We start from the raw sequence: 127,300 nt of genomic DNA, 5'->3' as shown, positions 1-127,300 counted from the left end.
CCAGCTTGGGGTGACAGAGTGAGATGCTGTTTCTAAAAAATAAATATATAAAGTAATTAAAGTGCCTAGAACAGGGCCTGGAATATGGTAAGCTCCATTTAAATATTTGTTGCTGGTACTAGTACTGCTTCTAATTCTGGCTGTCCGGGTGTTTAATGGGATGGTGTAAGGGCAAAATCACAGGAGGTTTTTTTTTTTTTTTATTGTCTTAGAAGTGAGGTAGATGCCCAAGACTGGGGCAGGAAGTAGGACGAGTCATCTAATAAAGGAGAAATCAGGAGTAAGGGATGATAGGGAGACACGCTTCTGAGACACGTTTCAGACGGATTCCATAGTAAGGATTTAAATTCTTATTCTCTTTGTAATCCTGCTCAACCCCCTTTTTAGCTTTTATACTATACACCTTTCCACATAAGTAAGAAACCCCAAACCAACTGTCTTCTTGTCCTGTATTTTTTGAGCACTGATCATTTGCTAGGGACTAGCTAAGTGCTTTATAAAGATTGTCTCATTCAATCTTCACACAAACCCCTGGGATTCTTACTTCTGGGATTTCTTAATTCTTACCCTCTGGGGTGGGTAGTAGGGTTATCCGTATTTTGCAGATGAGGAAACAGAGGCACAGAGAGGTTAAAAAAGCTTTACTAATTTGTACCTAAAGTGACAACATGCTAGTGTCAAAGATAATAATTAATGAATTGATTGTGGCCTACCCCTGTACGTTCATTTTCTAAAAAGGAAACCACCATTTTCATATTAATATTCCAGCCAGACTGATCTAATTATATGCTGCACTATTTCATACTACAGTGCCTTTACACTCTCTGGTCTTTCTGCCTCGAATACTTTGTTTCCCAAGTTCCTGTTCATCCACTACGGAACCTTTCCTCATCAGCTCAGGCAGAAGCCACCTCTTCTTTCTCCTTCGTGCCACCACCGCACAGTGTATAACTAGGTCTTGTGCTTCTCCCATTGTACTGAAATTATTTATTTACATGCTTCTCTATTAGACATCAAGTTTTTAAATTAGGAATCATGTCCCTTCCTTCCCCCTATCCCCTAACTCCTAATATGGTGTTTGTCACATGATACAGACATCATGATAAAGACATGATAAAGTATATAGAACAGTGTGGTTCAAGCGATTCTCCTGCCTCAGCCTCCCAAATAGCTGGGATTACAGGTGTGCACCACCACCTCCGGCTAATTTTTGTATTTTAGTGGAGACGGGATTTCACCATGTTGGCCAAGCTGGCCTTGAACTCCTGACTTCAGATGGTCCACCCGCCTCGGCCTCCCAAAGTGCTGGGATTATAGGTGTGAGCCACAGCACCTGGCCTTCTAGACATTTTTTAAAGCATTCTCTGTGTGTATCTGCCTATGCAAAGATCCTTTAATAAATAAAATAAAAATGACATGTAAATTATTTATATTATTATTGTAAAAATTAATAATGTTGTGAAGTTCTTTCTTTGCCCATGCATTTGTATTTACTTATGTTTAGTTTATGTTTAGAACTATTCAGGTTCTCTAATGTATAATATATTTAACCACTGTCCTCATTGATAGTAACATTTCCCACATTTTTGACACTAAATTTTACACTGAACATCTTTTACATATAAATATACTTAAATGAAAATTTAAAGGATAGATTCCCCAAAAATGGACTTGGTGGGTGAAATGTGATTAATTAAAAAAAAAATTTCAACTGTTTTTTTAGGCTCAGGGAGTCCATGTGCAGGTTTGTTATGTGACTGTGTGTATATATATACACACACACACACATATATGTACATATATGTGTATATATACACACACACACACACATATATATTTTTTTTTTTTTGAGACAGAGCTTTGCCCTTGTTGCCCAGGCTGGAGTGCAATGGGGCAATCTCTGCTCACTGCAGCCTCCACCTCCTGGATTCAAGCAATTCTCCTGCCTCATCCTCCCGAGTAGCTGGGACTACAGGCGTGTGCCACCACGCCCGGCTAATTTTGTATTTTTAGTAGAGATGGGGTTTCTCCATATTGGTCAGGCTGGTCTCAAACTCTTGACCTCAGGTGATCCACCCACCTCGGCCTCCCAAAGTTCTAGGATTACAGGCGTGAGCCACCACGTCTGGCCTACGTGGGTAATATTGCGAGATGCTGAAGTTTGGGATGTGACTGATCCCATCACTCAGGTAGTGACCATAATATCCAATAGTGTTTCAACCCTTGCCTCCCTTCCTTCCTCCCACAACATTTAAAATTTTGATAAATTTATTTCTATATTATCTTCTGCCTAATTCATATACTTAATATAAATTCTGAGGCTGTTTCTTTCTCTATTTTGTCAACACATTATTTAAAAAATATTTAATATATTGGGTGAAAAATATATTCATTTCTCTTACTATAGTGAGATTGTGCTCTTTTCATATATTTCTTTATTATCTTTTTTTCATGTGTTGTCATGTGTTTAAGTTTTAGTTGTGAGTTTGTCTTTAGTGTGTTTTTCTTATGGGCAATCCTGTTCTACTGCAGTTGTGGGAGTATTTCTTTGGAGTGGTTTTGTATTTGCCTTTTCTAAGTCCTTAGGGTTATTATCAGATTGAGACCTAATTTTAAGTTAAATTCCTGGCTCAGAGTCTCCTTTGTATCATAAGTTATGTAAGTTTGTACTCCAAAATTACCTACATTATAGATAATATAAGTTGGTACTCCAAACTTACATACACAGAGGCCTGGAATTTTCCCTTCCACTTTTTATCACGAATATTTTCAAACAGAAGTTGAATGAATAATACAAATAATACCCATATATTCATCATCCATATTTAACAATTGTTGACATTTTGACAAATCTCGCTTTCTGCTTAGGTGATTTGTTTTTGTTTTAGTGTTGAGTTGTACAGTCTTTAAATTCAGAAAATGTTCTAGGGAGAAATTAGCAATGTATTTGAAGTCTCCTGAAAGCTCTACCAAAAGCTCTGATGGCTTTTTGGTCCCCTAGCAGCAGCCATCTGTGGGTACAAAATCCAGATTCTCAGCCTCCTGCCTGTGCTCAGAATTAGCAAACCTCAGAATAAAGCAGTTGTAGCAATCTGCTCACTTTCCAGATTTCTCTCTTCTTGAATCTTATTGCCCTCTCACCCCCTACCCAGGTTCTTATTGCCTAACAGGAATGAGAGACTGGAAGAGTTAAATGGGGAAGCGGGAAAGCTAATACAAGGGTGTATTATTATTATTATTATTATTTTTTATTTTTATTTTTTGAGACGGAGCCTCGCTCTGTCGCCCGGGCTGGAGTGCTGTGGCCGGATCTCAGCTCACTGCAAGCTCCGCCTCCCGGGTTTACGCCATTCTCCTGCCTCAGCCTCCCGAGTAGTTAGGACTACAGGTGCCCGCCACCTCGCCCGGCTAGTTTTTGTATTTTTCAGTAGAGACGGGGTTTCACCGTGTTAGCCAGGATGGTCTTGATCTCCTGACCTCGTGATCCGCCCGTCTCGACCTCCCAAAGTGCTGGGATTACAGGCTTGAGCCACCACGCCCGGCCAAGGGTGCATTATTAAGTTGGTTACTGTTTTGGACAATTGGGACTCAATTCTTCTGGAGCTCTGAGGAGCTGTGTAAAATGCACCTTAAAATTGTGTCCCCAAGTGATAAAAGAGGGGACAATTTATCCACTAGCTTCCTTCCGTCATTGGATCAGGGTTTCCTCATGGGGTGTTGGCACCCGCACAGTTTCAGGTTTGTTCTGTACGGGGCACATCGGTACTTGTAATGTCAGAGGAGCCCTGGGACAGAAAGCAAGAGATTCATGGTTGGCTGAGGCAAGGTGTTATCAGGTTGCACTTGCCCGAGGTTGGTTTCTGTAGCAAGAGCTGAAGTAAAAGGTGAAGATGTGATACCTACAAAAGAGGCGTCCATACAGTGCCCACATTGCCCTAACATTGCCTAGTACCCTTCAAGCTAATTTGTTGCTTTTTGACATACTGCATTCATGTTTGAGCAATTCCTTTATTTCTGATGGAACAAAGTATTGTAGACTCACCTTGTACTTTCCTACGAATTTTTCCTTTTTCACCTAAAGCCCAGGGAGAGGTATTACTTTCTAGTTTCCCTTTCACTTAATTTACAGTTTTGCAAAAATTCTGAATTATAGAGAAGTCTCAATTCCAACTCCTTGCTTAGTGCTTGTCCAAGGCCTTGTTTCCTCATCTTTGTGTGTATTTAAATCCAAACCCTTAGCCATTGCTGCAGCGAATGATTTTCTACTCCAATTAGATGACTCTCAGCTCGTGAAGGTTACCTCAAGTTGCATCTTTACCTGTTGTCCCATGTTGATATATTCTGATTCAGCGAGGACCCAATAGCATTTTTCAAGAATAGACCGATTGCTTGCTGAGAGGGAATGACTTTCTCTAAAATATCCTACTGGACTCCTTTGAATTCTCCTACCAATCTCCAGGTTGGTTTGCTTTAGGCTCCAATCTACATGGATTTGCCAAAGAGGGTTCAAGCGCCACTAATTTGTTAGGGCTAAGTGCAGACTCTCTACCTGTGGCCTGGACCACCTGAACAGCCTTTTCAGTATGTCACCAAATCCTGGAGGGTTTTCAGTTTTCTAGCAAATATGTTTGAACACTCAAATGTGAAATATATTGCCTTAAAAATTCAGAGAGGCCTATGAATCCTGCCTTTTAAAATGGCAAATTATTTGATATTTTGGAGGGGATATTTAAGTGCTCCAGACATCAATCAGAGTCAACTGAAGGACTGGTTAAAACACCAATTTTTGGGCCCCATCTTCAAAATTATGGATTCAGTACATCTAAGGTGGAACCTAAGAATATGCATTTCTAACAAGTTCCCAGGTGATACTGTTGGTTTAGGACCACACTGAGAACCACTGCCTGATAGACCAAGACTTCAATGGCATGAGGCTTACCAAGGCATTTAGGGTACCATATTGTCCTACTTTCCTTGTAGCATCTGTAGGATATCATCAATGGAGTGAACCAGCAGGATATCCTGTAAAATGGTGAGATGTTTAAGTTTTCTGCAGGATAAATGGTAGGCCAGATTGAAAAAGTTATATAGATCTGAAGAGTTATATAGGCCTGAAGATGATGAAGGTATGTTGTTTCTGCCAGGAGAAAAGCAATTTGATTACGATTTTTAGCTTATTTATTAACTGGAAGAAATAATATCCACCAGATAGTATACATATATGTCATATAGATATATATTTAATTTTTTCTAGACAGTCTTGCTCTGTTGTCCAGGCTGGAGTGCAGTGACACGATCACAACTCACTGCAGCCTCCACCTCCTGGGCTCAAGTGATCCTCCCACCTCAGCCTCCTAAGGAGCTGGGACTATAGGTGTGTACCACCACGCCTGGCTAATTTTTAATATATATATATATACTTTTTGAGACAGGATCTCACTCTGTCACCCAGACTGGAGTGCAGTGGTGTGATCTTGGCTCACTGCAACCTCTGCCTCCCAGGCTCAAGCGATTCTCCTGCCTCAGCCTCCTGAGTAGCTGGGATTACAGGCACGTGCCACTACTGCCTGGCTAATTTTTGTATTTTTAGTAGAGATAGGATTTCACTGTGTTGGCCAGGCTGGTCTTGAACTCCTGAACTCAAATGATCCATCTGCCTCGGCCTCCCAGAGTGCTAGGATTACAGGTGTGAGCCACCGCACCCGGCCTAATTTTTGTTTTTCATTTTTGTAGAGGTGGGGTCTTACTATGTTGCCCAGGCTGGTCTCAAAGATCTGGACTCAAGTGATCCTTCTGTCTCGGCTTCCCAAATTGTGAGGATTTCAGGCGTGAGTCACTGTACCTGGCCATTACTAGGTTTATATTAAGCGCAAAATGCTGTATTGACTTGCTCTAGACCTTGCATTTGGAAAGCAGCTACAATTGGAGTCACCCCCTGATTAAATGAATGGTCATCTACTACCATTCTTTATGACCCATCTGTATGGGCAAGATGAGTGACTTAAATCAAGAATATAACAGGAATTGCTTATGCTTCAGTTTTGAATCCTTTGCTAGTTGTACTAATCTTTGTGATTTCATTATAGATGCTTTACTGCTTTTGATTTTACTTTACTAGGAAGGGGAAGTTCAGAACTTCAATTTGGTTTTCCATCATAATGGACCTTGCTTCACAGGTCAGGGAGATAGTGTGGGGATTCTGGACAACAGGAATTTGGGAGATAACCAGAGGGTGACTTCAGGCTCTCACTATACCTGCTGCTTTTGTGGGGACAGGAAACTTCGTGGACTTGGAATGTTTGTGATGCTTTGGGCAATATATGAGTATCCTCCATATATTTCTTTATCAGTTCTTGAGATCACATTTTATCACAATCAAGCCTCTCGTTTTCACTTAAGAGACATAGCAAAGCTTGAATTCAACTGGATTTGCAATATTTAACCATAGAGTCCAACGAAAACTTTGGTTTTTGGCCTCTTCAACCTGCAGCTACAAGCAATAAAGAATTCTTTTAATATAGTTATAGAAATTCTAGTTTTCAGTTTTTACCTTGGGCCAAGAATTTAGGATCTATTGAATTTGTTACTCTCTTCCTTTGGGTTATCCAGTGCCATAAGAAGCAACTATTCTACTCTACAGTTCTTAAATTCTTTCCCTTGGGGTTGCTTGGGCTCTTTTTTTTTTGAAGTGGAGTCTCGCTGTGTCATGCAGGCTGGAGTGCAGTGGCACTATCTTGGCTCACTGCAACTTCTGTCTCCTGGGTTCAAGTGATTCTCCTGCTTCAGCCTCCCAAGTAGCTGGGATTACAGGTGCTCACCAGCACACCTGGCTAATTTTTGTATTTTTAGTAGAGATGGGGTTTCACCATGTTGGCCATGCTGGTCTCGAACTCCTGACCTCAGGCGATCCACCTGCCTTGGCCTCCCAAGGTGCTGGGATTACAGGTGTGAGCCAATGCTCCTGGCCTGCTTGGGCTCTTAAAGGCTTGTCTCCAATGGGAACTTTGTTTGAGGTGATAATGTGTTTCAATTTGCCTATTTTGTCATTGCATGACAAGGACTACCAAGTCCCATCTGTTAATACTAGTAGTACTTCCTCTTTTCTCAGCTTCAGCCAGATTGGATAATAAATCTCAAATTTCCTCTATTTCCCTGAAGGTCTGTAGCTTTCAAGTATTTATGGTACAGTTTCTGAAAGCAAATACCTGGATTTGCAGCTGTTGTAGAATATGAAGGGCTCTGTTTCATAAAGTGGGAATATTCTTCAAACATAAGGAGAGTTAGATGCCAAAAAGAATGACAACCATTCCTTGTGTAAACAAGTGACTGAGGCAGGTCTCAACTGATTTACATGTTTATTTTGCCAAGGTTGAGGACGTGCCCAGGAATTAAACACAAATGACAGAAGCATCTGCGATCGGTGCTTTTTCCGAAGAGGATTTTGAGGACTTCAGTATGTTAAGGGAAAAGAGCAAGCAGGAGGGGAAGGAGGTAAGGGACAAGGCAGAGTAGACAAGGAGGCAGGTGGTTACTTTCTTGTGAGGCTCTGATTAGCACTCAGTGAATCTACATTTCACATGTGAAAAGTAGGAGTAAAGGAAAAGTCATTTATGCATTCATCTGGGAGTAGACAGAGGGATGATGTCTAGTCTTATTCTTGTCTTCTACCTGTGAAGATAAGCTAATAATTTACATTGTCAGGGTGAGATTCAACATACAGTGGAATATTATTTGTCCATAAAAAAGATTGAATTACTGATTGCTGTGGTTGAAATGTGTCCCCCTCTGTGTTAGTCTATTCTTGCACTGCTATAAAGAAAACCTGAGACTAGGTAATTCATAAAGAAAAGAGGTTTCATTGGCTTATAGTTCTGCAGGCTATACAGGAAGCATAGCAGCTTCTGCTTACTGAGGAGGCCTCAGGAAGCTTCCAATCACGGTGGAAGGCAAAGTGGGAGCAAGACCCTTCACACGACCAGAGCAGGAGGAAGAGAGAGAGGGGTGAGGTGCCGCACAGTTTTAAGCAACCAGATCTCATGAGAACTCACTATGGCGAGGATACTACCAAGGGGGAAATCTACTCCCATGATTCAGTCACCTCCTACCAGGCCCACCTCCAACACCGAGGATTACAATTTGATGTGAGATTTGGTGGGGACACAGATCCAAACCACATCATCCTCCAAAACTCAGGTATTGCCAGTGTGATGATATTAAGAGATGGGCCCTTTTAGAGGTGGTTAGGCCATGAGGGCTTTGCGGATGGAATTAAGGCGCCTATAAAACAGGTATCATGCATTGCTGGTCTATCTCTTGCCCATCTGCCTTCTGTCATGTGAAGACATGGAGTTCCTCCCCTTAGAAGATACAATCATCACCAGGTAACTGAACATGCTGGTACCTTGATCTTGGGCTTCCCAGCCTCCAGAACTGAGAAAATAAATTTCTCTTCCTTATAAATTACCCAGTCTCAGGTATTTTGTTGTTACAACACTAATGGACTGAGAAACTGATTTGAGCTATAACACGGATGAACCTCAAAAACACTACGCTAAATGAAAGAATCCAGACACAAAAGATCTGTTTTCTTAGGCAGTTCCTCTGAACAAAATACTATACCAGCTGAATTAACTAGTCTTGCTGCAGAAATGGTCTTAGTCTCATCTTTAGTGAAAATAAGATAGATTTTTTTGTTTGTTTACTTTTGTTTTCTGAGACAGAGCTTCACTCCTGTTGCCCAGGCTGGAGTGCAACGGTGCGATCTCGGCTCACTGCAACCTCTGCCTCCTAGGTTCAAGTGATTCTCCTGCCTCAGCCTCCCTAGTAGCTGGGATTACAGGCATGCACCACCACACCTGGTTAATTTTGTATTTTTAGTAGTGATGGGGTTTCACCATGTTGGTCAGACTGGTCTCGAACTCCTGACCTTAGGTGATCCACCCACCTCGGCCTCCCAAAGTGCTGGGATTACAGGCGTGAACTACCATGCCTAGCCTGTGTCTTTTTATTATGAAAGAAATACATGCTTATAAAATATCAAACAGTAAAAAAACTTTAAAGTAAAAATAAAAGTGCCCTATTTACTCCATCCTTACTTCCAAATACTGAGATTACTTTCACAGTGAACAAAATGGTCACTTGCCATCATATCAATATAAATAGTCTAACAAATATTTTGTTTTCATAAAACTAACAATACTGAGCTATTAAATTGACTTCTGATATCAACTGCCTGGACTTAGGCCAAATTTCACAGGTTGAGGGCATGGCCTTCATAAGACTGCCATTACTTCAGATACCAGCCACAAGTTCAGGGGTTTCCAGGGGTGTCCTCACTCCTGATCAACTGACTACAAATTTGGGGATACCCGTGATCACTTCAGGTTTTATGATTTATTAGAATGACTCACTGAACTCAGGATAGTGTCATGCTTATGACTGCAGTTTTATTATAGCAAAAGGATACAAATCAGAACCAGCCAGAGGGAGAGATGCATGGGGTAAGGCCTGAGAGAGTCCTAAATGGAAATTTCCATTGACCCCATAGATATATCACTTTCTTAGAACTTTAATGTGTGATAATATACAGAGTATTCCAATCAGGGGAGCTTCAATGTCCAGAGTTTTTATTGGGGTCCATTATGTAGGCATGATTGATTGAACCATTGGTCACAAGTTGAACTCAGTCTCTAGCTTCCCTTCCCCACCTGGGCTGATAGAACACGGCTCAAGGCCCCAGTGCTCCAATCACATGGCTGGTCTTTCCAGCATGGCCAGCCCCATCCTGAATCACCTTCTTAGCATAAACTATCTTGGAGCCCATCATGAGAGACCTCATCGGGCCCACCATGAATAACAAAGACAATCCTATTACTTAGAGAATTCCAAGGATTTAAAGGCTACCTCCCAGGAAGTGGGGATAAAATCGAGGCAAATTCTTTACTACCCAGGTTAACTGCAGCAGGATACAATATTCAGAGAGTAAACGAACAAGTGAAGGCACACGGTCAACCTCTCAGAGTTGTGGAACTTCCAGTCTTCCCTCATAATAGGTGCCATACCACACATGACATGCAATCAATACTAGTAAAGCTTATCTTCCTTAAAACTTTAAGTCAGTATAAATAGATGTTTAGTGTTTTATCTCTGTGCCTTAGCAGATCCTCTTTTATACTGCCTAAAGTACTTGCACCCTATTTTGGAGATCACTGCCCAAGAGATCTCTTGGATAAATAATTTAAAGGGATGGGGGGTAGATTCTATTATTGTTTCCAAATGTTTATGTTCTCCTTTGTGAAAGGATTAAACTTTGATACCCTTGACATGTCTTTCTGTAGACAAAGTATATTTCCCTGTCTCGCTTACAGATAACTCGCATTGGCCAACAGAATCAGAGCAAATATAATGTACACCTTATCTGAATAAAGGATGCTACTACATGGTTCAGCTTACGAGGAGTTATTCTGTGATCTCAGCTTCCAGAATGAGAAAACACTTGGAAAGGAGCCAAGCAGAGTTGCAGTCAGCTCCACGGTGACCCTAAGCACATATGCAATGTGAGTGAGAAATACATGTTTGTGTTGTAAGCCACTTGGATTTTGGGGTTGTTGGTGATACAGTGTAATCCAGTTATAACGTGACTTATTCCAGGGAGAGAGCTATAATTTTAGGAATATGGTTTGCTTTCTAATTATGAGCTTAGACTGTAAAGCCTCTGAGAATCAATGATCATTATTTCAGGGAGTATGTGTGCATGTATACCTGTCTACGTGCACATGCTGGTTAGGTCCAATAATTAATTGTGGAGAACTTAAATTTCCCTTATCCTTCCCTTATGCTTTGCCATTCCCCTTTCCCTTTTCTTACTAAATAATTCGATTCTAAACAAAGCAGTAGCAAGAGAGGTGTCTGTGTTAAGGTGGCTGGGAGAGCAGGAGTGGCCTGGCTGGCACAGGGTGAGAGCTTTAGCAGGGTGAAAAGGGTGACTCTGCAGGGTATTGGCCTGACAGTGGTGCTGGAGCCCAAGCAGAGTGAGAAGAACACCCCGTGGGGGTGGGAAAGCGTTCTGACATGGAGAGCCAAGCGAGGAGATGTCCACTCCTGACAATGGCCCAGTGCAGGGTGTCAGAGGATAAGATCGACGAGGGTGTCCATAGGAGGGGTAGCCTGATGTGAGAGGTCAGAGCCTGAGAGGTGGTGGGAGAGTCAGGTGTAGTGACTTGGAGTGCAAACAGGGTGAGGAGGGCATCCATGTATGAGGTCACCTTCTGTAGGGAGTCAGAGTCGCAAGCAGAGTACTCTGGGGCCAGCCTGGTATGTATGTCAGCATGTGGGAGAAGTGAGGAGGACACCCATGCCTAGTGTTGGCCCCTTTGGGGTTGGGACTCAGCACTTAAGCAGGATGAGGAGAGAGAGCATCCTTGCAGAGGGTAGACCTGGTGTGAGTTTCAGAGACCAAGCATGATAAGGAGGGTGTCTATGTGGTGGGGTAGCCCAGTGAGGGAACTCAGATCCTAAGTAGGGTAAGGTGGACATTGTTGCTGGGGGATGGAGGACCTGCATGGAGTGTCAGAGCCCAAGCAGGATGAAGAAAGCTTCTATGCAGAGGGTAGACTTGGTGTGGGTTTCAGAAACCTAGCAGGATAAGGAAGTGGTCCATGTGGTAGGATAACCCAATAAGGAGGTCAAACCCCTCCAGGGTGAGGAGGGTTCCCACCCATGGGGTGACCTTGTGTGGAGCATTAGAACCTAAGGGAGTCTAAGTGGTGACTAGGGGACCAGCATCAGGAATCAGAGCGCAAGCAGAGTGAGGAGGGCTTTCCTGCAGAGGAGTGGCCTAGCACAGGGAGTCAGAACCTCGGCAGGGTGAGGAGGATGTTTGTGGGGGGATGTTCGTGGGGGTGGGGATTGGGCTGGCCCTTTGCCGGCACCCTCAGAGTGAGGAGGGAGGGCATCAGCGCAGGGGATGGTGGCTTGGACTGAGGAGTTACAGCCCAACTAGGAAGAGAGGGACATCTTAGCAGGTGGGAGATTGAAGACATCCAGGAGATTGATCAAATAAGGAGTAAGTGAAAGACAATGAAAGCAGGTTTCTTACTGTCACAGAAAGGAGTTAGGAATGTGGGAAGGGAGAAAACTAGAATGAATCCTGTGGTGTTAGATTGGAATTAGAGGAATTCGTGTGAACTCATGGTGTTCAATATATTTAGATTATAGAATATTGGTGTTCAATATATTTAGATATAGAAATAATATAGAAATATAGGGGTGTGTGTGTGCATACATGCTATGCAGGAGAAGGAATCAGCTCGGGGAGATTAAAAGGAGGGTCATTTGAGGAGAGTTGAGGGCAGAGAATCCAGGTGTGAGCTGGGAGCATGTCTATGGAGAGATTCCACAGGAAGGATTTAATATTTGGAGTGTTTTCTTCTAGGCCTTTGGAAAAAGTTATATTTTGTACTTCAAGTTTATCCCCTTCTATACTGTGTTTCTATTTAATTATCCTAACTGTTAAAAAATAGTCGCCGGGCGCGGTGGTTCAAGCCTGTAATCCCAGCACTTTGGGAGGCTGAGACGGGCGGATCACGAGGTCAGGAGATCGAGACCATCCTGGCTAACCCGGTGAAACCCCTTCTCTACTAAAAAATACAAAAAACTAGCCAGGCAAGGTGGCGGGCGCATGTAGTCCCAGCTACTCGGGAGGCTGAGGCAGGAGAATGGCGGGAACCCGGGAGGCGGAGCTTGCAGTGAGCTGAGATCCGGCCACTGCACTCCAGCCTGGGCGACAGAGCGAGACTCCGTCTCAAAAAAAAAAAATAAATAAATAAAAAAATAAATAAATAAAATAAAATAAAATAAAATAAAAAATAGTCATATATATTGGAGGTGGTGTGAGGATTAAAAGGCTAGGAAAGTGTGGAATAAAGGCTGGCCTTCCCTCTCCTCCAGCATGCAATAAAGGGAGCTGCTTTCTGGAGATTCTAGCAAGATGAATGCAGACTCTTGATAGAGTAGTTACCAACAAGGAAACACCGAGAGCATGGAGAAGCAGCTTCAGAAGGCATACGGTTTAAACTTTGCCTTCCCCACCATGCTAGAGGAAGCTGATTCTTGAAGGTAGGGAGGCTGATACGTGAGTTTTGTGTCTATATTCTTAGAATGTGGTACTAACAAGTTGCCTATCAGTCAAAAATGATAAGATGAATGCAACCTAAGTCTTTGTTCAGGTTATTTGGTCAAAAGTAATTACATTTGCATGTGGAAGCACACAAATTGTATTTTTTACTGGTGAAGAACACAGTTTTCAAGAAAGACTTCTCTAATTGCTTGGTTCCTCTTTTGTTTTCCTTCCTGTTTCCACAACCCTTTGGTTTCCCACTTTTATTACATTTGCTTGCATTTGTTTCAAGGCTGTGATTCTCACTATACTGGTCCTGAGGAAAGGGCCTCTGTGAACTGAGGTTTTTGGTTTTTATTGTGATCCTTAGTTCTCAAAAGACCCTTCTTGAAGATATGTGCCTATCTGGTGCCTCTGCTCTCCTCTAGGTGAGTGAAAGGAAGGAGGTAATCTACCACCATGTTTGGTTCTCATTTATAAGATGTTTTAAGAAAGATTTGAAACCAATTTTTTGAAGAAAGCAGAAGGTCTCTTCCCATTATGACTTCAGAAATCACTTATGCTGAAGTGAGGTTCCAAAATGAATCCAAGTTCTCAGGCATCGACTCAGCCTCTTCTGCAGGTAAAGATCGTTTTCTGGGGGTCAGAGTGAATGATGACAGGAAGGATGAGGAGAGGGTTTATGAATAAGGCCTAGGTGTTGGGAGTTGCTGGTTCTCTGATTGAGTATGTCTGGGAAACACAAGAGTCCCAGAAGACTGAGTAGCCTGCAGATACACATTACGGGGTGTACATTTGTAGTGTGGAGAACAAAAGATTTTGTGTCACGCTCTTCAGCCTCCACTCTGCTTACTGAAATAGAGGTGAGAGAAATCAATGCCAGTTCTGAGCTAAGGCGAGTGCTCTGATGCCCCTGTGTTTTCTAAGGCTGAGTGGGGCTGGGGTTAAGAGGTTGAATACAGCTTCTGAAACCATCAACCCAGATGCAGGGGGTCCTGATGAATTTGTGAGATTTGTTTTTTGATCAGTTAGAGGGAAGGAGTTTGGGTGGACAGTGGTGAGGGAATATTTGTTGGTAATGGATGGAAATGTAACAAAAGGCCATTGCAAATGAAAGACTAGAAAGTCTACAAAGAAAGTCTCTTAAATCTCCAGGAAACTTTCTGAAATCAGGGAACTTATTGCATGTTGCATCTCTGAGACAGACTCTGTTACGTTTGGGAGTAGATGCAAGGTAATTTGGGTGTCATGTGTGATATCCCAAGTATAGAGCAAAAGAGAGAAAAGAATGTATATAGAGTACAAGAAACTATGGGGGAAGGGGTCAGGACTATAGTTATGCTTTCTAAAATATCTCTGTGAAGGTGTGGAGAGCACTTAGGGAAATTTTTTCCCCTTAAAAACTTTGTATAATTTCTTTATTACACAAGTTTTAATGTTCATTGTAGAATAAATTAGCCAGAGGTACACAGATATTTGAATTATAATTACTCTTATCATCTAGAGACAATCATAATTTGCAATTTAGTGAATATCCTTCCACATACAAATACATATCATGTGCATATGTATTTTACTGAAAATGTAATCATATTATATAATACTGAAGATTTTCCCCCCATCATTTTACAAAATATCATAACTTTAAGAAAGCAATTTCTAACCATGAGATGGTAACCATGGATGATTATAAAAATTTATTTGCTATAGCATTATTTAAAGTTGGAAACAATCTATTATTTAAATATATGATGAAATACTATGCAACCATAATAAGGAGTGTTAAAGAAGAAAATATAAGGGTATGAAAAATGTTCATGATACAGTGTAAGGAAAAGAATAGGTCAGATATCAGTATTTATGGTATATCAATCATGTGGGAAAATTTGCATATATGTATATATACATTCATAAAATTGCTAGAAAGATTATATCAAAATATTATGGTGCATTATAACTTATATGGCATAACAGTTATCCTCAATGGTAGGAATTTGTATTTTTATATATTTTCTAAAGTTTCTAAAGTGAATATTATAGCCTTTCTATTCCTGTTCTCATGTGATTTCAAATGTCATACCGTTAGTTACTGTGTGTCATCCAAGAAAAGGGAAGGAGGAGGAGGAAGAAGAGGAAGTAAAGACAGAACTTATTACTGATAAAACTAATTTGGCTTCTTCTTCAGCTTCCAAGAAAAGGACTGCCCCTCACAAAAGTAATACCGGGTTTTCCAAGCTGCTTTGTGCCTCATTGATGATACTTTTCCTGCTATTGGCAATCTCATTCTTTTTTGCTTTTTTCAGTAAGTATGCCAACCGAACCAATAAGCAATATCTGCTGTGCATGAAGAGAGGGCATCTTTTAAAAACTGACTTTTGAAAATGAGTTTATCCAGAAATCCGAAGTGAAATTTTCTCTGGGGAGACATAATTCATGGGAATCCACTGTGAATTTTACTCTTTATTTGGATTTAGTTACTGTCTTGTAAAAATAATGGAATCCATTCTCATTTAGAGAAACTGAAGCATAAATGTGGGTGTATGTATTTGTATTACAGAGTGAAATCTATGGGGCATCATCTCTATACTAGACACTACGTAAGTGAGGACAAATCTATATTTCCTTGGTAGCATTTATCATGCCAGTATTATTTGAATGCACAGACACTTATCTTTTGGGATGAGCAGGTAGACAACAAGGAGATGGGAAGACATATTTCAGGAGGAGTTCTCTACTGACTTTTACTCTGATTATTCCTGTCCTACTCAAGACTGTGTGGGATCTAAAAGCCAATTTAGCAAATTAGGTGGATTGCTGCATATCTTTGGCTTTCAGCACTTGTTGGGTTCTTCCCCCCTGCTCTGTTAGCCAGACTGGGGTGCAGTGGTGCAGTGTTGGCTCACTGCAACCTCCACCTCCCAGGTTCAAGCGATTCTCCTACCCCAGCTTCCCAAGTAGCTGGGATTATAGGTGTGCGTCACCATGTTCAGCTAATTTTTTTTTGTATTTTTAGTAGAGGCAGGGTTTTCTCATGTTTCCTGGCCTAGTCCTGAACTCCTGGGCTCAAGCAATTTGCCCGTCTCAGCCTCCTAACGTGCTGGGATTACAGGCATGAGTCACCACGCCTGGCCCCAAATTTTTAAAAGGCATCAAAACTAGTGTACATTTAGGTAGATTCTCTATTAATTTCTTTGGTCATTTTGTAAGTATTGTCCATCTACTGTATGTCAGGCACTGTGCCAGACAGAGAGTCAAGACAGAGCCACAGCACCTGGTCTCAAGAAATTTAGAGAATGGTAAAATGAACCAGCGGTTATAACATTGTATGGTAAGTGTTGTGCAGTTAAGAAGTATAATAAGTGCAAGAGGCTGAGGTAGGCTTCCTGGAGGAGGTGACATCTAGAGCTGTGTATACCAAGAATGAACTAGAGATGAGAGAGTGTGGAATTTGGGGAAACATAAGTATGCATGACTGGAACATATGGCGCTAAGTAAAGAACTAAGAAATGAAGTTGTAGGTGACAGAAATAAACAGGACTCAGACCATGAAGAGCGCTGTATATCATGATAAAGAGTTTGGATTTTTTTCCCTCCTAAAGGTTATTTTATCAATTATCCTTTGCTGGTTAATAAGCCAATCTAAAACGTAGTGGATTAAAACAGCAACTATTTATTTAGCTCATACATCTGTGGCTTGGCAATTGAGACTGGCATCAGCTGGGAGATTCCCTGAGTCCTGGCTGAACTCACTTATGTATATGTGGTAGGGTACTGGCCACAGGCAACTTAGCTTCTGAGGAAGAGGATGTTAGCTGGAATGGCGGGAGAGATTTGGCCACATTTCTCTTATCATTCATCAGGCTAGCCTGGGTTTGTTCACATGGCAACTGGCAGGCTTTTAAGACTGAAAGCTGAAGTAAGCAATGCCTTTTGAAGTCTCACCTTGGAACTAGCACAGAACTCACCTTGGCCAAAAGAAGTCTGACAAGCAGCCCAGATCCAGGCAGTGGAGAAATAGACCACGTCTCTTAAATGAAGAAACTGCAAAATCACATTGCAAAACAGTGTAGATCCAGGGAATGTTGAAAGTTGTGGCCATTTTTGCAATTTTTAAAATCGACGAATTTTAAGCAGGGAATTGATATAATCGGATTGGACTTATGAAGAAGTGCCCAAAGTGGAATAAATTACACCAAAAGTAGTAATGATGTATAAAGATTCAAAGAAAATCGATTGAAAGAAATGAAAACACATAAATATGCAATAGCTAAAACATCAACAAATAATAACATAATAAATAAAATAAAATGTTTTTAAAAGCAAAAAAAAAAAAGAAATAGCATGTTGACAGAGGTGTGGAAAATGGATATATGAGGACAAATTTGGAGGGAAAGAGAGGTTAGAAGGATAATTCGCTAATTCAATTGAGAAATATTGTCAGACTGGTCTATGGCTAGTGTTAGCGCAAAAAGAGAAGATGAAGTAGTTTTGAATGATAAAGGAGGTAGAGGTTTGATGAATATTCAGTTCTGGGAAATAAGGGACCTAGAGAAGTAAAGTGTGGCTCCAATATTCTGACTTTGTAAACTCAGAAATCATTAAGTTTTTCAAAGAGGTAGACAATATAGGATCAGTAGCAGGTTTGGGTTGGAAGATGGTGACTTAAGTTTTGGGCATGTTGAGTTTTACATGACTGTGAGAACCTCAAATGGACATGTCTGCTGGTCCATTTGTCTGGATTTAGGGGGAGAGGTCTGAGCTTTGGAAGTCCTTCACATAGAGGTAGCAGGTGATGCCATGAGAATATATAATATCACTCAGGGAGATAACTTAGTATAAGAAAGAGGGATAAGGATGGAACTCTGGGATATGTTACATTTTAAATGAGATGGATGGAGGAAAAGGGGCCTACAGAAGAGTGAAAGAAGCAGCAGCAAGAAAGGTAAGACAAAAACAACAGAGAGTAGTGTCCCAAGAGCTAAGGGGAAAGATAACTGGGGTCAAGCCTTTAAGGAAGTCAAATAGGAAAAGGACTAAGTAACCCTAGGATATTACTGAGGATCCATTTTAGGGGTGGTTTTAGTGAAATAGTGAAGTAAAACCCAGAATATGATGGGTCAAGGAGCAAATGAAAGGTAGGGAGGAAAGAGAAAAAGTTTAGTTTCTTTTTTTTTTTTTTTTTTTGAGATGGAGTCTTGTTCCGTCGTCCAGGCTGGAGTGCGGCGGCGCGATCTCGGCTCACCGCAACATCCGCCTCCCAGGTTCAAGCAATTCTCCTGCCTCAGCCTCCCAAGTTGCTGGGATTATAGGCACCTGCCACTGCGCCCAGCTAATTTTTGTATTTTTAGTAGAGACGAGGTTTCACCATCTTGGCCAGGCTAGTCTCGAACTCCTGACCCTCTTTGACCTTCCAAAGTGCTGGGATAACAGGCGTGAGCCACCGTGCTCGCCCAAAAGTTCAGTTTCTAGAGGGAGAGGTGGGTTAGTTTTAAATTGGGAGAAACATGGGAGCGTTGGTGTGCTGAGGAGTAAGAGCCAGTTGGGATGGAGAGAGTAATGGAGAGAAGAGGAAGAAAATCATGCGCTCTTGATTCATGTGGGGTTCTTTTTAAAATTCTCCATTGTCCAAGGTAACCCAGAACTCCTCAGAATTAATTTGCCCCTCTCCCCTCCGCTCCAGAGTCCCAGGGTGTGCACATCCCTAAATATAAGTGTTTATTGCCCTCCGTCCCTCCACCCCCAAGAGTTTGCCTTTGCGTGTATCTTATATTAAGTATTGAAGGAGAATGTGGGGGGACTTTAGATCCATTATGATGGAACTGTTGTGTCCCCTTCCAACTACTGATCTTTTAGCTATTCCTAGAGATATCTATAGTTTCAAAATGGGAAATCTTTTCCCTCTACTCAAGTAATACGGCACTTGTAAGTTTTGTTTCAATAAAGAATGCAAGAAAGTAACGATAAAGAGCAAAGTCATAATGCTACCAGGAAAATAAATGGTCTTTATTCTCTTTTCCAGTTTTCTTTCAAAAATATTCTCAGCTTCTTGAAAAAATGACTACGAAAGACCTGGTTCATACAACATTGGAGTGTGTGAAAAAAAATATGACCACGGAAGGTAAAAGTTAATGTGCCTAGAATTCAGTTGCTGACTATACTATGTAGGGATCCCAAATCAGTATTTCCAGTAAGATTCCCAGGTAGATCATACTGAGAAGTTGAGTCTCACAATAATTTAAGCTACAAATATACAAACATATAGGACATGCCAGGCATGGTGGCTCACGCCTGTAATCCCAGCACTTTGGGAGGCTGAGGTGGGTGGATCACGAGGTCAACAGATGGAGACCATCCTAGCCAACATGGTGAAACCCCGTCTCTACTAAAAGCACAAAAATTAGCTGGGTGTGGTGGCGTGCACCTGTTATCCCAGCTACTCGGGAGGCTGAGGCAGGATAATCGCTTGAACCCGGGAGGCAGAGGTTGCGGTAAGCCGAGGTCGCACCACTGCACTCCGCCTGGCAAGGGAGCAAGATTCCATCTCAAAAACAAAAACAAACAAACAAACAAACAAAAACACCCAAAACCAAAAAACAGAAAGCAAATATATAGGACATAACATTCTTTTGTTGTTGTTTTTTTGAGACAGGGTCTCACTTTGTTGCCAAGGCTGGAGTGCAGTAGTGCAAACACAGCTCACTACAGCCTCAACCTCCTGGGCTCAAGTGATCCTCCCATTTCAGCTTCCTGAGTAGCTGAGACTACAAGCACATGCCACTACACTCAGCTAGTTTTTGTATTTTTTGTAGAGATGGGGTTTCACCCTGTTGCCCAGGCTGATCTTGAACTCCTAAGCTAATCTGTCTGTCTCAGTCTCCTGAAGGGCTGGGATTATAGGCGTGAGCCACGGTGCCTGGTCCTAAAATTCTTTTTATGTACTCATATATCTTTAGTTTGTCTATGGTAAAAAATAGAAGCTTAATTGTGAAAAAGGTTACATTGCTTTTAGACGTCTTCAACCTTTGCTTCTTTCTGAACTTTCTATACACATTTGCTTTTTTTCTCACATATCAGTTAGAACCATGTGATGAAAATGTGATGATGATTTTTTTATGGATGTGAATTATTTAAATTCTTTTTTTTTTTTTTGAGACGGAGTCTGGCTCTGTCACCCAGGCTGGAGTGCAGTGGCCGGATCTCAGCTCACTGCAAGCTCCGCCTCCCGGGTTTACGCCATTCTCCTGCCTCAGCCTCCCGAGTAGCTGGGACTACAGGCGCCGCCACCTCGCCCGGCTAGTTTTTTTGTACTTATTAGTAGAGACGGGGTTTCACTGTGTTAGCCACGATGGTCTCGATCTCCTGACCTCGTGATCCGCCCGTCTCGGCCTCCCAAAGTGCTGGGATTACAGGCTTGAGCCACCGCGCCTGGCTATTTAAATTCTTTAAATTAATGGATTATTATTATTATTATTATTATTGCGACAGGATCTCACTCTGTTTTCCAGGCTGGAATGCAGTAGTGTGACCACAGCTCACAGTAGCCTTGATCTCCTGGGTTCCAAGTAATCCTCCACCTCAGCCTCCCAGTAGCTGCGATCAAAGGTGCCAACTACCATGCTTGGCTATTTTATTTTTATTTTTTGAATCTTTGTAGAGAGAGGATCTTGCCATGTTGCCCAGGCTGGCCTTGAATTCCTGGCTTCAAGCAATCCTCCCACCTCAGCCTCCCAGTGCTGGGATTACAGGAGTGAGCTACCGTGCCTGGCTAATAGGTTATTTTTAAGAACAGTTTTATATTCACAGAAAACTTGAGCAGATAATGCAAAGAGATCTCATTTTACCCCTGCTCTGCACACATGCTGTCCCCTGTTGTTAACATCTTACACGAACATGGTATATTTCTTACAACTAATTAACTAATATTGGTATATTATTATTAATTAAAATTCACAATTTTCAGGTTTCTTTAGTGTTCACCTCATGTTTCTTTTCTGCAATAGGATCCCCATCCAGAACACCACATTACATTGAGTTCTCATGTCTCATGTCTCCTGTTCTCAGCACCTCTTTGCTGTGGTAGTTTCTCAGATTTTCCTCATATTTGATGACCCTGACAGTTTTGAGCAATACTGGTCAGCTATATTGTGGAATGTCCATCTATCGGAATTTGTCTGATGTTTTTCTAATAATTAGACTGCGATTATTGGTTTTTGGGAGGAAGATCACAGATGTAAAATGCTATTTTCATTACATCATATCAAGGGCATATATTATCAAAAGGATTCTTGGCTATTGATGGTCACTTGGCTAAGGTAGTGTTTGTCAAGTTTCTCCACTATCAAGTTACTCTTTCCCTCCCTGCCCCTTTCCATACTACACTCTTTGGAAGGTTCAGTCCACACTTAAGGATTGGGGAGTTATGCTCTCCTTTCATGAGGTGGAGTATGGTATCAGTCATGGTCAGCAGGCTGGAGACTCAGGAGTAAGAGTTGCAGTTTAAGTCCAAAGACCATCTGCTGCAGAACCTTGAAGAGCCAGTGCCGCAGATGAAGTGAAAAGGTGGTCCACCGAGTTTCCTCTTGCTCAGAGGAGGTCCTCTTTTTGTTCCATTCAGATCTTCAACTGATTAGATGAAGTCTACTTACATTACTGAAGGCAATCTGCTTTACTCTAGGTCCAGCAAATTTAAATGTAAATCTCATCCAAAAACATTTTCACAGAAACATCCAGAATGTTTGACCAAATATCTGGGTACTGTGGCCCAGATAAGTTGACACATAAAATTAGCCATCACACGTACATATATAATTTATTTGAAATTTTGTCCAGGTGATATTTGTCTCTTTTATTCCATTTATTTATCCAATCATTTATTTATATCTGCATGTACTCATGGATATATATATATATATTTCTTCAACTTTTAAGTTCAGGGGTACATGTGCAGTACATACAGGTTTGTTTCATGGGTAAATGTGTGCCATGGTGGTTTGCTACACGGATCAACCCATCACCCAGGTATTAAGCCCAGTATCCATTAGCTATTCTTCCTAAAGCTCTCCCTCTCCCAGCGTGCTCCCTCCACCACAGGCCCCAGTGTGTGTTGTTCCCCACCGTGTGTCCAACTCATGGATATTTATTTTAAATTTTGGTTTATAATCCAATACTACTTTATTTTGTGGCTCCAGCTTTGGACATTGGGAACTCTTTCATTTGACTCCTGTGACCCTTTAACGTATCACCAGAATGTGTTTTTTCTTTTGTTTTGGTTTAGCACTTCCTCACTTTCTGGGACTGAAAATGCTGGAGACTCACATTGTACATTTCATGTCCCTATCCTAGAATCAGATATTTCTTTGAGGAGCCCTAGTTCCTTTGATTGAAGAAGAGTATCTTATGAATTTTGATAATCTGTAATGTCATTTTCATTCAGTTCAATGTATTTTTAAAAATTTCCCTTTAGACATCTCCTTTGATTCATGGATTATTTAGAAGTGTGTTGTTTAGTTTCAAGTGTATGGAGATTTTCCTGTGTTATTTCTTTTATTAATTTCTGGTTTGTTTTCACTGTGGTTGGATATATGATTTCAGCAATTTTAAATTTGTTGAGGTTATTTAATGTCCCAAGATATGGTTTGTTTTAGCATATGTTCCAGGGGCACTGGAAAAGAATGGGTATTCGGTTGTTGGGTGGAGTGTTCTATAAATGTGGATTAGATTCTTGTAGTTGATGATGTTTTTAAGTTCTATGTTCTTGCTGATTTTCTGTGTGATTCCGTCAATTGTTAAGAGAGAGGTGTTGATGTATCCACCTGTAATTGTATATTTTTCAATTCCTCCCTTCAATTGTATCAGTTTTGCTTTATAGATTTTGCAGCTTTGTTTGATATGTACACATTTGGGGTCACTTTACAAGGTTCTGTTTATTCTTATTTATTTATTTTGAGATGGAGTCTCACTCTGTCGCCCAGGCTGGAGCGCAGTGGTACAATCTCGGCTCACTGCAACCTCTGCCTCCTGGGTTCAAGTGATTCTTTTGCCTCAGCCTCCTGAGGAGCTGGGATTACAGGTATGCGCCACTATGCCTGGCTAATTTTTGTATTTTTAGTGGATATGGGGTTTCACCATGTTGGCCAGGCTGGTCTCAAACTCCTTATCTCAGGTGATCCGTCCACCTTGGCCTCCCAAAGTTCTAGGATTACAGGTGTAAGCCACCACACCCAGCCTTTTTTTGGGTATTTTTAGTACAGGGTTTTTTTTTTAGAGACAGGGTTTTGCCATGTTGGCCAGGCTGGTCTCGAACTCCTGACCACAGGTGATCCGCCCACCTCGGCCTCTGAAAGTGCTGGGATTACAGGCATGAGCCACTGTGTCCAGCCTTTTCTGTCTAGTTTGTTTCTGTTGTTCAGTTGACAGATTGTTTTGTCTTCCAATTCACTAATCTCTCTATCCCCTTCATTCTGCTATTGAGTCCATCCACTGAGCTTTTTACTTTGGTTATTATATTTTTCAATTATAAAATTTCCATTTGGTTTTTCTTTATATCTTTTATTTCTTTGCTGAAACTTTCTAGTTTTTCATTTGTTTCAAGCATGTTTGTATCTTCTTGTTGAAGCATTTTTGTTTTATCACGGCTGCTTTAAAATCATTGTCAGATAATTCTAACATTTTTGTTGTCTTTTTTTTTTTTTGAGACAGGGTCTCACTGTGTTGCCCAGGCTGGTCTTGAACTTCTGGGCTCAAGCGATTCTCCTGTCTCAGCCTCCAAAGAGCTGGGATTACAGGTGTGAGCCACCATGCCCGGCCCCATTTTTGTTGTCTTGATTGTAGGCATCTATTGATTATTATTTTTTATTAAATTTGAAAACTTACTGGTTCTTAGCATAATGAGTTATTTTCTATTGAACTTCGGACATTTTTGCATTATATTCTGAGAGTCTGGATCTTATTTAAACATGTTTCTTTAAGAGCTGTCCTTTTCAGATAGCACTTCAGCAAGAGAAAAGAGGCTCTGCCTCATCACTGCCTGACTGAGGTAGACTTGGCTTCCTTGACGCCTGAGGGGCAGGGGCTCCTGGTTACATCTGAGTGGGGATGGGAGTTCCAGCTTCCATGTGTTCTCCTTTGGCTCTTAATTTTAATAATATACACACTTTTAAAAGTGATTATTTATACTGCAAGTATGTGCACCTCTTCCCAATACAGAGACAGCCTGGAGCTGTTGCCCAAAGAATTGGAAGCCGTTTAGTTCCAACTGCTACTTTATTTCTACTGAATCAGCATCTTGGCAAAAGAGTGAGAAGGACTGCGCTAGAATGGAGGCTCACCTGCTGGTGATAAACACACGAGAAGAGCAGGTACTTTCTAATAGATAATGGGGCTGTGAGCCCTGCCTGATCTTTGTGTATCTGTCTTGGCTGCGAAGGAGGTTTTTGCTACTTTGGGATATTTGTGCTGTGGCAGAAGGCTTTAAATAAGATAAATAGAAAGGGCTCCTAAGCCTTTATATTCCATACCTTCTTCCTGCTTCAGTAAAACTAACCTCCCCGAAAGAAACTGTGGCATTAAAAATATATGAGGGTTGAATGGAAGGATGAAAATGTTTCAGTCTGAAATATCAATTTGTTATTTCAATATGTAAATGTTTTATACATGATTAACTATTTAACAGATAAGTGGTATTAGGTTGAAAAGAGAAAAGAAAGTTAACTCATGATGAATCACAATCAATACTCAGGAGTGAAAATAAATAATCCCTGAAGTTATGAAAGGAAAATGACTGAATCTGCCAAAAGTTTCTCGTGTGCAACTTTGAAGAATGTAATCTCTTAGTGAAGGAAAGAGGGGAAGTAAACCTAAGATGAGAATTCATTCTGATCATAGAAATTGCTTCCATACTGGCCAGGCATGGTGGCTCATGCCTGTAATCCCAGCACTTTGGGAGGTCAAGGCAGGCAGATCACTTGAGGCTGGGAATTCAAGACCAGCTTGGCCAAAATGGTGAAACCCTGCCTCTACTAAAAATACAAAAATTAGCCAGGCATGGTGGCACACGCCTGTAGTCCCAGCTACCGGGGAGGCTGGGGCATGAGAATTGCTTAAGCCTGGGAGGCAGAGGTGCAGTGGGCCAAGATTGCACCACTGCACTCCAGCCTGGGATAGAAGGTGAGACTCCATCTCAAAAAAAAAAAAAAAAAAAAAATGTGGCTGTTGCTGGATCCTCTCCTTTTCTTCTCGTTTCTCTAAGGTATTAAGAATTCAGTTCGAGCTGTAAAAAATACTGTAAAGGCTGTGACTCCTTCTTTCCCCCCCTCAGGATTTCATCTTCCAGAATCTGCAAGAAGAATCTGCTTATTTTGTGGGGCTCTCAGATCCAGAAGGTCAGCGACATTGGCAATGGGTAGATCGGACACCATACAATGAAAGTTCCACGTGAGTATAGAATGAAATAAAAGCATCTTGGGTCCTGGATCATGCAGAGAACTTAGGGTATTCTAGCTATCAGGTATAAAAGTAGAATATCTCACTATTCTTTTAGCTCTTGGGCACTAGGTTAAATAATTTCGTTATTTCATTTAATCTGCATAAGAACCCTATGAGGCACACATTGTTATTTTTCCCCTGTAGATATGAGGAAATTAAACTTGGAGAGTATAGATAATTCAGCTAAGGTCACCCAGTGGTGTCAACAATAGTTCTCTCTTCTTTTTTTTTTGAAATGGAATCTCGCTCTGTTGCCCAGGCTGGAGTGCAGTGGAGCAATCTTGGCTCACTGCAGGCTCCGCCTCCCAGGTTGACGCAATTCTCCTGCCTCAACCGCCCAAGTAGCTGGGACTACAGGCACCCGCCAACACACCTGGCTAATTTTTGTATTTTTAGTGGAGATGGGGTTTCACCTTGTTAGCCAGGATGGTCTTGAGCTCCTGACCTCGTGATCCACCCTCCTCGGCCTCCCAAAGTTCTGGGATTACAGGCTGAGCCACCGTGCCTGGCTAACAATAGTTCTCAAATGGGGTGGATCTTACTGTGCTTTTAACCAGTATATTTACCTATCTCTACATAGTGAAAATCCATGTTGATTAAGATCATAACCAATTATTAAGATTTGATAATTCTTTTTCTCTTTTTTGAGACAGGGTCTTACTCTGTCAACCAGGCTGGAGTGCAGTGGTGCAATCATGGCTCACTGCAACTTTGAATTCCTAGGCTCAAGGGATCCTCCCACCTAAGTCTTCTGAGTTGCTAGGATGACAAGTGTGTGCCACCACACCCAGTCAGGTTGAAGATTTAATACTTCTTATGAAGCAAAAATGCTAAATTCTGATAATCTTGTATCTCATATTTATGTAATTCTTTAATTACATAAATTACATACTTTACATACATTACATAAATTACATAAAATATATAGTTTACTGGATTACCACCTTTGATCTTCATATCCACTGTATGAAATAAATTGTGATATTACGCTAGTCCTCATTTTTTAGATAGAAAAATTGAGAATCAGGGAAGTTAAATTACTTATCCAATAACAGGGATAAGTAGAAGATCCAAAAGATTTTACTAGTTCTCTAGACTTTAAAAACAGTGCATTAAAAAAAGGAAAAACTCTATTGATAAGTGGGACCAGGGTGAAATCTTTTCATTGTACAAGGACACCCTATAGGTTGACGGACCCATAGGAACAGGACATAAGGATGGACAAAGAGAAAAGAACCTCTGGAAAATCTGTGGTGAGGATATTCAAAGCAGTAAGAGAGAGAACATTGAGTGATGTAAGCACAGTTTTCAAAGGAAATGCCAGAAATGCAGATGGAGGAGAAGCTGCATGATGAGTGGCTGAAACATAGATTTGGGCATATCTGACCCTATGTTCCATGAAATTCATCCCTAGCTCCTCACCCCTGTCTCTAACTCTTTTCAAAGCTCTGAAGAAATGCCCTCATCTTTTTTGTCCCTTTCAGATTCTGGCATCCACATGAGCCCAGTGATCCCGATGAGCGCTGTGTTGTGCTAAATTTCCGTAAAACACCCAAAAGATGGGGCTGGAATGATGTTCATTGTATTGTTCATCAAAGGTCAGTTTGTGAGATGATGAAGATCCACTTATGAACTGAACATTCTCCATTAACAAGTGGTTGGATTGGCATCTGTCATTGTAGGGATAGATAATAAGCTCTTCTTATTTATGTGTAAGGGAGGTCCATATAATTTAGGTGGTCTGTCAACTATTCTGCTTATGAGAGAATTGGTCTGTACATTGATTGATTCACTTTTTCATAAAGTGAGCATTTATTCATGTGCCAAAGCCTGTACTGAAGACCCCTATTGTGCACACATGGAGAGAACATGAGTCTCTCTTAATTTTTGTCTGGTTGCTAAAGAATTATTTACCAATAAAATTATATGATGTGGTTTCTCCTCCTGTCTGGTTTTCTCTTCATCCCTACTATACTGATGTATAATTGACAAATAAAATGGTATATATTTAAGGTGTACACTGTGGTGATTTGTCATACATATATTGTAAAATGATTACCATAATCAAGTTAGTTAATCCACACCCATTATCTTAAATAGTTAACAATCTTGTGTGTAGTGAGAACGTTTAAGATCTACTCCCTTCTGGCCATTGGTATCAACAAACACAGAGAAAGATCTACTCCCCAATAAATTTCAAGTGTACAATGCATCATTATTAACTATAGTCACCATGCAGTACATTAGATCTCTAGAACTTCGTCATCTTAGAACTGAAAATTTGTACCCTTTGACCAACATTGCCTGATTTTCTCCACTGCCCTCCATCCCCTGGCAACCATCATTTTACCCTCTGTTTCTATGGATTGACTTTTTAAGGTTCTACATATAAGTAGAATTGTACAGTACTTGTAATTCTCTATAGGACTTATTATATTTCACTTAGTATAATGCCCTCCGGATTCATCCATGTTGTGCAAATGACAGGATTTCATTTTGTTATGGCTGAATAATACTCCATTGTATATACATAGTACATTTTCTTTATCTTTCGTCTATTGGCCAATACTTGTTTCCATGTTTTCACTATTGTGAATAATGGTCCAATAAGTATGGAAGTGCAGATATCTGTTCTAGATAGTGATTTCATTTTCTTTTGGTATATACCCAGAAGTAGGATTGCTGGATCATATGATAGTTTTATTTTTATTTATTTGTTAATTAATTAATTTATTTAGAGATGGAGTCTCATTCTGTCAGCAGGCTGGAGTGCAATGGCGTGATCTCAGCTCACTGCAACCTCTGCCTCCCAGGTTCAAGCAATTCTCCTGCCTCAACCTCTCAAGTAGCTGGAACTACAGGTGCATGCCACCATGCCCAGCTAATTTTTCTATTTTTAGTAGAGATGGGGTTTTGGCATGTTGGCCAGGATGGTCTCGATCTCTTGACCTTGTGATCCACCTGCCTCTGCCTCCCAAAGTGCTGGGATTACAGGTGTGAGCCACCACGCCCTGCCAGATAGTTTTATTTTTAGTCTTTTGAGGAACCTCCATACTGTTTTCCATAATAGCTGCACTAATTTATATCCCCACCAACAGAGCACAAAGGTTCCCTTTTATCTACATCCTTACCAATACTTGTTAGCTTTTGTCTTTTTTAATAATAGCTATTCTAACAGGTGTGTGGGTAGTATCTCATTGCAGTTTTGATTTGAATTTCCCTAATGATTAGTCATGTTGAACACATTTTCATGTATCTGTTGGCCATTTGTATGTTTTCCTTGGAAAAATGTCTATTCAGGTTCTTTGACCATTTGTAAATCGAATTATTTGTTTTTTTTTTTTATTGCTGTTGAGTTGTACAAATTTCTTACATCAAGCTTGTCCAACCTGTAGCCTGCAGACCACAGGTGGCCCAGGATGGCTTTGAATGCAGTCCAACACAAATTCGTAAACTTTCTTAAAACATTATGAGATTTTTTAGCTCATTAGCTGTTGTTAATGTTAGTGTACTTTATGTGTGGCCCAAGACAATTCTTCTTCCAATGTGGCCCAGAGAAGCTAAAAGATTGGACACCCCTGTCTTACAGATTTTGAATATTAACCCCTCATAGATATATAGTTTGCAAATATTTTCTTCCATTCTGTAGACTGCTCTTCCATTTTTTGATTGTTTCCACTGCTGTGCAGAAGCTTTTTATTTTGATGCAATCCTATTTGTGTGTTTCTGCTTTTGTTTCCTGGTTTTCTTTTTTAAAATGAAATTGAATATTTTATTTCTTATTTTGCTGCAAAGCTGTTGCTTCACTGTATAAAAATAGCAACAGGAAATGTACTATCTTGAACAATTAAGATAGTGTTGTTCTTCATCTGACACTGTACATCCACTGACAAAAAGTTCTCTACTCCCAATTACTTCCAATGGAAAGATGATTTAGTATTTTGACCCACATCCAGATATTGATATAAACAAGCTACAGTATTATATTAGGTTTAAGACAACAATGGTATCCTTGAATTACATAATATTAATAACTAGGTTTTGCCATAATTTCATGAATTCTGAATATTAGAGCCTAGTCTAAAAATCATAGGGTATTGTGAAAAAGAAGCATATTGTATTTATCCACAATCATTAGAAATTTTTTTTGTTTGTTTGTTGTTTTTTGAGATGGAGTCTTGCTCTGTCGCCCAGGCAGGAGTGCAGTGGCATGATCTCAGCTCACTGCAACCTCTGCCTGCTGGTTTCAAGTGATTCTCCTGCCTCAGACTCCTGAGTAGCTGGGATTACAGGCATGTGCCACCATACCTGGCTAATTTTTGTATTTGTAGTAGAGATAGGGTTTCAGCATATTGGCCAGGCTGGTCTCAAACTCCTGCCCTCAGGTGATCTGCCTGCCTTGGCCTCCCAAAGTGCTGGGATTACAAGCATGAGCTGTAGTTCATCTAGTTCTGAAGGGTTACCGAGTGTCATTGTGATCATCCAATCATCTTCATAACAAGATTTGTGTTGCGGGAAGTCAGGGACCCTGAACGGAGGGACCGGCTGGAACTGAGGCAGAAGAACATAAACTATGAAGATTTCATGGACATTTATCAGTTTCCAGAATTAATACTTTTATAATTTCTTATGCCTGCCTTTACTGCAATCTCTGAACATAAATTGTGAAGATTTCATGGACATTTATCAGTTCCCAAAACTAATACTTTTATAATTTTTTATGTCTGTCTTTACTTTAATCTCTTAATCACGTTATCTTTGTAAGCTGAGAATGTACATCACCTCAGGACCACTATTGTACAAATTGATTGTAAAACGTGTGTTTGAACAATATGAAATCAGTGTACCTTGAAAAAGAACAGAATAACAGCGATTTTCAGGGAACAAGGGAACATAACCATAAGGTCTGACTCCCTGCAGGGTCAGGCACAATAGAGCCATATTTTTCTTCTTGCAGGGAGCCTATAAACAGATGTGTGAGTAGGAGAGATATCGCTGAATTCTTTTCCCAGCAAGGAATATTAAGAATTAATACCCTGGGGAAGGAATGCATTCCTTGGGGGAGGTCTATAAACAGCCACTCTGGGAATGTCTGTCTTATGCACTTGAGATAAGGACTGAAATAAGCCCTGGTCTCCTGCAGTACCCTCAGGCTTACTAGGATTGGGAAATTCCAGCCTGGTAAATTCTAGTCAGACTGGTTCTCTGCTCTCTAATGCTGTTTCCTGTTAAGATGTTTATCCAGACAATATGTGCACAGTGGGACATAGACCCTCATCAGCACAGCAGGGCATAGACCCCCAGCAGTAATTCTGATTTTGCCCTTGCCTTGTGATCTTTATTGCCCTTTGAAGCATGTGATCTCTGTGACCTACTCCCTGCACATATACCCCCACCCCTTTTAAAATCCCTAATAAAAACTTGCTGGTTTTGCGACCTGGGGTCGTCACGGTCCTACCAATATGTGATGTTACCCCTGGAGGCCCAGCTGTAAAATTTCTCTCTTTGTACTCTTTCTCTTTATTTCTTAGACCAGCCAACACTTAGGGAAAATAGAAAAGAACCTACATTGAAATACTAGGAGCTGGTTCCCCCAATAGATTTGTTGACAACTCTGGATTTTCTTCAAGGGATTCTGATAAAGGAGAAAAGAGTTCATTAGTAGCTTTCATACTTTCCAAAGCACCAAACTCATCTTGTTTGTTCAATTTTGTCCCAACTTCAGGCCGACTACAGTAAACAACAGCTCCCAAAGATCTCTGTGCAAATTGCTGATTCGCACTGTTACAATACCATTTTCTGTTATTATGCATTCATGTTTCTCTGTGAATTTATGCAGTGAGAGCAGAACATGTCTAGAAGTCACCCACCCTCAGCCACCAGAGCCTCTGCAGGCAAGGCCCAGCAGGTGCTGAGGGTGCATGCAGGCTACATACCACTGCCTGCAAACTCCACGCCACTCTCAGTGCCATGTTCACAGGAGCTTTTCTTCTTATATCTATTAAAAAAATAATTCTCCAGAAAAATGGCAAGTGGCTTTTTTCCTATTTTTCTTTCTATGAATTTTATGGTTTTAGGCCTTACATTTAAGTCTTTGATACATTTTAAATTAATTTTCATGAGTGGTGGAAGATAAGGTTTCAATTTCATTCTTTTACATGTGGATATCCAGTTTTTCCAACACCATTTACTGAGGAAACTGTCCTTTCTTATTTTGTTTTCATCTTGGCACCCCTGTCAAATATTAGTTGACTGTATACCTGGGAGTTTATTTTTAAAATTATTACTAAATAATCACTTAAAGTAGTTAACTATTTTTAATTATTAAGAAATAACATTATTACATAATTATTTAAAATAATAATTATTTTAAAAATTTCTAAAACTGTCAAAAAGAATAAACTACTTAGGAATAAATTTAACCAAAGAGGTGAAAAATCAGTACACTGAAAATTATAAAACACTGATGAAGGAAATTTAAGACACAAAGCAATGAAAAGATATCCTATGTTTATGTGTTGAAATAATTAATGTTAAAATGTTCATACTGGAGTAATATTGGCAAGCTAACCTACACTAGAAGCCTTTAGTGCTCATCTGCACACAAGGAAAAAAGCCTGACTAAAAAACTACATCTTGATAGAATAGCTAAAAGAGGGCACCAGAGTACAGCAAAGGAGAAGCAGAAACCCTGTAGAGCACAGAAACCCAGGATGGTCTCAGAGAATGGAAGGAAACACCTTGGCTCTGCCACCTCATCCCCTAGTTATGATCAGGTCAGAACCAGGAAGGATTTCTTACTGCAGCGAAAAGGTAAGCAAGAGGCCCTCAGCAGCCTCTATCACCACATTGGACACCTATAGTCCTCACCACTGGAAACTCCTGCAGTTGTCACAGGTGCAAAGCCCACCTGAGGGAGCTTCTTGGAGTTCACATGACTGTGCTCCTCCCAAAGGAGTTGACACTGTGCCCCATTCATCCTGGCTGATGGGGCTGCTGTACTGCAGCATCTTGGACTTGGAACCACTGCTGGAGGGTGTCCTGCTCTACATGTAAGAGGCTATGGCACACTTCTGTCTCTGAGACTTTGTTGCCATTGAACCACCCCTGTTTGGTGGAATACTATCCCTGAGCTGAGTTACTGCTATGCCCTAAACTGTGGGACTAACCTGTGGCAGAGCTGCATTATCTACCCCTCCCAGTTGCTGCTGTGCCCTGCTCCTAGGGGCATGAGCTGAAGCAGCATACTACCTCCCAGGGAAATAGTGTGTTGGCCACCGAAAGCACTTGCAACAACCTGTGCCTGAGCTGACATGAGAGCGTGTCTCCTGGGGAAGTGGTATCTTGGCTGCCCAGAGGAATCATTCTCCTGAGTCTGTTCTGAAACAGCACTCTGTCTCCTAGGGAATTAGTGCCCTGGCCACCCAGAGCAGCCATGACCCCTGGGCCAGTATTGAAGCAATATATTGCCTCTTGGGGAATTGGTATTTTGGCTGAGGCACGCATAGTCATCATTGATGTTGACTGCAGCCAAAGAAGCTGCACAGAGGCTATGCCGCTGCATCTATTGGGAAGTAGAGTCACCACACCCTTCCCAATGGGTACACTAAGACCCATCTGCAAATGAAAGCCTTTCCTATTAAAGCCACTCTGTAATATTCAGAGGTGGTGAATGATCCACCAGAAAAAGAGACGTCAAAGCAGGGACACAAGAAACATGAAAAAGCAAGAAAACATGATACCACTAAAGAAACACAATAATTCTGTAGTAACTAACCCCAGAGAAAAGACTAAGCAGACAGCCTACAGAATGGGAGAAAACATTTGCCAAATATGCATCTTACAAAGGTCTAATATGCATAATCTATAAGGAACTTACACAATTCAACAAGCAAAAAACAATCCTACTAAAATGGGCAAAGAACATGAACAGACACTTCTGAAAAGAAGATATGCGTGTGGCCAAAAAATATATGAAAAAATGCACATCATCACTAATCATTAGAGAAATGCAAATCAAAACCACAGTGAGATACCATCTCATGCCAATCAGAATGGTTGTTACTAAAAAGACAAAAAAATAACTGACGTTGATGAGGCTGTGGAGAAAAGGAAACATTCTACTGGTGAAAATGTAAATAGCGTGGCCTCTGTGGAAAGCAGTTTGTAGATTTCTCAAAGAGCTTAAAACTACTATTTAACTCAGTAAGCCCATTACTGAGTATATACCCAAGAGAAAACAAATCATTCTATCATAAAGTCACATGCACTCATATGCTCATTGCAGCCTTATTTACAATAGCATAAACATGGAATCAACCTAGATGCCCATCATCCGTGGACTAGATTTTTAAAAATGTGGTCCATATACACCATGGGGTACTACACGGCCAGATAAATGAAATCATGTCTCCAGACACCTCATATAGGAGCATTCTGGCTGGCATCGGGTCAGTGCCCCTCTGGGACAGAGCTCTCAGAGGAAGGAGCAGACTGCCATCTTTGCTATTCTGCAGCCTCCACTCGTGACATCTCCAGGGGTGGGAGGGAAACAGATGAATAGGGTCTGGAGTGGACCCCCAGCAAATTGTAGCAGCCCTAGGAAACAGGGGCATGACTGCTAAAAGAAAAACAAACAGAAGGCAACAACAACAACATTAACAAAAAAGACCCCACAAAACCCCCATCCAAAGGTCAGCAGCCTCAAAGATCAAAGGTAGATAAACCCAGGAAAATGAGAAAGAATCAACGCAAAAACACTGAAAACTCAAGAGATCAGAGTGCCTAAATGATCGCAACATGTCTCCAGCAAGGGCACAGAACTGAGCTGAGGGCTAGGATGAATGAATTGACTGAAGTGGGCTTCAGAAGATGGGTAATAATGAGCTTGACTGAGCTAAAGGGGTATGTTCTAATTCATTGCAAAGAAGCTAATAATGATAAAAAATTACATGAGCTGTTAACCAAAGTAACCAGTTTAGAGAGGAACACAAATGACTCAATGGAGCTGAAAAACACAACATGAGAATTTCACAATGCAAACACAAGTATCAATAGCTGTATAGACCAAGTTGATGGAAGTATATCAGAGCTTGAAGATGATCCTGTGGAAATAAGGCAGGCAGATAAGATTAGAGTAAAAAGTGAGAAGAAACAAACAAAACCTCTGACAACTATGGGATCGAGTTAAAAGACTGAACCTACAACTGATAGGGATACCTGAAAGACACAGGGAGAATAAAACCAAGTTGGAAAACACACTTCAGGATATCATCCAGGAGAACTTCCTCTACCTAACAAGACAGGCCAACATGCAAATTCAGGAAATACAGAGAACCCCAGTAAGATACTCCACAAGAAGATCAACCCAAAGACACATAATCATCAGATTCTCCAACATAGAAATGAAGGAAAATATGTTAAGGGTAGCCAGAGAGAAAGGCCAAGTCACCTATAACGGGAAGCCCATCAGACTAACAGCAGACCTCTCAGTAGAAATCCTAGAAGCCAGGAGAGATTGGGGGCCAATATTCAGCATTATTAAAGAGAAGAATTTCCAACTGAGAATTTCATATTCAGCAATACCAAACTTTATAAACGAAGGAAAAATAAAATCCTTTTCAGACAAGCAAATGCTGAGGAAATTCATCACCACCAGGCCTGCCTTGTGAGAGATCCTGAAGGAAGCACTAAACATGGAAAGGAAAAAGCATTACCAGCCACTACAAAAACACACTGAAGTACACAGACCAATGACACTATGAGGCAACTACATAAACAAGTCTGCAAAATAACCAGCTAACATCATGATGACAGGATGAAATTCACACATAACAGTATTAACTTTAAATGTAAATGGGCTAAATGACCCAATCAAAAGACACAGAATGGTAAGCTATTCTGTGCTGTATTCCGTTGGTGTGCTGTATTCAAGAGACCCATCTAACATGCAAAGACACGTATAGACTCAAAATAAAAGAATGGAGAAAAATTTACCAAGCAAATGGGAAACGGAAAAAAACAGGGGTTGTAATCCTAGTTTCTGACAAAACAGACTTCAAACCAACAAAGATCAAAAGAGACAAAGAAGGGCATTACATAATAGTAAAGGGGTCAATTCAACAAGAAGAGCTAACTATCCCAAACATATATGCACCCAATATAGAGCATCCAGATTCATAAAACAAGTTCTTAGAGACCTACAAAGAGACTTAGACTCCCACACAATAATAGTGGGAGACTTTAACACCCCACTGTCAATATTAGATCAACAAGGCAGAAAATTAACAAAGGTATTCAGGATCTGAACTCAGTTCTGGATCAAGAGGAACTGATAGATATCTACAGGACTCTCCATCCCAAAACAATAGAATATAAATTATTCTCAGCGCCACATGGCACTTACTGTAAAATTGATCACATAATTGGAAGTAAATTACTCCTCAGCAAATGCAAAAGAACTGAAATAGTGACAGTCTCTCAGACCACAGCACAATCAAATTAGAACTAAAGATTAAGAAACTCACTCAAAACCACACAACTACATGGAAATTGAGCAACCTGCTCCTGAATGACTCTTGGGTAAATAATGACGTTAAGATGGAAATCAAAAAGTTCTTTGAAACCAATGAGAACAAAGAGACAACCTACCAGGATCTGCGATGCAGCTAAAGCAGTATTCAGAGGGAAATTCGTAGCACTAAATGCCCACATCAAAAAGATAGAAAGATCTAAAATTGACACTCTAACATCACAACTAAAAGAACTATAAAACCAAGAGCAAACAAACCTCAAAGCTTGAAGACAAGAAATAACCAAGATTAGAGTGGAACCGAAGCAGATAGAGACACAAAAAACTGTTCAAAAAATCAAGGAATCCAGGAGGTTTTTTTTTTTTTTTTGAAAAAATTAATAAAATAGACTGCTAGCTAGACTAATAAAGAAGGTAAGAGAGAAGAATCAAATAGACACAATAAAAATAATAAAGGGGATGTCACCACTGAAACCAAAGAAATACAAACAACCATCAGAGAATATTATAAACACCTCTATGCAAATAAACTAGAAAATCTACAAGAAATGGATAAATTCTTGGATACATACACCCTCCCAAGACTGAACCAGGAAGAAGTTGAATCCCTGAATGGACCAATAACAAGCTCTGAAATTGAGCAGTAATACATAGCCTACAAACCAAAAAAAGCCCAGGACCAGATGGATTTACAGCTGAATTCTACCAGAGGTATAAACAGGAGTTGGTACCATTTCTTCTGAAACTATTCCAATTGAAAAGGAGGGACTCCTACCTAACTCATTCTATGAGGCCAGCATCATCCTGATACCAAAGCCTGGCAGAGATACAACAGAAAAAGAAAACTTCAGGGCAATATCCCTGATGAACATTGATGCAAAAATTCTCAATAAAATACTGGCAAACTGAATCCACCAGCACGTCAAAAAGTTTATCCACCACGATCAAATTGGCTTCATTCCCAGGATGCAAGGTTGGTTCAACATACACAAATCAATAAACATAATTCATCACATCAACAGATCTAAAGACAAAAAACATATGATTGTCTTGATATATGCAGAAACGGCCGTCTATAAATTTCAACATTCCTTCACGTTAAAAACTCTCAGTAAACTAGGTATTGAAGGAGCATACCTCAAACTTATAAGAGTTATTTCTGACAAACCCACAACCAATATCCTACAGAATGAGCAAAAGCTGGAAGCCTCCCCCTTGAAAACTGGCACAAGACAAGGATGTCCATTCTCACCATTCCTGTTCAACATATATTGAAAGTTCTGGCCAGGACAATCAGGCAAAATAAAGAAATAAAGAGTATTCAAATAGGAAGAGAGGAAGTCAAACTGCCTTTGTTTGCAGGTGACATGATCCCATATTCAGAAAACCCCATTGTCTCAGTCCAAAAGCTTCTTAAGCTGATAAGTAACTTCAGCATAGTCTCAGGATCCAAAATCAATGTGCCAAAATCACAAGCATTTCTTTTTTTTCTAAATCATACTTTATGTTCTAGGGTACATGTGCACAACGTGCAGGTTTGTTACATAGGTACACATGTGCCATGTTGGTTTGCTGCACCCATTTACTCGTCATTTACATTAGATATTTCTCATAATGCTACGCCTTCCCCTGCCCCCCACCCCACAACAGGCCCCAGGGTGTGATTTCCCCACCCTGTGTCCAAGTGTTCTCATTGTTCAGTTCCCACCTATGAGTGAGAACATGCAATGTTTGGATTTCTGTCCTTGTGATAGTTTGCTCAGAAGGATGGTTTCCAGCTGCATCCATGTCCCTGCAAAGGACATGAACTCATCCTTTTTTATGGTTGCGTAGTATTCCATGGTGTATAGGTGCCACATTTTCTTAATCCAGTCTATGATTGATGGACATTCAGGTTGGTTCCAAGTTTTTGCTATTGTGAATAGTGCTGCAATAAACATACATGTGTGTGTGTCTTTATGGTAACATGATTTATAATCCTTTGGGTATATACCCAGTAATAGGATGGCTGGTTCAATGGTATTTCTAGTTCTAGATCCTTGAGGAATCACCACACTGTCTTCCACAATGGTTGAACTAGTTTACATTCCCACCATCAGTGTAAAAGCATTCCTATTTCTCCATATCCTTTCCAGTATCTGTTGCTTCCTGACTTTTTAATAATTTCCATTCTAACTGGTGTGAGATGGTATCTCATTGTGGTTTTTATTTGCATTTCTCTGATGACTAATGATGATGAGCATTTTTTCATGTGCCTGTTGGATGCATAAATGTCTTATTTTGAGAAGTGCCTGTTCATATCCTTTGCCCACTTTTTGATGGGGTTGTTTGTTTTTTTCTTGTAAATTTGTTTGAGTTCTTTGTATATTCTGCATATTAGCCCTTTGTCAGATGGGTAGATTGCAAACATATTCTCCCATTCTGTAGGTTGCCTATTCACTCTGATGGTAGTTTCTTGTGCTGTGCAGAAGCTCTTTAGTTTAATTAGATCCCATTTGTCAGTTTTGGCTTTTGTTGCCATTGCTTTTTGTGTTTTAGTCATGAAGTGTTTGCCCATACCTATGTCCTGAATGGTATTGCCTAGGTTTTCTTCTAGGGCTTTTATGGTTTTAGGTCTAACATTTAGGTTTTTAATACATCTTGAATTAATTTTTGTATAAGGTGTAAGGAAGGGATCCAGTTTCAGCTTTCTACATATGACTAGTCAGTTTTCCCAGTACCATTTATTAAATAGGGAATCCTTTCCCCATTTCTTGTTTTTGTCAGGTTTGTCAAAGATCAGGTAGTTGTAGATGGGTAGTGTTATTTCTGAGGTCTCTATTCTTTTCCATTGGTCTATATCTCTGTGTTGGTACCAGTATCATGCTGTTTTGGTTACTGTAGCCTTGTAGTATAATTTGAAGTCAGGTAGCGTGATGCCTCCAGCTTTGTTCTTTTTGCTTAGGATCGTCTTGGCAATGTGGGCTCTCTTTTTTTGGTTCCATAAGAATTTTAAAGTAGTTTTTTCCAATTCTGTGAAGAAAGTCATTGGTAGTTTGATGGGGATGGCATTGAATCTGTAAGTTACCTTGGGCAGTGTGGCGATTTTCATATTGATTCTTCCTATCCATGAGCATGGAATGTTCTTCTATTTGTTTGTGTTCTCTTTTATTTTGCTGAGCAGTGGTTTGTAGTTCTCCTTGAAGAGGTCTGTCACATTTCTTGTAAGTTGTATTCTTGGGTATTTTGTTCTCTTTGAAGCAATTGTGATTGGGAGTTCACTCATGATTTGGCTCTCTGTTTGTCTGTTATTGGTGTATAGGAATGCTAAAATCACAAGCATTTCTATACACCAACAACGGGCAAGCAGAGAGCCAAATCATGAGTGAACTCCCATTCACAGTTGTTACAATAAGTATAAGCTACCTAGGAGTACAGCTAACAAGGGAAGTGAGGGACCTCTTCAAGGAGAACTACAAACCACTTCTCAAGGGAATCAGAGAGGACACAAACAAATGAAAAATCATTCCATGCTCATGGATGAAAAGAATAAATATTGTGAAAATGGCCATACTGCCCAAAGTAATTTATAGATTCAATGCTATTCTCATTATTCACAGAATTGGACAAAATTACTTTAAAGTTATCATGGAACCAAAGAAAGAACCCACATTGCCAAGACAATCCTAAGCAAAAAGAACAAAGCTGGAGGCATCATGCTACCTCACTTCAAAGTATACTACAAGGCTACAGCAAGCAAAACACCATGGTACTGTTACAAAAACAGATATATAGACCAATGGAAAAGAATAGAGACCTCAGAAATAACACCACACATCTACAACTATCTGATCTTCAACAATCCTGACAAACTAATCAATGGGGAAAGGATTTCCTATTTAATAGGTGCTGCTGGGAGAACTGGCTAGCCATAAGCAGAAAATTGAAACTAGACCCCTTCCTTATAGCTTACACAAAAATTAACTCAAGATGGATTAAAGACTTAAATGTAAAGCCCAAAACTATAAAAACCCTAGAAGAAATTCTAAGCAATACCATTCAGGAACATAGGCATGGGCAAAGATTTCATGACAAACTTGCCTAAAGCAATTGCAACAAAATAAAAGTTGACAAATGGGATCTAATTAAACTAAAGAGCTTTTGCACAGCAAAAGAAACTATCTTCAGAGTGAACAGGCAACCTACACAGTGGGAGAAAATTTTTGCAATCTATCCATCTGACAAAGGCCTCATATCTAGAATATACAAGGGACTTAAACAAATTTACAAGAAAAAAACACATGGCTGCATTAAACCCCATGGGCAAAGGACATGAACAGACATTTCTCAAAAGAAGACATTCATGCAGCCAACAAATATTTCAAAACAAGCTCAACATCACGGATCGTTAGAGAAATGCAAATCAAAACCACAGTGTGATACCATCTTATGCCAGTCAGAATGCAATTATTAGAAAGTCAAGAAACAACAGATTCTGGCAAGCCTGTGGAAAAATAAAAATGCTTTTACACTGTTGGTGGGAGTGTAAATTAGTTCAACCATTGTGGAAGATGGTGTGGCAATTCCTCAAAGAACTAGAACCAGAAATACCATTTGACCCAGCAATCACATTGCTGGATATATACCCAAAGGAATAGAAATCATTCTGTTACAAAGATACATGCATGTGTATGTTCATTGCAGCACTATTTACAATAGTAAAGACATGGAATCAACCCAAATGCCCATCAGAGATAGACTGGATAAAGAACATGTGGTACATATACACTGTGGAATACTATGCAGCCATAAAAATGAATGAGTTTATGTCATTTGCAGGGCCATGGATGGAGCTGGAAGACATTATCCGCGGCAAATGAATGCAAAAACAGAATACCAAATGCCACATGTTCTCACTTAAAAGTGGGAAAAGAACAATGAGAACATATGGACACAGGGAGTGGAACAACACACACTGTGGCCTGTTGGGAAGTGGGGTGGGGGAGGTAGAGCATTAGGAAAAGTAGCTAATGCATGCTGGGCTTAATACCTAGGTGATGGGTTGATAGGTACAGCAAACCACCATGGCACACATTTACCTATGTAACAAACCTGCACATCCTGTACATGTACCCTGGAACTTAAAATAAAAATAAAAATGAAAAAAAGCACGTCACAAAGAAGAAAAACTCCACCAAATGGATAGTGGAACTGATTAACAATTTTAAGTAAGTTTTAGGACACAAAGCAACAGGAAAAATCAGTAGCATTTCTCTTCACCAATAATGCCCAGGCTGAGTCAAATCAAGAACACAACCCTATTTACAATAGCCACAAAGAGAATAAAATACTAGGGAATACAGCCAAACAAGGATGTGAAAGATTTTTACAAGAAAATCTACAATACACCACTGAAAGAAATCAGAGATGATGCAAATAAATGGAAAAACATCATGCTCATGAAGTGAAAGAATCAATATCATTTAGATGGTCATACTGGCCAAAGCAATTTACAGATTCAATGCTATTCCTATCAAACTATCAACGTTATTCTTCACAGAATTAGAAAAAACTATTATAAAATTCATATGGAAACAAAGAAGAGTCTCAATAGCCAAAACAATTCTAAGTAAAAAGAACATAGGAAGAGGCATAACCCCACCTGACTTCAAATTATATTGTAAGACTACAGTAACCAAAACAGCATGATACTGGTACGAAAACAGACCCATAGACAAATGGAACAGAAAAGAAAACTCAGAAATAAAGCTACATATCTACAACAAACTGAACTTCACCAAGGCTGACAAAAACAAGCGATGGGGAGAGGACTCCCTATTCAATAAATCGTGCTAAGATTGTTGGCTGGGCATACACAGAAGAATGAAACTTGACTCTTACCTTTCACCATATGGAAAAATTAATTTAAGATGGATTAAAGATTTAAATATAAGTCTTCAAACTATATCCTAGAAGAAAATCTAGAAAATACTCAGCATCTTGGCAAAGGATTTATGGCTAACTCCCCTAAAGTGGTTGCAACAAAAACAAAAATTGTCAAGTGGAACCTAATTAAACTAAAGAACTTTGGTACAGCAAAAGAAGTGATAAATAGACTAAACAGAAAACATACAGAGTGGGACAAAATATTCACAAACTATGCATCTGAGAAGGGTCTAATATCTAAAATCTACACGGAACTTAAATCTCTAAGCAAAGCATAAATGACCCCATTAAAAAGTGGGCAAAAGATATGATCAGAGACTTCTCCAAAGAAGACATACAAGTGGCCAAAAATATGAAAAAATGCTCATCATCACCAATCATCAGAGAAATACAAATCAAAACCACAATGACATACCATCTCACATGAGTCAGAATGGGTATTACTAAAAAGTCAAAAAACAACAGATGCTGGTGAGGCTGTGGAGAAAAGGGAACACGTAAACTCTGCTGGTGGGAATGTAGCTTAGTTCAGCCGCTGTGGAAAGCAGTTTGAAGATTTCTCAAAGAACTTAAAACAGAGCTACCATTCAATGCAGAAATTCCATTAAAGTATATATCCAAAGGAATACAGATTATTACATCAAAAAGGCACATGTACTCATATTTTCATTGCTGTGCTAGTCACCATTGCAAGGACATGGAATCAACCTAGGTGCCCATCAGTGGTGGATTGTATTAAAAAAATGTGGTACATATGCAACATGGAACACTACATAGCCATGAAAAAAAAAAAAAAAGGAATCATGTCCTTTGTAGCCACATGGGTGGAGTTGGAGACCAAAATCCTAAGGGAATTAACACCAGATCAGGAAACCAAATACTGCACGTCCTCACTTATGAGTGGGAGTTACACACTGAGCACACATGGATATAAATATGAAAACAATAGACACAGTGGACTACTAGTTGGGAGAGGGAGGACAGGGGCAAGGTTTGAAAAACTATCTTTTAGGTACTGTGCTCACTAGCTGGGTCCAATATACTCAATGAACAATCCTACACATGTACCCGCTGTATCTAAAATAAAAGCTGAAATATAAAGAAAAAACAAAGGACCTTAATATTTACATAAAAATTAAAAAGAGACACTTTTCTTGGGTAAAAATAGCTTATACTGCTGATGTTAATGAAGTTCTTTTTTGATAAAAATATTATATATAATTTATGTGTTATGTATTTATGAAAATAATAACCTGTTATTGACTCAAAGCTTTAATCAGAATCTCACATGGGCCACTGGCCTGTAAGAGTTTAATAATTATTTATCTAGATTGATTTCAACTTCCCAACTACTCAACTCCACTACTCCAAAACCCTGATAAGGGTTAAGGGAAAACAAAATCATTTAGGGTTACCCAAATGAACTGTCCCACTTCTAGTAATAGTGAAGTAGCTTGTTGTAGACCAACTCTTGCACAAAGAATAAGTAACAGGACAAAGTCAACTTCCCAAGCACTGGGGAGGTATCATGGCACTGAGGGCTTGGGGCACATGAGACTACAGATGTGACCAGTATGGATCCATGAACAATAAACTGCCACTTTTTGCTCCTTCAATTTATGGATCTACATAATCTCTAGAATCTTGATATAATCCCAGGGACAGAGGATAGTTCCAAGAATGACTTCCAAGGAATTTCTTGTTAGCCAGGGGTAATACGAACTACCACCACCAACAAAAAACCTAATACTTTGAAAATAACGAAATGCTATATGTCTTGTGTATTTGAGGATATATATACACATATATGTGTATATATATTATTTTAATTTAAAAATAAACTTTACTGTTGAAAATGCAAACTTGGCGAGGGCAGAAAGATCACAGACAAGGCTGCCACTTCACACCTGGAGGGTTGCATGGTGGCGGGTTAAAGGCACTCCTCACTTCCTAGACAGTGCGGCCACTGAGCAGAGGGTCTCCTCACTTCCCAGGTGGTGGGGCAGCCAGGCAGGTATTTGAGGGTATTTTATGCTAATTTGTGTGGACCTCATATCTGAGTCTAAACATCTCCTAGGGGCAATGTTTGTCACCAACGATCGATGTAATTGTTTTTATCTCAATTCAGATACAAGAGAATCAAGTTGTGACTACTTAGTTCAATCATGGACACCCGTTTTCAAAAGAACAACCCAATACTACTTTTAGGAAAAGGATTTGGTTCATAATTTTAATTCACCTCTCACATCTCCTTTAAAAGAGATCAGGCCAAAATAACAATTTTCACTTTATTTCTGTCTACTAGTATAATAGCATATGCTTTTATTTTCAATCTCTACTAGTTCCCATCTTCTCCATTGCTTGTTTTTGCATTACTCCCTGGACAGGCTCAAATAGCTTACGTTTGTCTGGAGATGTGACCTGAGCCTGCACACAATTCTGCTTTTGCTCTGATTTAGCAGTCTTTCTCTTGATTTTGTGTTATATTATATTTTATGTTGATATATCTCTTCCTTTTGCCTTTGCTCCTACCATTTCAGCACTCTTGATTCAAAGGCATGACACTGTAATCTAGAAATTTATACAGGACAAAGAAGTGGAAAGAAACAAAGAGAATGGAGCTCAGGTTGCTAATGGTCAAGACCAGAACGTGATTAGGGGAGCATAAATAGGAGACAGATGAGAAACAAAGGGGTCTTTAAACTACTTTACTTCCAGATAGCTAAGGAAGATGTATTCTTTTACTGGACCACCAAGTGACTCAATCCTTGCGTTTGTGTTTGTCTCTAAGGGGAACTGGAAACGAACGTTGATGTCTTATAACCAGTTCTTCCCCCTTGCCCTTTAATGATCAAATGCATCTCAAATTAACCATTGGGGAAGTTTTCTGAGCTTTTATCCTGTTTCTCCATGTGTATTTCATTATTCGCTATAGCTATAACTATCTTGTCACTTAAAAAAATCCCTGTTCAGTTTAAAACCATTGTTGAGAGTTTTTATGGAGGCTAAATTATGAAGGCATGTTCGGTTACAACTTTAGCCATTAGTGATTGAACTCAATCTCCAGCCCTTTTTCTTCCCTGGACGAGTGGGGCTGAAAGTTTCCATCCTCTAGTCACACGGTTGGTTCCTCTGGCAACCAGCCCCCATCCTGGAGCTGTCTTGGGAAACATCAAGAGTTACCTCATGAGCATAGACACTAGGCTTGGTTAAAAGGTCTTGTTATGAATAATAAAAGACACTCTTTTCATCTTAATTTTTTTTTTTAATGTTCAGCTAGGTAATTATTGTTGATTTTTTTCTTTCGTCTTTATTGCCCTCGAGCTGTTTCAGAAACTGGGAACAAAAAACAAATAGGTAACATAGGCTGTTTTGTGCACCTTTATTACTCTAGAACATGGTTGAGAAGCTGAGGACAAAACCCAAATATTATAATCAAAGATGCTCTTATCATTTCTATCAACCAGGAAGTTTTAGGGTTTCAGAAGCTCTGTGATAAACAACAATGAAATATGCATGTTTCTTATAATATCACAAGTTCAATATTCATAGTAGATTTTCTTGTATTCAACACTGCTCACTTGAGAATGTGGAGATGCTTGTGATGTTAATAGAATGGTCTACATTTTAGAGACTGTATGTGAATGATGAGGTATCTCAAAGCCCTTGGGTAATGATTGGAGGAAACCAAAATAAACTTCTCTAAGATAACTGCATATTGTTGAGCTGAAAAAGGTGGCAATGTGGGAGAACATTCTTCCCCTCCTTCTGCTTGCCTGTTGGCAGAACAATTTACAAAGACGAAGGTCTTCCTGCCCTCCTTTCTACTTTTCCCAGCTAAGGATTAGCTCCTTTATGATACTTGTAAAAGGATTTAGAAGCACACTTTACTCTTCCTGTAAAAATACCTTCCAGTATTTCATTTCTTTTTGGAATCCTGAAGATATTCTCTTCTTTGTCTTTTCACTATCATCCTAAAGGAAGTAGCTGAAGCCACGTTAATATAGAGAGTTTATTTGGGCCAAGGTTGAGAACAGCTACTTCGGAAAACACTTCCAAGTTGCCTTGGGACGTGGCCTAGAGAACAAAGGAGGTCGGGTGTGGTGGCTCACGTCTGTAATCCCAGCACTTTGGGAGGCCGAGGTGGGCGGATCACCTGAGGTTGAGAGTTCGAGACCAGCCTGACCAACATGGAGAAACCCCATCTCTGTTAAAAATACAAAATTAGCCGGGCATGGTGGCACATGCCTGTAATCCTAGCTACTCGGGAGGCTAAGGCAGGAGAATCGCTTGAACCTGGGAGGTGGAGGTTGCAGTGAGCTGAGATCACGTCATTGCACTCCAGCCTGGGCAACAAGGGTGAAACTCTGTCTCAAAAAAAAAAAAAAAAAAAAAAAAAAAAAAAAAGAGAGAGAGAGAGAACAAAGGAAAGACTGAAGATTTTAAAGAAAAAAGAATGAATCTGCAAAATCACAGAACCATCCCAAATGCTCATCAATCAATGAGTGGATAAAGAAACTGTGGTAAAGATATACAATAGAATGCTACTCAGTCATAAGAAGGAATGTTTTAACAGCATTTGCACTGACCTGGATGAGATTGGAGACTATTATTCTAAGTGAAGTAACTCAGGAATGGAGAACCAAACATCATATGTTCTCAATGATTTGCAGAGCTAAGCTACGATGACGCAAAAGGCATACGAATGGTACAATGGACTTTGGGGACTTGTGGGGAAGAGTGGGAGGGGCACGAAGGATAAAAGACTACAGATATGGTGCAGGGTATACTGCTTGGGTGATGGGTGCACAAAAATCTCACAAATCACCACTAAAGACCTTACTCATGTAACCAAATACCACCTGTACCCCAATAACTTATGGAAAAATAAAAATTAAAAAAAGAATGAATCAGGAGAGGGAGTGATTTGAAAAGTTACTCATCAGTAAATTATCATTGGTTTACAGAAACCACATTGATTAGTAATTGGCTATACACCGTTAAACTGTAGGGTTCAGTTAGTCTAGAATCTACACAGCAAATGGCTTCAAGAGGTAAATTTAGCTTAAGGTGGGAGTGAGGCACGACTCCTGTCATGTCTCTCTCATGAGTCCACTCTGGACTTGATAGTTTCAAGGCACTCACATCCTTAAACAAAGTTTTTTGTTTGTTTGTTTTCTTTCTCACCACTCCATAAGATTTATGGCTCTTTGTTAACATACTATTTAAGCAAGGCCTGTAAGCCACTGCCTTGAAAGAGATAAATACATTTGAACTGAGTTCTCTCCTGAGTGATGGGTATAGCACACATTGATAAACTGCTGTTTTTTCTCTTGTTTCTCTGACTTTTGTTTTCAGGAGAGTGTCTCTACTAAGAATCTATGAGGATAAGAAAACAAATCATATTTTCTGTGCTACAATATAAAATTCATGAAGCCTGTTTCTGATTTTATATCACTTCAGGCTCCCTTTTACCTAATCAGGGAGATTACAATATATCACTGTCATCTGCCCAGTATTAGTCTGAATACAATAAGAATCTTTCATCACCTTTGCAGAGTGATTTCAGAATGTTTCGTTTTGCAATCACATTCCTTAACAATGTTCATGGGTTTTGTTATTTACTATCTTACCCTTCATATCTAAACCATATCCATTCAATCAGACTTTTGCTTACTTCCTAGGACACTGTTCAACACAGGGATTAAGGCTTGCATAAAATAAGTAACCAATGTAAAGGTTAGTTAGGGAGCACTTAATTTAACCAAGGTCTCTAAATGGATTTCTTTTAGGAGATACAAAATTTTCTATTTTGCATGCTAGAATGAATAGGAATCAGACAGAGAAATTTTATATTAGGAACTGAAGAAATGATCTAAGTATTCTTGTCAAAGTTCTCATGAGTGGTTTTCAATGTTTCTCAATTCCTCTTTTTTTTTTTTTAATCCCATGTTTCAAAATCACTGGAAACTTTAGTTGTAACTGTGACTTCTTCTTTTGAGGTACACTTAATGTTAGAAGTCTCTTAGTCCTATGAGAGTGTGTAGCAGTTTGTCCCTGAGCTCTACCTTTTTTAAATGAAGCTGGGTCTCTGGGCAGCATCTTCTGGGCGAGAGATACAAAAGGTTCCTGGACCTTCTCAACACAGGGAGCCTGCATAATGATGCAAGAGCTGCAACCTCAAAGTACAGGTGAGTATTTCCTCTGTTTCAGAGGAAAGTGGAAGTGTATGATGAAATAAGATCACCCAGAGAGAAGAAGTAGACAAAGAACAGATTGAAGAGCTAGTGATTGGACCAATATAGTAGACTGAAAGGAATTTGAAAGAAAGAGTCATTCTTCAGAGCCAGAGCCATAAGCAATTGAAAGAATAAGAAAGCAAATTTTTTTGGGAGGTTTGTATCAGATTTTATTGAAAGTTTAGGGAGACAGAAAAGATTTACATGATAGAAGGTAATCAGGGAAATAATTGATTATTAGATATCTGCTCTTGAAAGTCTTTTGACTAATCTTGAAATCCAGGCAGCAGTATTCTTTCCAATTACCCTGAGTTTGTTTTTGTACTTGCTTTTCTAAGTTTTTGTAAGAAAAAAGCTTCCCATTTTTAATGCATGAAAATTTGACTTTAACTTCAACTATTTGCATGTCCATCAATAATGTTTAAAATTTTTTTTAATGGATACAAAATAGTTGTGCATATTAATGGGCTCCATGTGATATTTTGATATAAGAATATGATGTGTAATGATAAAGTCTGGAAAATTAGATTATCCATCACCTCAAATATTTATCATTTCTTTGTGTTTGGAACATTCCAAATCTACTCTTCTAGCTATTTTGAAATATACAATAAATGATTGTTGGGCTAGGCTCAGTGGCCCATACTTGTAATCTTAGCACTTTGGGAGGCTGAGGTGGGTGGATCACTTGAGGTCAGGAGTTCAAGACCAGCCTGGCCAACATAATGAAATCCCATCTCTACTAAAAAGACAAAAATAAGCTGGGCATGGTGGCATGTGCCTGTAATTCTAGCCACTCAGGAGGCTGAGGCAGGAGAATCACTTGAACCTGGGAGGTGGAGGTTGCAGTGAGCCAAGATTGCCTCATTATGCTCCAGTGTGGGTGATAGAGTGAGACTCCACGTCAAAAAAAAAAAAAAATGTTAACTACAGTTGTCCTACTGTGGTAAGGGACACTAGATTTTATTTCTTCTAGCTAATTGTATTTTTGTAGGCATGAAGCAACCCTTCTCTATCTTCTCTTCCCCATTAACCTTCCTGGCCTCTGGTAGCCACCATTCTATTCACTACCTCCATGAGATCAATTTTTTTTAGCTCCCACATAGGAGTCAGAACATGCAATATTTGTCTTTCTGTGCCTGGCTCATTTCACTTAACATGATGTCCTCTGGTTCCATATATGTTGTTGCAAATGGTAGGATTTTATTCTTTTTTATGGGGCAATAATATGCCATTGTATATATTATACTACATTTTCTTTATCCATTCATTTGTTGATAGACACTTAGGTTGATTTCATATGTTGGCTACTGTGAATAGTGCTGCAATAAACATGGGAGTGCAGATATCTCTTGGATATACTGAAGAAACCAAATATCAATACAGGGATATGAGAAATGGGAGACAAAAGTGATGTTTTGAGAAAGGAAATCAATGAAACATGTAATAGTTAAGAGGAAAGAATAAAAATATGGAAATTCCAGTTGGTTGAGCATATGTTTTACCTGTATTCTTTGGGGCCACAGAGCTACTACCTGGTTATTTGTTCTGAGGGAGTTTGTAAGCTCTCTTCTTGCTTTAGATTTTTAACTGCTCTGAGGTTCTTCATCTAGTTTGTTCATTGCTGTAAGCTTCCTGGGGATTTTGGCTCCCCGGCCCCCTGGTAACTGTGTTTGTTGTCTTCCTGATTGGACAGAGAAAAGAGGTTGGTGGTCCCTGAAACTCTGGTCTGTGGCTGGGATTTCCATTGCACTCCTCAGTGCTTGCTTCATTGTGAGCTGTGTGGGTAAGTTCTGCACTGAGGTGCATTTCTTTGCTTCTTTTCCCTTGAATATTCCATACACGTTTCCTAGGATATATTCTCCTCTGCCCCATTAATACATCAATTCTTACTTGGAATGTCACATTTTCCTTGATTTCTCCTTTTCCCTTTGTTGTTCTTCTTCTATCTTTTGAAAACTGAATTCTTGTGGATTTAGTTTACCTGGTTTTATGAGCATTTTCTGAATCATGGCCTCATATATCCATGTTGTTCATTGTAGCCATCATCTAAGGCACCATCTTTCAGGACTGGATTCACTGGTAATCATGTGTTCCCTAGTCACAGAAGTCTTGTATTGGGAGTGCAACTCTAATTGCTGTCATAATTGTGATATTCTATATTAGATTCTTTGATTCATGTACAGAACCTTTCCAATGTGAGAGGAAAAAGTATTCAAATGAAATGATGGAGATAAAGAGAATACAATATTTCTTCTCTGTTCTGCTTGCCTCCAAATACATGTCTCAAGTTCATTGTGTGAGAAGTCTTAAAGACCTTTTTCCTCTCTGATTCACAATTTGGATTTCTACTCATTGATAAGGTGGTTAAAAATAGTTGTTGAGCGGCCGGGCGCGGTGGCTCACGCCTGTAATCGCAGCACTTTGGGAGGCCGAAGCGGGCGGATCGCAAGGTCAGGAGATTGAGACCATCCTGGCTAACACGGTGAAACCCCGTCTCACTAAAAACACAAAAAATTAGCCGGGCGCGGTTGCGGGCGCCTGTAGTCCCAGCTACTCGGGAGGTTGAGGCAGGAGAATGGCGGGAACCCGGGAGGAGGAGCTTGCAGTGAGCCGTGATCGCGCCACTGCCCTCCAGCCAGGGGAACAGAGCCAGACTCCGTCTCAAAAAAAAAAAAAAAAAAAAAGTTGTTGAATAGTCTGGGAGGGAATGAAAGTGACTTCCCCTGTCAATCAGGTCATAGATGTAGCTCCCTCAGAGTTTTAAATAAATCTCACAATATTTAGTAAAATACAAGTAATTATCACCAAAGTTAGAATCTGTTTTACTTTTCAGAATCAAGTGCAAGAGAGAAGGGGTTTAAGAATAGATATTTCATAAAAAGAAACACAAATTCAGGATCTCAAAACATGAACTAAGAGCAGGGCAGAAAGATTTGACTGTATTGAGCTTTAGTTATAGAAGGACAAAAAAGAAATGAGTGAAGAATCAGATCAGATCCTGAGAGATAAAAGGTCTTGCTGAAAGTGAACATTAACATAAAAGTTAATGTTCATTTGAGACATTAAAAATATCGACACAGCGAGACTCCGTCTCAAAAAAAAAAAAAAAAAAAAAAAAAAAAAAAAATTTCCCCTTGGTTGTTACTTAGCCCGTCTGTTGATGTGTGGCTACCTGCAGCTAGAATTATTTAGAAAACATCAAAATAACCTGTGTGCTTGCATCAAGGTTATTAAGGCTAAGGAGAAGCAGATATCCAGTGAGTCAATAAATATTTATTGATGACTTTGTGACAGTTACCCTTTTAGGTGTTTGTGATTAAAAAAAAGATCAGTTTTCACCTTCAGACTTCCTCCTTTTTTTATAATAAAATATTTTTAAATTATTATTTTAAAATCGTGGGTATATAGTAGGTGTATATATTTACGGGGTATATGAGATGTTTTGATACCTTTAAGTTGTGTTTGTGATTAATTGTTGTGGGAAACTGGCAGAATCTCTGTTCAAGAGTATGGAGCCTAAATTCTAGTGGTGAAAATGGGGGATATATATTTTTAAAAAAAGTAAGATAAATGAATACAAGCAAATAATAATTTGGCATGGTTTTTATTGGGCTTGCATAGAGAAAGAGTGGTGGGGGTCAGAGGTAAGCCAGCACTGTACAGATATAGAGCTCAAGGCTTTAGAGCAAAATCATAGATGGACACTAATCCTTCTTCTTCCTTCCCAGTAACTTACCGTTTTACATATGGCGAAACTGGCAAAACGCTGTCTGAACTACACTCATATCATTCAAGTCTCACCTGCTTCAGTGAAGGGACAAAGGTGACAGGTAAAACTTTAAAATGCTTACATAGACTTTCTTTTTTCTCAGGGAGAGAACAGGGTTGAGCTCAAGATTGGTTATTCTATTGTGCATTTGTGTGTGTATGTTTTATGAAAGTCTCTGCTCGGATATTTTCATAATTTCTCTAAACATACATGTTCATGTCAGGCTCTAGACATGCCCCCAAAACAATTCCTTCTTCACACTTCTTGAGCTTGGTAAATATTATAAACCTACATGCATGTAATTTGCTCAGGCCAACCCTGGAAATTATTCATAACAATTCTTACAGTTTTTACATTCCTCTCACCCTCCATCAAATGCATACAATATTTTTTTTGATATTTAAGGTTTCCAATTAATACTATCCATCTCCATCCCAAATACTAGCATTATTCCTGGTCAAATTGGTTCAGGATGAGACTGATGCCTGTCCAAAATATACTGTTGTTAACTTCATATGTGGAGAGTTGGCGGAGTTGAATTTAGGATTATGGTTGGTGTATTAGTCAGTTTTCATGCTGCTGATAAAGACATACCCGAGACTGGGCAATTTACAAAAAAAACAGTTTTATTGGACTCACAGTTCCACGTGGTAGGGAGACCTCACAATCATGGCGGAAGGTGAAAGTCACGTCTTACATGGCAGCACACAAGAGAAGAACGAGAGCCAAGTGAAATGGGTTTCCTCTTATCAAACCATCAGATCTTGTGAGACTTATTCACTAACACGAGAAGAGTATGGGGGAAACTACGCCCATGATTCAATTATCTCCCACAGGGTCCCTCCCACAGCACGTGGGAATTATGGGAGTACAATTCGAGGTGAGATTTGGGTGGGGACACAGAACCAAACCATATCAGTCAGCTTCATGGAAAAGGGTAAGAGCCTTTCCGTCTGGCGGCAGCCATCAGGTAAGTCAAGATGGGTGCATACAAGTACATCCACGAGCTATGGAAAAAGAAGCAGTCTGATGTCATGAGCTTGCTTCTGAGGGTCTGCTACGGGCAGTACTGCCAGCTCTCTGCTCTCTACAGTGCTCCCCACCCCACCTGGCCTGATAAAGTGGGCCGACTGGGCTACAAGGTCAACCAAGATTACTTATATATAGGATTCGTGTTCGCTGTGGTGGCCAAAAACACCCAGTTCCTAAGGGTGCAGCTTACGGCAAGCCTGTCTATCATGGTGTTAACCAGCCAAATTTTGTTCCAAGCCTTCAGTCTGTTGCAGAGGAGCCAGCTGGATACCCCTGGGGGTCTCTAAGAGTCCTGAGTTCTTACTGCCTTGGTGAAGATTCCACATAAAAATTTTTGGGGGTTATCCTCATTGATCCATTCTATAAAGCTATCAGAAGAAATCCTGACACCAAACCAGTCCACAAGCACAGGGAGATGCGTGGCCTGACATCTGCAGGTTGAAAGAGCCGTGGCCATGGAAGGGGCCAGAAGTTCCACCACACTATTCGTGGTTCTCATCAGGCAGCTTGGAGAATGCGCAATACTCTCCAGCTCCACCGTTACTGTTAATATAAGTAAAGTGTGTAAAATTCATACCTAATAAGCAATTTAGGACAGTCAAAAAAAAAAAAAAAAGAAAAGAAAAAGGGAAAGAGAAGTGAAGTGCATAGTCTTCTTCCTACCTATGTGGAACACTGCTTCAACAAGTAACATTTGAATGGATATTTTCCTGGAAGCAACAATGGGCACTTAGCTTTTGCCTTCCGAATGCCCTGAAATGGGACAGAGATGGATATTACTTAAATTAACTCCATATCCATCTGGCATAAGAGACTGTTAATTTGCCCCCTAAGTATATCCAATGTAAATGACCAGTCAAGCTGTTCAATACAACTACTTAAAGTTACAGAAAATCTTATGTGATAAAATACAATTATTTTGTATAATACCATGTCAGTAAATAAAAATGCTCCAATTTTAACAACATTCTTTCAACTCATCATTACAATGAAAAATAAAAATAAAAGTCCATACACAAAATTTCCATTTTGATTAAAGTTAAAAAATAACTTAAATCCACACTGTATCTTGTTCAGTTTGTTTCCCACTCAGTTGCAGTTGGAGTGTGGAGACGTTCAGCTGCATAGGAAGAGCTAGAGTTCCCTCAATCCCCCTGCACTCTGCCTAGGCCAGTTTTCTTTTAACTGTTTTGCTTGTCAATCCCCAAAAAGGATTCTGAAAACGTATGTACCCTCCGATACAGTTTAATTTGACATCAGAATTTTCATCATGCTATGGAAGCAAAAGCTTTAATTTCTGGAACATTGTAAATATTGACTTTAAAAAACAAAACTGTTATTTCTCTCTTAAAATGTATTTACTTGTGTGTAAATACTATTACAAAGTGCTAACCCCCATCATCCATTAAAACAAAACTAAACATATATTATTTAACAGTTGGATGTTTTACATCATTCTTCTATCTCCTTGAACTAAAATTTACATGATACTTTTCTCATCTGCCAAAATATGTAGATAAACATGCCTAATATTTCAATTTCCTGTGGACCATTAGGCTTCGTGTGTTATAAAATGTGTTCTGGATTGATTTACTATCATAATTATTATCAGGACATGATGTCAAAACATCACAAAGTTATGATAGATTTTGATAAATCATCAATAATTAAGTAAAACTATTGGAAGTCTAAATCTTAATGAGATGAGTGGAAGTTTGAAAAATGCTATCAAATGTAATTATAATATTATTGCTAACATATTCAACACCAATTCAGCTCCTATTTTCCAATTTAATGACATTAACTAAAAAATCTTGCTCACCTAAGTCAGTAGATAAGAATGAAAAAGGCTTTGTTTGAATGTCACTCAATTTTTGATATTCTTTCAGCATTGTCTGCTTAAGATGATATAGTGATCTATTGTCAAAAATTATTTATAATGGTTTGTAAACTGAGAATTTGATCAGGTTACTCCCAATGTTATAGAAAGTAAAGAATAAGAAATATTATAGAATAATTTTGCAAAAGATTTGTTATTTCTCAGTCAGTAGTTATTTAATTTCTCAAAAGTATACCAAAAGTGTTCTAAAAAGGCTTATCAAATGATTGCGATTTACATCTGTTACTTTCTACACTTGCAAAGTGACTTGATCAGCTCATTATTCTCAGCATAAATTGAGAAAATAAAATATTATTAATGTTAGTATACCTTTTTGACAGATGCTTTTACTGATCACAGCTGACAATATTTTTTGTTGGCCTTGGAGCTGGCAATTTCACATGTTCAACTTATAAAAAAATGTTTGGGCCGGGCGCGGTGGCTTACGCCTGTAATCACAGCACTTTGGGAGGCCGAGGCGGGCGGATCACGAGGTCAGGAGATCGAGACCATCCTGGCTAACACGGTGAAACCCCGTCTCTACTAAAAATGCAAAAAATTAGCCGGGCGAGGCGGCGGGCGCCTGTAGTCCCAGCTACTCGGGAGGCTGAGGCAGGAGAATGGCGTGAACCCGGGAGGCGGAGCTTGCAGTGAGCCGAGATCGCGCCATTGCACTCCAGCCTGGGCGACTAAGCGAGACTCTGTCTCAAAAAAAAAAAAAAAAAAAAAAAAAAATGTTTGGTGTATATAGCTCAAATGGCAAAGTCAGTCAAATTTGACTTTCAAAATTCAAATCATATGTTAATACACACTTTGAGACATATTAAAGCAATCATTAATAATGAGCAGAATGCACAATTAAGGTATATTTCTAAAAGCAGCCAATATGCAAATAATATAGATATGGTTAATCTATTTTATTCATTTTATAATATTATAAAAGGAAGAATAAGCTTTTTGGTTTTTAATCACTTAATATGTAATGATATAATAATGTAAAAAATGAATAAAATAGAACTATGTGTGATAACATGGATGAATATTAGCAATGCAAAACAAAAAAATAAGCCCAAGAAGATCACATATATCATAATTGCTGTTTAAAATTTCAAAACCAAACAAATCTAAACAATTTACTATTTAAGCATGCATATATATTTGTTTAAATTATATGTAATCAAAATCATATTGATTATAAGTATAATCAAAATATATCAGTCGATTTATATATGTCTAGCTATGGATTTTTTCAATCCTAGAAGAGTGACAAACTGGTACTTGTAAGGGGAGAGAACTGCTAATTGTTTAAGATTCTTAAGCATTTAATACTGTGTGAAAATTAGTAATAGGTAACATTTATTGAGCAATTATTCTATGTTACGCATCTTTTAAAATGCTTTATACATATTATGTGATTAAATACCCCTGTGAGGTTGGCACTATTATTATTTCCATTTTAGAGATGCAATAATTGAGGCTCAGGAAGGTTATGAATTTGCTCGAAGACGTACATGATAAATGGGGGAGCCAGAATTCTAATGAGGCATAATTCTATTTCTCATAACCAACCTGTGAATAGTTATCATTTTGAAAACCCAAGGCTTTGTGGCTTGCCCAAGATTACTGAGCAGAACTGGGTTTCTAGGTTCGTCCGTGTTAGTCATTTAAAATTCTAAGAGGACTTGGTGCTTATAATGTACAAGGGACATGAAAAACAAAACTCAATAATGACTTTTTTTTTTTTTGCAAAAAAGAAAATGGAGACAAATACTGCAGGTAAACTTTAGTAAATATTGAGGACTTAATGTTAAAGAATATTTATTTGAAATCAATTCTAGGGCCTCAAATTATATAATTCGGGAAACAGTAAAAACATGAATTAAGAGACTGTCTCTACAAAGCAACCGCAGATCCTTAATCTTATTTATCACATCTTTCACTCACTCTTTTTTTTTCATGTAACACAAAAATAGCCTGGGGATGTTGCCCAGCTTCTTGGAAGTCATTTGATTCCAGCTGCTACTTCATTTCCGGTGAAAAGAACGTTTGGTCTAAGAGTGAGCAGAACTGTGTTGAGATGGGAGCACATTTGGTTGTGTTCAACACAGAAGCAGAGCAGGTACTGTTTCAACTTAAAAAATTATCTAATTGTAGAAAAAACACATAACGCAAAATTTACTGTCATAACCATTTTTAAGTGTACAGTTCAGTAGCATTTACTATTTTCACATTACTGGGCACCAGATTTCTAGAAATTTTTCATCTTGCAAAACCGGAACTCCCCACCCATTGAATAACAACTGTCCATTTCCCCATCCCTGAAAGCCCTGGCAATCACTCCTCTACTTTCTGTTTCTATGAGTTAGACTCTTTTAAATACTGTGTACAAGTTAAATTATATAGTATCTGTCATTTTTTGAATAATCTATTTCATTTAGTATAATATCCTCAAGATTCATCCATGTTCTCATATAAGACAGGACTTTCTTTCACTTTAGGGCTGAATAACGTTCCATTGTATGTGTCTCTCACACTTGTTTTTTGCTTCTTTGTTTTATTTGATTTCTTATTTTCCAGGTTTATTGGAGTGTGACTGACCACCAAAAGTAGCATATATTTAAGGTGTACTGTGATGATTTGATATACAAATTTATTATGAAATGGTTACCACAATCAAGCTAATTAATATATCTATTACCTCATATATTTAGCCTTCTTTTTCTCCTTTTCTGTGGTGAGAACACATAAGATGCCACATTTCCATTCATTTACTTGTCAGTTGTCATTTAGGTTGCTTCCGCTTTGTGGCTATTGTGAATAATTCTGCAATGAATGTGGATGTGCAAATAATCTTTTAGAGTTCCTGCTTTCAATTCTTTGGATAAATACCCACAAGTGGGATTGCTGGATCACATGTTAGTTCTATTTTTAATTTTTTGAGGAACCTTCATACCGTTTTCATGATGACTGTGCCATTTAACATCACCCGCAAGAGTACCCAAGGGTCTCACTTCACATTCTGGTGAACACTTGTTCTTTTCTGTTTTGCTTTTTGAATACTGGCAATCCTAATGGACGTGAAGTAATATCTCATTGTGATTTTGATTTGTATTCCTTTAACAATTAGTGATGTTGAGCAACTTTTTTTTTTTTTTTTTTGAGACAGAGTCTCGCTCTGTTGCCCAGGCTGGAGTGCAGTGGCGCAATCTTGGCTCACTGCAACTTCTGCCTCTTGGGTTCAAGCAATTCTCTGTCTCAACCTCCCGAGTAACTGGGATTACAGGTGCCCACCACCATGCCTGGCTAATTTTTGTATTTTTATTAAAGACGGGGTTTCACCGTCTTGGCCAGACTGGTCTTGAACTCCTGACCTCATGATCCACCCGCCTTGGCCTCCCAAAGTGCTGGGATTACAGGCATGAGCCACTGCACCCGGCTGGCAACTTTTAAAATGTACTGTTGACAATGTGTATATCTTCTTTGGAGAAATGTCTATTCAAGTCCTTGGCCCACTTTTTAACTGGGTTATTTGTTTTATTGTTGTTGAGATGGAGGTGTTCCTTATATATTCTTGATATTAACCCCTTACCAGATATATGATTTGCAAGTATTTTCTTTTATTCCATACGCTGTCTTTTCATTAATTGATTGTTTCCTTTGCTTTGCAGAAGTTTTTAGTTTGATGGAGTTCCATTTGTCTGTTTTCTTGCTTTTGCTCCCCATGATTTTGGTTTCATATCCAATACATTGCCAATTTCAATGTCATGAATCTTTTTGCTCATGTTTTCTTCCTGGAGTTTTACAGTTTTAGGCCTTTGTTTAGGTCTTTAAAACATTTTGAGTTAATTTCTGTATGTGACATAAAGTAAGGATTCAACTTGGTCCTTTTGCCTGTGGATATCCAGTATTTCTAGCTCCATTTGTTAAAGAGATTGTCTTTCCCCATTGTGTGGTCTTGGCACCTTGTTGGAGATTATTTGACCATGTATGTGAGGGTTTATTTCTGGACTCTCTATTCTGTTACATTGGTCTCTATGTCTGTCTTTATGTCAGCACTGCACTGTTTGGATTACTGTAGCTTTGGAACATGTTTTGAAATCAGGAAGTGTGAGGCATCCAACTTTGTTCTTTTTCAAGGTTATTTTGGCTATTAGGGATTTCTTGATGTTCTATATGAATTTTAGAATTTTCTTTCTTTCTGCAAAAAATAACATTGGGATTTTGGTAGGGATCACGTTGACTCTTTAGATTGCATTTTAACTGTATTAAACCTACCAATCATTAAACATGAGATGTCTTTCCATTGGTTTGTGGCTTCTTTGGTTTCCTTTATCAATGTTTTGTAGTTTTTATAGTACAAGTGCTTTGCCTCCTTGGTTAAGATTATTTCTAAGAATTTTATTATTTTTGATACTACTTTATTTATTATTTATTTATTTATTTATTTATTTATTTATTTATTTATTTCTCTGAGATGGAGTTTTGCTCTGTTGCCAGGCTAGAGTGCAGTGGTGTGATCTTGGCTCACTGCAACCTCTGCCTCCCAGGTTCAAATGATTCTCCCTCCTTAGTCTCCCAAGTAGCTGGGATTACAGGCATGTGCCACCAAGCCCAGCTAATTTTTTGTATTTTTAGTAGAGACGGGGTTTCACCATGTTGGCCAGGCCGGTCTTGAACTCCTGACTTCAAGTGATCCACCCACCTCGGCCTCCCAAAGTGCTAGGATTACAAGTGTGAGCCACCACATGAGGCCTTTAATGGGATTATTTTCTCAAGTTTCTTTTTAGATTGTTTATTTTTGGTATTTAGAAATGATACTATTTTTTTCTACATTGATTTTGCATTCTGAAACTGCTGGATTTGCTTATGAGTTCTAAGAGATTTTTTGTTGAATATTTAGGGTTCGTTACATATAAGATTATGTCATCTGTGAACAGAGATAATTTTACTTCTTACTTTCTGATTTGGATAATTTTTTTCTCTTCCTTACCAAGTTGCTCTGGCTAGGACTTCCAGTACTATGTTGAAAAGAAGTGATGAGAATGGGCTTTCTTGCCTTGTTCTGAATCTTAGAGGAAACACTTTTAATTTCTCAAAATTTAGTATGATCCAGGGATGCAAGGATGGTTTAACATCTGCAAGTCAATAAACATGATATACCATATAAACAGAATTAAAAACAAAAATTATATGATCATCTCGACAGAGCCAGAAAAAGTATTTGACAAAAAAGCATATCTTTATTATTGAAACCCTCAGTAAAATCAGCATAGAAGAGACATAGCTTGAGGTAATAAAAGTCATCTATGACAAACCTACGGCCAACATTATACTCAACAGGGAAAAGTTAAAAGCATTCACCCTGAGAAATGGAACAAGACAAGGATGCCCACTCTCACCACTTTTATTCAGCATAGTACTGGAAGTCCTAGCCAGAGCAATCAGACAAGATAAAAAAACCAAAGGGCATCCAAATTGGTAATGAGGAATTTGAACCATCGCTGTTTGCTGATGACATGGTTATACCTAGAAAACCCTAAAGACTCATCCAAAAAGTTCTTAGAACTGATAAATGAGTTCAGCAAAGTTTCAGGATACAAAATTAATGTACACAAATCAGTAGCTCTGCTATACACTAGCAGTGACCATGCTGAGAATCAAATCTAGAACTCAACCCCTTTTACAGTAACTGCAAAACAAAAACATTGAGGAATTTACTTAACCAAGGAGGTGAAAGACCTCTGTAAGGAAAACTACAAAACACTGCTGAAAGAAATCACAGATGACACAAGCAAATGGAAACACATCCTATGCTCATGGATGGTTAGAATCAATATTGTTAAAATGACCATATTGCCAAAAGCAATCTATAAACTCATTGTAATTTCCATCAAAATACCACCATCATTCTTCTCAGAACTAGAAAAAAAAATCTAAAATTCATATGGAATAAAAAAAGAGCTGCATAGCCAAAGCAAGACTAAGCAAAAAGAAGAGATCTGGAGGCATTACATTACCTAACTCTAAACTATACTATAAGGCTACATTCACCAAAACAACATGGTATTGGTATAAAAATAGATACATGGACCAATGAAACAGAATAGAGAACCCAGAAATAAAGCCAAATACTTGCAGTCAAACATCTTCAACAAAGCAAACAAAAACATAAAGTGGGAAAAGGACACCCTATTCAACAAACGGTGGTGGGATAATTGGCAAGCCACATGTAGAAGAATGAAACTGGCTCCTCATTTCTCACCTTATACAAAAATCAACTCAGATGGATCAAGGACTTAAATCTAAGACCTGGAACCATAAAAATCCTAGAAGATAACATTGGAAAAACCCTTCTAGACATTGGCTTAGGCAAAGACTTCATGATCAAGAACCAAAAGCAAATGCAACCTAAACAAAGATAAGTAGTTGAGACTTAATTAAACTAAAAAGGTTTTGCACAGCAAAAGAAATAATCAGCAGAGTAAACAGACAACACACAAAGTAGGAGAAAATCTTTGCAATCTATACATCCAACAAAAGACTAATATCCAGAATCTACAAAGAACTCGAACAAATCAGCAAGAAAAATACAAACAATCCCATCAAAAAGTGGGCTAAGGACACGAATAGACAATTCTCGAAAGAAGGTATACAAATGACCACAAAACTTATGGAAAAATGCTCAACATCACTAATGATCAGGGAAATGTAAATCAAAACCACAATGAGATACCACCTTACTCCTGCAAGAATGGCCATAATCAAAACATCAAAATATAATAGATGTTGGCATAGATGTGGTGAAAAGGGAACACTTTTACACTGTTGGTGGGAATGTAAACCAGTACAACCACTGTGGAAAGCATTATGGGGATTCCTTGAAGAACTAAAAGTAGAACTACCTTTGATCCAGCAATCCCACTACTGGGTATCTATCCAGAGGAAAAAAAGTGATTATATGAAAAAGATACTTGTGCATGCATGTTTATAGCGGCACAATGCACAATTCAAAAAATGTGGAACCAGCCCAAATGCCTATCAATCAATGAGTGGATAAAGAAAATGTTATATATTATATATATAAATATATCTCCCATATATATACTCCATATATATGTATACACACACACACACTATATATATATAAAACAAAATACTGCTCAACCATAAAAAGAAATGAAATAATGGCATTGGCAGCAACTTGGATGGAATTAAAGACCATTATTGTAAGTGAAGTAACTCACGAATGGAAAACCAAACATTGTATATTCTCACTCATAAGTAGGAGCTAAGCTATGAGGATGCAAAGGCATAAGAATAATACAATGGACTTTGGGGAGTCAGGGGAAAGTGTGGGAGATAGGTGAGGGATAAGACTACACATTGGGTACAGTGTACACTGCTTGCATGATGGGTGCACCAAAATATCAGAAATCACCACTAAAGAACTTATTCATGTAACCAAACACCATCTGTTCCCCCAAAACCTATTGAAACAGAAAAATTGAGTATGATGTTAGTTGTAGGCTTTATATATATGACTTTTATCGTGTAGAGATACTTTCCTTCTGTTGATACTTTCCTTCTCTTGTTTGCTGAGTGTTTCTATTAGTAAAGGATGTTGGATTTTGTCAAATGGGTTTTATGCACCAATTGAGGTAATCATGTGGTTTTTGTTCTTAATTCTCTTAATGTGGTTTATTACGTTGATTTTCATGTGTTGAACAATTTTCACATTCCAGAAATAAATCCCAGTTGGTCATTGTGTTTATCCCTTTTAGTATATTATTGGAGTGGTTTGTAGTATTCTGCTGAGAGTTTTTATATCAATCTTCATCAGGCATATTAGCCTGTTGTTTTATCATAGTATCTTTTTCTAGTTTTGATACCAGGAAAATGCTGACCTCATCAGATGAGTTCAGAAAGATTTCCTCCTCTTTGATTTGTTGATATTGTTTCAGGAGGATTAGTGTTAATTCTTCTTTAAATGTATGGTAGAATTCACCAGTGAAGTCTTCCGATTCTTGACTTTTTTTGTTGGGAGGTTTTGATTACAGATTAATTTCCCTACTAGTTGTTGATCTATTCAGATTTTTATTTCTTCATCAATCAGTCTTGGCAGGTGGTATGTTTCTAGAATTCTATGAATTTCTTCTGCTACCTAATTTGTTGGCATATAATTGTTCACAGTAGTCTCTTATAATCCTTTTATTTCTGCAGATATTTTGTAATATCTTCTATTTCACATCTCATTTTAGTCATTTGAATCTTCTTTCCTTTTTCTTACTTACTCTAGATAAGCATTTATCAATGTCTCCTACTCATACCTTAGCTCCCACTTATTGTGGTGGTGTCTATTTCTCCCTTCACTTCTGTAATGTTTGCCTTATATATTTAGGTGCTCTGATATTAGGTGCATATATATGTTTATAATTGCCATATCTTCCTTCTTTCTTTCTTGGGGCAGCTTTTGAGTTAAATTTTATCTGTCTCATATAAATATGGTGACCCATGCTCTCTCTTTGTTAACATTAGCATGGAATATGTTTTCCTTTCTTTTCACTTTTGGCCTGTGAGTGCTTTTGAGCTAATGAAAGTCTTTTGTATACAGTATATAGTTGGATCTTGTTTTTTATTAGTCATTGCACCAATCTAGGTCTTGGGAAGTTTAATCCATTTATATTTAAAGCAATTCTTTATAGCGAAGGAGTTAATATTGCTGTTTTGCTCAGTATTTCTGTATATCTTGTGTATTTTGTCCTTTTGTTCCTCTCTTGCTGCTATCTCTTGTGTTTCATTGATTTTCTGGAGTGGTATGTTTTGATTCCTTTCTCATTTCCTTTTGTGTATCTTCTATAAGTATTTGTTTGTTGTTACCTTTATGGGGATTACATAAAACATACTAAAGATATTAAAAATATAACCATTTTAAGATGAAAACAACTTAACTTCAATTGTATACAAAAAGCCCTCTATTCCTTCAAATATCCCCCCATCCCCATTTATGTTACTGGTGTCGCAAATTAGTTATTTTTACATCATTCATTCATTATCATAGATTTTATAGCTATTTTAATACATTTTTAAAGAAATGTATTAAAAGAATGTAAGAAAGAATCAGTGAATTTGAGGACAAGTCAATTGAATTCTGTATGAGAATTAAAAGTGATTTATGCACTAACATTACAATATTACAGTATTCTGTATTTATGTGTATATCTACTTTAACCAGAAATCTTGCATCTGCTTTCATATCTACCAGTCTTTCACTTCAACTTAAAGGATTCCCTTTAGTATTTGTTTTAGGGTGGATCTAGTGGCAATGAATTCTCTCAGCTTTTGTTTATCTGGGAAATTCTTAATTTCTTCACTTTTTTTTTTTTTTTTTAAACAGAGTCTCCCTATGTCACCCAGGCTGGAGTGTAGTGGTGTCATCTTGGCTCTCTGCAACCTCTGCCTCCCAGGCTGGAGAGATTCTTGTGCCTCATCCTCCCAAGTAGCTGAGATTACAGGCGTGTGCCAACACACCCGGCTAATTTTTTCATTTTTGGTAGAGATGAGGTTTTACCATATTGGCCAGGCTGGTCTTCAACCCCTGGCCTCAAGTGATTCACCTGCCTCAGCTTCTTAAAGTGCTGAGATTACAGATGTGAGTCACGGCACCCAGCCTCTTCTTCACTTTTGAATGATAGCTTTCCCAGATACAATTTTCTTAGTTGGCTGTTTTTATTTTTTTCAGTATTTTGAATGTATTATAACAATCCCTTCTGTCCTGCAAGGTTTCACTGAGAAATCTGCTGACAGTGATGGGAGCTTGGTTGTACATGAGAGCACTTTTCTCTTGCTGCTTTTAACATTCTTTCTCTGTGGCTTTTGACAGTTTGATTAAATGCATGTTAGTATGAGTCTCTTTGGATTTGTTCTGGTTGTAATTGATCTTCTTGAACTTCTATGTCCATTTCTCTCATGAAATTTGGGAAGTTTTTGGTGATGATTTCTTCAAATAGATTTTCTTCCCCCTTTTTTCTTTATTCTCCTCCTATGACTCCCACAACACCTATATTGGTCCACTTCATGGTTTCCACAAGTTATTAGGCCCTCTCCACTTTTCTTCATTCGCTTTTCTTTTTGCTCCTATGACTTGAAAATTTCAAATGACTTGTCCTCAAGTTCACCAATTGTTTCTTCTGCTTGATCAAGTCTTCTGCCGAACCTCTCTAGTGAAATTTTCAGTTCGTTTATTGGATTCTTCAGTTCCAGTATATATTTTTTTAAAATTCAATAGATCCTATCTGTTGATATTCTCATTTTGTTTGTGCATCATTTTCCAGATTTTGTTTAGTACTGCGTCTGTGTTGTCTTTTAACTCATTGAGATTTTTAAGATCGTAACTTTGAAGTCTTTGTCAGGTTATTCATAAATCAATTTATTTTGTTCCTTTAATTTAGCCTTGTTTTTTTGTTTCATTGTATGTCTTGAGATCTTTTGTTTACATTTGGGCATTAAAAAAACACCTATTCTAGTGTTCATTGTCTGGCTTCATACAGACCTTCGCCAATTAGCTGGGCATAGATTCTAGGAGTCTCTCAAACTTTTTCTGGTGATGCATCTTCTCTGGACCTGTGTGTTTACTTTTCCAGATAAAGTAATTTACACGGGTTTCATTTTTAGGAGCTCGTATTCCCTTGTTTTACCTAGTGTCTATATGCAGTACCAGTCTCTCTAGTAATAAGCTGCCATGCTTGCTTCTGTTCTCAGCAGCCACCAAGTCTCCCAGATATGTTGTGTTTCCCATTAGCAGTCTGAATTAGGTGTAACAGAAACCATTCCCTAAGGCAGTCCCCTGGAAAGCCAGAAAGTTGATGCAGGTTTCATTCTTCTCTTTCCCTCCCAAGAGAGATGCTTAGAGATGGGAGGTTTTTCTCTATTGCTTTGTGTGCCAGTATGAGGAAGGACTGTGGCAAGTAAATGCAGCAAACTTTCTTACCTGTTTCAATGCCAGTTTTCTCAGCTTTGGTCTTACCAGTGGGGCTGCAATCTTTTAACTATTTTTCTGAAGTTCACAAAGGCAATTTGATTCATATATTGTTAAGTCAGTGTCTTCATGGGGGAACTAGGGCATGGGGCTTTCTATTCTGCCGTCTTACTGATATCAGTGGAGCATGTACTTTAAAAAAAACTTCAACTTCTAGCTTAGATTTAGGAAGTACATGTTTGTGTTTGTTATATGGGTATATTGCACAATGCTGAGGTTTGGGGTACAAGTGATCCTGTTACCCAGGTACTAACCAATAGTTAGTATTTCAACCATCGCCCCACTCCATTCCTCCTCCCTTCCTCCTCTACTAGTCCCCAGTGTCTATTTTTGCTATGTTTATATCCATGAGTACTCAATGTTTAGCTCCTACTTCTTATAAGTGAAAACATGTGGTATTTGGTTTTCTGTTCCTGTGTTAATTCACTTAGGATAATGGCCTCCAGCTGCATTGATGTTGCTGCAGAGGGCATGATTTAAATCATTTTAATGACTGTATAGTATTCCATGGTGTATATGTATTATATTTTCTTTATCCAGTTCACCATTGATGGGCACCTAGGTCGATTCCATGTTTTTACTATTGGAAATACTGTTGCAATGAACATATGAGTACATACTTTTTTTGGTGAGATGATTTATTTTCTGCTGGATATATACACAGTTATGGGATTTCTGGGTTGAATGGTACTTCTGTTTTATGTTTTTTGAGAAATCCTCAAATTGCTTTCCATGGAGGCTGAACTAATTTACATTCCCACCAGCATTGTATATAAGTGTTCTCTTTTCTCTACAGCCTCTCCAGCATCTGCTGTTTTTGACTTTTAAGTAATAGCCATTCTGACTGCTGTGAAATGGTATCTCGTTGTGCTTTTTGTTTGCATTTCTCTCATTATTAGAGATGTGCGTTTTTCCAGATGTTTGTTGGCTGCTTATATGTCTTCTTTTGAGAAGTGTCTGTTTATGTCTTTTGCCCATTTTTTAATGGTGTTGTTTATTTCTTGTTTGTTCAGTTATTTAAGTTCCTCATAGATTCTGGATATTAGACCTTTGTTGGATGTGTAATTTGTGAATATTTCTCATATTTTGTGGGTTGTCTGTTTGCTCCATTGATAGTTTCTTTTACTAAGAAGCACTTTAGTTTAATTAGGTCCCACTTGAGAATTTTTGTTTTCATTGCAATTGCTTTTGAGGATTTAGTCATAAATTCTTTCCCAAGGCTGATGTCCAGGATGGTGGTTCCTAGAGTTTGTTCTTGGATTCTTATATTTGAGGTCATATACTTAAACTTTTAATTCATTTTGAGTTAATTTTTGTCTATGGTGAAAGGTAGGGGGTTCAGATTTATTCTTCTGCATATGATTACCCAGCTATCCAGCACCATTTATTGAATAGGGAGTCCTTTCTCTATTGCTTTCTATTGTCAACTTTGTCAAAGATCAGATGGCTACAGGTGTTTGGCTTGATTTCTAGGTTCTCTATTTTGTCCCATTGGTCTATGTGTCTATATTTGTAGCAGTACTCTAATGTTTTGGTTACTGTAGCCTTATAGTATAGTTTAAAGTTGGGTAATGTGATGTGTCTGGCTTTGTTCTTTGGAGCTGGTATTTTTAAAAATACAAATTAATACCAGGAAAACTTTCCTAACATTTTTGACTGAGAAGCACTACTCCCCACCCTGGAATATTAGGTTATGTCAGGAAGCCTCAGGGCAATACACAACAAATACTCATTAAGCCTTCAGGTTCAATTCAAAATTAATTTCCATTTGCCTCGATAAAATTACTTATAGGAAAACAATCTGGACATAGCTAAAGGTATTTTAGAAGCTCAATTGAAAAGATGAGAATAATTATTTTTTATGAAATAAATAAATCAACTATAGTTAAAACCTAGTGAGCTCTCTATTATGTTTAACTTTTCCAAGTAATTTGCTACTCACTTTCTTTTTTTTTTAATTATACTTTAAGTTCTAGGGTACATGTGCACAACATGCAGGTTTGTTACATAGGTATACACATGCCATGTTGGTTTGCTGCACCCATTAACTCGTCATCTATATTAGGTATTTCTCCTAATGCTATCCCTCCCCCAGCCCCCAACCCCACAACAGGCCCCAGTGTGTGATGTACCCCACCCTGTGTCCAAGTGTTCTCATTGTTCAATTCCCACCTATGAGTGAGAACATGTGGTGTTTGATTTTCTGCCCTTGTGATAGTTTGCTGAGAATGATGGTTAGTAATTTGCTACTTTCCAGGGAAAAAGTACTCAGGAGAGTAGAGAAACAAATTTGTATTTTAAGAACCCCAATGCAATTTCACTGAAAAACAATAGGAAATTAATATGGAACACATCTTAGCAGTCAATGTGCTCCAGAAAAACTTTCTCTCTCTCTCTATATATACACACATATGTGTATATGAAGAGATTTTTATGAAAAAATTGGCTCACATGATTATGTAGGCTAAGAAGTCCTTCAGTCTGCCATCTGGAAGTAGGAGACCCAGAAAAGCCGGTGGTGTAGGTCCAGTTTGAGTTCAAAGGCCTGAAATCCAGGGGAACCAATGGTGTAAATCTAGTCCAAGGATAGTAAAAGATCGATGTCTCAGGTCAAGCAGCAGGCAGCCAGGAAGAAACAAAAAAATGGATGAATTCCTCCTTCCTCTGCCTTTTTTTTCTATTCAGGCCCTCAACAGATTGGCTGATGCATACCCACACTGGGGTGGGGGCAATCTACTACTGAGCTTACCAATTCAAATGCTAGTCTCATCTGAAAACACCCTTACTCTCATCTGGTCACTCCTTGGCCCAGTCAGGTTGACACATAGAATTAGCCATTACACCATCTGAACATATAAAATAAAAAAAAGATTGAAAACACAAAAATAAATTTATGTATATTTAAAGACCATTCTGTTTCTTGGTAAAGAAAAGAATGAAATTCTGAGACAGGAATTCCTGTATTAGGACTGTTTCTTCCCTGTAATGATGTTAGTACTTTTGGCCTGTACTCCTGGTCAGTAGACCATCATGTGACAGATCCTTGCACCTTGTGTTTTCTTCTATAGAATAGCTCTGAAGGCTATAAGGAAACTTTACTTTGTTCAATCTGGAAACACCAAAGTCTGACTCCTTTTTTTTTTCCTTCATGCAGAATTTCATTGTCCAGCAGCTGAATGAGTCATTTTCTTATTTTCTGGGGCTTTCAGACCCACAAGGTAATAATAATTGGCAATGGATTGATAAGACACCTTTCAAGAAAAATGTCAGGTGAGTGCAGATCTGGGGCCTTGTTTACATAGAAAATCTAGGGAAATTTTGTTAGGAGTGACTAATAATGTTAATATTGATAATTATGATAATAGGATCTAACAATTATTAAGTGTTACTAAGGATATGCATTATCTCACTTAAACTTCATGAAAACATCTCTTTTTCTGAACTAATTTTACGGATGAAAAATTAAATAAATTGCCCCAAATCAATAAACTAATAAGATGAGAAACTGGATGTCAACTCCTTGTCTATCTGACTCTAGAGATGGTGCTCTAAACTATAATATTTTGCTGTTTCTAAACACAAGTAGACACTTAAACTGATCTCTAATTAATAAAACTTAAAATATCTGGGTCAGAACTATGTACAATTTTAGTAGAAAAATTACATAATAATACTATTTACTTGTGGCTTTAAAAAAGAATTCAGTTACGCATTATCTTATTTGATTTTTTCACAATATCGTGGGTTAGTTAGGGACCTTATTATAATTCCTATTTTTAAAGATGAGGAATCTAATACTTGAGGAGATTGAATTACTTGCCCAAGATCAAAATGAGTGAGTATCAAAAACAGGTCTTGTAATTCCAAAATTTATGTCCAACCTCCCACTCTTTTTTTTTTTTTTTTTTTTTTTTTTTGAGATGGAGTTTTGCTCTGTCGCCCAGGCTGGAGTGCAGTGGCCGGATCTCAGCTCACTGCAAGCTCCGCCTCCTGGGTTCACGCCATTCTCCTGCCTCAGCCTCCCGAGTAGCTGGGACTACAGGCGCCCGCCACCTCGCCCGGCTAACTTTTTGTATTTTTTAGTAGAGACGGGGTTTCACCGTGTTAGCCAGCATGGTCTCGATCTCCTGACCTCGTGATCCGCCCATCTCGGCCTCCCAAAGTGCTGGGATTACAGGCTTGAGCCACCGTGCCCGGCCCAACCTCCCACTCTTTACCCAGAATGTATTCCCTGGAGGCAGGGTAACTTTTACATCCAGACTCAGGCATCCTAACATTCACTTAAGGCAGATCCATGAGAATAAAGAAGCTTAGGAAGATGATAAGAATATACAGATGTAAGGAGATAGCCTCTTTATTTCATGTCAGTAAGAAATTATTTAATAACCCCAGCCAGGATAAAGGCTCTGTAAAGAGGAAGATGATTGCAGCGGAAAGATCTAAGAATAAACCATCTCATAAAATTTTGCCAGGAGAATGTTAAAGGAGCAAGTGTAAAAGTATGTGTCCATACTTAAGGATCTGAGGAGGGCAGTATGGGAAGGAGGAACAATCATTGGAATGTTCTCTCTTCCTAAATCCCACTCTGTTCACTCCAAAGGTTTATACTTTCTAATCATTCACCATGCATTCATTGAAGATGTCTACCTCCCTTTTTTTTTTGTTTAGATTTTGGCACCCAAATGAGCCCAGTCATTCAGCAGAGAAATGTGCTTCAATAGTCTTCTGGAAACCTATAGGATGGGGCTGGAATGATGTTATCTGTGAAACTAGCAGGAATTCAATATGTGAGATGAATAAGATTTACCTATGAGTAGAACTTTTTGCAGTGATGTCTTTAAAATTGAAACCTATTCTGAAATGATAATTTCTTTCTGTAATTTACACATAACCCTTATGTTATAGAGGTTCATAGAAATGGAAAGATACCTGTTTCCCTTTAATCAATCTTCTAGTTTCCTCCTTTCCACTAATGATAGAATGCACCTTTCCTCTCTTTGTTCCATTCTTTCACTTGTTATTCATTTTCTTCTTTCTTCACACTTCATTACACAAACATTTATTGTTTCAGAGACTGTACTATTTTGTTTGTTGGAAGATTTATAAGGAAGCATCTTTTGCAAATTATGACTTTTCTTCCTCAATATACCATAAAGAAATCTTTTTGGTCAAGATGGTAGTTGGAAGTACAATCATCTGAAGGCCTGACAAGAGTTGAAAGACCTGTTTTCTAGATGGTTCACTCTCATGGCTGGGAACTTGATGTTGGCTGTTGCTAGGAAGCCTCAGTTTCTGACCATGTGGAACTATCCATAGGGCTAACTGAATCTCCTTACAATATGGTGGCCAGCTGCTATTGGAACAAGTAATCCAAAAGAACAAGTAAAAGTAGTAATGTCTTTAATGAACTACACTCAGCAGTTATGCACCATAACTTCTGCTCTACCCCATTGGTCACATAAAACAGATCTGATATAATAAGGAAGGAGAATACCCAAAGGCATGAATAACAGAATGTGATAATCACCAAAAGCCATCTTGGAGGCTATCACAGCAAAATTTATTTTAAAAGATACGAAAAAAAAGTGTAATGAAAAATAAATTAATTTAAAAATCTCCTACACTAAAATTATGGACTTCTGTTCATTAAAACACCATAAAGAAAATTAAAATAAAAATGACTGGAGGAAGATATTTTAAACACTTATAACTGACACAGTATTAATGCCAAGCATATATGAATATCTATCACAAATTAATTAGAACACAAAAAAATGAGCAAAATATTTGAACAAGCACTTGATGAGGAAATGCATACAAAACATGCTTTTATAGAGATGCTCAGCTTCATTCACAAAGTAATAACTGTAAGTCAAGAAAATAAGACATCATTTTATTCCAATTTTAATGATGAAATTAAAAAACAGAATTCCAAAAGTGGGAGGAAATATAGATCAATAAGATCCCATATACATTACTGATTTGTGTTTAACTTTGTAGAACTGCTTTGGAAAGTACATAAATATACATTTTCCTTACATAAATACTACTCAAAAAATGCTGTATTGAGAGATATTCAAGGTCTATGACATTTGGGTATTAAAATGAAGAGGTGTTCTAAAATTCTAGTTTTTGTATTGGGCAGTGAAGTTAACATAAATATCAAACAAAACAAAACAAAATGAAACAAAAGTGTAAAGAGGATAGCATAGGATGAATCTAAAATTATGTTCAGGTCGGGCATGGTGGCTCATGCCCATAATCCTAGCACTTTGGGAGGCCAAAGGGGGCAGATCACCTGAGGTCAGGGGTTTGGGACCAGCCTGGCCAACGTGGCAAAACTCTGTCTCTACTCAAAGTACAAAAATTAGCCAGGCATGGTGGTGCGTGCCTGTAATCCCAGCTGCTTGGGAGGCTGAGGCAGGAGAATTACTTGAACCGGGAGGCGGAGATCGCAGTGAGCCGAGACTGTGCCATTGCCCTTTAGCCTGGGAGACAAGAGCAAAACTCCATCTAAAAAAAAATTATGATTAATATGCTATTGTGCAAAGTGCAAATTTGAAAAATAATTGGAATATAAAATCCACTGGAGGCTAGATTAATGGAAGTTTGGGGTTCTTGACTGATACCTTTGTGTTGAAGATCACACTGAAATTGTTGTGCTCCTGGGATCCAGAAGGTGTCTTTGTCTTCATGCCACCATCACCATAATGAAGCCGGTGACTAGACACTGGATACTCCATCTAGCCATAACAAGTACATCTGGAAAATCACAATCTGTGATCTTGTTCATCAGCAGAAACACCAGCAAGAAATTAGCCCCTGCTTTGTTTTTACTTCCCACATCTCATGCTATTGAATTTAATAGGTTCCACATTTACATCAATAACATAATTGAAAGAAAGTCTAAAAAATGTTGTTCATAGCTTTCCAGACTTTGAAGCACTGGCAGGCACAACAAAGGAGGTGGGAATGGGTGTGAGTGCTGATTGACTAGATCCGGTATGGTTGTGCTACAGCATTATTTAAATACATGGTTATATTTGGCCTTAACATCACTATCCTTAAGTGAGATGGCCCATATTTTTCCTTTTGGTGCTATCCTTGTTTGGAATCACTTTATGCTAGCTTCATAGAATGAGTCAGAGTGTTTTTCATCTTCTATTCTCTGAACAATGTGGTTAAATTTGTCTGTAATGTAAGTGTATATTTCTTAGAAGTAGTTAAATTTATCTGTAAAATTCTCTGGACTTGCTCCCTATTTAAGACTACTTGTTTGACCATATTTTTCTTTTCTTCTATGATTTTGAGACTTAGGATTTCTAACTCTTCTTAGTTAATATAGTATTTTTTAGACAATCATATATTTCATATTAATTTTTAATTTGTCGATTTAATCTGTGAATAGTGTATGTATATAACTTTAATCTACCCTTGCATCTGAAGAATGTGTAGCATTTTTACTTTTAATTAATTTTGCATGTATCTTTTTTAACTTGATCAAGCTTGTCAAAGTTACATTAAATGTACTTTAAAAAAGAGACTCAGCTTTTCTGATTATATGTACTTTTTTCTGTTTAATTAATTGCTGTTTTTGTTATTAATTGATTCTTCTTTCTTTGGATTTATTTTAATTTTATCTAGCTTCTTAAACTAAATTAATATAAAGGAATTCATTGATCTTCAGTCTTTTTTCACAAATAAAACATTAAAGGCTACATTTTTACTTTGGGTATTATTTTAACCCAACAGCTTTTGAAATTTAATGATCTCATTATTTCTCATTTTTACATAGTGATAATTGTGGGAACAACTTTTTCTTAGTCTAGGAGTTATTCAGTACAGTGTTTTAAAATTTTTATGAGAATAGATCAGTTTTTGGCTTCTATATTGAAAATTTCTTACTACATTTTGTTTAAAGAATGCAGCATATGCATTCTATAATACTTTTAAGAGTTTATTATATTTTCTTTGTGGCCTTGAATTAATCCAGACAAGAAAAGCTAAACTGTGTTAGCAAATCGGTGAGGATAACTGCTTACGCTTATTTAGGACTGCTTTCATTCGGGTTTATTATGTAACAGGAAAACAAAAAATGCAATGAACAAGCCTCCTCCTCAGTGGAGAGTATTCACATGGATTAACAAGTATCCTTCATACTCTGAGTCTATTCTGAGAGGCGTAACCTCATACCCCTTCCCAAACCTCCTTGATATTAATTCTGCAACCTTATTCTTTCAAAGCCCCTGAGTACCCAGCCAAACCATCAGGCACTAACTGTGAATTGATACAGAACCTTATCTCAAGCCATCGTTCCTTCTAGGCAAAATGAACCATAAGATGTACAGTTTGAAGTTACTCCCAGTGAGAAGATTTCCATTTTTCACAGACTTTCTGAGCTAGTTCTGAGTAGAGCTATAACTTCCAGCAGTCTACCTCTAGTAAGTGCCAAATAATGAGCATAACCATCTGAAAACAAAACTTTCTTTCCTTCTGAGATAACTAGTCATAGAGAACTTCCTAGGAGGTCACAGGGGAGGATTTAGGGAGAAATAACATTATGGCAGGATAAGCATACAGAGATTGTGAATCACTGTGTTTTGAAACCAATTTATGTCTAATCCTATTTAAAATGTTCCAATATTTCCCATGATATATCAGCTAACACAGTTGATGAAGGTCTTTATAAGTGGTGATATGGTTTGGCTCTGTGTCCCCACCCAAATCTTATCTTGAACTGTAATCCCCATGTGTCAGAGGAGGGGCCTCAAGGGAAGTGATTGATTCATGGGGGCAGACCTCCCCCTTTCTTTTCTTATGATAAAGTTCTCACAAGATCTGGTTGTTTGATAAGTGTGTAGCTCTTCTTCCTTCTCTTGCTCTCTCCTGCCATCATGGTAAGATGTATTTGCTCTCCCTTTGCATTCCACCATGATTGTAAGCTTCTCAAGGCCTCCCAGTCATGCTTCCTTCAGTCTGCAGAACTGTGAGTTGAACCACCTTTCTTCATAAATTACCCATTCTCAGGTAGTTCTTTATAGCAGTGTAAAAATGGACTACTACAGAAAATTGATACCAGGAGAGTGGAGCACTGCTATAAAGATACCCCACATGAAATTCCACATGAAAATGTGGAAGTGACTTTGAAACTGGGTAATGGGCAGAGGTTGGAACAGTTTGGAGGGCTCAGAAGAAGACAGGAAGATGTGGGAAAGCTCGGAACTTCTAAGAGACTTGTCAAATGGTTTTGACCAAAGTGCTGATAGTGATATGGACAATAAAGTCCAGGCTGAGGTGCTCTCAGATGGAGATGAGGAACTTGTTGGGTACTGGAGTAAAGGTCATTCTTGCTATGCTTTAGCAAAGAGACTGGTGGCATTTTGTTTCTGCCCTAGAGATACATGGAACTCTGAACTTGAGAGAGATGATTTAAGGTATCTGGCAGAAGAAATTTCTAAACAGCAAAGCATTTAATATGTGACCTGGCTGTTTCTAAAACTGTAGGCTCATATGTGTGAACAGAGATTATCTGAAACTGCAACTTATCTTTAAGAGGAAAGCAGAGCACAAAAGCTTGGAAACTCTATAGCCCAGCCATGTAGAAGAAAAGAAAGACCCATTTTCTAGAGAGAAAGTCAAGCCTGCTGCAGAAATTTGCATAAGTAAAGAGGAACTGGAGCCAAATGCTAATGAGGAAAATGTCTTCAGGTCATTTCAGAAATTTTCTCAGTAGCCCCTCCCATCACAGACTTGGAGTCCTAGGAGGGAAAAGTGGTTTCACAGGCTGGGTCCAGGGCTCTGCTGCTCTGTGCAGCCTTGGGACATGGTCCCTTCATCCCACCTGCTCCATCTCTAGCTATGGCTAAAAGGTCAAAGCACAGCCCAGGCCATTGCTTTGGAGGGTGCAAGTCCAAAGCCTTGGTGGCTTCCACGTGTTGCTGGGCCTGTGGGTGCACCAAAGACAAGAGTTGAACTTTGGGAGCCTCTGTCTAGATTTCAGAGGATGTATGGAAACACCTGGATGTTTAGGCAGAAGTCTGCTCCAGGGGTGGAGCCCTTTTGAAGACAATCTCTACTAGGGTAATGCAGAGGGGACATGTTGGGTTGGAGACCCCACATAGAGTCCCCACTGGGGCACTGCCTGATGGAGCTGTGGGAAGAGGGCCATCATCCTCCAGACCCAAGATCTGTATCCACTGACAGTTTGCACCGTGCACCTGGAAAAGCTGTAGGGACTCAATGCCAGCCTGTGAAAGCAGCGGCAGGTACTGTACCCTGCAAAGCCACAGGGGCTGAACTGCCCAAGGCCTTGGTAACCCACTTCTTGCATCAGTGTACCCTGGATGTGACACATGGAATCAAAATAGATTATTTTGGAGCTTTAAGATTTAATGAAGCTGGGTGTGGTAGCTCATGCCTGTAATTCCAGAACTTTGGGAGGCCAAGGTGGGCAAATCACCTGAGCTCAGGAGTTTGAGACCAGCCTGGGCAACATGGCAAAACACTTTCTGTATGAACAATACAAAAATTAGCCATGCGCGGTGGCATGTGCCTGTAGTCCCAGCTACTTGGGAGGCTGAGGCAAGAGAATTGCTTGAGCCTGCGAGGTGGAGGTTGCAGTGAGTTGAGATTGTGCCAGTGCACTCCAGCCTGGGTGACACAGCTAAATCTTATCTCAAAAAAAAAAAAAAAAAAAAAAAAAAAAAAAAGATTTAATAACTGCCCTGCTGAGTTTTGGACTTGCACAGGGCCTGTAGCCTCTTTATTTTGGCCAATTTCTCCCTTTTGGAATGGGAACATTTACTCAATGTCTGTACCCCCATTTTATCTAGAAAGTAACAAACTTGTTTTTGATTTTATAGGCTCATAGGCAGAAGAGACTTGTCTCAGATGAGACTTTGCACTTGGACTTTTGAGTTAATACTGGGATGAGTTAAGACTTTGGGGAACTGTTGGCAATTGGCTTGCAAGAATTAATTCTGACCTGTTGGCAATTGGTTTTGAAATGTGAAAAGGACATGAGATTTGGGAGGGACCAGGGGTGGAATTATATGGTTTGGCTCAGTGTCCCCACTGAAATCTCGTCTCAAACTGTAATCCCCACATGTCAGAGGAGGAGACTGGTGGGAGGTGACTAAATCATGGGATCAGACTTCCCCCTTGCTGTTTTCGAGACAGAGTTCTCACAAGATCTGGTTGTTTGATAAGTGTGTAGCTCTTCCTGCCTTCTCTTTCTCTCTCTCTCTCTTTCTCTCTCTCTCTCTCTCTCTCTTTCTCTCTGTCTCTCCCCTACCACCATGGTAAGACATGCTTGCTTTCCCTTTGCCTTCCACCATGATTGTAAGTTTCCTCAGGCCTCTTATCATACTTCCTCCAGCCTCCAGTACTGTCAGTCAATTAAACCCCTTTTCCTCATAGATTATGCTGTCTCAGGTAGTTCTTTATAGCAGTGTAAATACGAACTATTACACATGGTCAGGTATTCCGTCTCTACTAGGGCCCTATATTAGATCAATAATTATTTTTTAAGAAGAAACTAGCTGCTTGTTAAAGAGGGCATGACCTTACTCCAAGCCAAAGGGCCCACAGATGTGATTCTTTTAAAGAGGCTTGATAATCTCAGTTCAACATCTTGATTTGCCACAGTCACTTCGACAATATAGGATTTGCTTCGTCATAAGTGCCCAGTGGCAGAATTACATGCTCTGCATCCTGAATGAGCTGGAGATCCTTCTCTTATGCTTGGTCCCTCTCAAAGCTTGAAGGATTTAATGCCAATTGGTATATGGACCAGGATAGCACACGCAAATGAGGTGTATGTTTTTTTCCAAATCCATACTGGCCCAATAAATGTCATGTCTTTTTATTGGTGGTAGGTTGGTACAGGTTTAGCAACTTACCTTAATTAGATACCTTAATTAGATGTTTAATTAGATGCCAGAAACTTCACTGAGGGTCTGTACTATAAACATCATACCAAGCCATCTATGGTACTTTATGGTCCATGCTAGTATATTTTTAATAACATTTATGAAGAATTATTTCAAGCAAATATCACCACTCATGTCAAATACAAAATATTGCCAGAATCCTAGAAGCCTGTTGCCTAGAAGCTTTTCCTAATTCAAATCCTTTCTCTCTCTCTCTTTTTTTTTTTTTTTTTTTTTGACCCGGAGTCTCGCTCTGTCACCCAGGCTGGAGTGCAGTGGCGCCATCTCAGCTCACTGCAAGGTCTGCCTCCCGGCTTCAAGCCATTCTCCTGCCTCAGCCTCCCGAGTAGCTGCGACTACAGGCGCCCGCCACCACGTCCGGCTAATTTTTTGTATATTTAGTAGAGACGGGGTTTCACCATGTTAGCCAGGTTAGTCTTGATGTCCTGACCTCGTGATCTTCCTGCCTTGGCCTCCTAAAGTGCTTGGATTACAGGCATAAGCCACCGCGCCCAGCCATCCTTTCTCTTTTTTAAAGGTAGCCACTTTTCTGACTTCTATTGTAATCCATTCCTTATACTCATTATATTTTTTATCTCCTAAGTTTGCATTTCTGTACATTACAGCTTATATTTTCCTAGTTTTCAAAATGATTTCATGTCTTTGAAACATATTAAAACCTTTTTATGACTCAGGAAAAAATTAACTTTTGTAAATGTTTAATGTGTCCTGGAAATAAATTTTATTCTGCAGTTAGGGGTTTGGCATTTTATATATGTTGATTCGATCAAGTTTGGCAAGCATGGTGTTTGATACTGCTATATCCTATATTATTGGTTTACTTGTTTTATTTCTGAGGCATAGGTGTTAAGATCTCTCGCTGATTGGGAATTTGTCTATTTCTCATTTAAGTTTCGTCAAATCTTTCTTTGCTTGCAAGTATCTCTTGTTACCCAAATCTAATCTATTCCTGAAAATATGATGGTTAGCAAAGTTTGAGATAACTAGAGCCTGTAATTCATCATTTTAAATGGCAATAATAATGATAGTTTATTTTTATTTTATATAAAAACCTCATCAAATTTTCTAAACAACTACTCAAACGGTCATTAATATATATCCACAAAGGATTTCTGCATAATATAACATACTTTAAAACAAATTACCTAATTATTTAGTACATATTAAACTTATTAGTGGGCATGACTATATGCAAAAGTTGTGTGATATATGATACAAATTATGTTATTCTTTTTCATTGCACTGAAAATATCATAATATAAAGAAGAAACCCATCATCCAAATTGAGCCTATATTGATTGATACTCAGAAGTATCTGGTAGTAGGAGCCTATAAAGGGATAAGCAATTGGGGAAAGGATTGGGAAGCTGGTAGTACTGAATGTCTTCTCACCCGGACTCACGAGCAACTTGAATAGTTGTTACTGTGATGCATATGTAGATTCTAACATATTTTTCCCCCTTGAATAGAAATATGGCATAACAATTTTTTAAAGTTAATGTAGCAAATATTTGGATATTAAAGCTTCCTATAAAAAGAGATACCTGTATACTGAAGCCATGATGAGGTATATACAATGTTACAATTATTACTTGTACATGGCAAATTAATTTTTTTATCATTGTGGAGTCACTTTCTTTAAATTTAGTAATACCTTTGGCTTTAATTTTTCTCTTGATATTAAAATAGATATAGTAACTTTCATTATGTTAGTGCTATAAAACACTTCTTTTTTCCATCTTTTATTTTTGACCATTTTTATCTTTATATTCCACATGTGCTTCTTGTAAGTAGCATATAGTTAAATTTTTAAAAATCCAATATGTCAATCACCTTTTAGGTCAAAAATTTAATCCTTTTACATTTGTGACAATTCAACATATATATGGTTCTAAATCTATCATCTTACTAGGTGGTTTCCATTTCCTCTGCTCCAACCTATTTTTTTTACAGCTTATAACACAACTTTTATTAGAAAAGTTATACGTGACATAGCATCAACTATTTTCAAGAACAAAATGAAACCCGATAAGCAATGAAAACCGTACTAACAAAATGTGTAACAAGAAACTAATGACCTTTCTAAAATCAAACATTTAATTATCTGCAATGTCTATTTACAAACAGGGAAAACTCCATGGTTTACAGGCGTGTCATACTGAAAATAAAGCTGCAATAGCATTTTATACAATTATCACTCTCAAGAAAACGAATCATTAAGATAGTAATTAGGAGTTCACAAATTTAAAACATTTCAGTTTTAAATTTGAGTTTCAAAAGTGGTTTCTTTTTTCCCACAAAGGTGTCAACACTAAGCTAGAACTTTCAGTGTTAATTTTGCCCGAAAAGTTAAGACATATTCTGATAATCATAATAGTCACATGATTTCTGATGCTATCTGCTCTGTTAATAATAAAGCCTTTACACATGAATACCTATGTAACAAATCTCCACGTTCTGCACATGTACCCCAGAACTTGAAGTATAATAATAATAAAACATAATAAAGCCTTTATTTGGATGTGTTTTTCTTTAATTAAATTATAAGAAACTGGATATAGGATTTTGTTGCAAAGCTATTAAAGTTCCAAACACAGGAGTGTGCAGCACTGGAAAAGGAGATCAGTACTAAAACTTATAATAAATATCAGAGAAACCATTAGCTTTTACAGCATTGTCTGTTTAAAGGTTAAGTATAATTTCCCATCAGTCTGCTCTAACAGTAGGCAGGGCAATGTCTATTTTCATGATGTGAATACTCAAATATGTCCAAACATCTTTTTAAAGCTTTGATTTAGAGCTCCTAGAAAGTTATATTTTTTAATAGTCACTCTACTGTAATGAAGCCTATTTCTGCTCATTTTGGAGCCTCACTAAAATAACAGATTTTAGGATAGCCAAGTTCATCAGAAAGACTCAAATGGAATGATTCACAAAATAGAACACTTTAAACCAAGTCAGTCCTATCTTTTCGTAGCTGAAGTGCATCAGTCACAACACAGTTTCATGTACACCTAAGTGTAATCCATAATTACACTTAAAACGAATCTCAAGAGGGTGACCTTTGTTGTTTCAGATGCCATCCCTAAGGAGAATGGTAAACAAGAAGATTGCCAGTGTTACTGATAGAAAGGGTTTTTTTTTTCTTGTCAAAGACTTATACCATAATTATAAATTAAACTGTCAGGCATTTTCCTAGACAGGTTTTCCTTCTTAATGCAGTAATGAACAACTAAGATAAAATCCTGACTTTCAACTGCTACTGAACGTTATTACATGCACCAATATTGCACACATCTGTTCTGAACTGCTAAAATAATCTTCTGAGTCCCTGGGGTGCTGTTTTCTCCAATAGAACACAAACACAACTCATGTAATCAGTTTCCCTCAAAGATGAAATTGACAAATTTAATATACTGGAAAAAAGATGAAGAAAGAAAAAGGCAACGACTTTGTACAGACAAAAATCTAAGTTTTCTCAAAGGGTTCTGTGTCGCCTACACATGGGGGCAATTTGCAGCACTAGTGAAATGAACACTAGCTATAATGCTTCTAACTCCTCATATAATATGGAACCTTGGTCTGGGTGTTGCGTTGATGTCACTGTATGGTTCTTCCTGTGTCAGCTCAATAGCTTGCTGCTTTTTAAGAACCAAGAAGCTGTAGAACTTTGTGACAGCTTGTTTTCTGTTCGTGTTTCAATGTAACTCAAGCAAACTGAAAGATTCAGCTCCAGTTTTGGCAAAAGCTCGCTGAAGACCACGAAGCACCTGCTGAGCCCTTTTGTTCCATCTTCTTTCTTCCTGATCTTGATCATCACCTGAAACATCTTCATCCTCTTCCTCTCCATCATTTTCTTTTTCTTTCTCTTTCTCCATCTCTTTTTCTGGCAGAAGTTCTAACTCTGGTAGTCGCTGACATATTTTGTAGGTTTTTCTGGGTGAAGTTCTACAGGTGGTATTTCCATCTGCTCCACCTGCTGAGGAAGCATCACAGGCTCTGGGTCACTTTGTCCAGCTTTTCGCTTAACTCCCTGAGGTGGTGGTGGAGCCATAGTTGACTCATCCAGGTTTGTTCTGCTGGCCTCCATCACTGACTCCTGGAGGTGGCTTGGCTCTTCCAAAATGGGCTCATTGAAAACATCACACTGCTGATGCTGCTGTTGCTGGTCCTCTCCAGGAACCTCTGGATTTTCAAATTCTTTGAGGAACTCATCCAAATTATCTGCCTCTCTTCCTTTCCTCCTTTTTCTAAGGTCTTCTGGTAGAAGCAGTGTAAAACAGCGTGTAAAAAGCTTCTGTAGTGTATTATTCCACAAAGGCTGAGCAGGCAAATAAAACAGTTTTTCTACTCCTCCTGTCTCTTTCCACATCATCAGTTTCTTGGTGGGTGGTGCCACATCCAAAGCAGTAACAGTATCAGAAGAATCACTAAGTTGGGCTCTGATTGTCTTGCTATCCAAATCTTTGGCACTGTCAACAATTAGCTTCCTCTTCCTCTCGGCTTTTGTTTCTTTAATAGTTACATCAATAGGTTCCAATGCAAATGCTTCTTCCTCATTTGGAACCGGTGTTGTTTGATCAGTCATAGTTTGCATTGGCTCAGTGGATCCACTAAATTAGGGCTATCAGGCCCACCCATTGATACCTTATCCTCACCCATGTCATCATTGTAGGCTGCTCCAGCAACATCACCCAAGTCTCAGAGAGGGCAGGGGGATCATCAAAGATACTGCTATCATTATTACTAGTAAGTTTGTCATCTAATATTCCACCATCATTTCCTTCTCCAAAATTATCATCCTTATATTGGTCTTCATATTCTAAATGGTTAATTTTCTCATTCAGATTGCTGGTGCTCTGTTCAGACTCTAATAGGAGGTTAGATGCAGTAGTGCTTACTAACACGTCCTCATCGTCAAAAGCACTGCCTTTGCTCATTATCTAACAACCACCCTTTCCAAAATTACCAAATTCATTTTCTTGTAAAATACTGGTGTTCTCAATTTCTTCTCTCTTGGTTCTCTCTACCACTCTACACTGATTCAAGCTGAACTGCTGGGCCGCATCAATGTCATCTAAGTCAGGCAGTGGCTGATCAAAGTCATGAAATTCTTCAGGTAAAGTAATAGCATTATAAGCTGCTTCCCGATTTTCCTCAGGCAGGTTAACAATGCCTGACAGAAAAGCCATCTTTATCTTTTTTTTTTTTTTTTTTTTTTTTTTTGAGACGGAGTCTCGCTCTGCCGCCCAGGCTGGAGTGCAGTGGCCGGATCTCAGCTCACTGCAAGCTCCGCCTCCCGGGTTTACGCCATTCTCCGGCCTCTGCCTCCCGAGTAGCTGGGACTACAGGCACCCGCCACCACGCCCGGCTAGTTTTTTTTGTATTTTTAGTAGAGACGGGGTTTCACTGTGTTAGCCAGGATGGTCTCGATCTCCTGACCTCGTGATCCACCCGTCTCGGCCTCCCAAAGTGCTGGGATTACAGGCTTGAGCCACCGCGCCCGGCCTAGCCATCTTTATCTTAATGAATGCTTCATTACAGTCTGCAAGAAGGTATTTAGCTTTTCTGTGATAGATTCGAACTACTCGCAGTAAGAGATGTCCTGATGTCGTAATGCTGTTTTCACCTTTGGTGAGGTGATACTTTCCATGCTGCTCTCTAAACTACACTCAAACACATGGGCTTTGGTTAGCTTCTTATCCCAATGGGCCGCTAGCCAAATTTTGGCCAGAGACCCTCTTTTACTGAGGACAAAATGTGCGTAGAACATTGTTCTGGTTGGCTATGAAAATAGAAGGAAACCTTGCTCTCCGCTGGGAGTTGGGCGGGCTGGGTGGCCCGGGGAGGGGAAAAGGGTCGGGGGAGGGGACAGGGAAAGGGGGCTACCCTTGTGAGGTGTAGCTTCGAAGCAGCTCCCGCCGCCGACACAGCTGCCGCCTCCTTTCTGATTCACTCAAACAAACAAGATGGCTTGCTACAACGTATTTTATGTTTCCTTTTTTTCTTCCTACTGCCTTGGCTTCCTATAGATTGATTATTTTAAAAATTATTATTTCAGGCCGGGCGCGGTGGCTCAAGCCTGTAATCCCAGCACTTTGGGAGGCCGAGACGGGCGGATCACGAGGTCAGGAGATGGAGACCATCCTGGCTAACACGGTGAAACCCCGTCTCTACTAAAAAATACAAAAAACTAGCCGGGCGAGGTGGCGGGCGCCTGTAGTCCCAGCTACTCGGGAGGCTGAGGCAGGAGAATGGCGTGAACCCGGGAGGCGGAGCTTGCAGTGAGCTGAGATCCGGCCACTGCACTCCAGCCTGGGCGACAGAGCGAGACTCCGTCTCACAAAAAAAAAAAAAAAAAAAAAAAAAAAAAAAAAAAAAAAAAAAATTATTATTTCCCTCCTTTGTCATTTTGGGAATCACATGCTCATTGACTACCCATACTGGTTACTCTAGAAATTACAACATGCAACAATGACCTATCAAATCTAACGGTAACTGGTGCTTTGGCTGTTCTCCTGAACAGTATGAGAATCTTTGAGCACTACTCCATTTGCCACTTCTCTCTTTTATAAGCTAAGGTTGCTATGTATTTTAACACTATGTTTTCTTTACACTTTACAAGTTTTATACAGTCAATGTCCATGCAGATTTATCTACGTATTTATAATTTTTATTTCTCTTCATTGATTCCAGAATCTCAGGTCTTACAGTTGTTTTCCTTTTGTCTGAATAATAGTCTTTATATTTTTATTTAGGGTCAATCTTCTCATGACAAATTTTCTCAAAATTTGTTTGCTTGAAAACGTTATGATTTTACATTTACTCTTGAAGACAGTGTTTGCTGAGTATAGAATTCTCTTTTGATGGAGATTTTCAGCTCAAGGAAATTATCATTCCACATCTTCTGGCCTCTGTACTTGTGCTATAAAAGCTAGCAATTCAACTAAATTTTGCTTCTCTGAAGGTAATTTCCCTTTTTCTCTGGCTATTTTAAAGATTTTCTTTGTCCCAAAATGTGGCACATATATACCATGGAATACTATGCAACCATAAAAAAGGATGAGTTCATGTCCTTTGTAGGGACATGGATGAAGCTGGAAACCGTCATTCTGAGCAAGGACAGAAAACCAAACACTGCATGTTCTCACTCAGAGGTGGGAATTGAACAATGAGAACACTTGGACACAGGTTGGGGAATGTCACACACCAGGGCCTGTCGTGGGTGGGGTGAGGGGGGAGGAGGGAGGGATAGCATTAGGAGATATACCTAATGTAAATGATGAGTTAACGGGTGCAGCACACCAACAAGGCACATGTATGCCTATGTAACAAACCTGCATGTTGTGCACATGTACCCTAGAACTTAAAGTATAATAATAAAAAATAAAAATAGAAAAATAAAAAAAGTTTTCTTTGTCCCTTTTTTTTGAATTTTATCAATTTTTAGTATTTATTTATTTAATTAATTTATTTTTATTATACTTTAAGTCCTGGGGTACATGTGCAGAATGTGCAGGTTTGTTACATAGGTATACACAAGCCATTGTGGTTTGCTGCACCCATCAACCCATAATCTACATTAGGTATTTCTCCTAATGCTATCCCTCCCCTAGCCCCCCAGCCCCCATCAGGCCCCAGTGTGTGATGTTCCCCTCCCTGTGTCCATGTGTTCTCATTGTTCAACTCCCACTTATGAATGAGAACATGTGGTGTTTGGTTTTCTGTTCTTGTATTAGTTTGCTGAGAATGATGGTTTTCAGCTTCATTCATGTCCCTGCAAAGGACATGAACACATCCTTCTTTATGGCTACATAGTATTCCATGGTACATATGTATTACATTTTCTTTACCCAGTCTATCATTGATGGGCATTTTGGTTGGTTCCAAGTCTTTGCTATTGTGAACAGTGCCACAGCAAACATATGTGTGCATGTGTCTTTATAGTAGAATAATTTATAATCCCTTGGGTACATACCCAGTAATGGGATTGCTGGGTCAAATGGTGTTTCTGGTTCTAGATCCTTGAGGAATTGTCACACTGTCTTCCACAATGGTTGAACTAATTTACACTCCCACCAAAAGTGTAAAAGTGTTCCTATTTCTCCACATGCTCTCCAGCATCTGTTGTTTCCTGACTGTTAATGATTGCCATTCTAACTGGCGTGAGATGGTATCTCATTGTGGTTTTGATTTGCATTTCTCTAATGACCAGTGATGAGGAGCTTTTTGTCATATGTTTGTTGGCTGCACAAATGTTTTTTTTGAGAAGTATCTCTTCATATCCTTTGCCCTCTTTTTGATGGGGTTGTTTCTTTTTTTCTTGTAAATTTGCTTAAGTCCTTTGTAGATTCTGGATATTAGCCCTTTGTCAGATGTAAAGATTGCAAAAATTTTCTCCCATTCTGTAGGTTGCCTGTTCACTCTGATGATAGTTTCTTTTGCTGTGCAGAAGCTCTTTAGTTTAATTAGATCCCACTCGCCAATTTTGGCTTTTGTTGCCATTGCTTTAGGTGTTTTAGTCATGAAGTCTTTGCCCATGCCAAAGTCGTGAATGGTATTGCCTAGGTTTTTCTCAGGGTTTTTATGGTTTTAGGTCTTACATTTAAGTCTTTAATCCATCTTGAGTTAATTTTTGTATAAGATGTAAGGAAGGGATCCAGTTTCAGTTTTCTACATATGGCTAGCCAGTTTCCCAACACCATTTATTAAATAAGGAATCCTTTCCCCATTGCTTGTTTTTGTCAGGTTCGTCAAAGATCAGATGGTTGTAGATGTGTGGTGTTATTTTTGAGGCCTCTGTTCTGTTCCTTTGGTCTATATCTCTGTTTTGGTACCAGTACCATGCTGATCTGGTTACTGTAGCCTTGCAGTGTAGTTTGAATTCAGGTAGTGTGATGCCTCCAGCTTTGTTCTTTTGGCTTAGGATTGTCTTGGCAATGCAGGCTCTTTTTTGGTTCCATATGAAATTTAAAGTAGTTTTTTCCAATTCTGTGAAGAAAGTCAATGATAGCTTAATGGGGATAGCATGGAATCTATAAATTACTTTGGGTAATATGGCCATTTTCACAATATTGATTCTTCCTATCCATGAGCATGCAATGTTTTTACATTTGTTTGTGTCCTCTCTTATTTTCTTGAGAAGTGGTTTGTAGTTCTCCTTGAAGAGGTCCTTGAAGAGTCACATCCCTTGTAAGTTGTATTCCTAGGTATTTTATTCTCTTTGTAGCAATTGTGAATGGGTGTTCCTTCATGATTTGGCTGTTTGTATTATTGGTGTATAGGAATTCTTGTGATTTTTGCACATTGATTTTGTATCCTGACACTTTGTTGAAGTTGCTCATCGGCTTAAGGAGATTTTGGGCTGTAATGGTGGGGTTTTCTAAATGTACGGTCATATCATCTGCAAACAGAGACAATTTGACTTCCTCTTTTCCTATTTGAATACCCTTTATTTCTTTCTCTTGCCTGATTACCCTGGCCAGAACTTCTAATACTGTGTTAAATAGGAGTAGTGAGAGAGGGCATCCTTGTGTTGTGCTGGTTTTCATAGGGAATGCTTCTAGCTTTTGCCCATTCAGTATGATATTGGCTGTGGGTTTGTCATAAATAGCTCTTATTATTTTGAGATACATTCTATCAATGCCTAGTTTATTGAGAGTTTTTAGCATGAAGTTGTGTTGAATTTTGTTGAAGGTCTTTTCTGCATATATTGAGATAATCATCTGGTTTTTATCTTTGGTTCTGTTTATGTGATGGATACGTTTATTGATTTGCATATGTTGAACCAGCCTTGCATCCTAGGGATGAAGCCAACTTGATTGTGTGGATAAGCTTTTTGATGTGCTGCTGGATTCGGTTTGCCAGCATTTTATTGAGGATTTTCGTATCAATGTTCATCAGGGATATTGGCCTAAAATTTTCTTTTCTTGTGTTTCTGCCAGATTTTGGTATCAGGATGATGCTAGCATCATAAAATGAGTTAGGGAGGATTCCTTCTTTTTCTGTTGTTTGGAATAGTTTCAGAAGGAATGATAGCAGCTCCTCTTTGTACCTCTGGTAGAATTCGGCTGTGAATCTGTCTGGTCCTGGACTTTTTTTGGTTGGTAGACTATTAATTACTGTCTCACTTTCAGAACTTGTTATTGGTCTATTCAAGGATTTGACTTCTTCCTGGTTTAGACTTAGGAATGTGTATGTGTCCAGGAGTTTATCCACTTCTTATAGATTTTCTAGTTTATTTGTGTAGAGGTGTTTATAGTATTTTCTAATGGTAGTTTGTGTTTCTGTGGGATCAGTGGTGATATCCCCTTTATTGTTTTTTATTGTGTCTATTTGATTCTTCTCTCTTTTCTTCTTTATTAGTCTGGATAGCAGTCTATTTTGTTGATTTTTTCAAAAAGCCAGCTCCTGGATTCAATTATTTTTTTGAAGGGTTCTTCGTGTCCCTGTATCCTTCAGTTCTGCTCTGATCTTAGTTACTTTTTGTCTTCTGCTACCTTTTGAATTTGTTTGCTCTTGCTTTTCTAATTCTTTCAATTGTGATGTTAGGGTATCGATTTTAGATCTATCCTGCTTTCTCTTGTGGGCATTTAGGGCTACAAATTTCCCTCTATACACTGCTTTAAGTGTGTCCCAGAGATTCTGGTACGTTGTGTTTTTGTTCTCATTGGTTTCAAAGAACATCTTTATTTCTGCCTTGATTTTTGTTATTTACCCAGTAGTCATTCAGGAGCAGGTTGTTCAGTTTCCATGTAATTGTGTGATTTTTAGTGAATTTCTTAATCCTGAGTTCTAATTTGATTGCACTGTGATCTGAGAGACTGTTATGATTTCCATCCTTTTGCATTTGCTGAGGAGTGTTTTACTTCCAATTAAGTGGTCAATTTTAGAATAAGTGCGATGTGGTGCTGAGAAGAATGTTTATTCTGTTGATTTGAGGTGGAGAGTTCTATAGATGTCTATTAGGATTGCTTGCTCCAGAGCTAAGTTCAAGTCCTGAATATCCTTGTTAATTTTCTGTCTCGTTGATCTGTCTAACATTGACAGTGGGGTGTTAAAGTCTCTCAGTATTATTGTGTGGGAGTCTAAATCTCTCTGTAGGTCTCTAAGAACTTGCTTTATGAGCCTGGGTGCTCCTGTATTGGGTGCACATATATTTAGGATAGTTAACTCTTCTTGTTGCATTAATCCCTTTACCATTATGTAATGCCTTTCTTCGTCCTATAAGTCTTTGTTGGTTTAAAGTCAGTTTTACAAGTGACTAGGATTGTAACCCCTGCTTTTTTTTTTGCTTTCTATTTGCTTGGTAAATATTCTTCTATCCCTTTATTTTCAATCTATGTGTGCCTTTGCACATGAGATGGGTCTCCTCAATACAGCACACCAATAGGTCTTGACTTTTCATCCGATTTGCCAGTCTGTGTCTTTTAATTGGGGCGTTCAGCCCATTTAAGTTTAAAATTAACATTGTCATGTGTAAATTTGATCCTGTTGTTATGATGCTAGTTGGTTATTTTGTACATTAGTTGATGCAGTTTTTTCATAGTGTTGATGGTCTTTACATTTCAGTATGTTTTTGCAGTGGCTGGCACCAGTTTTTCCTTTCCATATTCAGTGCTTCCCTTAGTAGTTCTCATAAGGCTGGACTGGTAGTGACAAAATCCCTTATCATTTGCAAGTGTGGAAAGAATTTTGTTTCTCCTTTGTTTCTGAAACTTAGTTTGGCTGGATATGATATTCTGGGTTGAAAATTCTTTTTTTTTAAATGTTGAATATTGGCCCCCACTGTCTTCTGGTTTGTAGGTTTCTGCAGAAAAATCTGCTGTTATTCTGATGGTCTTCCCTTTGTGAGTAACCTGACCTTTCTCTGTGACTGCCCTTAACATTTTTTCTTTCATTTCAACTTTTGTGAATCTGATCAATATCTCTCTTGGGGTTGCTCTTCTTGAGGAGTATCTTTGTGGTGTTCTCTGTATTTCCTGAATTTGAATGTTGGCCTGCCTTGTTAGGTTGGGGAAGTTCTCCTGGATAATATCCTGAAGTAGTTTTCCAACTTAGTTCCATTCTTCCTGTCACTTTCAGGTACACCAATCAAGCATAGGTTTGGTCTTTTCACATAGTCCCATATTTCTTGGAGACTTTTTTCATTCCTTTGCATTCTTTTTTCTCTAATCTTGTGTTCACACTTTATTTTATTAAGTTGATCTTCAATCTCTATCCTTTTTTTCCACTTGATCAATTTGGCTATTGATATTTGTGTATGCTTCACAAAGTTCTCATGCTGTGTTTTTCAGCTCCATTTATGTTCTGGCTTTGCTGAACTGCAATGGGCTTTGCTCAGTTCCAAATTCCTGGCCGCTTTGTTTACATTGTGAGGGGAAAACTGCCTACTCAAGCCTCAGTAATGGCGGACACCCTTTCCCCGCCTGCACGAAGCTCAAGCCTCCCAGGTCAACTTCAGACTGCTGTGCTGGCAGGTTGAATTTCAAGCCAGTGGATCTTAGCTTGCTGGGCTCCATGGGGATGGGACCCATTGATGACACCACTTGGCTCTCTGGCTTCAGCCCCGTTTCCAGGGGAGTGAGTGGTTCTGTCTTGCTGGCATTCCAGGTGCCACTGGGGTACCAAAACAAAACAAAAAACAAAACAATTTCTGCAGCTAGCTTGGTGTCTGCCCAAATGGCCGCCCAGTTTTGTGCTCAAAATCCAGGGTCCTGGTGGTGTATGTACCTAAGGGAATCTCCTGGTCTATGAGTTGTGAATACTATGGGAAAAGCGTAGTATCTGGACCTGATAGCACCATTCTTCATGGCACAGTCCCTCATGGCTTCCCTTGGCTAGGGGAGGGACTTCCCCGATCCCTGTGCTTCCTTTGTGAGGCAACACCCCACTCTGCTTCTGCTCACCCTCCATAGGCTGCATCCACTGTCTAACCAGTCTCAATGAGATGAACCGGGTGCCTCAGCTGGAAATGCAGAAATCACTCACCTTCTCTGTTGGTCTCACTGGGAGCTGCAGACTGGAGCTGTTACTATTCAACCATCTTGCCAGCCCTCTGTTATGTTTCTTCTTAAGACATTAACTTATTAACACAACTTCCAGTGACTACTTATCATTAAGAAAAGCATATAGAAATAGCAATAGATATTTGTGATGTTGAATACTTGTTCATATTTTGAAGGCGTATAAGCAAATTATGCCATTTAAATGCTTGTTTTTTGCATGGTTTAACATGGTAATCAAAAAGAGAAACTTCACATAAAACGTCATGAGAATTATTTGAACATATTTGGAGAGTCAACATTCTTTAAATTTTTGAACGTTCTTTTGCCTGTGTTTTTGTCAAGATAAAGAATAAGATTTGAGCTTCAAAGAAACCTGCACAAGTGGTTCCTGTCTGCCTCACTTTGGAGTTGTACATGCAGTGATTCTAGAAGACTAACCTTAAAGTGGAAGTGAGAACTGTTTTTCTTTTTAGTTACAGGGAGGAGATTAAAAGTAAAACCAAGAATGGAAGATTAGGAATTGATGTTAATTCTAAGATTGATTTTTTTTTTTTTTTTAAAGTAAGCAAAGGAACAAAGTGGAAGAATTGTAAAGTTAGATAATCTTAGGACTGAAACAGAGATTGAAACCTGATAATAGGTTAGAAAATGATGAAATTAGGAAAGTAAGTCACACTTAAGGGCAACTGAGAGGAGAAGAAAAACTTACAAATTTGGGAGTGGAAAAATTGGAGAAAATAGTAAAAATTGGGGAAAGTTAGGGTATCAAAGGGAGGATGCTCTTGAAGAAAAAAGGTAAGAGTAAGCTTGGACTGCTTCGTATTGCCTAAGTTTGTATTTGGCCATTTGATCACAGGATGTTTCTAGGATTCTTCTAACTTAAATTTTCCCCAATATTATTAATCTTAGGTTACTAGTGATCACTTTCTATACTCCAGACTCCTAAATAACTGGTATCCCAAGCCTTTTGACTGAGAAAAGTATAAACCTCTTCTTTTTGTCTTGCATATTTGATAGAAGGAGCTTGTTGACCCAGGAGAAGCCTCAGAGAATATCTCTATGGTTTCCACCCAACTTCTCAGTGGCTGTTTCATTGTAGCTGATTTTGTAAATTCTCACTAGAAATGGAACTATCTTTTCATCACTTATGATATAGCTTTTTAAACAAATGTCCCTCAAAATATCTTTCTCTTTCTGTTATTATGCCAATCTCTAATTTTTCTGCCTTAAAAAAAAACAGAATTCAAATATGTATTATAGACTTGATATTTTTCTTCTTTGACCTTAAAAGTACTAAAATATGCTTTTTGATAATTGGCTCTCATTTTTAGTTTATTTGCCTGAATCTAGCTGTGTTTTCCCAAATTTGGTTCTGAACTCATCCATGCATGTGTAGCAATGGTACTCACCAAATTAATTGCTGCTACCAATTCTAGGGTTGCCAGTGCTTAGATGGATCAAAAAGTCATATTCAAAATAATTAGCATCTTCCATAATTATAATATCTAGGCTAGTGTCTTTCATCTTAATATGAGAGTTTTTTATACCATTAGAGAAAAATGTATTCAAAGAATAATTTCATCAAGGAATATGGCAGTGAATATATCTTTTGTTTCCTGCACCACCAAATTAATATCTAGGGTTTGCTATTGTGACAGGCTTTAAAGATCTCCCATTTCTCTGCTTTATCATTTTTCTGATTTAAAAAATAGATCTACTTTCTGATATGGTGATAAAAAACATATAATAAGAGCCTGTGGGAGACTAACCTAAAGTGCCATCTTATGTGAATTGGAAGCATGTTGATTTAGATAAATGAAAATTGTTTTGGGTGTTAAAAAAAGAATATCTCAGACTTCAGTATATTAGAAAGAAAGAGCATCATCACCCAAGTTAGCTCCAATTTCGTTTTTTAAGATCAAGTGCTAGAGAGAATTGAGTTTAAGAATAAATCATTAATCAAGGGGAAGTAGATTAGGAAACTCATTTTTAGACTAAGAAAATGAATAGTAATTAAATTGGGTTGAGTCTTCACAAATCACAAAAAAATGAATTAAAGGAGTAAGGAGATGAAGTGGAAAACAAAGATATCACTGCATGTTCTCACCAAAAACATAAAGATAGCTTTTATTGCGAGATGTTTAAGATATGTCAAAACATTAAAACTTTCCCTTGTTTTGTTAAAAATTACTCCTTATTAAAAAATAGATAATAGCAGTCAGAAAACTTCAAAAACTCTAAAAAGGCCCATGAGTTTTCTTCAGAAATAATAAAATACAGAGACACAGGCAGCCAGTGAGTCAACAGATTTTTATTGGGTAATTAGTATTTTCCTGGTATTAGGGGAACAATGAGACATGTAACAGAGTTCCTGCTCCTACATTTTAATACAAGGGACATCGAAAAGATATGCAAACCTGTAAACAGATAAAATAAACAAACATAAGCAAGCTCTGAAATAGCAACGTTTTCTTTCTTGGATTGGATATGTAGAAGAGCGAGTATATTCAGGAGGATTGGAGAGAATTGACATTAAGTGAGTAAGAATCATGATGCCAATTTTAATCTTTAACACCTGAGAGAGAATAAGGGTGAGATAACAGGGGTAAGCTGCTCTGTGAGAGGGTTGTGTTCTGAAGGATTTTAAGAATGTGAAGCTCTTTAGCTTGACAGACGTAATGAAGTCTAAGGGAACTAATCCACCTTCCTCTCTTCCAGTGACTTGTCAAAAATCTGCATAATGGAAAATAGAAAAGGGGTTTTTCCTGATCAGATTTGAAATGCAGTTCCGCTTAAAGGTATCACTTTGCTGTGAATAATCAGACTTCCTGTTCTAATGGCCACATTCCTATTCAGCTTGTTCTCTGTTATGAATTCCATGTAAGTCCTGCTGCTTCAACTGGAGACCCTAAATAAGCATTTCAAACTTAATAGACTGAAATGACACTGTCATCTGAATTCTAAATAAATCATTCTTGTAGGATGCTGTTTCATACCCTGTATTTGTGGTTTAGTGCAAAGACTTATAAAAACAGCTCTCACCAAAACCTCCCTTAGTTCACCTCCACCTTATTCAGATAAACTCTTCCTTCTTGATGCCCAAGAAGAACAACAGAGCCTAGATATGCTACGGCATTTTGAAGCAGAAAAACCATAAAATCAAGCGGGGGAAATTGTTAGAGATGATAAATTCTTCTTCAAAAAGCTTTAGTTCCCTGTTCTTTGTTTCTTTTCTTTTTTATTTTTTATTTTTTGAGACGGAGTCTCGCTCTGTCGCCCAGGCTGGAGTGCAGTGGTGCAATCTCGGCTCACTGCAACCTCTACCTCCCAGGTTCAAGTGATTCTCCTGCCTCAGCCTCCCGAGTAGCTGGGACTACAGGCGTGTGCCACCACACTCGGCTAATTTTTTGTATTTTCAGTGGAGACGAGGTCTCACCGTGTTAGCCAGGATGATCTCCATCTTCTAACCTCGTGATCTGCCTGCCTTGCCCTCCCAAAGTGTTGGGATTACAGGTGTGAGCCACCACACTCGGCCACAAGTGGTAATTTTTTTTTTTTTTTTTGAGACGGAGTCTCGCTCTGTCGCCCAGACTGGAGTGCAGTGGCACGATCTCGGCTCACTGCAAGCTCCGCCTCCCGGGTTCACGCCATTCTCCTGCCTCAGCCTCCCGAGTAGCTGGGACTACAGGCGCCCACAACCGCGCCCGGCTAATTTTTTGTATTTTTAGTAGAGACGGGGTTTCACCGTGGTCTCGATCTCCTGACCTTGTGATCCGCCCGCCTCGGCCTCCCAAAGTGCTGGGATTACAGGCGTGAGCCACCGCGCCCGGCCTCTTTGTTTCTTAAGACCCACTTCTTTGTACTTCCTTGTCTCCTAGCTACCTGTTCTGTAAACAACCTTCCTGCCTTTGCTGTGTTCAGACAAGCCCAGATATCGCTTCCTGCCTTGTAACGGACAGTCCCTCTTCCTTCCCACCTAATAAACCCTATTCAATTTTAAACCTTAGTCAATCAAGTTAGCTTTAGATTGTGAGGTCCAACCCCAGCCAATGGGGAAAGGACACAGAAGTGCTAGGAACTGTATTAGGGATAAAAATCCCTGCCCTACCCTGCTCAGTGTGCTCTTGCGATCGTGACTGGCACAAACTGCACCCTTCTGCAGAAGTAAATTTGCCTTGCTGAGGAATTTTTTGCCTACATGCTGGTTTTCTTTGCAGTACCAGGCACTTATGTCTAACACTGCTGAGAAATCTGCTGTTAATCTGGTAGGTTTACCTTTATAGGTTACCTGACACTTTTGTCTCACAGTTCTTAAGATTCTTTCCTTTGTCTTAACTTTAGATAACCTGACGACAATGTGCCTCGGTGACGATCTTCTTGCGATAAATTTCCTGGGTGTTCTTTGTGCTCTTGTATTTGGATGTCTAGGTCTTTAGCAAGGTCAGGGAAATTATCCTAGATTATTCCCCCAAATATGTTTTCCAAACCTTTAGATTTCTCTTATTCCTCAGGAACACCGATTATTTTAATGTTTGGTCATTTAACATAATTTCAGACTACTTGGAGGCTTTGTTCATCTTTTCTTATTCTTTTTTGTTTGTCTTTGTCAGATTGGATTAGTTCAAAGACCTTGTATTTGAGCTCTGAATTTCTTTCATCTACTTGTTCAATTCTACTTCTGAGACTTTCCAGAGCATTTTGCATTTCTATAAGTGTGTTCAATATTTCCTGAAGTTTTGATTGTTTTTCCTTTATGCTATCTATTTCCTTGAATATTAGTCCTTTGACTTCTTGTATGGTTTTTTGAATTTCCTTGCATTGCCCATTCAGTATGATATTGGCTAAGGGTTTGTCATAAATAGCTCTTACTATTTTGAGGTATATTTCATCAATACCTAGTTTCATTCCTGGGATGCAAGACTGGTTCAACATATGCAAACCAATAAATGTAATCCATCACATAAAGAGAACCAATGACAAAAACCACATGATTATCTCAATAGATGCAGAAAAGGCCTTTGATAAAACTCAACACCCCGCCAGGCTAAAAACTCATATTAAAGTCTATTTTACCTTATGTAGCATAGTTCTCCCCTGTTCTCTTTTGGTTTTCAGATGCATAGAATATCTTTTTCCATCCCTCCACTTTCAATCTATGTGTGTCCTTAAAGCTGAAGTGAGTCCCTTATAGGCAGTATATAGTGGGGTCTTGTTTTTGTCTATTCAGCCACTGTATATCTTTTGGTTGGATAATTTATTTTCATTCAAGAGAATAATTAATAGACAAGAACTTACTGTTGCCATTTTAATTGTTTTCTGGCTATTTGTAGATTCTTTGTTTTTTTTCTTCCTGTCTTGTCTTCCTTTGTGATTCAATGATTTTCTGTATTGGTATATTTTGATTCCTTTATAATTTCTGTATCTACTATGGATTTTATTTTGTGGTTACTATGAGGTTTACATATAATATTTTTTAGTTAGAATAGTCTATTTTTAGCTGGTAACCGCTTCACTTTGATAGTACACTAAAGCCATATTTTTTATTGCCCCTCCAACATTTTATATTTTAATGCTACAACTTACATCGTTTTTAAAAATTATGCTTTAAGTTCTAGAGTACATTTACACAATGTGCAGGTTTTTTACATACGTATACATGTGCCATGTTACTTTGCTGCACCTATCAACTCGTCATTTACATCAGATATTTCTCCTAATGCTAACCCTCCCCTAGCCTCCGAACACCTGACGGGCCCCACTGTGTGATATTCTCCACCCTGTGTCCATGTGTTCCTATTGTTCAATTCCCACCTATGACTGAGAGCATGCAGTGTTTGGTTTTCTGTCCTTGTGATAGTTTGCTGAGAATGATGGTTTCCAGCGTCATCCATGTCCCTACAAAGGACATGAACTCATCTTTTTTTATGGCTGCATAGTATTACATGGTGTATATGTGCCACATTTTCTTTACCCAGTCTATCATTGATGGACATTTGGGTTGGTTCCCAGTTTTTGCTGTTGTGAATAGTGCCACAATAAACATACGTGTGCATGTGTCTTTATAGTAGCATGATTTATAATCCTTTGGGTATATACCCAGTAATAGGATGGCTGGGTCAAATAGTATTTCTAGTTCTAGATCCTTGAGGAATTGCCACACTGTCTTCCACAATGGTTGAACTAGTTTACAGTCTCAAAACAGTGTAAAAGCGTTCCTATTTCTCCACATCCTTTCCAGCATCTATTGTTTCCTGACTTTTTAATGATTGCCATTCTAACTGGTGTGAGATGGTATCTCATTGTGGTTTTGGTTTGCATTTCTCTGATGGCCAGTGATGATGAACTGCTCTAAGTTATAGATATGCTTCAATTTCAAAGAGAAAAAAATAAGAATTTTGCCTCATAAATGGAAATCTAATAAAAGGGGTCGATTTCAGAGAACATTAAGTGTTTAGAAGTTTCAAAAGCACAAATTTGGAAAAATAATTAATTTTGCTGACGACGGAGCTCTAGGTTTAAGATCCATGAATACTTTTGTGTCTGAGATTCCCCAAGCTACATTAACCCCATCCTTGTGGGGCCTGGTTGTTCTGCCCTATGGATTCTGGGAAATTCACAAGTAGCCTTCCTATACATTCATTTTTCATTAGCAATTTTTAGCAAGCTTCTTTCTTTTCTTTTCTTTCTTTATTTTTATTTTAATTTTTTTTGAGACAGGATCTCATTGTCGCCCAGGCTGAAGTGAAGTGGCATGACCACAGCTCACAGCACAACCTCCTGGGCTCAGGTGATCTTCCCATCTCAGCCTCCCGAGTAGTTGAAATTACAGGCAAGCACCACTACGCCCAGCTAATTTTTTGTATCTTTAGTAGGATGAGATTTCACCATGTTTTCCAGGCTGGTCTGGAACTCCTGGTCTCAAACAATTTGCTTACCTGGGCCTCCCAAAGTGCTGAGATTACAGGAGTGAGCTACCATGCCTGGCCCACAAACTTATTTCTGTCACTTATAAATGAAAATATAACACAATACACAAATTATCTAGATAACAAGAAGTACGGAAATGATAACCTGAGATGGATTAGAATGAAATATAAAATTGTAGTGCTTTGGGGAAATGACTATGACCTTGAAAGGAAAGTTAAGTATGCCCATGTCTGTAAAAGAACTAGAGATGTAAATGTATAATCTGTGTTTCCTAAGGAGTTCATCTCCTACATATATACCCCAGCAGTAGCCTGGAAGTATGGATGCTGTCTCACTACTTGAAGACAGTTCTTCTATTTAAAATATCTCTGACTGCAGTCTGCCCTCTAGAATGTGTCAGAAGTACTTTTGGAAAGAAAAAGTGATCTTTACTGTAAGTCTAGACATACTCATTTGTAAACATTTCTGAGTTACCCCGGCCAAGAAACGTATTATCCCAGATCACTATTCTTTACATTTTCCACCCAAAGAGGAAGTTGTGGGTCCGCTTTGAGTCACTGAACTGCTGCTGTGGTTTCCATCTGGCTTGCTGATACCAGTTTCATCACCATGATTGTTGGTATACATCTGTTCCTTCCTCTGCTTCTTACGCAGTTTCCTTTTCTAGTCTAGTCATGAATTCCAACATTTGATTGCTGGATATTTTCTGATGTTTTAAATTTATCTGTTAGTGTTTATTGGTGGCTTTTTACTGGTAAGTTGTCCTTTTTTTTTCTCAGAGGATTATAACCTAGAGGTTACCAATATGAGCTTGAGTGTTATGTAGCCTAAATCTGCATTCCAGTTCTAGCATATTCCAGCACTCTTCAGGAGCTCAGGCAAGTTTGTAACTTTTCAAAGTATTGGGTATGTTATTTGTAAAATGGCAGTAATAGCACTTACCTCATTTTGTGAAAATTAAACGAGTTAATTACTGTTCAGTGCTTAGAGCAGTGCCTGACATATCAACATATGTTACCTATCATTGTTTTAGAGGTACATCTTTCATAATGCTCCGAGATTAGAACTCGCATCAGCTGGAATGCATCTTCTTATTGGTGTATTGCTTAGGATACTTGTACTAAGTGTTTTTTTTTTTTTTTGACTAAGGAAATTCTTTTTTTGTCCTTCTCCATAAATTCTCTGTGAAAACACCAATATTTAAATTTAAAAGTGCTCAGAGATTTTCTCAAGCAGACTAAATCTTTGTTTTTTTATGCTTTATTTTTTAAGTTCTGGGGTACATGTGCAGGATGTGCAGGTTTGTTACATAGGTAAATGTGTACCGTGGTAGTTTGCTGCACCTATCAACCCATCACCTAGGTATTAAGCCCAGCATGCATTCGTTCTTTTCCCCAATGGTCTACCCCTTCCTATCCTCTCCCGACAGGCCCCAGTAAGTGTTTTTCCCCTCCGTATGTCCATGTATTCTCATTGTTCAGCTCCCACTTATGAGTGAGAACATGCGGTGCTTGGTTTTCTGTTACCATGTTAGTTTGCTGAGAATGACAGTTTCCAGCTTCATCTATGTCCCTATGAAGAATATGAACCCATTCTTTTTTATGGCTGCATGGTATTCCATGGTGTATGTGCCACATTTTCTTTATCCAGTCTAACATTGATGGACATTTGGGTTGGTTCCAAGTCTTTGCTACTGTGAATAGTGCCACAGTAAACATACGTGTGCATGTGTCTTTATAGCAGAATGATTTATAATCCTTTGAGTATACATCTAGTAATGGGATTGTTGGGTCAAATGGTATTTCTCGTTCTAGATCCTTTAGGAATTGCCACACTGCCTTTCACAATGGTTGAACTAATTTACACTCCCACCAGCAATGTAAAAGCATTTCTAATTCTCCACATCCTTTCCAGCATCTGTTGTTTCCTGACTTTTTAACGATCACCATTCTAACTGGTGTGAGATGGTATATCATCATGGTTTTTATTTGCATTTCTGTAATGACCAGTGATGATGAGCTTTTTTTCATATGTTTGTTGGCCATGTAAATGTCTTCTTTTGAAAAGTGTCTGTTAATATCCTTTGCCCACTTTTTGATGGGGTTGTTTGTTTCTTTTCTTGTAAATTTGTTTAAGTTCCTTGTAGATTCTGGATATTAGCCCTTTGTCAGATGGATAGATTGCAAAAATTTTATACCGTTCTGTAGATAGACTGTTCACTCTGATGATAGTTTATTTTGCTGTGCAGAAGCTCTTTAGTTTAATTAGTTCCCATTTGTCAATTTTGTCTTTTGTTGCCATTGCCTTTGGTGTTTTAGTCATGCAGTCTTTGCCCCTGCCTATGTCCTGAATGGTATTGCCTAGGTTTTTTTCTAGAGTTTTGATGTTTTTAAGTCTTACATTTAAGTCTTTAATCCATCTTGAGTCAATTTTTATATAAGCAGGATGACTGAATAGGAACAGCTCTGGTCTGCAGCTCCCAGCAAAACCAATGCAGAAGGTGTGTGATTTCTGCATTTCCAACTGAGGTACCTGGTTCATCTCATTGGAACTGGTTAGACAGTGGGTGCAGCCCACAGAGGGTGAGCAGAAGCAGGGTGGGGCATTGCCTCACCTGGGAAGTGTAAGGGGTCAGGTAACTCCCTCCCCTAGCCAAGGGAAGCCATGAGGCACCCTGCGGTGAGGCATTGTGCTATCCAGCCCAGATACTAAGCTTTTCTCCCATGGTCTTTGCAACCCACAGACCAGGAGATTCCCTGGGATGCCTACACCACGAGGGCGCTGGGTTTCAAGCACAAAACTGTGTGGCTGTTTGGGCAGACACCGAGCTAGCTGCGGGAGTTTTATTTTTCCTACCACAGTGGCACCTGGAATGCCAGTGAGACAGAGCTGTTCACTCCCCTGGAAAGGGGGCTGAAGCCAGGGAGCCAAGTGGTCTTGCTCAGTGCATACCACCCCCACAGAGCCCATCAAGCTAAGATCCACTGGCTTGAAATTCTCGCTGCCAGCACGGCAGTCTGAAGTCAACCTGGGACGAGCTTGGTAGGGGAGGGACTTCCTCCATTACCGAGGCTTGAGTAGGCGGTTTTCCCCTCATAGTGGAAACAAAGACTCCCCGGAAGTTTGGACTGGCATGGCAAAGCCACTGTAGCCAGACCCCTTCTCTAGATTCCTCCTCTCTGGGCAGGGCATCTCTGAAAGAAACGCAGCAGCCCCAGTCAGGGGCTTATAGATAAAATTCCCATCTTCCTGGGACAGAGCATCTGGGGGAAGGGGCGGCTGTGGGTGCAGCTCACTCTCTTGTTAATAGTGGCTATTTTCATCAATAGAGAGGATCAAGTAAGATGCTTTCATTTACATTTTCTAAGCCAAGATGAATGTTACTTAAAAGCCGGTTTCAAAATATCTTACGCTTTGTTTTGCTTTATTGGCAATTATTAAAATGAAATTCATCAGTCTGCAGCGAATAAGTGTTGTCCTCCTTCCCATGAGGTACATTTCTGCTTCTTTTGCAAACCCTGGTGAGCCTATTTCTTCTTTCTAGAAGATGTACTGAGCCACCCAGAGACTTGAGTGTGCTATTGACATGCTAATTTGACAATCGTGGCATTGCCTCAATTCATGATTTTCAAACTTTACTCTTGGTTGGCTTTTTGCTTCAAAAAAATTTGACTGAATTTGCCTTCACCACTACCATCAAGGGCTTTTTGGTCTCATTTACATGATTTCAGTTTAAGAACATTTGAGCTAGAAAACGATTTTCCCTCACTGCAATAACAACAATGACGTGACTACTCATACAGCACCGAACTTACACTGGCGTGGCCCAAATTCCTTAAAATAATTTACATAAGTTTATTTTTAAAACTCCTTTCATTGAAGATGGGGCAGAGAAAGCCAGAGTTATGTCCTTAGGAGTTATAAACTCTTGACATATAACGTCAATGGTGGGAGGGCAGGGGACAAACACATTAAAGATCCAACAAAATATCTAAATAATGAATCAGAGACACAACCTGTAAGCCACTTTATTAGGAATCAATTTCCAAAGCATCCATATGTGTCGATCACTCCCTTTACTCCAGCCTCTTCTGGCTGTATTCACCAATATCGTCTTTTTCCAAACAGCTTTGCTGTTTCTGAGTTAACCTGAGAACTCAAAAAGGACATCAGTTCCTCTAAGTAGTAGGACTGATACTAATATTGTACCTGATAGGATCTGATATCTATAGTGTGAGACACTTACATTGTCTATAATATTTATTTATTTATTTATTTATTTATTTATTTAATTAATTATTGAGACAAGGTTTTACTATGTTGCCCAGGCTAGACTCAATTCCTGAGCTTAAGAAATCTTCCCACCTTGGCTTCCCAAAGTGCTGGGATTACAGGTATGAGCCACCCCACCCAGCATTGTCTATGAATTTAAAATTCTTTACCTTATCCTCACACCATTCCCAAAATACAACCATTTTTAACCCATTGAATATTTTTAACCCATTGATTTGATGTCTGCTTCAGTTTGTTCATGACTCCTGTTTCTTGATGAATTTTGGAACCTGTGCTGAAAACTACTCAATCAACTCTCAATCCTCTTTTCTAACCCCACCTTCATATTCTCTGTACCCATAAGCATCTATTAAAACTTTGAGAGCTGTTTCTTGTCCTATTTCAAGTATGAGCAGTGGTTTGAATTTTCTCCTGCAGCTGAGTTAGACTACAACAGAGACTGACAATATCTTCAACCATGACTGAGTTAGACGTGCTTTCTGGACATTGTATAATAGATCCCCCATTCTTGTTCCTGTGCTCTAATACACTCAGGGGGGATTCATTGTTGCCATTGCAATGCTTTAATCACTTCTAATAATTTATATTCCTATATGACCACTTTGAGCAGCATGAAATAATAAAAAGAATGCACTCTGACATCATACAGGTCAATAATACATTTTAAAAATTAACACCAAAATAAAATATGCACATGGTGATAATTCAAATTGTTCCAAAGAGTTTATTATAAAAAGCAACCATCTTTCCTAGCCCTACTGTGCCGATGCAAGTTCTTTAAGCTTTTTTTTTTTTAATTTTGAGACAGAGTCTCGCTCTGTCACCAGGCTGGAGTGCAGTGGCTCGATCTTGGCTCACTGCAATCTCTGCTTCCTGGGTTCAAGAGATTCTCCTGCCTCCGCCTCCCGAGTAGCTGGGACTACAGGCATGCGCCACCACGCCCAGCTAATTTTTGTATTTTTAGGGCAGATGGGATTTCACCATGTTGGTCAGGATGGTCTTGATCTCTTGACCTCATGATCTGCCCGCCTTGGCCTCCCAAAGTGCTGGGATTACAAGTGTGAGCCACTATGCCTGGTCAGCTTTTTTTTTTTTTTTTTTTTTTTTTAAGTTCTTCCAGTGATTTTTTCCATGATTCCAAATAAAACTCATATTTCTATTTCTGCAAATTGCAATCCAGTATTCCTTGCTCCTCTAATTCTTTTCCACTTTCCTTTTTATTTTTGCATTTTCTACTTTGAATTTTGATAATTATGTAATGATATTATTACTTTTCATTAATCTGTTGGTTACTTTTATAATGCTAAATACATTCTTGGCCATCTGTATTTTGCTTTGTTTCATTAAAATGAGAACAGTTGTTCCCATACTCCACTCATGTTCCTTCATCCCTTTCCTTCTTACTTCAGCCACATTTTAAATTGTACCATATCAAGGTTGTTGACATTTGATTCTATACTACACCATGGCCAAATGTCCATGCTTTGTCCGAAGGCTAACTCTAATCAATAAATTTTTACATAATCACACTTCTTTTGGGCCAAGATATGGGTTACCATTATGTTTGCTTCTCTGTGGGTCCTGTGTTTCAATTACAATTTATTCAGAGGAGATTGCTTCCATCACTCAGATCACATGGTCTCTATTTGCTTAGACTCCATCTATTATCTCAACTCAAGCCACACTTTGATTCCCATTTAAATCCTGCCTTTCTTGTACTACTTTAATTTTTGTCTGATATTGCTAGTTACCTTTCCTTGAATTATCTGTTATACCCTTGATCTTCAATCCTCCCAATCTTTCTATTATACAATATTGTGCTTTGATCTGTTCTTCTCAGCATCCTCCTTCTGCTACTCCACACTAGACTCACTATCCTTTAGTCCTGTTCATGGTTGTTATCCAAGGACTTCCCTTCCCGTCTCATTTGGTTTAGATCTACTGTTTCTACTGTTTTTCTTACTGTTTAGATCTACTATGCCTTTCTCTTTTTTGTGCTGGGTGTAACTGTCAACATACTTGAGTGTGCAAGGAAATCTGGTTCTAAGATCCTGTTATGCCAGCCTGATAGGAAGTTCAATCCCAGTTATTTTGGAACTCTTTTCTCCTCATTGCAATTGCATGAGGATCCAGGAATGTTATGTGTTTTCCAGGAGGACAGGGCAAAGGGAGAAGGGCTTTTAATCTGCAGTGTGCCAGGATCACCACTGATTGTCCCATTGTTCAACGTGGGTTTTGGGTAGATCTATCCACTTTTGGGAGCTTTTTGGAACTTGTATTCTATACGCCAATGTTACATTTTCTTCTCTGTGGGTCTTGTATTTCAATTCTGATTTATTTAGAGAGATTCCTTTATCTTAACCTGCAAAATAGGTGGTGCAGAGGGAAGCTTGAATGTTGTTTTACATGTAGCAGCCATAGGAGGGCGACTTCTTACTTCTTGCTCTGCAGTTAAATTCAACTTGTGTCTTCTCTAAATTATAAACTTTAAAAAATAAAACATTTTGTTTATTTGTCATCCTATTTTGGAGTTCTAAGAAAAGACAGATAAAGAAAAAGAGGGCCATCTTCTAGTTAAATTAATTCTGACAAGGGCCATGTAGAGTTGTTATGGAATTCTCCCGAATTTGATAAAATGCCCACAAAATGAATGTATGTTTAATTTTTTTGGAGGAGGAATGATAAAAGGAGCAATACTCACAAACAGCGTTGACTGAAATAGTTAACAACCACTGCATTAGGTGGTATCAACTGCTGACTGTAAGAGGTAGACATGTGGATTCTTCTTGAGAATGACAAAAAGTGACACTAATGACCTGACAGTGAAGAAGAGAAGGAAACTAAAAAATGCTATAAGTATAGTTGGAGGGCCTTATTTAATGTAGCAGAAGTTGGTTGTAAGGGCACAAGCATCCGGTATAATCACTGATCTTCAAACTGAGGATGTAGAAGAGTAAAGTTTAAAGGATCTTCATTAACAAAGATGATGGTGTCTTATTTATGCAGTTCTTTACAGTTTTAGAACATGTTTTCCATTGAGGACACATGGACACAAAGAAGGGAATGACAGACACCGGGGCCTACTTGACGATGGAAGGTGGGAGGATGGAGAGGATCAAATACTACTTACCAGGCCGTATGCTTATTACTTCAGTGATGGAATAATCTGTACACCAAACCCCAGTGACACCCAATTTACCTATATGACAAACCTACACATGTATCCTGGAACCTAAAAGTTAAAATATTTAAGAAAATGCATGTTTTCACACAGACCTACCTTTTCGCAGCAACTTTGTGAGATCAGGAGGCAAGCATCATTTTACAGATGAGGCAACTTTGTTTCAGAGAAACCAAGTGACGTGCTCCAGATCGATAATTCTGTTTATGATTTTGTGGACTCTGTTTTGTGCGTTAAGACAGCTTTTTATCAAAGAGGGATTAAATTGAAGTGTATCTACTTCAGTTCCTGCACACTGTTGAACTTTCATCAACTGTTAAGTTTCCACAAAAACGCATTTAACATTGGATTTCCTGATAAAGTCGAATAGATGGACTGTTACTGGTTACAAGTGGCATTGCTTGGGTATACATATTTCTTTGTTCAAAAGTTTAATCTTTTCCTACTTGTATCTCCACTAAACAATTGTATACATATGCCAAGTTTATAGGTAGCTACTAGGAGTTAATTGCTAGGGCTGTTTCTACCTGATAAAAAGAGAAAATTATATAGTGTTAAGTAAAACTCAAGTACACAGGTATTAGGTACAGTATAGAAAGCTGGAGTATTAATATAGAGCTAGAAAACAGAACCCAATAAGCATATCAAGGGTTTTCATTTATTTTCCTACTATCATAGTCAACACAGGAATGAATTATTAGGAATAAAGCACTATACAAGATGTCAAGAATTTAGGATCTAGGGTTGAAAATATAAATACTGATATGAACAAAAATAATGGAATAGCAAGTACCTAGGAAGAGGTATAAAAAGAAAAATTGAAGTCATTGGTTAATAAGAGTAAGAAGAAAAAATTGTTATATCTTTCAGCATCCACTCATGAAATTATATTATAACATAGATATTATTGACGACATCTCTAATACCTGTGGGACCTTGGGCACAATTTGGTGCTCAGTGTATAGCTAACAAACAAAAATTTAAAACACAGTGTTTCTTGAGCTTAGATACATGAGCTATATATTTGAAAATTAATTTCTTTAAAAATATTTAAACAACAATAGCAATTTCACATGGTTGAGTTTTTGAACACTTCAAAAACTTCCAGCAGATACAAATGCAATGATTACAGAAATTGGTGCTATATTAAAGGTATTGTAAAGTATCAATGCCATATGCTTCATTTTTTTTCCAAAACACACGTACTTATTTTTCTGTCTGTCTAACTAACGTGCCTCAAATATATAGTTAGGTGGTCATACTGGCCTAGTCCCTCTTCCTGAAAATGTCAGATAAGCTTTCACCTTAGGGGTTTACACAAGCTGTTTCCTCTCTCTCTCCTGGGAAAGTTCTTCTCTCTGAAATCCACATGACTAACTCTCATCATCTTTAGGTGCTTAGTTGAACATGATCTCGGTGAGACTTTCCCAGATGAATAGATCCGAATTATACCCGTCCCACTCTCAGTAGTTCCAATCCCATTTGCCCTGTTCTATTTTATCTATTATTACTTAATATATGATTATCTTTAATTACTTTATCTCATCCTACTAGAATTTAAGTTTTATGTGGGCAGTGATGTTTGCCTCTCTTGTTCCCTGTTTCATAAGAGTCTAGAGCTGTGCCGTTTTATAGTGTAGCCTCTGTTCACTTGTGGCTATTTCAAGTTAAAAAAAACTTAAATACAATAAAAAATTATTTCCTCAGTCTCACTAGCCACATTTCAAATTCTCAATGGTCTCCTGAGGTTAATGGCTACCATGTCGGCCCATCATCACGGCCAGTTCTATCAGACTGTGAAGGGGTAGAGCACTGCCTGTCACAAAACAGGTAACTGGCCTAGTTTGTTTATGCTGCTATAACAGAATCCCAGAAAACAGAGATTTCTTTCTTTCTTACAGTCCTGAAGCTGAGAAGTCCAAGGTTGAGGGGCCCACATCTGTTGAGGATCTTCTTGCTGCAACATCCCATGGAAAAAGGTGGGAGGGCAAGAGAGCACATGAGTGAAAGAGAGCAAGAGGGGCCAAACTCACTTTTCTAAGAAGCCCACTCTGATGATAACAAACCAACTGTATGATGGCATTAATCCATTCGTAAAGGCAGAGCCCTTAGGACCCAATCACCTACCATTAGGCCTCAGCTCCCAATAATGTTGTGTTGGGGATTAAGTTTCCAATACATGAACTTTGGGGGACACAATTAAACCACAGCAGTGATCGGTAAATTGTTGAAGAAATGAGTGCTGAATGACTAAATGTTAAAATAAACATTTGGAGAAAGCTGAGCTAAAATAAATCTCACATCATAGAATGAATTATTTGGGATAAAAGAATAAATATAAACTTATCAAAAATCATTGCAGCTAAGGTTTTAGTAGTTCAATCACAAGAACTTGAGTATATAGTGCAGCAGTAATTACATAACACTCTCAGCTTCTGGATTGCAACAAACACTTACTTTCCAAGAGATTTATGGAGGACTAAAATATCTATCGGGCACTTAATTTTCCTCTAACACTTTCTTTTTTCCTTGATATTACTTGGCCTTAAATATCTAGATTGTACAATTTATCATAATTCTCATACATGATTTTTCCTTATGAATTATGGGTTGTGCTTTATCCTTAAAAGATGTGAAGAATCTACAAAGTGGGAGAGAAACATATCTTAAATGAAATTTATGACTACTATTAGAAATTCTAGTTTACCAAACAGTTCTACAAATAATAGAATTATGAAATAATCTAATTCCTCTTTTTCTGCTTTGTTGTATTATATGAAGTTTAAAACCATTTGCAAAAAGGTCTTTGTCTTCCTAAAGTATACTACACTGTCTTTTAGTGTTTATATTCACTGCTGTTTCTTTTTTTGTTATGTGTTTGATTTCTGTTTTTGTTTATTTTTAAAACAGCAAAGAAGATATGCACATATTTTAATTTACACTATGGTTCTGTATAATTTTTAAAAATTATTATATTTTAAGCTCACTGTTGTTTCATTTCCTTATTTAAATATCAGAAGTCTCAATGGTTTTTAATATAAAATTAGCAATTCTTATAGTTGTTATGGTGGCAGTTTATTCTGGCAAAAATTAATGTGCATTTTAACTTTAACTGCTTAATAGAATTCAAAATATAATTAATTATATATAAGAATCAATAGAATTCAAAACATAATTATATATAAGAATTGATAGAATTCAAAATATAATTAATTAATTACATATAATAATATAATTCAAAATATAATTAATTACATATAATAATATAATTCAAAATATAATTAATTATATATAAGAATTAATAGAATTCAAAATATAATTAATTAATTATATATAAGAATTAATAGAATTCAAAATATACACAGCAGAATTTTCACCACAAGTCGTATTTAGAGTATTTGTGAATATTTAAAATCAAATACTCAGATATTAATAAGGAATTTGAAAAATATGTTGTTTTTATATTACTAACGTTGTTATACCTTTGTGATCCTATGATCAGTGATCATTCCAGTTCAGGGGTGCTAGAAAGAAGTTCAAGTTGACATTCAGATCTTTGACATTTCATAAGCTGAAACCAAACAGTAAATTTTGGCAACATACCTAAACTGAAGCATAATTTTCAGAGCATTCTTGGTGGGTATTGCAATATGTACTTTTGTATCTTATTATGTTTCAGTCATATTATTTTGATTCCTTTCCAACGTTGCAACCATTCATTGCATCTAGGTGAGATTAAGTGATCTGTTTGCCCACCAATTGATTTTTGGGCACGAAATAAGACTCATAATTATTTCTATTCTTAAACTTCACTTGTGACATGAAACAGTCTATTTGAATCATAGTTTTTATATAATTTAGGTTTTTTTTGTAACCAGATATCTCTCTGAGAAATGTACTTCTAATATCTTGCTTGGTAAATGTTATATAACTCATTGGATTAACCTGTTAACACCATTCCAAAATGATGTATTTCTTATTTTATCATAATCAGTAAGGCCATGTTCAGATTTGACTTCTAGGATATGAGTATATCTATGTTGTTAGCTCTTTTGCTTAGTTTTTCTGACCAGTTCATCATTGTGCAGTACATTGTGAGCCCTCTTTCCACTCAGTTACTCAGAGTATGGACTCTTGGCTCCCCTTTGCACTTGGTCATTGAGTGTAACAACAGATGTATATTGGTCTTTCCTGTTGTTGGTACAGAATTGACTTTTCCCCCAGGATTAGTTATCATTTCTGGTACCTATTATATAATTTTACAAAGCAAAACAAAGTAAATAAATACTTATGCTTGGAATTGTATACAATCTTACTAGAGGAAACTAACATTTACATATATTAGTGTAATGTACATATCAACATGCTTTTTTTTTACTAAAATCACTTAAAAGTAAAACATAATACTTATGATATTTTATATTATAAAAATTATTTCCCTTTTTGGATCATTATAAATTCATGAATTTTTATACATTGAAGCAGTTCCAATTAATCATCATAATGAAATAAACAGTTTTTCTACCTAAATTATTTATTTTTAATGAAACAATTTTTTCCTTTCAACTTTTATTTCAGGTTCAAGGGGTACATGTGCAGGTTAGTTACATGGGTAAATTGCAAGTCACAGGGATTTGGTGTGCAGATAATTTGCCACCCAGATAAGCAACATAATACTTGACAGGTGGTTTTTTAATCCTCACCCTCCTCCCATCTTCTACCCTCAAGTAGGATCTAGTGTCTATCGTGTCCTTTCTTTTGTCCACGTGTACTCAATGTTTAGCTTCCACTTATAAGTGAGAACGTTTGATATTTGGTTTTCCATTCCTGTGTTAATTCGCTTAGCGTCATGAACTTCAGCTCAGCAATATTGTAGCAAAGGACATAATCTCATTCTTCTTTATGGCTGCATAGTATTCCATGGTGTATATGTACCACATTTTCTTTATTCAGTCCACTATTGATGGGCATCTAGGCTTATTCAATGTCCCTGCAATTATGAAAAGTGTTGTGATTAACATATATATGAATGTGTCTTTATGGTGGAATAATTTATATTCTTTTGGGTATATACCCAGTAATGGAATTGCTAGATCAAATGGCAGTTCTATTTTAAGTTACTTGAGAAATTGCCAGACTTCTTTCCGCAGTGCCTGAACCAATTTATATTTGCACCAACAGTGTATCAGCAGTCCCTTTTCTCAGCAACCTCACCATCTATTGTTTTTGGCTTTTTAATAGTCATTCTGACTGGTGTAAGATATCTCATTATGGTTTTGATTTGCATTTCCCTAATGATTAGTAATATTGAGCATTTTTTCATATGCTTGTTGGCCATTTATGTCTTCTTTTGAGAAGTATCTGTTCATGTCCTTTGCCCATTTTTTTTAATGGGGTAGTTTGTTTTTTGCTGGTTGATTTAAGTTCCTTATAGATTCTGGATATTAGACCTTTGTCAGATGCATAGTTTGCAGACATTTTCTCCTATCCTGTAGGTTGTCTGTTTACTCTGTTGGTTTCTTTTGCTGTTCAGAAACTCTTTAGTTTAATTAGTTCCCATTTTTCAATTTTTGTTTTTGTTGCAATTGCTCCTGGAGACTTTGTCATGATACCTTTGCTAGGGCTGATGTCCAGAATGGTATTTCCTAAGTTTTCTTCTAGGGTTTTTATAGTTTTAGATTTTACATTTAAGACTTTAATTCATCTTGAGTTGATTTTTGTATATAGTGAAAGGTAAGGGTCCAGTTTCAATCTTTTGCATATGGCTAGCCAGTTACCCCAACACCATTTATTGAATAGGGAATCCTTTCCCTATTACTTGTTACTGTCAGCTTTGTTGAAGATTAGATAGTTGTAGCTGTACAGCTTTATTTCTGGGTCCTCTAACTTGTTCCATTGGGCTATCTGTCTGTTTCTGTACAAGTGCCACACTCTTTTTCGTTACTGTAGCCTTGTAATATAGCTTGAAGTCAGGTAGCACAATGTCTTCAGTCTCCAGAACTGTTCTTTTTGTTAGGGTTGCTTTGTCTATTCAGGCTCATTTTTTGTTCCATATGACTTTTTAAATAGTTTTTTTTTTTTTTTCTAATTTTGTGAAGAATATCATTGGTACCTTGATAGGAATAGTATTTAATGTGTAAATTGCTTTGGGCAGTATGGCCACTTTAATATTGGTTCTTTCTATCTATGAGCATGGAAAGTTTTTCCATTTGTTTGTGTCATCTCTGATTTCCTTTGAGCAGTGGTTTGTGATTTTTGTAGAGATCTTTCACTTCCCCAGTGGGGAAGCTGTATTCTCACGCATTTTATTCTTTTTCCAGCTATTGTGAATTGGATTGTGTTCATGACCTGGCTCTCAGCTTGGGTATTATTGGTGTGTAGAAATGCTACTGATATTTGTACATTGATTTTGTATTCTAAAACTTTGTTGAAATTGTTTATCAGATCTAGGACACTTTGGGTAGAAACTATGAGGATTCCTAGGTATAGAACAGAGATACAGTCTGTGAAGAGAGAGAGTTTGAGTTCCTCTCTTCCTACTTCAGTGCCTTTTCATTCCTTCTGTTGCCTGATTGCTCGGGCTAGGCCTTCCAGTACTGTGTTGAATAGGAGAGGTGAGAGTTGGCATCCTTGTCACATTCCACTTTTCAAGGGCAATGCTTTCAGCTTTTGTCCATTCAGTATAATGTTGGCTGTGGACTTGTCATAGATGGCTCTTAATTTTTTGAGGTATGTTCCTTCAATGCCTAGTTTGTTGAGAGTTTTTAACATGAATGGATGTTGAATTTTGTTGAAAGCCTTTCGTTTATTTATTGTGGTGATCCTGTGGTTTTTGGTTTTAGTTCTGTTTATATGATGAATTACATTTATTGACTTAATATATGTTGAACCAACCTTGCATCCCAAAGATAATGCCTACTTGATTGTAGTGGATTAGCTTTATGATGTGCTGCTGGATTCAGTTTGCTAGTATTTTGTTGAGAATTTTTGCATTAATGTTGATCAAGAATATTGGCCTGATGTTTTCTTTGTTTGTTGTGTCTCTGCCAGGTTTTGGTATCAGAATGATGCTGGCCTCATATAATGAGTTAGGAAAGAATTTTTCCTGCTCAATTTTGTGGAATAGTTTCAGTAGGAATGGTATCAGCCCTTCCTTATACATTTGGTAGAATCTGGCTGTGAATCCATCTGGTCCTGCACTTTTTCTTGTTGGTAGGCTTTTTTTACTAACTCAATTTCAGAACTCGTTATTGACCTGTTTAGGGATTCAATCTCTTCCTGATTCAATCTTGGGAGGTTTTATGTGTTCAGGAATTTATCCATTTTTTCTAGGTTTTTTTAGTGTGCATGCATAGAGGTATTCATAATAGCCCCTGAGGGTTTTTTGTATTTCTGTGGTATCAGTGGTAATACCCCCTTTGTCATTTCTGATTGCATTTATTTGGATCTTCTCTTTTTTTTCTTTGTTAGTCTAGCTGATGGTATACCAATCTTACTCATTCTTTCAAAAAAAAAACCAACCTTTGCTTTCATTAACCTTTTGTATGTTTTTGCTTATCTCCATTTTATTCAATTCAGCTCTGACTTTGCTTATTGTATTTCTTTTGCTAGCTTTATGGTTGGTTTGCTCTTGTTTCTCTAGTTCTTTTAGTCATGATATTAATTTATTAAATTGAGTTCTTTCTAACTTTTTGATGTGAGCATTTAGTGGCATAAGCTTTCCTCTTAACACTGTTTTAGCTGTCTCAGTGATTCTGGTATGTTGTATCTTTGTTTTCGTTAGTTTCAAAATATTTCTTGACTTCTGCCTTAATTTCATTGTTTACCCAAAAGTTATTCAGGAGCCAATTGCTTAATTTCCATGTAATTGTATAGTTTTGAGCAATCTTCTTAGTATTTATTTCTATTTTTATTGCACTGTGGACTGAGAGTGTGGATGGTATAATTTCAGTATTTTTGAATTTGTAGAGAATGGCTTAGTGTGTGGTTGATTTTACAGTATGTGCCATGTGGTGATGAGAAGAATGTATATTCTATTGTTTTTGGATGAAGAGCTCTGTAGATGCCTGTTAGGTCCATTTGGTCAAATGTTGAGTTCACATCCTGAATATCTTTGTTAGTTTTCTGCCTCAATGATTTGTTCAATAGTGTCGGTGGGGTATTGTTTTCTCCCACAACTATTGTGTCATTATCTAAGTCTCTTCTTAAGTCTCTAGCAATTTATTTTATGAATCTGGGTGTTCCAGTGTTGGCCACATATATATTCAGGATAGTTAAGTTTTCTCATTGAGTTGAATCCTTTAGGGCTTTATGTAATGCCCTTCTTTGTCCTTTTTGATCATTATTTGTTTAAAGTCTGTTTTGTCTGAAATAAGAATAACAGCCCCTGCTTCTTTTTGTTTTCTGTTTGCTCAGTAGGTTTTTCTCTGTTTCTTTACTTTGAGTCTATTGGTGTCATTGGGCATGTGAGAAGACAGCAGCCAGTTGGTTCTTGCTTCTTTATCCAACTTGCCACTCTATGCCTTTTGATAGGGTGTTCAGCCTGTTTACATTCAAGGTTAATGTTGATATGTGCAGATTTGATCCTGTTATCATGTTGTTAGCTGGTTGTTATGCAGACTTCACTGTGTATTTGCTTAAGAGTGCCAGTGGTCTATGTTCTTGAATGTGTTTTTGTGGTAACCCGTAATGGTCTTTTCTTTCCATGTTTAGCATTCCCTTAAGGATCTCTGATAGGACAGGGCTGATGGTAACAAATTCCCTTAGCATTTGCATGTCTGAAAAGGATTCTATTTTTCCTTCACTTATGAAGTTTCGTTTCGCTGAATATGAAATTCTTGGTTAAAAATTCTCTGCTTTAAGAATGTTGAATATAGGCCCTCAATCTCTTCTGGCTTATAGGGTTTCTGCTGAAAGGTTCACTTTTAGCATGATGCAATTCCCTTTGTATGTTACCTGCACCTTCTCTCTAGCTGCCTTTAATATTTTTTTCTTTTATGTTGACCTGGGGGAATCTGATGACTATGTGTCTTGGGGATCGTTGTCTTGTATAGTATCTTGCAGGGGTTCTCTGAATTTCCTGGATTTGAATGTCAACCTCTCTAGTTAGAATTTTCAAGGACAATATCCTCAAATATTTTTTCCCAGTTGCATGCTCTCTTTCCTTCTCTTTCCGAGACACCAATGAGTTATAGATTTGGTATCTTTACATAATCCCATATTTCCCAGAGGTTTTGTTCATTTTGTAAATTCTTTTTTCTTTATTTTTGTCTGACTGAATTAATTCAAAGAATTGGTCTTCGTGCTCCAAAATTCTTTCCTCAACTTGATCTAGTCTGCTGTTAATAGTTCTAATTGTGTTATGAAATTCTTGAACTGAGTTTTTCATCCATATCAGCTCAACTTGGTTCCTTCTTAAAATAGTTAATTTGTCTTTCATCTCTTGAATTGTTTTACTGGATTTCTTAGATTCCTTGGAATGGGTTCCAACTTTCTTCTGAGTCTCAGTGGTCTTCATTGTCACCGAGATTCTGATTTTTATGCCTGTCATTCCTTCCGGTTAAGAACCATTGCTGGAGAGCTAGTGCGGTTGTTTGGAGGTAAGGAGACACTCTGGCTTTTAGAGTTGCCAGACTTCTTGCGCCAGTTTTTTTCTCATCTGTGTGGGCCGATGTTCCTTTAACTGTGGTGTAATTTGAGTATAGTCAGTTGGCTTCATTTCTGGATGTTTTCAGGGGACTGAGGCTTTGCATGGGATCTTTATTTGTGGCTGAATTCTTGTTCTTGGTTTCACAGGGAGGTATGTTAGCAAAGCATTTTTGTTGTTGAAATTTGGGCTGGGATGTAATAGATGGTGCCTAAGCGTAATGACTGGCAGGCAGGCTGTTGATCATCCATGTGGCTCCTCTGTATTTCCTCACATTTGTAGCTGTGCTCTGTCTCAGAGCTCTGATATTGTAGGCTTCTCTAATACTTGAGATTAGTGGCCACAGATCTTGGCTTGGCATTTCCAGGCTGCTCACCACAGCTCTGGGGTGAACTCAGGCATTTTGTTCCCTCCCCTGCTTGGAGGCAGCAGGGCCAGAAACCTTGGCAGTGGCAATGGCAGAGGGCCTGTCACTTGTCTCCATGGGCTCCACTTAAGAAAAGCATAGCTGCTGCCAATCAGAATGATCAGCATGGGGTGAGGTGGCTGTATTGTGAACCCAAGCCAGGGGGCCCTGCCTGGTGAAGAGCAGCAGGGGCATGAGGCTCATGGGGAAGACAGTCTGTTCTCTCCTCTGTAGTGTGACTATGGCATTCTGAAGGCATAAGCATTGAGACTCTTTGTTCCTTCTCCGGCCTAGTGGCAGCATGGGTAGATACCACTGCAGGTAGTGGCAGAGGGGCTGTCAGTTGCTTTTGGGAACTCCACCCCAGAGAGACACAGGGCTGATGCTGGTGGGCATGTTCAGCTGGAGATGGGGTGGCTACGCTATGGGCCCAAGCCCAGGGCCCTGCCTAGTGAAGAGCAGGGGTCAGGGGCTCACAGAGAGGAGGGACTGGCTCACCTTGTATGGTGGCTGCATATGCTGGAGGTGCCAGCAAAGCAATCAGAGTCTGTGTTCATTCCCTAGCCCTAGGTTAGCAAGGGCGATACCACTGCAGTGACAGTGGCAAAGTGGCTGTCAGTGGCCTCTGGGAACTCCACCCTAGAGAGATACAGAGCCACTGCCAGTGGGAATATTCAGCTGCGGTGGGGATGCCATGCTGCGGGCCCAAGAGGGGGGCCCTGCCTGGTAAAAAGTAGAGGGCAAGGGATTTACAGGGAAGAAAGACTCGGCTCCTCCTCATACGGTGGCCGTAGCATGCTGGAGGTGCCAGGAAAGCGATCAGTCTCTTTATTCCTTCCCCATCCCTAGAGCAGCAAGACTAGTATGCTGCCATGGCAGTGTAGAGAACCTGTGGTTTGTCTCTGGGATTTCCTCCCCAGAGAAATGCAGAGCTGCCGCCAGCTGAAGTGCCTCAGTCGGGGCGGGGCAGCTGTGCTGGGAGCTCAGGTCGGGAGGCGCTGCCTGGTGAGGAGTAGCAGGCACATGAACTTGCATGGAAAAGTGCGGGCCTGGTGGAGGGCAGGGCTTGGGGGAGTGTCAAGGGGATCTCCTGTGCCCAGGACTGTACAGGTTCATGGCAGAAGTGTGTGTCCCTAGGGACTGTCACTCACTCATCATTTTCCCATTGTGGGAAGCCTCCCTTGGCTCCATGCCAGTCCCGGGTGGGCAGCTGTCCTGTGTTGCTCTTCTTTGCTCTCTGTGGCTCATGTTACTTCCGTGATGAATCCCAAAGTGTCCTCCTTCAAATTTTGTAAACTTGTTCTTGCAGTCCTGTCAAATTAACTATTTTACCTTTTACCTGTGATAAAGATTGTATCTACTACAGAATCGCTCTCTCTCTTTTTTCTTTTTTCTTTTTTTTCCTTAACAAGCCTGATTTCTATTATCTAGGAAGATCTTAGTTTTTAATTAACAACTCTGTCACGTCTTCTTCAACTCAAAAACAAAGGTTAATGGAGGTTTTGCTCATTGTTCATATTGTCTTTTTGTAATCTTAACTGTCTTGGACACAGCTTTTCATTCAGCTCAGAGAACTTTCTAGAGTAGAGTTTCCCTCATATTTTTGAAATTATAGTCACTTTCTGGGAACAACAGAATGTACCAGACCTATTCTATTTTTCTCCTGTTCTAAGCAAGATTTATGTATTCTCTAGGAGTCCCAGGTCCTTTTGATAGAAATAAATATTACTTTAGCCAAAAATCTAGTTTCCAGGGTTGCATATCAGAGTTTGTCATTAGTGCTATTGTTGCTATTGGAATACTTCTTGTAGTGACTGAACAGTGCCGGAAAATATATGGATTGCCAAATTTATAATTTTACCTCCTTCCATCTCCAATTTAACATAGTAAAGTAGTAGTTCACTCAAGATCGCAGAATACATATACACACATATAATTAAAGTAATATGTAGTTTAGGGAAGAATTCAGGGAAAGGGCTACATTCTAGATTGTAGAAATCTTTCTTAAAGTATCTCTAAGCTGTTACGTACTTGTCTGAGTGAGCTTGGGCCACTATCACAGAACACCATAGACTGGCTGGTATGAAAGACAGACATTTATTTCTCGTAGTTCTAATAGCTGAAAGTCTAAGATCAGAGTGCCAGCATGGCAGAAGTGTGGGTCCCCAGGGACTGTCACTCACTCATCATTTTCCCATTGTGGGGAGCCTCCTTTGGTTCCATGCCAATCCTGGGTGGGCAGCTGTCCTTTCTCACCTTTCTTTGCTCTCTGTGGGTCATGTTGCTTCCGTGATGAATCCCGGTGTCCTTCAAATTATGTAAATTTGGTCTCGGAGTCCTGTCAAATTAACCACTTTACCAGTGAGGGCTTTCTCGTAGCCTTGCAGATGGCTGCCTTCTTGAGAACTCTTGGGTCTCTTCTTTTTTTTTCTGTTTCTCTCTTTCTAATATTTATATAATTTTCCCATAGCTTCGTTTCTACAATCACAACGTTCCTGAGGTCAACAGGCAGGGTGTAATCATTCTCTTTTTACAGAGGGAGAACAAGGAACTTAGGGGAATCAAAATGGGGACACTAACAGGATTTCTGTGGAAATTTAAGTAAATGAGAATTTGTAGTAAATTTTTTATCTTAAAACCAATAACTCACCTTGGCCGAAAAATGGGATGTTACGCAAGGTCCCCTACTGGGCCGGAGGAGAAAAGGACTTACCTCCTACAGGAGCACAAACAAGGCAGACCAGGACCCAGCAGGCAGCCAAGGCCCAAGCACACAAAGAGTAAGCAGAGGCAGGAGGTGGAGAGCAAAGATGCTGGCAGCCCTGCGTCTTGCTAGGTCTTCATAGCTGTGTCTCTGGATTTGTAGGCCACTCCTCGACGTTTCAGCTCCCGCACGGTTCTTTGGGGCAAGCGACCAGTGACTGACACCACATATACACCTGGCTTAAAGTTATTAACTCGCTGTCACTTGGAGACCCAGCTGTCGTCTGGACTCATCATCGCAATGATTCTATCAAAGGAGGAGCTGGTGCAGTCATATACCATCTCTCAGTTACCCTTCATCTGTAGATTTGCGTCACAATAGTCACAACCATCATATTCAAACTGGTCTATAGTACCTTGACCAGTGAACACAGCAAGCAGGCCCACAGATGCCGCAGGTCCCTCAGCACCGTCACCAGGGCCATCTTCTCTGACGAGAAGAGCAACAGCAAGGAAGACGGGCACAGCCTGCGCCCCCGCAGGAAGTTAACAGCTCGTTAGCCTGGTCTCTTCTTATAATTCCATCATGAGGACCCCATTCTCATGACCTCATAATAAACCTAATTACCTCCCAAACTTTTGGCCTCCAAATGCCATGACGTTGGAGGGTAGGGCTTCCACAAATGAATTTTGAGGAGATACAAACATTCACTCCCTAGCAGTGCTATAAATGAAGTCAGGGACTCTGATGGTGTCTTTAGCACAGAATCTTACATTTTCTTTGTCTTTGCCTTAACACAACTCTTTTTGCTCAGGTAGAAAGTTCTTGGGATTTAATTAACAGCTCTATCATCTCTTCGTCAAGTCTAAAACAAAGGTTGCTGTGTCTTCACATAAATGGACACACAATGTGTACTTTAAAAGCTTTTGGGCCGGGCGCGGTGGCTCAAGCCTGTAATCCTAGCACTTTGGGAGGCCGAGACCGGCGGATCACGAGGTCAGGAGATCGAGACCATCCTGGCTAACATCGTGAAACCCTCGTCTCTGCTAAAAAAATACAAAAAAACTAGCCGGGCGAGGTGACGGGCGCCTGTAGTCCCAGCTACTCGGGAGGCTGAGGCAGGAGAATGGCGTGAACCCGGGAGGCGGAGCTTGCAGTGAGCCGAGACCCGGCCACTGCACTCCAGCCTGGGTGACAGAGTAAGACTCTGTCTCAAAAAAAAAAAAGCTTTTGTTCATTGTTCACATTATCTTTTGCTCTCAGACTCAACTTTTTATTCAGTCCAGAGAACTTTTTAGTATAGAGCTCACCTCAAGAATATAACTGTCTTTGAAAATACAATATTCACAAAAAGAATAACAAAAGAGGAGATATTTACTAAATTTTTACTGGGCATAACAATTATTTTTTTAGGGCGTTACTAAATTTTTTGTCTTAATGAAAACAAAAAAAACAAATTGAGAAATTCCACATTACACACTGATCTAGTGATCTCAACATACTTGTGGGTTTCTACTAACTGTTGTACTGTTTTTGGGTATTGCTTTCTCAATTTCCTTTTTTTTTTTTTTTGCCTCATCTCCCGGAATGAATCAAAGGAAACCCCAGTCTCTGAAAAAGACTTCTTTTGAGTTAACTTTCTTATATTGGGAACTTTCTAATCTCACTAGAATATGTAACATTGGTGTTCGATCTCAAGTATTTCTGAATATATTCCTCTATCCACAGAAATATACTCTGGGGGAAAAAAATAGAACAAGTTCTTGCCCTCCTGACTATTGAACAAGAGACTAATTAGACAATGGGGCTAGAAAAACCTCAAAGTAAACGTGAGTACTTTCTCTCCTTTCAATTTCAAAGAAGCAGAAGGATTTATAACTAATTTAAAAGATATGAATTGACGGTAGTTTTAAAGATTGTTGATGGTGATGGGGAGGAGGAGGAGGTGGAAGGAAATAAAAATGACATTGATGAAGAGGAAGGACGTAGAGTTAAATAAGTTGGATAACAGAAACTTCTTCATAAAATGTCGATTGGACCAAAAGGGGAGATAAAACATATGAAAGAGAAATAAGATGAAAAGAAAGAGTAATATGAGAAGATTCTTTTAAAGAAAAAAGAGAAAAGGAAGATGTAGAAAACGCACTTAGGCTTATGCTGTATCAGACGCTCTAATTGTCCCATTTTTATGTTTGACTTCAGTGACACCAGTGGATTTGTATTGTGATAATATTAAATAATATTTTTGATAGACATATAGAACAAATGTGGAAAGGTATAAATTAAAATTAAAGTTTTATTTTATCTCATCACCTTACCATGGCAAACTGTAATCACAGCGTGATCCTATTGAATTACCTAAAAATATTGTTACCTTTTTAGGTAACAATACTTCTCGGAGATTTTTTGCAACAGTATATACTGATTACATGCTTATTTAATTACTATATAGAATATCATTGTGTGAAGTGACCATAATTTAGAATTTCCACTATTGATAATACACATGTGAATATTAGATTACAGTATGTTTTTTCTATTTTGAAAAGTACCGCAATGAATATCTTTTAACATAAACAAGCTCAATTATTTCTACAGAATAGATACCTATAATTGAAATTATTGTGGCAAATGTAATGCATTTAAAAATGGATAAATGTTACTAAATTGATCCTTCTAAAAGGCATTCCTAATTTTACAGTCGAGGCAGCAGGATTTATTTTCTTACCAAGAGCACTTATTTCCCCTCAGCCTTACCAACACTGCATGTATTTAATTTACTTAAAAAATCTGATGTGTGAAGAGTTATACCACAATCTTGTAGTTTACAGTTCCCTGATTGGGCATATTTTTGTTTGACTAGGGGCTATTTATAACTTCAGCAAATTAAAATTTCAGCAAATTTCCTGCTCAGAGTTTTGCTCAGCTTTCTAGTTGATTTTGAAATACTTTATACAGTCTGCATATTAATATTATGACAAGACTTTCCTTGTGTATGTTCCTTGACTCTAACATTGCTTGTGTTATGTAGAAGTTTTAATTTTTATGGAATAAAATTATCAATTCTAATGGTTTTTGGGTTTTGTATCTTACTTATAAAATTCTTTTTATTCCAAAATTACCAAGAAAATTTACATTTTTCTTTCTTATTTATTCATCAATAAGCTCTAAAATTGATTTATTTGGAAAAAATACTTATGCTTTTCTCTAGATCTAAAATATTTTGTTTACTCTCATTTTTAGATTGCTTCTTGGTAGAATTAGCTTTCCTAGCTTGTAGCTGAGAGGAGGTTAATCTCTATTTTTCTTTTGGTGCTAGTGGAAGGAGGCGTGCATTCCCAGTGGATCCCTTGGGTTATTGCTACAGTTTTCATCTCACTTCTCGGTGTCTGTTTTATTGCAAGTTGTTTGGGTAAGTTATTAGCCAAAGTAGGACTCTTCTTGAATTATTTTTTCCAAACAATTTTTCTGAGGTTGCTCTAAGCCTTTTGGTATCTTGATATTTCCTAGCATAACTTATCGATGGTATCTTCAGGGTCTTGCGCTGAATATTCAGAGCTACATTCTTGACTTTCTGTCTTTCAATGGTGCTACCTTGTGATAGGGATTGAATGATGGAATTTAGACCATTTTCTGTACATGTAAAAGTTGGTTACTGTAGTAAATTTCCCCCCATTTGGACTGGGATTACAAAGGGATACATTTTATGAGTAAAGAGTAAGCAGCAGAAAAATAACTTTCGGATAGATGGGCTTTGAAAAGAACAAGGTTGGAAGAATTGTTCTCTCTCTCTCTCTCTCTCTCTCTCTCTCTCTCTCTTTCCCTCTCTTTCTTTTTTTTCCCCCTTTCTTTCAACCTCTTTATTGATGTACAATTGACATATAATAACCTGTACATATTTAATGTATACATCTGAATTTGGGGGATAAGATACACCCTTGAAACTATCACCACCATTAAAAAAATTCTTTCTGATATCAAACCTAAAATAATTATAATTAAAGTAATATGATATAGGTGCAAGACAAATAGACTAGAGGAAAACGAAGGAGAGCTCGGTTACAGATCCCTCATGTATATAAGACTCTTTATATAAAACAAAAGAAGATATCTCAGAGATATCGGAAAAGGACAGTTTTGTTCAATTAATGTTGCAGAGCCCATTGATTATTTAAAAGATGAAATTGGTCTCCTGCATCATACTATATACAAAAACAAATCTAGAGTGGATTATTGTCCAAAATGTGAAAAGTAAATCAATAAAGCTTTTTTTTTTTTTTTGGAGATGGAGTCTGGCTCTGTCGCCCTGGCTGGAGTGCAGTGGCCGGATCTCAGCTCATTGCAAGCTCCGCCTCCCGCGTTTACGCCATTCTCCTGCCTCAGCCTCCTGAGTAGCTGAGACTACAGGGGAGAATATCCTCATGACCTTGAGGTAGAGAACGATTCTTAAACAAGTCACAAAATGCACTAGAAAATAAACATTGACAAATTATACTACATTAAAATGAGTTATGGTACAACAAAACATACCTGTAACAGTGAAAATAAAAAGCCACAGAAGATACTTGTAATGCATATAATTAATAAATAATTCACGTGTAGATTATATAAAAATTTTTTCAAACCAGTAGGAAAAATACTTACAATAAAAATGTCAGCAAAGTCTTAAATAGGTACTAACAAAAAAAGAGAGAAAAATGAAATCTAAACACACAAAAGTGCCAGCCTCATTAATTATCAGGGAAATGCAAATGCAACTCAAAGTCGCCTTTGCCAACATAACAGGATGGCAACAATTAAAAAGTCTGGCACTACCAAAGATTGATGATGCCATGGAGCAAATGGACCTCTAATGAATTGCTTCTGGTGGAGTTTAAGCATTACAATCACTCTGGAAAAGTTGACCACTATCATAGTTTACAATATTCACACCCTGTTGCCTGCAGTTCCACTCCTACGTATGTGCCCTACAGAAACACATGCTTATGTGCTCCACAATGCATGGTTGAAAATGCTCAGAAGATCAGAGTTCACAGTAGCCAAACACTGGAAACAATGTACACATCTAATAGAATAGATAAGTATATTTTATTTCATGAAGACAATAGTTCACTTTACAGCAATGAAAATCCATTAATTATAGAGGGCACGTAACAAAATAGATAAATTTCAGAAACAATTCTCAACAAAAGACAGAATCAGAATTCATACTGTATGATTGTCATTCAAAAACAGGCAAATCTGATTTATCACTTAACTAACATGTCCCCTGTTTTGCCATACAAAAACAGGCAAAACAGGGGACATGTTAGTAAGTGATAAAATTGTAAAGCAAAGCACAGTGGTTACTTTAAAAGCCAAGAGTGGCTACCTTTAAAGGAGAGGGAGTGAGTTGCGTTTGAGATGTGAAGGCTATCTGGGGTTTTGGCAATATTCTGTTTCTTGAGCTACGTAGTTGTTACCTGGAGTGTTCACCTTTTTTACCTTTGTTTATATATTTCAAGGTGAAAGTATTTTAGAAATGCGTAAGCTTCATACAACCCAGTGCGCACCAAAACCCTTATTCTAACACAAATTTTGACAGAAAATCATGCTTGCAAGCATGTGCACATAAAAGTTTGCAAAACTTCTCCTATAAAGCATAAAATGGACAATATAATAAAAATATTAATTTTCAACAGTTGCTTTCAACCAATTCACCTGGAGCTGAAGCAAACGAGCTGCATAGAAAGAAAAGAGAATATGAGGGCCTTAATTATCAGGGTAAGAGAAAGGTTAGGGAGGTCAGCTCCTATTTCCCTAATTAGTGGTTATATAGCAAAAGAAACCTAACTTGCTTTTATCCTTGACAGTGACTCATCACAACTTTTCCCACTGTAAGAGAGGCACAGGAGTGCACAAGTTAGAGCACCATGAAAAACTCAAATGCATCAAAGAGAAATCAGAACTGAAAAGTGCTGAAGGTATAGAGCATAAGATAATTTCTTTTTTAATTTCCATTTTCGTTCAAATTCATAATTCGACTTAAGGAATGTCAGTAGTGAACCAGGAAAGATTAAAATAGCATAAGATGAGAATCTGGCATCGGAGTAAATAACAGTACCTTAAGATAGAATTATTTCTCATTACTGTAATCAGTTAATAACTGGAGAATATGGCTTAATAGATCGATGGGTTATTTTTGACATCCAAAACGTAATATTAATCAAATTCAATTTTCCCATGATTCAGACATATCATAAAGACAGTTTCCTCCTAGAATATATAGCTTTGCTGACATGTCTTTATTTCTTTTATTATTGTGGAATTTGTCATCTCATTTGGGAGAATGGGGGAGTGCTTGAGTTTTAGTAGGTTCTTTACCCCCTTTAGGTAAAATATTCTGCAAAAGCTTCATAATGGAAACACTTTAAATATGAAAGTCAATGGATGTAGGAACATTGAATAATAGTCATGCCTTCTAAGATAATATTTTGTCATTTTCTTGTAGTCATTATGTGGTGTCTAGTACTTATGTTTAGAAGATATTTAGGAATGTAATTTTCAGGATCTTTTGGCAGGAGAACAGATTAATTTTGGTGATCTTGATATTATTCTCATAAATATTAATTGGATATAGGTAGTAGAATAGTCATGCAATCTGTTAAAGATGAAATACTCTTTTGTTACCAATTTCCACTTTAATTTTCACTTGAGGGAGCACCTGGAGCTGTTGTCCTGTTGGCTGGAGAACCTTGCAGTCCAACTGCTATTTTCCTCTTACTGACAACAAGACATGGGCTGAGAGTGAAAGGAACTGTTCAGGGATGGGGGCCCATCTGACGACCATCAGCACGGAAGCTGAGCAGGTGTGTTGGGAGGATCACATCAATTTCTCTGCTCGTTTGAATCTCTTTCCAGAAAAAGAGGAATTTCTCTGTCCTGTTATGCCTCTGTCTGTTTTCATCCGCTCCATCTGCCTGGAAAGCCCTTTCTTCCTCTTCAACTTTTTGTTATATGGCCAACTTCTTTTGGTCTTTCTATATTTGATTCATATGTTATTTCCTCCAGAAAGCTACCCTAACTACCTTCCTCATTCTACCCCTCCCTATGCTAAGTGGGAGGTGCTTCTGTGGGACTCTGTGCACAATGAGATCATGGCATTTACTCCACTCCACTATAACTGTCTGTTCACTGCTCCATCTCTTCCAGTGACTCTTACTACGTGGAGGGCTGGAACCATGCTCTACTCACCTTTGCGCTTCCAATGTCCTGTGCAGTGTGAGGCACACTGAATAGGTCTTGATAAATGTTTGGTTAGTAGATGAATAAATGAATGATTAATCAGGACTGAACTAGCTTCTCAAGATAAGTATAGGAAAAATAATTCAGATGTATGGATCTAATGATAGTAAAGAAATCTTAGGGTAAATTCTTTACAGGCTAAAACTTATTTCCTCATGTAATATGATTCCATTTATGTACCATGACTCAGATTCTAACTTTTTCTTGGTTAATAGTTTCCTCAAGGATTTTGTCTCCATAGCTTTACAATCTATAGGTTTGGTGATTCTGAATAAAATGGAATTTAATGAAATATGCACACAATTAAAGAAGGTGATATTAAAAACAAAACCTCCTAAAAAAACTAATCCTATTAATCATTGTGCTAAAAGGGTTGCAAGTCTGACCTCACTTAATCTTCATAGTAACTCTATAAAGTAGTGGAGTTGTCCATTCTGAAGACAAGAGCACTGGAGGTTTGGTAAGATTGAAGCACTTACTAACATTACAGGCAGGATTTGAAAACAGATCTATCTGATTGCCAGAGCTTTTGTGCTTAACCAGTAATCTAGTTGACATCTTTCCTCTTTTTCCAATGTCATAGCCATCATCTGATTCATGCAAATATATTACAATTTATATTTTTATGCAGAACTTTATTACTCAATTTCTGGATAGACGCTTTTCCTATTTCCTTGGACTGAGAGATGAGACCGCCAAAGGTCAGTGGCGCTGGGTGGACCAGACGCCATTTAACCCACGCACAGTGTGAGTATATTGAGTGGGCTAAGGGGATTTATAAGCAAAGATTAGAAGATGGTAGCAAGAAACATTCATTTTGAAGCGGAGTACATTGATATAAAAATGTTAGGAGAGACCAGAATAGGTTGAGTAATCTCTATATGCTATGTCCCAGTTCCAGAATGGTCCTATAATTTCCATGAAATATTCAGTATTCTTATTTGTACAGTGTCAATAATGAAAGAATGAAAAACATGGAAATGATATAAAAATAGTTTTAGGTTTGACATTTAGATAAACAACATAAGTGATAAAAATTGTCTTTGAAAGAGAATTGAAATCTTGTCATTTTCTTTCTGGAAGCCAATATCGTTTAATAAAAATATAATGCAAAGCCACATGTGCAATTTAAAATTTTTGTTAGTTATATTAAGAAAGTAAAAAGAAACAAGTGAAATGTATTTCAATAATGTATTAATAATGTATTTAACCCAATATATCCAAATCTTATCATTTCAACCTGTGATCATTATAAAATTATTACTGAGATCTTTGACATTCTTTATTGGTAATAAGTCTTAAAAATACAGCATTTAAGACTTAAAGCACATTTCAATTCAGAGAAGCCACATTTCAAGTGCTCAGCAGCTACATGTGTCTAGTGAGTATAGTATTAGTGCAGTTCTAAACTGTTCACTAGGGACATTTCTCTGAATTGTCTCCTAATATATCTATATCTAATCTACACCTCTAATCTACATTATCTATATATACATATAAATCTCTATCTATGTTGTTTTTCTTTCAGATTCTGGCATGACAACGAACCCAACAACTATCAGGGAGAAAACTGTGTTGTTCTTGTTTATAACCAAGATAAATGGGCCTGGAATGATGTTCCCTGTAACTTTGAAGCGAGCAGGATTTGTAAAATACCTGGAACAACATTGAACTAGAAACCCACAAAGTGGTTCTTGTGATGGAGAGAGAAAAGAAGAACCAATTAGAATAGGGTAGAAGGCACCTGCGTCATTGGAACACAGAAAACATGCTGGGTCATAGAGCGTTTTTAGTCATGATGGTCTTTTTTATTTTGTTTGATTCATTTGAGACGTGTGTGTGCGTGTGTGTGTGTGTGTGTGTGTGTGTGTGTGTAGATAATGTGGTT

General features: G+C 38.4%; 3 protein-coding genes and 3 pseudogenes across 6 annotated transcripts in view; 4 read left to right on the top strand and 2 right to left on the bottom strand.

The window, feature by feature from the left end:
* Positions 1 to 5,735: 5,735 nt before the first annotated feature.
* Positions 5,736 to 27,541, top strand: CLEC4A (C-type lectin domain family 4 member A). 4 transcript variants are annotated; one of them, XM_001113483.5, is made up of 10 exons: positions 5,736 to 5,828; positions 7,369 to 7,491; positions 10,368 to 10,556; positions 12,949 to 13,116; positions 13,546 to 13,739; positions 15,303 to 15,419; positions 19,137 to 19,235; positions 24,323 to 24,474; positions 25,434 to 25,549; positions 27,085 to 27,541. In XM_001113483.5, the coding sequence occupies exons 5-10, from the start codon at positions 13,658 to 13,660 to the stop codon at positions 27,230 to 27,232; spliced, it is 714 nt and encodes a 237-aa protein (XP_001113483.2). In that variant the 5' UTR covers positions 5,736 to 5,828; positions 7,369 to 7,491; positions 10,368 to 10,556; positions 12,949 to 13,116; positions 13,546 to 13,657; the 3' UTR covers positions 27,233 to 27,541. The 4 variants fall into 4 exon arrangements, with proteins under 4 accessions (XP_001113483.2, XP_077809738.1, XP_028685088.2 ...); XM_077953612.1 differs by lacking the exon at positions 12,949 to 13,116 and having other exon boundaries at positions 5,739 to 5,828; XM_028829255.2 differs by lacking the exons at positions 5,736 to 5,828; positions 12,949 to 13,116 and having other exon boundaries at positions 6,674 to 7,491.
* Positions 27,542 to 48,216: 20,675 nt separating this feature from the next.
* On the top strand, positions 48,217 to 70,826 carry CLEC6A (C-type lectin domain containing 6A). The gene is made up of 6 exons (NM_001190740.1): positions 48,217 to 48,247; positions 49,992 to 50,081; positions 52,027 to 52,128; positions 56,952 to 57,097; positions 69,168 to 69,283; positions 70,682 to 70,826. Exons 1-6 carry the CDS (start codon positions 48,217 to 48,219, stop codon positions 70,824 to 70,826), a joined length of 630 nt encoding a protein of 209 aa, NP_001177669.1.
* On the top strand, positions 53,012 to 53,714 carry LOC716203 (large ribosomal subunit protein eL15 pseudogene; annotated as a pseudogene).
* Positions 70,827 to 81,524: 10,698 nt separating the features above from the next.
* Positions 81,525 to 83,787, bottom strand: LOC722248 (double-strand-break repair protein rad21 homolog; annotated as a pseudogene).
* A 34,469-nt stretch (positions 83,788 to 118,256) lies between these two features.
* On the bottom strand, positions 118,257 to 118,612 carry LOC107000760 (transcription elongation factor SPT4-A-like; annotated as a pseudogene).
* Positions 118,613 to 119,700: 1,088 nt separating this feature from the next.
* CLEC4D (C-type lectin domain family 4 member D) overlaps positions 119,701 to 127,300 on the top strand; it is an 8,738-nt gene continuing 1,138 nt past the window's right edge. Inside the window, exons 1-6 of the mRNA XM_001113566.5 lie at positions 119,701 to 119,957; positions 121,448 to 121,540; positions 123,981 to 124,091; positions 124,825 to 124,976; positions 126,044 to 126,159; positions 126,941 to 127,300. The exon at positions 126,941 to 127,300 is cut by the window's right edge and continues 1,138 nt beyond it. Of these exons, the coding sequence (XP_001113566.3) occupies positions 119,930 to 119,957; positions 121,448 to 121,540; positions 123,981 to 124,091; positions 124,825 to 124,976; positions 126,044 to 126,159; positions 126,941 to 127,088 (648 nt within the window). The 5' untranslated portion in view covers positions 119,701 to 119,929 and the 3' untranslated portion in view covers positions 127,089 to 127,300. The remainder of the gene's footprint in view (positions 119,958 to 121,447; positions 121,541 to 123,980; positions 124,092 to 124,824; positions 124,977 to 126,043; positions 126,160 to 126,940) is intronic.

This window comes from Macaca mulatta, chromosome 11, assembly GCF_049350105.2.
Source record: "Macaca mulatta isolate MMU2019108-1 chromosome 11, T2T-MMU8v2.0, whole genome shotgun sequence".
NCBI lineage: Eukaryota > Metazoa > Chordata > Mammalia > Primates > Cercopithecidae > Macaca > Macaca mulatta.
This window is presented reverse-complemented; position numbering and strand designations above follow the sequence as displayed.

What these genes read in the sequence shown, in the direction of transcription:
- CLEC4A (XM_001113483.5), top strand. Translation starts at nt 13,658, where the DNA reads ATGACTTCAGAAATCACTTATGCTGAAGTGAGGTTCCAAAATGAATCC. An exon ending in AAAAAATATGACCACGGAAG is followed by an intron (nt 19,236 to 24,322) that starts GTAAAAGTTAAT and finishes TTCCCAATACAG; the next exon opens with AGACAGCCTGGAGCTGTTGC. An exon ending in TAAACACACGAGAAGAGCAG is followed by an intron (nt 24,475 to 25,433) that starts GTACTTTCTAAT and finishes TCCCCCCCTCAG; the next exon opens with GATTTCATCTTCCAGAATCT.
- CLEC6A (NM_001190740.1), top strand. Translation starts at nt 48,217, where the DNA reads ATGATGCAAGAGCTGCAACCTCAAAGTACAG. An exon ending in TCAACACAGAAGCAGAGCAG is followed by an intron (nt 57,098 to 69,167) that starts GTACTGTTTCAA and finishes TCCTTCATGCAG; the next exon opens with AATTTCATTGTCCAGCAGCT. An exon ending in CCTTTCAAGAAAAATGTCAG is followed by an intron (nt 69,284 to 70,681) that starts GTGAGTGCAGAT and finishes TTTTTTGTTTAG; the next exon opens with ATTTTGGCACCCAAATGAGC.